The following is a 144,179-nucleotide window of genomic DNA, read 5'->3' on the forward strand; positions in this document are numbered from 1 at the left end:
GCACTTTGATTCCCTGTAGGTGTGTGGGGGCCAATAATTTGTTTTGGCTTTGTTCTTTCGACAGTCGGAGGTCTTGCTTTCCAGCTTGGAGTGATCGCATTTTCTTTTGGAATCTCGAGACAATTTGAGGACAGGGTGTGAAGCGTCTGTTTTGCAGTTGTGTCCTTGCTTGCCTTTTGGACATTAGGGGCATCAGGTTTAGGATCGACTGAGACATCAGAGCCCTCCGCTGTATTATTCGACCCTGGGTGAGCAAGGGGGCCATCTTGTTACTGACATCCGGTTCGATGAATTCCACGTCATGTTCATATCTGTCTCGTTCCATGTTTATAGACATGTCTGAGTGACAAGTCTTTGTATTTCCATCTGTTCACAGAGAATGCGCCTTTAATAAGGTTGTCACACCAGATTCGCGTTCTTTAAGTTCATTAGGCATTATTTTTGTAACCGAGCAGCGGAATATGTACTTAATTCACTTTGTCTGTCAGATGTATTACTTTTTTGCATTTCCTTTTGTAGAGGAGGTCCCAGATATGGCCTGCACTCCGGCCACCCATTTTGAAATACCAGGAACATACTCGCTGAGATATGACATATGAAGAGCAAATAAACCAACAGAGAGCAGCACTAGGGCTCTGCCAAGTGCTCATCAGAAGAGCAATACCTGTTGAAGTGCCAATAACCAGACAACCATGGGCAGCACGGTACCCATTGAGACAACCGTACCAGCAGCTGACACGAAATGAAGACTACTTACAAACTGTCCCCGAAGAGACCCGAAGGGCCCCAATTGAAGGCGAATGGTGATGACACAAGGGCCCGGACAGACGTTCAGATGAACGAAACGACAATCAACAGATGACACGCAAAGACGAAATGTAAGGAAGAATGATGCAATGGACTTAAAAGGAGAAACGATGCTGAACTGTAAAGAAACGTAACCATAAAACAGGATGAAGATATGCAACTAGCTAACATCTGTAAATAGGCTTGGAACGCAAGAAGCTAAGGAAACAGTACCTGCTTGCTATGCATAGTAGAAGAATAGAGCGGCAAGCGCCACCTATATATCTACCTCAAAGAAGCACATTATACAAGTGCGAATCAATTTTACAAAAGCAGAATTAAGCCCAGGATGGTAGGGGTCAAACAGGCCAGGATTCATATACCAGCACAAAGCCAAACGAAAGAGCGGAATCAAAATTTAGCAAGAAACAGCTCATGCCTGGGAATTCGAGGTCACCCAAGGAAGGGAGGAGAGTGGCAACTTCAAAGAATCGAAACTTAAGAGCATAGTAGTCTGCCACGTGAAGGTCGAGATAAGGAGGCGCAGGCAGGTGGCAAGGCCGAAGGGAGAATCAAATACGCAAATAGAAGGAAAATGAAGCAGCTTCACGGTGTACTAACACGTGACCAGCCAGGCGTGGAGAGGTACCAACGTCTGCTATCACCCAACCCCAGAGGATACCATACCTTTTCCTGATAAGAAGCTACAGTTTCGAGGCCCTCCTCTGCCAACTAATTGACACATAGCCCTAAAGCACTGATTGATGGAAGGGAGGCAGGGTGAATATTGGGGCATACCGCATCTGGGTGACCATTCTGCATGCTGCTAATTAAAGTGGAGATTTATGCCTAGGGGTGTAACCGACCCAATCACAATGGACCAAATAATCAAGGGTCCTATAGCTAGTAGAACCAATGAGACGTTGTACTTTTAGTGACGTCTAGCACAAGTGATGTAGAGGGATGGGTTTAGACGCCCACCCGTTAAAAGTTATCCAATCCTCACACCCTGTTACCATATACAGATATAGTACCTATACTTAAGTTATCTTTTTAACCAATAGAATCGCATAACAATGATGATGAGAATTTGCTATAACTATTGCTGTCTGAATGAAGAATGCGGGAGTTGAAGCGAGACGGGCGATCGCATCACTGAGGATTTCCTATTGTTTCCCTGTTTTTTGTACTTGTCATTAAACGTACTTCCCTTTGCCAAACCATTGAGTTGTCCTTATTGATTGGTGTTGGAGTAAGAGAATTCTGCACCCCATCCACCTCAAGGTGCAGCTATCTCGTCTTAAAGTACTCGAGGGTGACCAACTGCGGAGGTGACAAAAAGGGTGCAGCTCTGTTATGCTCACCTGGGTTCCACAGGGGCGCCGAACGAAGCTGGACTGCAACGGTCTCCACCAATGTGACTCGTAGTGTAGTGATGATCGACTGCACTTGCCCACTTAGTTTCGTCTGGCTGGCACGTAGGAGGACTTTCCTAAAGTGGTAAAAATGGTAGTTAGCCGACCGCGGTAAAGAGGTTTAACTTCTGTCTTTTCCGTAACCACCTTGTGTTCCCCTTATTATGTCTCACCTTATTGTTAAGAAGGATGGGCTCTCCATCCTGCGTCGGAATGCAGGGGTGCGTAGAAACCAGTTAACTTCACTGATCCCGTAATCTTATGGCAGAGTTCCAGACAACAATGACTCAGAGGTAAGTCTTTATGCCAATCCAAAGTATGATGCAATGTTTTAGAGTTCAGGTTGTCTTATAGTTCACTCTTGCACTTTTTCTTATGTTTCTTCCTCTTGCAGAATGGCCCAAGATGGATGTCTCTTCTCCGAAAGAAACAAGGTAGCCCCAAGGTAAGAGTCAGTTTTTGCACCAAGCACTAGTCTTAGCAAGTGATATTGTTCATTCATGTGATTAATCAATTGTCCTCTCTATTTTGCAGGTGCGGCGCTTCTCTAGAATGAGGGACGTATGATGGTGACTAGCGAGGTCTCAAGCAGGTATTGTTCCCAAGTAAGTATCTTGCGGTGCAAATTTAAATGTCTTTTAATGGAGCGCAGCTCACCTGTTGTCTTTTTCCTTTGCAGATGCGGATGTTCCGAGCAGCGATCTCATCAGAGTGCCTCGCGGGATCGTGTGGATGAAAGGAGCATCGGTGAGTATTCCGCGGCGCTGCTGCTGACAGTACAGCACGGTAACAGGTGTTCCTTTTCTTGCAGGTGCAGCGACTCCCAGATGAATGCGATGACAAATGGTAAGGCTCCTGTTCTAATCTGCTTTTCCTTCTCAGGTTCGGGTTCATGGAGAACAAGACGGGCGTAGCTGCGGACTGGATGCTGGAGCTGCAGGCACGGTGAGCGTTACGCTGCAGAAGTGCAGAATAGCGTGAAGCGTGTTCTGCTCTCCGGGGGTGGTTTAAATAGCCACCACAAAGTAGTCCCCAGGTAAAATAGTCCCAGTACCACACCCAAGAAAATAGTCCCTGGAAGAAAGTAATCCATTCAAAGGCCTCACGGTGGCCTGTACAGGATTTCTCCACTTGATGACCTGATCTGTCTGAAAAAGGCACTATGAGCCTGGCGCCAAAGGCACCAGGACTGAGTCCATGAAGCCCCTAGGCTATCCTTTGGGCCCCCATGAGTTCGGTGTCTAGTCAAATGGTCGACAGACAAATGGTCGACACAATTTGGTCGACAGGACAAATGATCAAATTTTTTTTTAGTTATATATATTTTTTTAGGTTTTCGTTTAGGGAAAAATGGGGTTTTAAAGCAAAAAAAGGGGGGTGGGAGGGTACCCCCCCAAAAAAAAAAACAATGTAAAAAAAATAAAAAATTTGATCATTTGACCTGTCGACCTTTTGGTGTCGACCATTTGTCCTGTCGACCATTTAGATTCGACCAGTTGACCTACAACCCATGAGTTCCCATGGGTGCATGTACTCTGGGTAGACTGGCCTGCTCCTGATGTCGGGGGGCAGTATCGTGACAGCACAGCACAAAACACAGCAGGAGACACTGAAACCAACGCAGTTCCCACTCTTCTTCCCTGGAGATGCTGTGTTGGTGAAAAACGATATGAGAAAAAAGTGGGACGAGCCGAGATTCAATGGTCCTTTCATCGTGGAGGACTGCAGGCCTTCAGCTGTAAAACTGCAGGGCAGGAGAGCATTGATTTTTCTCAATGACATTAAGCCCCATATTGGAGAAAGCCCTCTAGCTGCACCGCACCGCGAAGAAACTACAGACAACGGGGAAGAACCACAGCACGTGCAGACGATATCCATGACGAGGAAGAAGGACGCATGAGCAGCAAAGCCAAGACAAAATAACCCATTTGCAAGCTGTGGCTTAAATTGGACATTTCCTCTAAGCAAAAAAGGGGAAAAGGACATAAAACGGACACTCTGTGCATCCTAGTTGCGGGGTGAAGAAGAAAATTGCGCATGTAAGCCACAACACATTTGATGAACTTGCAAACCAAGCCACACTTAAGCATTGTTGAGAAAATAGACCCTAACAGACAGTGATCAAGGACTTTTACCTTAAGAGCAAAATACAGTATCCTGAATCATCCAATATCAAGACTTTTTTTGGCAGCACTTATGGTGTCCCCCAGCAGAAACATCACAAAGGACGTGCTTACCCACTTCCAGTTAGTATTGGTATCATATCCGTCACTAGTAGGGAGGGTCACCAGTGTCTCAGACTTTATCCAAGATCCTGCCAACAAGAAGGTAATCTGGCAACTTCTTACCGTCATCGCGAAAGCCTTCATTGTACTACCTGAATAGAGTGATAAAGACACAAATGCTTCCACCACAGGTGATTCTAGATGAACTCAACAATACACTTTTCTTTTGCATAATCGAAGATGGCCAATCTATAGTCGGGAGAACAACTGACACTCTGACCTTTATTCAAGATCCAGCAAACTCTGAACAATTGAGCCAGCGGAGGAACAAATTAGGCTATTTGGTCGCAATCCACGCTTCAGGAAAGTGCAATGATTGTTCACTTCAAGGGAAGGGCCTGTAATCCTGAACCCAGCAAGGCAGGACCAATGTCCCTGTCACCCAAAGACAGCCGACAGTCACATAACGTCCTCTTTCGCCTAGTCACTGACTTTCCAGAGATGGTGGGGAGACCTCTCGAGGTTGACATCCTCACCTTCATCAGAGATCCAGCTAATGCCGCGCAGATGGGAACGCTCCTCCATGGCATAACGTTGCAGGTGGAGCTGTCGAACTTTCAGAGAGATTATCTGAGGAGATTCCAGTGAATCTTTCCGCTGAGGGACAGATCGAGGAAGCAGAGTCAAGCACGTCATCATTCCGTCAAGGGACAGATCGAGGGAGCAGAGACAAGAACTTCACCTTTTGTTGTTTGATTGCCATTTTCCCATTTCTTCACAGCGACCAGTGTCCAGCATGTCCTCAGGACTGAAGCAGATTCGGGGGGTGGACTGGGAACTCACCTACTTTGAACATACACAGAAAAAGTGACTCATCGAAGTGTTAGCCTAATCTATTTTTCCATAGTCTAGCAAGGATACTGAATCTTGTATCAAGAGACAATCGTCACCCGCAAGAGGGGGGACACTTGTGAAGCACCAGACACTTTATGATACAAATTGTTCCATGAACAATATTGAATTGGGGGAATTCAATAACACTGACGTTGAATAAATGATCGAGATGGGGGCCCAGAACAGTAACCTGGTCCTCCCACAAGAGGGGCACTCTCGCTTCTCTGGGAGAAAATACTGCCGCCTCACTTACCTTTACCATTATGTATTTATGCATTGTGTTTATCATTATTTTGCTGTCATTGACGATCAGAACTGCATTTTTCTTGGTGCACGAAGCGGTCCAATTTCAGTGCACCCACCTGATGGTGTACGCATGAGTCCCACAAAAGCACCCAGACCCTATATAGCAATTCCAGTCCCGAGAAAATCTGATGGTAAGGTAGATGACCTGAGAATGAATTTAGTTAGTAGTGACACAGACACACTTGAGGTAACAAATGAAGAGAAAAGCTGGAGACAGGGTCAGCACGGAATGAATGAAAACATAGCACTGACAACTACACGCACCCACACACTGAATGCACACAAACCAGGGCATGTGTTAATGGCCACAGAACCTCAAGCGAAATCAACAAAGAGCATGAGACTGCCTACCGAACAATCAGTCCCAGAAAATAAAGAGAGAGACCGAAAAGAATCAAGAGAAAGGCCAACGAAAAATGACTTAACAAAAGCCCTTAAGAAGTCAGAAGCGGCTGAAGGAGAATTCACTTCAAGGACACAAATGTTAATAGATCATCTATTTCCGTTTATAGCTAGAGCGAAGAAACGGCATGAGGAACTGAAAAATAAAACCGCAGAGACTGTATTGACGAGCACACAAGTTCCAAAACTAGGGACAAGTACCAGGCCCACGATGCAGCCATACACTGGGCCAGTGACAGGCTGGTGGTTGATAAAGGCACTTATAGACGGCAGAAAAAGAATGCAAGAAGAGAAGGAGAGAATTGCAAAACCTCCACCTACCTCATCGATGCAGATAAGGAAATCTGCTCCGTGGATCAGGATGCCCGAGAGTCGTCCAGCAAGGAAAAGCCACACAGATGCGTTAAGGGATGCAGCTATAGCAAACTACAGAAAGACACTAAGGATCAAGAGAAGCCTGCATGAAGATAACAGTGAACTGAACTACTACCTGGACAGCACAGCACATCTAGGAAACAACATCTGGTACCAACACATGAAAGAAGTCGGAAGAAGAAGATCAGAAGGAGAATGCTTAATTTGTGCACTTCTACCGTCCAAAATCCAAGATCTTCGTGGCTGTGGAAATTGATGTCCCAACAGCACACTGTTTGTCACATGTAGCAATGTGCAACACCAGAGGACAGTTTATGGGAAGGGATGCCTCATTGATATGGGCAACCGAAACGGAAGGTGGGAAATTAACCCAAGACTGAACATCCAAGGAAAAACTCCAGAAGAAGCTCAAATTTGGAAGAACAGAGGCCAGATGCAGATTTGGGGAACAGTGCTTTCACCAAACGGATGGAAAGAAGGAGTGGTGATCTGCCGAGCATGGATGGTCCTTGAAGCCTGCAAGGAAGCAATAGAAAACTCACAGAGATTGTGCAAACCTTTATGGCCGAAACTCACAAAATTACTAAGATGGGTCGAAGACAGAGGAGGACCCTTGCAGATAGTGTCACTGGAAAGCCCAAAATTGTGCTTCGGGAACAATGGCACGAGGATGATGGGAGAGAATCAGAACTGCGGATGAATTTTTGAAGCTCCAGGAATGACTCACGGAACCCCAGTAATTATGGATCATTACTGGGCGTGTGGATCCAAAGCATACATAAGACTGCCGAAAAACTGGGGAGTCATATGCACAATAGTGAACGTTCCTGCACTAGTAATCACGAAAAGTGACCTGAATATAGACAGTTTTCCGAAAGCAGATGCCAACCTGAGGAAAAGGAGATCTGTGGAGCTGGTATCCCGAATGAAGAGAGAAAATTACTTTTCTGCCAAATCAGAAGGGGCATTCCATCTGTGTTCACAACGATCTTCATGCCAAGAATCCAAGTTGGAGTAAATACCAAATGGTTGCAGATAACCAGATGGGAGTTATTACAGACCATTAACACTACCATAAAAGTATTCAATGCGATTAAAGGGATAGTCCAGTAAAACATTTTATTTAAAAAATAGATAGGCAACATTAAAAAAAAAATACTAGCACTTTTTTTTTTTAAACTTCCTATGTAAAATTTTGAGCTATTCAAGCTCAAAATTCACAAAAGCAAGCACATGGGCGCATCCATTTTGTGAAATGGATGCCCGCCTGTGCTGGCTTTTGCTTTTGCGGCACTAATGAAGGAAAAGCCAGCCAGCTGTAGTAAACAAAAGCTACCGCTAGGTGGCTTTTCCTTCATTGGTGCTGTACGCGGAGGACGGGGACCGGAGACCAGAGCAGGAAAGCTGCAGCTGAATCTCGGTAAGTGCTATTTTTTTTTTTTTTTTAAATAAGCACTAGCTGCGGTTTTTTTTCTAAGTTTTCCGGGCTGGAGGAGCCCCAAAGTGAAAGCCAAGGCAGGCAGAAACACAACGCGGTTGTGTTTACATGCCGCAGTGTTTCTGCCTACAGCTGATTTCCCATTTGGGGCTCTCGGGCTCCCCACGGGGGGCCCGAGAGCCCCAAATGGGAAATGCTAAATGCTGCAGTGTTTCTGCCTAAATCTGCTTTCCCATTTGGGGCTCTCGGGCCCCCCGTGGGGAGCCCGAAATGCCCAAATGGGAAATGCTAAATGCTGCACTGTTTCTGCCTAAATCTGCCTTCCCATTTGGAGCTCTCGGGCCCCCCGTGGGGAGCCCGAGAGCCCCAAATGGGAAAGCAGATTTAGGCAGAAACACAACCGCGTTGTGTTTCGGCCTGCCTTGGCTTTCACTTTGGGTCTCCGGTGCTCCCCTGGGGGAGCACCGGAGACCCAAAGTGATAGCCACAGCAGGCAGAAACACAACGCGCTTGTGTTTGAAAACACTGCGGTTTTTCTTTCCGAGTTTCTCAGGCTCCTTCGAACCGGAGGAGCCTGGGAAACTTGGAAAGAAAAACCGCAGCGTTTTCAAGCACAACGTTTTATTTATGTTTGCGGTCGCTTCAAAAGCGACCGCAAACATAAATACAACGTTTTTAAAGCTGCGGTTTTATTTCTAAGTTTTCCGGGCTCCTCCAGCCCGGAAAACTTAGAAAAAAAACCGCAGCTAGTGCTTATTTTAAAAAATAAATAAATAGCACTTATCGAGATTCAGCTGCAGCTTTCCTGCTCTGGTCTCCGGTCCGCGTCCTCCGAGTCCCGGCACCAATGAAGGAAAAGCCACCCAGCGGTAGCTTTTGTTTACTACAGCTGGCTGGCTTTTCCTTCATTAGTGCCGCAAAAGCAAAAGCCAGCACAGGCGGGCATCCATTTCACAAAATGGATGCGCCCATGTGCTTGCTTTTGCGAATTTTGAGCTTGAATAGCTCAAAATTTTAGATAGGAAGTTTAAAAAAAAAAGTGCTCGTTTTTTTTTTTATGTTGCCTATCTATTTTTTAAATACACATTTTTACTGGACTATCCCTTTAAGGAAGAACTAAGAGCGATCCGATTGATGACTCTACAGAACAGATATGTACTTGACATGATCACAGCGATGGATGGAGGTGTTTGTGCAAAAATCGGAGAATCATGTTGCACGTTTATACCTTCACATGATGAAGAATATTGAACTTTAACAGAAGCCATAAGTATGCTGTCAAACGGGGGGGCGTGTCTTGGCGGCCATGCAGTAGGAGGCACGATCGAGAAGCTCCTTCGAGATCCTGAAGCAGATCCAGCCAAACTGGCGCAAAACCACTAAAAAGCACTTAAAACTAACAGAAACAGACGTCGGAACATCCGTAGATCACTTGCTGAGTCTCCCGATGGAAATCGGAGCAGGAATCGAGGAGAAAAAGGCGAATGAAGATGGCACCCGCGGAAAACAAAATGGCGGGCGCGAGCGGCCGAACCGCCGGAGAGAAAGTCAGCGCTTCATAACTACAGGCGAGGAGCGGCTGGCAAGGGCAACACCCTGTACAGTGGGAGCCACCCCGGAGAGGCAGCCAAAGACAAACACAGGCGGTCCAGGAAAGGGTGCCCGGGCACTACAGAGGTGCAGAGCTGGAGAAGCTCAGCTTGGAGAATACACCCGAGCTCCACTAAAACACGGGCGCAAGGGCCCCATTTCCCCCCGGAGCCGCCCCGCTGAAAGATTGATAAAGTTAAGGCGGGTCAAGATAGTCGGCCAAAAACACCCGTGGCTGACCGAAGACGAACAGAGGCGGTCCAGGAAAAGGAGCCCGGGAGCTGATACGGACACTAGAGAGGTACAAGGCTGGAAGAAGCCTAGCGGGGAGAGCGCACCCGATCTCAAACACGGGCACTGGGGCACACAGGCCCCATCCCCCTCCGGAGCCACTCCACTGGCAAGGATCATAAAGGCGGGTCAAGATAATCAGCCAGAAACGCACGCGGCCGGCAGGGGGGAAAAAACATACCCAGAGGCTCGGGGAAGCAGCGGTAGGCGAGAGGGGCAGACAATATAAAGGGAAGCGGACCCCGTAGCGCCGGAGACATGCGGCAATCGGAAGACACACGCGGAGAAGACCACACGGCATCCAGCAAGGAGACCAGATAAAGACTGGGAGAAACAGAGTATACAGGGAACAAGAACCAGCGCACACGGAGCAATATCTACTACGAGCTAATCCACTCAAACAAAACGTGAAATGGGACCATCACCCACCCTGTAGGTCCGAGAGGCCAGAGCCGTACAAAGAACTACCAAGGCGCAGTGGGGTGCACCAAAGAAGGGTCGGTACGAAACAAGCTACGGCTCAACATTCAGCGCTGTAAGCTCCCCCAGCAGATGACGAGGGCGCACAACAACTCACAGGACAATTAAAACCCATAGCTGGGAAGCCCAGGAACTCAAGATATCTAGAGGCTGATAGGGCCGGGGCACGGACGGACCCGGATCCGCAGACCACTTGGCAGCACAAAGGCGAGTTCCATAGAGATAATGCCAAATCAGAAAACAGAGGGAAAATCTAAACAAACCAGCATAGAAGCCTTCACTAAAACACTTGTAAACAAACAACCTGTCCAGCCTGACAAAGCAATGGCTACCTCAAGCACAACACAACAGGCGGAAAACACAAATGAAGGACAGATCCTAGAAGCAATAGCTGCCTTGAAAGCGTCCCTTGAGGCCAAAATTAACACAGCGATAGGCGCCCTCAAGGCATCCTTAGAAAATAAACTGGACACTGTTATGGTAGACGTGGGCCTCCTTTGCCAGGATGCCAGAAATCTGACGGACAGAGTAACAACAACGGAGCAGCAAGTGCAGCAAAACACCACAGATGTGGCGGTCATGCAAACACAAATGTCAGAGTGATACAAAAGGTCAAGATCCTCGAACAAAGGGCGGAAGACGCAGAAGGCAGAGCACGAAGGAATAATATTCACATAGTTGGGCTTCCAGAGGGCGAAGAAGGCAGGGATCCCACTGAATATATTGAAACCCTGATGCTCCAAGAGATTGGAGCGGGAACACTGTCCCAAGGTTTCGCAGTGGAGAGGGCGCACAGTGCACTAACCAAAAGACCTCAGCCAGGCGCCCCTCCGAGAGCGATGATCGCCAGGATCATGAATTTCAAGGACAGGGAGAAGATACTATCATTCTCAAGGGAAGGGGAAGTGATTACAAGGAACACCTCCAAAATTACCATCTACCCAGACTATACTGTCATGGTTCAAAAACAAAGAGCGAAATTTGGTCCGACTAAAGAGTGCCTCAGGACGGCAGGAGCGCGATACATGCTCTTATACCCCGGCAGACTTAAGGTATTCCATCAAGGGAAATCATGGTTCTTTGACTCAACTGAAGATGTTCATACATGGATGGACCAGCAGGGCATCCCCCATCAAAGACAATGAAACCGGAATAACAACGAGAACCAGCCTCGGTGAGAGGAAACGTCGACTTTAGGGACAATACATCAACAGAAAGTAAGGCCGCTAAGCCAGATGCAGAGCATGAAGGTGCGACTTGCTTCAATCCAGCTGTGATGGCTAAGGAAAACCACAACCCCAAAATGAATGTTTCACAAGTTCGGATGCCAGTTTGGAAGCATCACGCTGCGGAGAGCCTGTTCCACTTCGGCAGACAGAGCAAGAGAAGCGGCGAGGCCCGAGCAGGGGGAGGGTGGCTGGGCGTTAGTTTGGAAGTTTTGGTTTATGTGTTGGTTAGTTATAAGTTTGGGCGGCTGGCACAAGGCACTCACGGTGGGAAGGACAACTTAGGCATTCACAGAACATACTCGAGTGAGAGGGGACCGGGAAGACATACAGCAACCAATTGAGGGGAATCACCCCAGACGAAAAGGCAGAGAAGATCAAGAGGAAGGGGGCATGCCCCAAGAGACAGACGAAAAGAGAAGAAACAGGGCGAGAAACAAGATAAAGGCCATGGGACAGCAGAGCCTGAGTAAACAAGACATAGATGGACCCTGACGAGATAACAATAGCAACCTGGAATGTGCGAAGACTTAACGCCTACGTCAAAAGACTCAGAGTGTACGCCTGGTTAAACAAGATGAAAGTCAAGATAGCAATGCTGCAAGAGACTCATCTAACATCAGAAAAACAGGCCAAGGTGGGCAAGAAATGGGGAGGACAGGTATACAGCACTATATACTCGAACTATGCAAGGGGGGGCGCTAATTTGGATAGCGTCGGGAGTACCGTTCCAACTAATAAAGCAGGAAAGTGATCCAGAACGAAGACTAGTGTTGGTACACGGAATGCTAGAAAACAGGGAAATATGCCTGATAAACACCTACGCCCCAAACCACGATGCATCAGAATTCTTCAGGAGCTTAGTGCCCAGGCTGGCTCAATACAGGGAGGCTACGTTCATCTGGGCAGGAGATTTTAATTGTACCCTGGACCCGCTTCGCAACAGGTCAGACGATAAACAAAGGATTCCGGCACCCCCTGCTAAGGAGCTTCAAAGGACCCTTGCACGACTGCAGCTGATGGACATCTGGAGGCAGGTACACGGAAGCGGGAGAGGGTATACACACAATAGCGCACCCCATGGCACATTCACACGAATAGACTACCTATTTACGGTTACTGAATCTCTGATAGAATTCACAGGAATTGACATAAAAGCACGCACACTCTCAGACCATGCCCCGATACTAGCAACATGGGCACACACCCATAGGAGAACCACAATACCAACGTGGTGCCTTCGAGCGGAGGCCCTAGGGGAGGGAGAACTGGAAGAACATCTGCAAGCGGTGATAGAAGATTACTTTTAACATAACGAGGGTAGCGTAGGAAGTAATGCCACGCTCTGGGATGCATTCAGGTAGTGATCAGAGGGGCGGCAATTGGGAAAACAGGAGGGTTAAAAGTAACAACCATGGAAGAACTGGACAAACTAGAAAGGGAGATAAAAATGGAGGAACGAAGGGCAGAGAGGGCGGGCGAGGAACCCAGGGAACTACTGGAGTTAAGAACAAGATGCATAGAACTCTGGGAGAAACTAGGGAAGCTGAATTATGGGAAATATTTACAAGAGACTCCACGCAGAAGGAGATAAACCTGGCAGACTCCTAGCATGGCTCACTAAACAGGAAAACAAGAGAGACCCCATAGTCGTACTAAAAGATAAAACAGGGACCGAGGTCAGGAACCAAGAAGATATAAACAATCTATTCGCCGGTTTTTATGAACGGCTCTACGCTCCCAACCCAGAGGTGGCCGGAGGACATTGCAGACGCCCTAGCAGAGATAAGATTACCGAAACTAACAGCTGAACAGGCCCAACTATTGGACGCCCCCATTACTGTGGAAGAAATCGAGACAGTGATTTCTGAGCCTCTTTCGGGCAAATCCCCGGGCCCTGATGGGCTTCCGGGAGAGTTTTATAAGACATACAAGGGCACTATAGCCCCAAAATTACTAGAAACATACCAGGAGGCATACGAAACAACACAACTACTAAACAGTATGTCGGAAACAATAATTGTACGGATCCTCAAACCAGGGAAATCCCCAGTGCGCCTCCTACAGGCCGATCCCTTATTAATCAAGACGCCAAAATACTTACCGCGGTCCTGGCTAACCGTCTGAAAGTAGTAATATCCACGCTGATCTACTTAGACCAGACGGGCTATGTTCCAGGACTCAACACATCATGGAACCTCCGCAGATTGCATCATATCATAGATCAGACGAACCAGAGACGGGGTGAATGTGCAGTAGTGTCATTAGACGCTGTTAAAGCCTTCGAGTCCGTCAGCTGGAAGTGGTTGCTGAGTGTCTTGGCCCACTTTGGTATAGGGGAAGGGTTTCTTAGATGGATTAAGCTGCTGTACAGAGATCCAAGAGCAAGAGTGAAAACGGGAAAACACATTTCGAAACCCTGGAGAATATACAGAGGAACCAAACAGGGCTGCCCACTGTCACCAATGTTATACATATTGGCCCTAGAACCATGGGCGGTCTTTCTTAGGGCAGAATATGGGGACACAGGGATAGAAATAGATGGAGTAGTACACCAGATCTTGTTGTATGCAGACGACATCCTCCTCCTCGTGGAGAACCCGCGCGCTAACCTACCTTGCCTCCTAGAAGCGGCGGACGCATACACCAGCCTCTCAGGGATAGCCATCAATAAAGAAAAGTCCGTCCTGTTTCCCCTGGCTGACCTAAAGATGGTCTCCCGAGACAAACTTCCAGACATGGGTCTAGCATGGCCACCGAAATCCTTCCAGCATTTGGCGATAGAGATACACCACGACACTGCTGAATCACACAAACGCAACACACAGGTAGCCCTAGAGAAAACACAAAAGGCCATGGACTTCTGGGGGACACTCCCGTTGGGGATGATGGGAAGAGCGGCCATTCTGAAGATGGTAGTACTCCCACGACTGTTATACTACTTTACAAACATTCCGCACGCCATACCCAGAGCTTTCTTCACGAAGCTGAACATAATAATACGAAGGTTCCTGTGGGGAGGAGGGAGGTGCATGATCGCAATGACAACCCTACAGAGTGAGTATGAAGAAGGGAGCATCAGATTGCCAGATTTCGAAAAATATTACTTAGCAGGACAACTGCAATTTGTGGTCAAATGGCTGGGCGAGGACGAATCAATAGACAAAACACTCTTCCAGCCAGCATTGAAATCATACTACCTACGAGAATTACCATGGATCGACAAATCCCTGCTTAGGACCCTGCCAAACATGCTTAAACTCGCAACAGATCTGTGGGCGAGGGCGTGGAGACTCCAGAGGGCAACAGATCCCTGTTCAACACAAATCCCATTAGCGGGATTACTAGGCACAGACACGAGTACGCTTGCAGCATACAGATCCCATTGGGAAGCCAAAGGAGAGCGCAAATAGGAGATCTGAGAGTGGACAAACAATGGATGGAGTTCTGAGACTTGGTAGAAGAATATGACTTACACGAAGGTCAATTCCTCCTACATAACAGAATAATATTGACAACTAAGAAGAGGTGGCCGGAATAGCTAGAACAAGAGGACATAGGAGGAGAACTAGATGCATGGTACGATATATCGGAAGGGGGACACACAACCTTCAAGCTATACGAACAATTGCTACGATCCAATAACTCTCAAGCGCCTCATATAAGAGGACGCTGGGAAGAAGAACTTGGGAGACCCCTTAGCGATCAGGAGTGGACCAGAGTGCTGAAATATCCCAAAAAAGTATTGAGGAACGCAAGGTTTAGACAAGCAGAATTATACACCACGCACAGGGCATACCTCACGCCCAAGAGGATGAACATAATGAACTTGGGAGACCCCTGCACATGCCCCCGCTGCTCCGAAGAGGAAGCAGACATTATACACATGTTCTGGACCTGCCCAGTGATACGGGTTTTCTGGGATAAAATCAGACATAAAGTGGCCAAAAGTGGACTTCAAATACAAGCAGAAAACCCTGAATTGTACCTGTTGGGCCTGTTCCCAAGAGGAGGCAGACACAGGTCGCACCTTGCAAAAATGAAAGATCTAATATGCATATTAGCCAAACGGCAGATAGCAATGGCGTGGAATACAAAGGAGGGACCGACAATAGACTCATGGTGGGCAGAACTCAGGAAATGGGCAATGGCAGAAACGACGGTGTGGATACGAGCGGTGCAGAAAGGATAAGGGGAAACAGGACACAAAATAACAGCATGGAACTCCCTGATGCAGGATCTGTTCGAACATAGAGAGGAAAGTGAAGGGGATGATCGTAGGGGGGAGGAGGAACAATAAAGAAAGGACACTTGAGGACCCCCCAAGAGCAGGAGGCACAAATCGGAAAAATCTTAAGACTACCACGGGCGCAGAGTTAGCCTACAACATCACGATTGCCGGATCACTCCGAGATGGAAGATGAGAAGGGATACCCACGAAGAGTGCCAAACAGTCAGTTATGTTACATGTTATATGTTTTGTTTGTTTGGTAATGTTATTATAAAATTAATAAAGAGTTTTAAAAAAAAAAGTATGCTGACAAACCTACAGAACCAGATGATCGATGAAACTGACGAAGTTGATGATGACAGCTGGTTTGGAACACTATTCTCATGGGTCCCACAATGGATGGCAAACAAATTCAAGTTTCTGGGGGCCATGCTATTGATGATACTACTAGGCTTTTGTGTCATTAAGATAATAATCTCACAGTGCCAGAAAACTGCGAAGAAAGCCATAGGGATGACGATCATGATCCATGTCAAACCAGGATGGAAGCCCAGAGACCTGACTGATGAAGAAATAGGAGACTTTGTGAAGGCCAGCGAACATGTGCCAGAAGGAACCAAGTTCCTGTACCCCAGGAAACGTTGAAATTATGAAGGAAAATGGATCTATTGTAGCCCAAATGGACAATGTCAGCTAAGGACCTGGAACAAAGACGAACATGTAAAAACAGCAGGAAGTTTGAAGGCATGATTAAAATTTGGACTCCTAAGAGACACTCTTTCACACCATCATGTACAAACCCAGAAGACGAAGAAATGGATATAGAAGAACCAAGCAAGACGAATCCAAAGGAGGAAGCAGAAGTGGTCGATGAACCAACCAGAGGGGGGAGTGGAGAGGAGGTCCCAGATATGGCCTGCACTCCAGCCACCCATTTTGAAATACCAGGAACATACTTGCTGAGATATTTGACGTATGAGGAGAAAATAAACCAACAGAGAGCAGCACTAGGGCTCTGCCCAGTGCCCATCAGAAGAGCAATACCTGTTGAAGTGTCAATAACCAGACAACCATGGGCAGCACGGTACCCATTGAGACAACCGTACCAGCAGCTGACACGAAATGGAGACTACTTACAAACTGTCCCGAAGAGACCCAAAAGGCCCTAATTGAAGGCGAATGGTGATGACACAAGGGCCGGGAAAGATGTTCAGATGAACGAAACGACAATCAACAGAAGACACGCAAAGACGACATGTAAGGAATAATGATGTAATGGACTTAAAAGGAGAAACGATGCTGAACTGTAAAGAAACGTAACCATAAAACAGGATGAAGATACGCAACTAGCTAACGCCTGTAAATAGGCTTGGAACGCAAGAAGCTAAGGAAACAGCACTGCTTGCTATGCTTAGTAGAAGAATAGAGCGGCAAGCGCAACCTATATATCTACCTCAAAGAAGCACATTATACAAGTGTTAATCAATTTTACAAAAGCAGAATTAAGCCCAGGATGGTAGGGGTCAAACAGGCCAGGAATCATATACCAGCACATAGCCAGACGAAAGAGCGGAATCGAAACTTAGCAAGAAGTAGCTCATGTCTGGGAATTGGAGGTCACCCAAGGAAGGGAGGAGAGCGGCAACTTCGAAGAATCGAAACTTAAGAGCATAGCAGTCTGCCACTTGAAGGTCAAGATAAGGAGGCCCAGGCAGGTGGCAAGGCCGAAGGGAGAATCAAATACGCAAATAGAAGGAAAATGAAGCAGCTTCACCATGTACTAACACGTGACCAGCCAGGCGCGGAGAGGTACCAACGTCTGATATCACCCAACCCCAGGGGATGCCATAACTCTTCCTGATAAGAAGCTACAGTTTCGAGGCCATCCTCTGCCAAATAATTGACACATAGGCCTAAAGTACTGATTGATGAAAGGGAGGCAGGATGAATCTTGGGGCATACCGCATCTGGGTGACCATTCTGCATGCTACTAATTAAAGTGGAGATTTATGCCTAGGGGTGTAACCGACCCAATGGACCAAATAATCAAGGGTCCTATAGCTAGTAGAGCCAATGAGACGTCGTACTTTTAGTGACGTCTAGCACGAGTGATGTAGAGGGATAGGCTTAGACGCCCACCCGATTAGAGTTATCCAATCCTCACACTCTGTTACCATATACAGATATAGTACCTATACTTAAGTTATCTTTTTAACCAATAGAATCGTATGATAAACTTTTGAGTGTTACACGTCAATGACGACGATAATTTGCTATAACTATTGCTGTCTGAATGAAGAATACGGGAGTTGAAGCGAGACGGGCGATCGCATCACTGATGATTTCCTAATGTTTCCCTGTTTTTTGTACTTGTCATTAAACAGACTTCCCTTTGCCAAACCATTGAGTTGTCCTTATTGATTGGTATTGGGAGTAAGAGAATCCCGCACCCCATCCACCTCAAGGTGCAGCTATCTCGTCTTAAGGTACTCAAGGGTGAGCTCTGATCCCATGGGCCTGTCAGAGGTCGCTCCGCCCTCTTGTACACTTTATCAATATTTATTTTTGACAAAGAGGGAGACCGTAAGTCATTCACTGCCAAGAGTTAATTGGATGTTTGCATTTCATCAGGTGTTTCAGCAGTAATTTCCTTTGTTATTGAATTACTTTTGATTTTGCAGTTTGATGCAGCACAATCGCCCAATATACCATTCAAAGTCTTACTAAGATCTACAGAGTTTGAATTGTTTCCATTGAATAAGCGGGTGCCAACATCTGTGTTAGACACTCCTAATAACGTCAGTAACGTCAAATGGTGAAAAAAAACCATCAGAACAATCCGTACTTACAGGGAGTTCTAGACCGACGATTCCAGAACTACTGGTTCTAGGTCCATCAGTGATAACAAAACATTTGCCTTGCCAAAAGCCGTCAATGGCGGTTCCCTCTCGGTCTCATGCTCCTTCCCCAAAGGTATTAGCATGGTTTTGTGCTTTCTCTCACGCTCACTGTTATTTACACTTTCAATATCAACTGCACGATGTAATTGACTCAGCCTGAGAATGGAGTCCGAGTCTTTGTCGGATGACAACAGGGAGACAGGGGAACCAATATTTGGAGCCAGCTGGCTGCCTACCTTGCCGTGTCTCACTGCTACGGCCTTTGCCGCGGTCCATGGATTCAGCATGCAACGCTGCTGCAGAGTCTTGTGCCTAGTCAGCGGGCCCACGTTGTCGGGCTTTTTCACAGCGCAACCCGTGCGACCCGTGACGGACTGTGGCAGAATGACTCTGCACCTTGACTTCGCGCTGTGCTCCGTGCGAGAGTTAAAATTTTGTAGTTGTGATTTTGCCTTAAAGGGACAGCCACTGCTTTCCAAGTCACCGTAGCTGCAGCGCCTCTCTCCAAACAAACAGGCAACCAACTGTGGAAGACTGACTCTGCACCTTGACTGCGCCAACTCAATAGTGTTCAAAGCAAAGTTAATGTGACAATGAAGCTCTTCTGTATCTCCTATCCCCAAGTTTAAGGCACTGAGGACCATAAAGGTATGAGGGTATCTTGATATTCACAGGGCAAAAAGTTCACAGTCATTTTTCTCCTTGTAAGTTCATTAGGCTTCTCCGGGTTCCCTTTCCTTGAAGCCAAAAGCCTTCTGGTACACTTTTCCTTAATGGGTCTTTCAGGCTTCCCTCCCCCAGCCTCAGACCCCTTCTAATTTCACATTGGCTTCTTTAACACAAAATTCAACTCATAGAACACAGAATTTCAGTTCTGCAAAACAGGCCCATTTGCTTTCGGGTTCCCTTCCCCATTTTCAACGAAGATCCTTTTACCTTTCAACGGGGCCCCATGGTCGTGGTGCAGTTGTCAGACCACACGGTCCACCCATTACAGGTTGCACAACCAGGTGCCTTCAACTTTAAGGATACCTTCTTTTCCTGGTAATGGGGTCTCTGCACTCTTTGTGGGGTCCCTGCAGGCAACTTTGATCACTCTCCCGCATGGTGGCCACCTCAATGCTTTTCATATACTTTTCTTTGATTATTCTCTTTTCCGTGGACTTGGGGGACTTTGCACCCACTTTGTTTTTCATTTGCAGCTAGCCTTCTTGAGGATCTCTATTTCGCTCTTACTTCAGGCATCCGCACAGCTCCCCTGCTTGCAGGACCTTCTTTCCTCTATACATAGTCTTTCGACAATGTGTAATTACACACGTGACCACTCTGCGACTATGTTTCACTGCATTGTTCTATTCACTATTTGTCCGTTTTGCCTGACGTGTCTCCCGTCAGGCGAGATGTGTCTCCCATCTTACGTGTCTGGGCTGATACGTTGTATCTCATTCACTTTGCTCCGCTGTGATCGATTTTTCAGGTTTAGTATCACTGTCTCTACCGTCTGAGGTCAGGGTCTCACCGCCTACCCCTCAGACACTCCTGGGCTCCTGTCCTGGCCCATGAAAACAAGCATTAAACATAGCAAACTTCAAGCGGAATCAGCATGCCTTCTGGCTACGTTCCATGGAGCCTTTTAAACTGCTGGAGATACGGTACTTTAGCCACGCCTGTCCAGAGTATTTCTTTATCCAGACCCTCAGAGTCTCGGTGTTCTGACATCTCCCATCTGGTCTGGGGCAGCCACAGCTCCTGAGCTCTCATCCCAACTCGCTCTCCCCTCTGAAAGAGTGTGCCATTTTTTGTATTCTCCCGAGTGGTTAACAGGCTGCAGGTGAGGCTGCTTGATTTCCCTTGCGTGACCTTGCCTGGCCTTGTAACCGGGACATGTCCATTGAGTATGAGAGTATGCTGGTGTTCACATCTTCTTTATCACAGTACCATAGTGGTGTTTCATATAGGAAGTCTGCATTCTTCCTGACTCCCTCTTCTTTGTCACTGTACTGGAGTGATATTTGGGGAAGTGAAGATTGTGTGTCTTAGCATGGAGGGGGATACCATGTGTCGCCCTCGGTATTCCTGCCCCAATCCCTGAGGACCCTCTACCCAGGTGATCATCCATTACTTGTCCACCTCCAGGGTCGGGATCCAAAAGCGATTTCCCTCCCCTTGCCACCTGTATAGAAGATCCCCAGGGAGTAGGTTGGGAAAGGCTCATAGGTCTTTCACAGTGTGCACAGTTCCAATTAGAGGATGGGGGTGCTGCGATTATTGGTAAAGGAGTAGGGGGCAGTTCAAAGGTGTCGTATTGCCAGTCAAGGGCGATAGGCTGCTTGGACGCAAGCTATAGTATGCTGGGGTCATGGCCTTATCAGGCTGGGGCTGCTCTTGACAATATATTGCATATATATGTAACGCTCACCTGATTCGCGCAGAGGCGCCGGTCTTGACTGGGTGAATGCCATATCTTCAAAGGTGATGTGTAACACACGGTTGGCTCTTTGGGCTGGACCTCTGTGCACTGTATGTCTGACTCGAAGAGTAAGATGTCTGCAGATAGAAAATATGGGATTAATGAACTGGGGTTATTGGGTGCCTCTCTCCTCTTCCCTTTCTCTTCTCCTGTAGAACCCCAAAGGTTAACGCCCTCACCTTAGGTAAGTGAACGCCGAGCTCTCCATCTGCCTCGGGGCAGGGTGCCGTAACCAGTTTCTTCACTGGATAAGGGTGCAGGCCTCTTGACCTCAGAGGACTGCTGTCCGTCGTTAACTGCACGAACGGTAAGTTCTGGGCACTTCAAATGTCTTAAAAGTCTTTTGTAATGATATCTCTTGTTTTGCAGGGTTCCGGCGATGGCGGATGGCGGGCTGATGAGAGTTGAGGATCGAACCCGCGTGAGGAATAGAAGCGCCTGGAAGCACGTAAGTAAGCGCTTGTAGCCTGCTTCACGATGCGCACTAACTGTCCCTTTTATCTTGCAGGTACAAGTTCGGAGCTTTAGAGAAGCTGAAGGGTGCTGGAATACCCACTGGATTCGGCGTGGGAAGGAGTAATGGCACGTGAGTAATAGAGTTGCGCAATGTCTTCAAACGCACCTTCTTTTGTCTTTCAGATGCGGGATGCAGCGCCGAAGGCCTCCGGAGCGTGCGAAGAGCTGGTAAGCTTTTGTCTTTCAGATGCCGGAATGCAGTGCGAAGACCTCCGGAGCATGCGAAGAGTAGGTAAGCCTTTGTCTTTCACATGCCGGAATGCAGCGCGAGGCGTTGGTGACAGCCGATGGACCAGGTAAGAGATGCGCTGCCACTGAAGACCGTAGTGCTAACCTGTTCTTTCTTTGTCTTTACAGGTGCTGCTGAAGACTGGATTCCAGGATGGTAAGCCTTTGTTCCCTTAGGCCCAGGATCAGAAGCAGAAGACACGATGAGCGTTCTGCTGCAGAGAATGCAGAATAACACAAAGCAAGATTCATCCATCGGGTGTGGATTAAATAGCCTCCTGTAGTGCTTAGGTGTCTCCTTCCACAGCCACGCCTAGGTAAGAAAAGAGTTCCTGCTTTCCAGAAGAGTTCCAGTATTCTGAACCTAGGGAGTGGCTCCTGCCCCACCCAACAGGAAAAGTAGTCCCAAACAGAAGAGGATCAGGGGTTCAACTGGCAGGTAAGTAAGCAGCATGGTCTGCTGCAGGTAAGTCCACCCAAGCATTATGAGCCCGGCGCTTCCAGCGCTGGGACTGGGCATCTTTATGAGCCTGGTGCCACTGGCGCCAGGACAGGGTCCAAAAGGTCCCAATTGGGACTGGCTGGCACTCGGAACCGGGGTTATGGGTCTGCTTCCAAGGGAGTCGGGCAAGTCCTGATCTTTTGGAAGCAGAGATCATGACAGCACCCCCCCTCAAGGCCCCTCCCAAACCGGGCTTCTCCGGGGGTTTGGGCTTGTTAGGAAATGTTCGATGAAATCTTTTGATTAGACGAGGCGCGTGGACATATTCTGCAGGTTCCCAGGATCTTTCTTGGGGACCGTAGCCTTTCCAGTCAATCAGGTAAAATAGTTTAGATTTGGAGATCTTGGAATCCAGGATGCTTTTGACTTCAAACTCGAGTTCTCCATCAACTAGAATAGGTTTTGGAGATGTAGTTAGTCGGGTTTGAGGTTGCACGGGTTTTAATAGAGAGACGTGGAAGACCGGATATATCTTCATGTGTGGGGCAAGTCCAACTTGACCGCTACTGGATTTACTATGGTAGTGATGGAATAGGGACCAAGGTATCTTGGGTTGAATGTGCGTGGTCCTTTTAGAGGTAGATATTTGGTGGATAACCAGACTTGATCTCCTACTTGATATTGGGGGGCTTCCTTCCGATGTTGGTCTGCTCCTTTCTTGTATTGTTCTTTAGCCCTTTGAAGGTGAGAAACGGCTTCCTAAAAGGCTTGGGTGATTGTAGAATGCAGGTGGTCTACTGCTGGTGTTCCAAGATCTTGGAGTGGATCCAACTCCGAGGTTCGAGGGTGACTACCGTATAAAAGAAAAAACGGGGTCTTCCCAGTTCCCGAGTGGACAGAGTTATTGTAGGCATATTTGGCTATCCAAAGGATATCTTTCCAAGTTTTTTCAGTTTGTTGTAGCATGCAGCGCAAATACTGTTCCAGAGTTTGATTGGTCCTCTCGGTTTGTCCGTCCGTTTGAGGGTGGTGGCTGGTCGAAAGTCTCACATCAATTTGAGCCGACCGACAGCAACTTCGCCAAAAATGAGAAATAAATTGACTACCTCGATCCGAAATTAGAACTGAAGGAAAACCGTGCAGTCGGACGATGTTTTCGAGAAATTTTCGGGCCAGAGTTGCTGCTGTTGGTAAGCCTTTGAGTGGAATGAAATGCGCCATCTTGGAGAATAGGTCCACGATTACTAGGATCGTATTGTATCCGGAGCATGGAGGTAGATCAGTGATGAAGTCCATAGAAAGCGTATGCCAAGGGCGAGGCGGGATGTCAATAGGGCGTAAGAGGCCGGCTGGTTTTTCCTTTTGACTCTTGTTTTGGGCGCATACTCCACAGGACATTATAAAGTCTCTGATATCTTTTTTCCAAGACGGCCACCAGAAGTAGCGCTTGATCTTTTCCGAGGTCTTGGTCATACCGGGATGTCCTTCCATTAAAGAATCGTGATAACAAGAGATTACCTTTTTCTGTAAATCTGTGCTGGGCAGGTATAACCGTTCTTGGAAATATAATAGGCTGTCCTTCACCGTAAAGTCCTTTCCCTGCAGATGCCAATTCTGTATGTCTGCTGGAGTTACCAGTAGCCTGGCTTTATCCTTAACTTCCTCTATGGATTGTGTGGCGATTACACCTAGAATTCTTTGTTCGGGAATGATAGGTACAGGTTTAGGATTGATCAAATGTTCTTCCACTCCCATACGAGAAAGGGCATCAGCTTTACCGTTTTTTGTACCAGGTCGATAGGTAATTATGAAGTCAAACTCGGCAAAGAATAGTGCCCAACGGAGTTGCCTAGAGGATTGAGCTTTTGCGGTTTTCAAATATTGCAGGTTTCGGTGATCTGTAATCACAGTAACGGTGTGTCGGGCCCCCAGAAGATAATGCCGCCAAGCCTTAAAGGCGGACTTGATAGCTAGAAGTTCCTTATCAGTAATTGTGTAATTGATTTCAGGAGGCGAGAATTTGCGGGACCAAAATGCCACGGGATGCAACTGATTGGTTACTGGGTCCTTTTGTGATAGAACTGCCCCCATGGCAAGGCTCGAAGCATCAGTTTCAACGATGTAGGGGAGTTCTGGGCGAGGATGTTTTAAGATCGGTGCAGAGATAAATCTAGTCTTCAAATTCTGGAAAGCTTGTTCCGCCTCGGTAGGCCATTCAAAACGTTTGTTTTTCTTTAACAAGGCGGTGATGGGCTGGACTATTCGAGAGAATTCGGGGATAAACCTGCGGTAAAAGTTAGCGAAGCCTAACATGCTTTGAACACCTTTTACGGAGGATGGCGATGGCCATTTGAGAATTGCATCGACCTTCTTTGAATCCATACGCACTCCGCTAGGTGATAATATGAATCCTAAGAATTCAACTTCAGTCACGTTGAAAACACATTTTTTCAACTTAGCGAAAAGTTTGTGTTGACCAATCTCTCGAGGACCATTTTCACGTGTTTCCGATGTTCAGTTTCCGATGAAGAATAAACGAGGATGTCGTCAATGTAAACAACAACACACACATCTATGAGCTCTCTGAGGACATCGTTCATAAAATATTGAAAGGCGGCCGGGGCATTGCAAAGTCCGAAGGGCATGACCTGATATTCAAATAGCCCATACTTGGTGCGGAAGGCCGTCTTCCATTCATCGCCCTCTTTTACTCGTACCAAGTGGTAGGCTCCTCTAAGATCCAGCTTTGTATATATGCATGCTTTTCTCACTTGGTCCAGGAGTTCAGGGATCAAAGGTAACGGATATCTGTTCTTAACGGTGATCTGGTTCAGGGCGCGATAATCTATACAAGTTCTAAGGTCCCCTTCTTTTTTTGGAACGAAGAACAAAGCTGAGGAAGCAGGGGACTTGGAAGGACGAATAAACCCATTCGCTAGGTATTGATCCAGGTATTGTCGGAGGTGAAGATTCTCAGGCTCGGTGAGGGCATAAATTCTACTACAAGGAGGAGTAGATCCAGGTATCAGGTCTATCTGGCAGTCATAAGACCTATGAGGAGGTAGAGAGTTAGCCTGATCCTTCCGGAAAACATTTTGGAATTCTAGGTATTCAGGAGGTAACTGGGGAGCCTCCGAGGAAATTGCTGCCAGTGCAACACCAGGTCGAGGGTGATAAGTAGAGACACATTCTGGAAACTGAACCGTTCTTGCTCGCCAATCGATCTGAGGATTGTGCTTCTCTAACCAAGGAATTCCTAGAATAATCTGGAACTGAGGGGCCTTGATCACATCGAACACGAACTTCTCATGGTGTCCATCTTGACTTACTAGCGTCACTTCTTGGGTGGTATGCGTTACTGGTCCGGAGGCTATCTCCGTACCATCCACCGTAGTAATGACGTCCTTTACAGCCTTTGGACAAAGAGTCAGATTCATCCTCAAAACCATTTCATGATCCACATAATTGCCGATGGCACCGCTGTCGACGTTAGCTTCAATCGCATGTAATCAATCCGGATGTTCAGGGCTAATGAGGACCATAGGTATCACGAAATGCAAGGTCACTGAACTGGTTTTAACGCTCGGCAAGAGGACCTCTATTCTTGTCGGGCGAGGTCATTTCCCTGCTCAGAGTTTGTGACCCTGGTAACTGCAGCTCCTACTGCCTTCTTGGCTGGTTTCACCGGACAGTCTCGAAGAAAGTGCCCCGAGTTTCCGCAATAGAGGCATAATTGCAGCTGTTTTCTCCTTTCCCGCTCCTTTTGTGTTAGTGGTCCTTTCAGGCCCCCTATTTGCATGGGTTCCCCGGAGTCTACTCCTTTGGTAGGAGTTGGTGGTTTGGAAAATACTCGAGCATCAAACTTGGAACGATCGGCCTTCCTGTTCTGCAGTCTGTGGTCAATTTGAACGACTAAGTCAATATAGTCCGAACAGTCTTGCGGGGGATTCACTACTTGGGCTAACACATCTTTGAGCTCTCCACGTAGACCTCTATAAAACAGGGTAATCCTTTTGTCCTCAGGCCATCGAGTTTCCACTATCAGTCTGTTGAAAGACGCAATATAAGCCAAAAGGTCTTGATTACCCTGTCGCAATGAAAGGAGCTCATTGTCCAAGGCCTGCCCCTGTGAATGTCTTGCAAACAGTTTTTCCATACTGAGCTGAAAAGCTTGAAAATCATGGAGAACCGGATCATCTTGATTAACTAGAGGGATCGACCAGTCTGCCGCATTGCCACTAAGGTACGAAAGCACGAAAGCTACCTTAGCTTGATCAGTTGGAAAGGCTGCTGGCCGGCATAAGAAGTGCAACCGGCACTGATTAATAAATACTGCAAACCCCTTTGGGTCACCAGAAAATCGTTCGGGCGGAGCCAGAGGTACATTCCCAGGTAGGTTGATCTGCACTGGGTTCGTAGAGGATGTTGAAGGAAGATTTGCCCCTGATGCGGGTAACGGAGTTTGTCTGGTTTGTGACTGTAGCAATTGTCTAGCGAGATCGTCTGTTCGCTCCTTGGAAATAATCAGTTCCCTTCTTAAAGCATTCGTCTCCTGACGGGCTGCATGCACTTCTGCTCTTAGTTCCCCAAGTAACTGGGCTAGCTGGTCGGTATCCAAGGTTTCCATAGCGCCTGGGTGGGAGTTTTGCGGTAGGCTTTGTGTTCTGTAACGCTCACCTGATTCCCGCAGAGGCGCCGGTCTTGACTGGGTGAATGCCATATCTTCAAAGGTGATGTGTAACACACGGTTGGCTCTTTGGGCTGGACCTCTGTGCACTGTATGTCTGACTCGAAGAGTAAGATGTCTGCAGATAGAAAATATGGGATTAATGAACTGGGGTTATTGGGTGCCTCTCTCCTCTTCCCTTTCTCTTCTCCTGTAGAACCCCAAAGGTTAACGCCCTCACCTTAGGTAAGTGAACGCCGAGCTCTCCATCTGCCTCGGGGCAGGGTGCCGTAACCAGTTTCTTCACTGGATAAGGGTGCAGGCCTCTTGACCTCAGAGGACTGCTGTCCGTCGTTAACTGCACGAACGGTAAGTTCTGGGCACTTCAAATGTCTTAAAAGTCTTTTGTAATGATATCTCTTGTTTTGCAGGGTTCCGGCGATGGCGGATGGCGGGCTGATGAGAGTTGAGGATCGAACCCGCGTGAGGAATAGAAGTGCCTGGAAGCACGTAAGTAAGCACTTGTAGCCTGCTTCACGATGCGCACTAACTGTCCCTTTTATCTTGCAGGTACAAGTTCGGAGCTTTAGAGAAGCTGAAGGGTGCTGGAATACCCACTGGATTCGGCGTGGGAAGGAGTAATGGCACGTGAGTAATAAAGTTGCCCAATGTCTTCAAACGCACCTCTTTTTGTCTTTCAGATGCGGGATGCAGCGCCGAAGGCATCCGGAGCGTGCGAAGAGCTGGTAAGCTTTTGTCTTTCAGATGCCGGAATGCAGTGCGAAGACCTCCGGAGCATGCGAAGAGTAGGTAAGCCTTTGTCTTTCAGATGCCGGAATGCAGCGCGAGGCGTTGGTGACAGCCGATGGACCAGGTAAGAGATGCGCTGCCACTGAAGACCGTAGTGCTAACCTGTTCTTTCTTTGTCTTTACAGGTGCTGCTGAAGACTGGATTCCAGGTTGGTAAGCCTTTGTTCCCTTAGGCCCAGGATCAGAAGCAGAAGACACGATGAGCGTTCTGCTGCAGAGAATGCAGAATAACACAAAGCAAGATTCATCCATCGGGTGTGGTTTAAATAGCCTCCTGTAGTGCTTAGGTGTCTCCTTCCACAGCCACGCCTAGGTAAGAAAAGAGTTCCTGCTTTCCAGAAGAGTTCCAGTATTCTGAACCTAGGGAGTGGCTCCTGCCCCACCCAACAGGAAAAGTAGTCCCAAACAGAAGAGGATCAGGGGTTCAACTGGCAGGTAAGTAAGCAGCATGGTCTGCTGCAGGTAAGTCCACCCAAGCATTATGAGCCCGGCGCTTCCAGCGCTGGGACTGGGCATCTTTATGAGCCTGGTGCCACTGGCGCCAGGACAGGGTCCAAAAGGTCCCAATTGGGACTGGCTGGCACTCAGAACCGGGGTTATGGGTCTGCTTCCAAGGGAGTCGGGCAAGTCCTGATCTTTTGGAAGCAGAGATCATGACAATATATCATGACCACACTCCATCGTCCTGTTGCACCAACCTTTTTGGCAGGCCAGCATTGTTCCCTAAGAGGCACACATGCTGCTTGTTTGCTCATTTCTGAGTACATCCTATGCATCTAGGTGAGCAGGCTGAATGGACAGTCCTGTGGGTATTCCTTTTCTTTTGGCCCCCAAATGTCCTCCTTGATATGAATAACATTCCTGGACTTATGGCCATCACCCTCATCATAAAGATTCGTTTCTGGTACATCCACTCTGTTTTTATTTTTTTTAGCCAGGTTGGAATGGCCTTGTTAGTGCCTCATCCAACACAATTTACAGCACTGACAGAGATGTATATGTTGGCACAAAAGAAAAAACAAACATATTGGGACGAACACAACAGACTGCACTGTACCCCCATACAGTATCAAACTGTCAAATGCAAAAAGAAAATGACTGAGACACTTGTAATGGGAAGAATAAAACAGACAATAATGTTACCACCCCACCCCCTCCAGGAAGTATCACGCCATTACAATGCCAAGAAAATATGAATGAGACATATGTAAGGAGTAGGGCTGTACTGAGAACACAACAATCAATACTATACCACCAGACACTATCAAACAGTTTCAATGGCAAAATAAAAGGGCAATGCAACAATTTACAGAGATGGGAAAGGCACACCATACAGCACAGTGGAATGCAGCAAATTATCCAGGTCCTTTACTACAGGTACGCAGATTTACTGGGCCTTTGGGATCACATTTTCCCCGGACATTTGAGGTCTCTTCCATTTAATTTCCGGTATTGATGTCCCAAAGTTGGTCGATCAATTAAGGCAAGCGTTTTGTGTGGCATGGTCTGTTGTAGAACCTGCTGATCTCCATTTACCTATTGGTGCTGTCAGATCATACAGGTCTTTGCAAATATTGTGTTATTTATTTATTTATTTATGTATTTATAGAACGCCGCAGCCCGTGGGCAACAGGGCACTAACAACAAGACGCAGGACAACGTAAAATGACAGGACAAGCGGGACATATCGGTCAGTTAACTGGTCGGAGGTGGATCAGGGTGGTTGCTTAAACAGTACCGTTTTCAGGTTTTTCCTGAATATCAGATAGTTGGGCTCAAGTCGAAGATCAAGCGGGAGTCTGTTCCATTTAGTAGTGGCTAGGCTGGGGACGGCACGGCCCAAGCCTTTAGATTTGTTTGCTTGTTTAGTTTGGATCAACCCTTTGTTTTCTGATCTTAATGTTCGGTTGGGTACGTAAGGTCTAATTTGTTTTTTGAGGTAGTCTGGAGCAGAACCAATGAGACAATGGTGGACAAGAGACATGGACTTGAAAGAGATACGGTCCTCGATGAGGGCCAGTGGAGAGCTTTTCTTTCTTCAGAGATGTGGTCTTTATTGGATTTGCCCGTGATTGTTCTTATAGCATTATTTTGGATGACTTGGCATTGGCATTTTTTGGTGGCACCTAGCATTAGGGAGTTTCCATAATCTAGTCTGGATAATATGATGGCTCTAGCGATATTGGTGCTGTTTTGTTGACTCAGGTGGGGATTTATTTGTTTTAACAGTCTTTGATGGTATTTACATGTCTTTTCAAGGTATGCCACCTGTGCTTCTGCTCCCAGAGAGGCCTGCAGGTATACACCTAGAGTCTTCACTTTTTCCGAGACCCTCACTGGTGAGTCTTTAATGTTAAAGGTTGCATAAACGGGATCTAGTTTTGCTCTTGCTTGCGGGGATCCGAAAACCATAAGTCCAGTTTTCCCTCCATTGAGGCACATCCAGTTGGATTTCATCCAGTCCTCAATGGAGTTGTAGACTGAATTGAGCCTATCATTGTCCGTGTTGTGGCAGCCAGTTAGTTCTAATACCAATTGAGTATCATCTGTGAAGTTCTTGAAGAATATGCCCAAATTTGTCAGAAGGGTGCAGAGACAGCGCATATAGATGTTAAATAGCAGCAGTGAAAAGCTGGCTCCTTGAGGGACTCCACAATCTACCTGCTAAGAGGCTGATGTGTGGTCACCCCATTGGATCCTGGAGCTCCTATTTCCCAGGAAAGAAGCTATCCATTCAATGTCGTCCAGAGAACAGTTGCCTGACTTCTGTAGGGCCTCTCGGAGCTTCTGGTGATCTAACAGATCAAAAGCTGCCAAGAGGTCCAGTAAGATTAGTAGTCCTGATTTGCCTTTATCCATTACACCCAGCATTTTGGTCTGAAGGTCCAGTAGGGCCAATTCTGTGCCATGGGCCTCTCTGAAACCTGACTGTTGGGTATGTAATAGATTGTTCTGATCAATATATTTTTGCAGCTGGCCTGTTGCAACCTTATCTAGAATCTTAAGGAGAAAGTTGCAATTCGTGATGGGCCGAAGATTGACTGGGTCCCGTTGGTCTAAGCCGTTATTTTTTACAAGTGGTGTCACTGTTACTGTTTTGATGGATGTGCGTACCTTGCGGTCTCTAAAGGAAGAGTTAACCATTCTGCACAGAAATGGGGCAAAGAGCTATAGATTGTCGGGAATCATTTTGGGAGGAATAACGTTTTCAGTACAGGAGGTGCACTTAGTGGATGCAAGGACTTTGGTTATTTTTTTTTTACAGTGGTTTGAGTGAATTAGAACTTGCTCAGTTCTGAGTGAGTAGTCTTGGTTTCGTGGTTGGGTTGAATTAAGGATTGGTTGGATGTGATACATGTTTGGATTTTCTCTCGGGCATTCATGACTTTGTTGTGAAATGCTGTTTGTACCATTTCACAGTCTCCTTGTGACAGCTGGAATGGAGGAGACAGGGTGGCAGGTTTGTCAACTGATTTGAGGATTTGGAAAAAGTTTGCCCGTTGAGTTGGCTGCCGAGTTGATTTGTTCATTGTAGTAGCTTTTTTTTGTTAACGTCAGTTTTTCTCTGTAAGTCTGATCTAGCTTTTTCCAATTTTCTTTGCTACTAACCGAAGGGTCTTTAGAGCATTTCCTTTCGGCTTTTCTCTTTACTTTTTTTCAATCTATTGGTTTCAGTATTAAACCAATGCTGATGGTTTTTGTTGGGCCTTACTAGTTTTTGTTTGAGGGGGGCGTATTGGTTGAGAATTTTTGTGAAATGATCATTGTAGGTGGCTATCAGTTTTTCACATGAATCCTCTTCCTTCATGGTATTTAGTATGTGAGTGATACCTTGCTCAAGATGGACTGGTGTAATCTTTTTAAAGTTTCTGCTTAGGGTAGTGATTGGGGTGTTATTCAATTTTTTGAATATTTTCTTAAGGGGTGAGGTTCAACTCGATTTTATACTGGTCGGACCATATACATGGATGTGTCTTAAGTTTAGTGGTATTGATGTGGTTAGAAATTATCCAATCGAGTTGGCTTCCGCTTATACAGGTGGGCTTGGAGTTCAAGACCTGATAGTCAATAGTGATTAGTTCCTTTTCAAGAGAGATTGCATATTTATCTTGAGGATTTCCTTTCCACCTATTCAGGTCTCCCAGTAACAGTGTGCCTGTGTTGGGTCCCTTTAGGGTGTTCAGTATGTGGACTAGCTCGTCATTAAAGTCTGACATTGAGGACGGTGGTCTGTAGAGAACGATGAGGTTAATACTACTGTTTTTCTAGGTTGCTATTTTCAGCATAATTATCTCACAACCATTACAATGTATGGGTGAGGGGAAGAGGTTCAGGTTTTGATTTGCTATAACAGCCACTCCCCCTCCTCTGCCAACGTCCCTGATTTTGTAGTAAATATATATCCTTTTGGGACTGCAACATCAATTGTGGGTCCTGCCGGCTCTTGTAGCCAGGTTTCTGTGATGCACAGTATATCAAGTTTGTCGTGGATGATATAATCATGAATGTCTTGTGCATTGTTGTTCATGGACCTTGTGTTTAGGAGTCCTATTTTGATGTCCTGGGGTTTAGCAGCATTAAGAGCAGGTGTAATTTCTGATAGTGTGTGGGCCATATTGGTATTAGCTGTGTCAGGTCGTGGGGTGGGTAGGGTGAGTGGAATGGCACAAAGGGTTTCACTGGGTAGGGGGTGGTTGGGGGTGTGACCTGCGTCATACGTGTGTGGCGTGAAACCTGGATGTGATGTGTGCATGGAATCATACTTGGCTTCAATAAAAAAACTTTACCAGTGCTATTTGATGCAGCTGCTTTGTTTGGGCCAGGCATTTGCCAGGAGTTTGCGTGTTAAGAATTGTGTCAGCAGTTAAGGTCTTGGCAATTTCTCCCACAATTCTAAGTGCTGCTGGTGTCATGCCACGCAAAAACAACTTGTCTGCAAATACCTTACCTTTTTTCTGTTTCAATCGCTACCATGCTATCTATCGGAGGGGGTTGATCACACTTCCTAGCGAAAGCATTACAGTGCCATGGCGCCAAGTCCCCTTAATGTCTATGGAGGGCCCGATGGGCTGAAAAAGGTGGGCCTCGGCACTCAGCACTCAGGTGTAAACAGGTAGATGAGGGGACACTTTGTGATGGGAGGGCCGATTCAGCTGAACATCGTTTTTGATGAAGCTAGTGCTTTGGGGGAAGTGGAAGGGGAGTACTTCAAAAAATTCTCTGCTGGGGATTGACTGCAGGGTGGTTGCGAGGAATTTTGTGACAGAGGTGAAACGTTATTTTGGCCCTCTCTCTGTCAATGTACATCTTACCATTGCATGCCCTACCTCAGGTGCTTTTCCAACCTATTCTGGTACAATTTCCCACCGGCCAAACAAGCACACATACACCCACCGATTCACAGACATACACACAATTCCGAAAAGTCAAGCAGGATAAAAAACAAGCACCAAATGAAGCAATATTAGATGTAATAACCATGAAGCATCATCCCATAGAAAGACTAAACTACTGACACACATACACAATATATCACATACAGGGGTAGCCGCCTGACGATAATTAACGCATACTTTTAATGCTGTATGCCATTATTCAAAACACAAGGGGATTAGTTGGTGCTTGCAAAGGTCACCACTATTCTAAACTCGTGTCAAAGTCTAAAGGATCCCAACAGGGAAAGGGGTTCCATGCACATTCATTCGTACATGTAGACACATAATTTGTACATTGATGAAGTTTATTACAACAAATATATTCACCAGGGTTTAATCAAGGTATAAAAAATGGATGCTTTCAAGAACAATCAAGTAACATTTTCTAGGAACAAAAGCCCTAAAAACCTTCTGCAGCAAAATATTTACAGAAGTATAGGTCGTTCACATATATTTATATTCCATCAAAACATCACATTAGTTGTAGACTGATGAGTATAAATGCAAATAGAAAAAACAAACAATTAAATGCAAAAGAAAACATAAAATTAATTTACAAAAGTTAAGTGCAGTGAGGTATGGTGATAGACTGTAGTAAAGCAAAAACATGTCTAATGGGAGCTTCTCTTTAGTGCAAGCGCAAACATATAGAAAAGGTGCTTGTCCTTATAGAATCAGGGCAAAGCCTATATGTATCTGGATATTAGTCTATTGGCTATAGGTGACCAATCCTTGGTCACATACACAAACTGCATTGGTAGCACTGGTAGAAACAGTGTAAACCTTATTCAGACCCAGAAACAGAGTCCTAACAACAGAATTTCAAACCTCACTCTTATAAGAAAAGGTACAATATGGCAACAGCCAATGATGCTTCCCACACGCAAGAACAGCAGCAGCATACAGAGCAGCACTCATAGCTCCCATCGCACACTCAACAGGCGCAGGATCGGCAGCAGCACCGCAAGCGTCCATTAAATAGTTAAGAGCTATAGGGCAGGCTGCAGCTGTACAAGCTTCCCACAGGCACGCTGAACAGGCATAGCATTGGACACATCATTTCAAGATTCCCTCACACAAAGGGCATGGACAGTAGCACTGAAAGCATTGAACGCTTCTCCAATACAAGAGGAAGGGCTACTAAATGAACCAGGTCACTGCATTCATCTCTATCTTTATCTATATCAAGAAGAAAATCTGTTACTTTGTTTCTTATACAATTCCATACGGTTGCACCAATCTGCACCAAATTTTGCATAGTTACCAGTTAGGACCCTCTGGACATTACTGGCTACGTGACATTGGACACCCCACTCCTTTCCCTGGATTTCAGCCCCTTCATACATGAGACGGTTGCCTGAAATTGGTGAAACATCAATGTGGTCCTACAAGTACCAGCTAAAGATCTTTTTATGTGCCTCAATAAGGAACAAGACTCAAGGCCCTAGGACGCACCGTTTGAGATATTTGCCCTGCAAGGCACTGCACTTCACTAGGGTGAGGCGACAGGGGCGGGGAGAGCGCACAGAAGGTCAGAGTATGCTGCAACATGCCATCACTCACCTCTCTTCCACGTCTGCTGCAAGGTAGGTCAGCCAGCCACACACGCCCATTCTCAGTGAAGTTTATTTCAGAGTGCAAAGTGCATCAAGAGATAAGCGACTCAGAACAGCGACCCACATGATCAGTGATTTTCAACAATAGATGAGATTGTTTTCATGTCCGTCTACAGAACCCGTGCAGAGTACGGTTTCTTTTTGCCAGTCCCTCATAAGAAGAAGCACAACATTTGCAGGGACAGGGCAAGCTGCCTTACAAACAGATAAAGCGCACACATGGTTTCCTTATGAAAAGTGCAGCATGAAATGGCCATTTAACGCTTACCTTGCAAACAGGGATGGGTACAGCTTGGTTTTGCAAGTCCCCCTCACAAACAAGTACAACCTTTGCAGGTTAAACACAAGATTCCAACACAAACGGGTACAGCCTGGACAACACCAGTGCAATCTTCCCTAAGCAGGTACGGGAACAGCAAGGACAGGACTAATGCAAGCCATCTCAGAAACAAATACAGCATAGGAATGACCAGCTGTTTGCAGTACTTCATTTCATGCCTGTAAAGGGGATGAAACATGAGCTGTACAAAGCTTGACCTTGGTCAGACCCCACCTAGACATTACCAAAAGTGAAGCTTCAGGAAATTGCTAACTTCCATGCATCCAATTCTTTAAGTGGGGGGAAATCGAAGGGTTTCCTAAAGCATCACAAAACTATGTTTGGGGCGTGCAAGTTAAGAAGCATAAGTAACGTTGAAAGAGTTATGGCTGATGTAAGTAAAGGAGATGCCTACTAGATGTGGGCTAGTTTGACATCCATTAAACAATATGCCTCGATGAAGGGGGATACAACAAAAAGTGTTTTAAATATAATTAAGAGAAAACCTACTAAATATCCAAATAAAAAAATTAAATCGAAATAGGTTATGTTATGTTATGTTACTTTACATTTATGTAGCGCCTTATGTACCATTGGTACAGTCTCAAGGTGCTGGTAGGTTGAACGTCCTCGGGAACCGAAGTGCAAGTCAGTAGAGAGAACAGAGAGAGTCAAAAGGTGCGTGTCGTGTGAGCACCGGATATGTGTGCAGCTGGTGTGGCATTCGTGTGATAGCTGCTTTTTAGCGGTAGGTGTGGTGGTTGGGAGATCAGGAGTATGTGTTTGTTCTGGCAGGTTGTAATCCAGACCGATTCTGGCTGCGTTAGGCCTGAGGAGAACGCCTAGGCTGGAGGGTGTGTAACCAGCAGTGTTTTAGGTGATGGGGAGCATGAGGCAGATGATGGTATGAGAATAGCTATACCGAATGGTGTCATAGTATCACTGTGTTCTATTTGAGTGGTGGTGTAAAGAAGAGAGTAAGCGTGTAGATGTGAATATGGTGGTTTACTGTAAGTGCTTGAGATCGAGCCCACTCCAATAGTTCCATGTACTCCATCCGTTCCATGTACTCCGACTGTTCTGTGCATTACGACTGTTTCAAGCACTCAGACCGTTCCTTTCAGTGCTCTTTCAGACGTTCCATGCCCTCCAAACCATTCCATGTACATCACGCCATTCTGTGCACTCCAATCCGTTCCATGCACTCCAATCTGTGCCATGCACTCCAATCCGTTCCATGCACTGCAACCATTTTATGCACTGCTCCATTCGTTCGTTCTACCCACGTTATCCTTTCTCCATGCATCATCCATCCACATGCGTCATCTTCACACGTTCCATCCACTTAAACTGGTTCCACCCATTTCACACGTTCTATCCACTTCACCCGTTCCAAACACATCATCCGTTCATTCACCTACTTCATCCATTCTATCATTTCATACGTTCCACCCACTTCACCCATTTTACATCAGTTCATCCGTTCCATCCACATACTTCACCAGTTCCATCCACATATTTCACCCGTTCCTTCCACATATTTCACTCGTTCTATCCACATACTTCACCCGTTCCATTCACACACTACACCCGTTCCATCCACATACTACAACCGTTCCATCCACATACTACACAGGTTCCATCCACATACTACATCCGTTCCATCCTCATACTATGCCCGTTCCATCCACATACTACACCCATTCCATCCACATACTACACCCGTTCCATCCACATACTTCACCCGTTCCATCCACATACTTCACGCGTTCCATCCACATACTTCACACCTTCCATCCACATACTTCACCTTTTCCATCTTCTAAATTCAACTTTGTACAGGGAGGATATTAGGCAACCAAATTCAATTTTGCACAGAGAAGATATTAGGCACACTTCTAAATTCAACCAAGGCACGCTAATAGGCACACTTCTAAATTCAACCAGGGCAGGCTATGAGGAAAACTTCTAAATTCAACCAGGGCAGGCTATTAGGCACACTTCTAAATTCAACTTTGCACAGCGATGATATTCGGGACGCTTCAGTTCATCCGTTCCATCCACATACTTCACCAGTTCCATCCACATATTTCACCCGTTCCTTCCACATATTTCACCCGTTCTATCCACATACTTCACCCGTTCCATTCACACACTACACCCGTTCCATCCACATACTACAACCGTTCCATCCACATACTACACAGGTTCCATCCACATACTACATCCGTTCCATCCTCATACTATGCCCGTTCCATCCTCATACTACACCCGTTCCATCCCCATACTACACCCGTTCCATCCACATACTACACCCATTCCATCCACATACTACACCCGTTCCATCCACATACTTCACCCGTTCCATCCACATACTTCACGCGTTCCATCCACATACTTCACACGTTGCATCCACATACTTCACCTTTTCCATCTTCTAAATTCAACTTTGTACAGGGAGGATATTAGGCAACCAAATTCAATTTTGCACAGAGAAGATATTAGGCACACTTCTAAATTCAACCAAGGCACGCTAATAGGCACACTTCTAAATTCAACCAGGGCAGGCTATGAGGAAAACTTCTAAATTCAACCAGGGCAGGCTATTAGGCACACTTCTAAATTCAACCTAGGCAGGCTATTAGGCACACTTCTAAATTCAACTTTGCACAGCGATGATATTCGGGACGCTTCTGAATTCAACCAGGGAACGCTAATAGGCACAACTTCTAAAGTCAACCCGGGCACGCTATTAGGCATGCTTCTAAATTCAACCAGGGCACGCTATTAGGCACACTTCTAAATTCAACTTTGCACACTGCTGATATTAGGGACGCTTCTGAATTCAACCAAGGCACGCTAATAGGCACACTTCCAAATTCAACCAGGGCAGGCTATTAGACACACTTCTAAATTCAACCAAGGCAGGCTATTAGGCACATTTCTAAATTCAACTTTGCATAGCGATGATATTAGGGGCGCTTCTGAATTCAACCAGGGCACTCTAATAGGCACACTTCTAAATTCATCCAGAGCACGCTATTAGGCACACTTCTAAATTAAACCAGGGCACGCTATTGGGCACACTTCTAAATTCAACCAAGGCACGCTATTAGGCACACCTCTAAATTCAACTATGCTACAGGGAACATTTTCTAAATGCACTTTCTAAATGCAATTATGCCACAGGTATGCTATAGGACAGACTTTCTAAATGCAATTATGACACAGATAAGCTATATGGTAGACTTTTTGGACTTTGGCACAGTGATGTTATTAGTGACACTGTCTAACTTCCGCTATGCCAAAGTGATGTTGTTATAGAACGCCTATGGGGATTCACTCGAGGTACGGTGGTCTGATACAACACACACACACAAGCTTCGGGCCAATCAGGGGGCAGATGGGCGGGACTAAGGGAATGAGGAGGCTGGGAGGAAAACAGGGGCTGCGGGCGGGAAGATGGGGTGCCTTTGGCAGGAAAACTGCAACTAGGGCACGCTATTAGGCACACTTCTAAATTCAACCAGGTCACGCTATTAGGCACACTCCTAAATTCAACCAAGGCACGCTATTAGGCACACTTCTAAATTCAACCAAGGTACTCTATTAGGCACACTTCTAAATTCAACTATGCTACAGGGAACATTTTCTAAATGCAATTATGGCACAGATATGCTATAGGGCAGACTTTCTAAATGCAATTATGACACAGATAAGCTATATGGTGGACTTTCTGGACTTTGGCACAGTGACGTTATTAGGGACACTGTCTAAATTCCGCTATGCCAAAGTGATGTTGTTATATACACTTCTAAATTCAACTTTGCACAGAGAGGATATTAGAGACACTTCTAAATTCAACTTTGCACAGATAGGATTTCAGGGCACGTATCTAAGTTCAGCTTTAGCACAGTGACGCTGTTAGGGCATACTTTCTAAGTTCAATTTTAGCGCAGTGACGCTATTAGGCATATTTTCTAGGTTTAGCAATGAACACAGTGACGCTATAAGAGCACACTCAATGATGTTGGAATACCGTCTAGATTCAACATTAGCACAGTGATGCTATTAGAGTACGTTGTAAATGAAAATGTTAATCCCTAAAGGATATCTCAGAGTATTCGAGTATCTGCTGCACATATATCCCTTTACCTGGCTAGTCAACATTTCCCATCTTGGTAAGATACATGTGTCTGCAGCAGCTCTAGCAGCCCTCTGCAGTAGTCATTGAGGGGGTCATGTCTTGAGTAAACTCTTTCTGTGTGTCAATGCTACGATGCAATGAAGGATAAGCCCTTCTGTGGTGGAGGCACTGTGCTGAGAGATGAGAGGGAAGCTGTATGTGGTCCGGGGTTCTACAGGACCCCATCCTGTAAAGAAGCCGCAGGCCAAAGTAAGTACGAAACAGTTTATTTACTTAGTTTCCAGCAGTAAAGCATAAGACCCCCAACACAGTCAGCATCCAGGGTACAACTGAATAAAGCCAAGCATAAACATTGATGACATATCATTCCAGAATGGTATAAACACAAGGGATCCAATCTAGAATCACTGATATCCTGCCTGTCAGAACACAGAAAAGGCATTAGCACTTAGCAACAACAATAACAATACATAAAGCATTAGTCCCTTTATATAACACATCCCCCTCCCCTATAAAATAAAATTCTTTATTGATAAAAGCAAACAGCAGTAAAATGAACATCAAGAAGAATAAAATGAAATGCGAATGCTCTATCACTTTACTTTTGCAATTCTGGACAAACACCATATTTTTCCACTTTCCACACATGAACTGATTCCTGTTTCTACTCGCGGAGCAATCCTCAATGCATACAACCTGTCTCTCACTGCAACTCTTTTGTCCAAACCACATGCATCGGCTCCACGAATGGCATCCATAATGCATCGTTTCACTCTCTCAATCATGCCGTTGACTTGAGGACAATACAAAGGCGTTCTTTTGTGTTTAATTCCACATTTGTGAAGATACTCCATAAATAACTTCCCCACGAATTGTGGACCGTTGTCAGTGAGTATACTTCTAGGTAAACCCTCCCTCTCAAACACATCCTCCATGAATCTCCGGCAAGTAACTTCCCTCAAAATCCTAAATTCCGTCCATCTTGAAAACATATCAACCATGACTAAAATGAATCTCCCTCTACCAGCACCCATGTCAACCGGACCTAGCACATCCATGGACAAATCCTGCCACACTCCCTCTGGTATACTTGTTTTTCCCATGGGCTGTGTTACAGCTATCACGTTTTTACCTGACTTGATACAATCATTTCACGCACCAACTACCTTCTCAATTTCACGATCAATCCCTGGCCACCAGTAATCAGGTTTAACAACCTCTTTTGTCTTACACACTCCAATATGTCCTTGGTGGGCGAAATGTATTAACTTCTTCCTCAGGCTACCTGGAACCACCAACTTATCCCATCTATATAGAAGCTCTCCTTTTACGGACAGTTCGTTTCTCACTTCCCACATTGCCCTTTCTTCGCCAACTAAAAGTCTTTTCTCTGGCCATCCTTCCACCACAAAAGCCATAATACGCTTCCACATTTCAGTTGCAAAACCGTTTCATTCTCACCACACATATTACTTCTTCTGTCATCATCTTTATCTTCCACCTTCACCCTCGAGGCATGGTCGGCCTGTACATTCTCTTTACCAGTGACTACTTCTATCTCAAACTTATGACATTATATTCTGGTTACCCAGCCCGCAACTCTTCTTGAAACCTTGTCAAGACCTTTACTTTCAAAGATCGCCTTAAGTGGTCTATGATCTGTTCTCAGGATAAAATCGTGACCCCAAACAAAATTTTTCATTTTCTCTATCCCCCAATGGCATGCCAATGCTTCCTTCTCCAGTACCGAATAGTTCAATTCTGCTCCTCTCAACATGCAGGATGCATGCATTACAATCATTTCTGTGCCATCCACATCCGGCTGCAACATAACTACTCCTATTCCTGTGTCGCTGGCATCAACAGCCAGAATAGTTTTCTTTCTCGTATCAAACATTGATAAAGGTTTAGCCATGTCAATTTTTTTTTCATTTCTTCGAATTCTTTCTGACATTCGTTACTCCATTCAAATTCAACACCTTTCCTTAACAAAGCTCTTAAATTAATTATGGAGTCAGCAAATCTGTCCACAAATCGGTGATAAAACTCAATAGTGCCAAGAAATGATCTCAGTTCAGCCTTGTTCACAGGTGTTTGTGTTTTCAAAATTGATTCAACCAAATTTCTTTTCGGTTTTAAACCTTTCTCAGAAATTTCATGACCTAAATAATCCACAGTTTGTGTCATAGAAACACATTTCTCACGCCTCAATGTTATTCCTCTCATTTTGAAAATCTTAAGGACCAGGTTCAATCTTGTCTTCAACTCAGACTCATCCTTCCCACATATCAAAACATCGTCCTTGTCAGGGTCCGGCTTGACTGAATTCCACAGGAGCTGATGCTGGCCCCACAGACCCTCACTAGGAGTTCACCTCTCAACCCTTAATTATAAGCTGAGCTGAAAACCCCAAGAAAGGGAAAGGGGAATTTGGATAAAATAACAACGGAGACACTGCAGCCCTGCAACCGTCTGGTAGGCTCTGGTATCTGTGGTAAACAAATACACCTGGTTATTTATGTAATAAGAAAATTCTATTTTCTAAAAGTATTCTAAATAAACTCTAAACTCATTAACTCTTAACCTCAGTAAAAGACTTAGAGGCTATTAATCTGTGTGTGATATCTTGTAAATGTCTCTTGTGTTGTGCATACAGTTCAAACCACTTAGTCTCTCTATAATTCTAAAGTGATGGTTTTTTGCAAACACCATTTCTGGACTAAACTTTCCTCTTGCTTCAGAGTTTTCTTTAACCTTATGTAATTTTCAATGCTTTCATAGTGGCAGTCTTTCTCTGAAATATTGAAGTCCATTTGCATAAATTACATTAAGAAAATAAGCATTCTTCAACTTCCTGGAATATTGCTTCCTTATGCGTGTGAATAGTTTTCTTTATTTACATAAGAACGTATAGTTTCTTCCTTAAATAGCGTGTGCGATAAACACGTAAAAATCAGAAGACGTGAAGAATTGTCCTCGCGTTAAAAATACACACGCAATTCCTAGCAACACACGCGCTCGCGTTTTAAAAATCCACACGCGATTTTTAGCAAACACACGCGCTCGCTTTTAAAATCCACACGCGATTCTTAACAAACACACGCGCACGCTTTTAAAATCCACACGCGATTCTTAACAAACACACGCGCATAAAAAAAAACGTACACGCGATAAAAATCACGCGCGCTGGTTAAAAATGGACTCGCGCTCTATCGCTACCGAACTCACGCGGAGAGACGAAATGGATTTCACGTAAAACAGTTCACGCGCTTAAAACCACTCGCGCTTCACCAAAATGGACTCGCGCTCTATCGCAAACCCACACGCGCTTTTCCGTGAGACGTCATTTACGTTAAAATGGACACGCGCTAAAATTCACTCGCGCAATCTTTTGGACACGCGCTCTATCGCTCCGAATACACGCGCGTCTTCAAAAAACACGTAAACAACAACTTGCGAGCTCGCGCACACATTTAACAGTCTTTAAGAGCATTACACGCAGTTAATTTCATTTAAACTCCTACGCATATCTTCAAACTTGTCTTCCTTAATAATAACTTCAACTGTAAATGTCTCTTTTCTCAAAATGACTTTGAAATTTGGTTGACCTTTTAAATGTTCTTAAAAAAAATGAAAGTTCACTGTGACAATTTTAAATCTTTAAAGAAACGATCCCACCTGATGACTTCTTGTTTCAAATGGATCAGCAAACGAAATTCTTACTTCTTTAGTTGATCTTCTGAGCTCTGAAAAGGCCTTACTTAAGGAGCTTAACTAAAACACAACCAGTCACTGAATTTCTCTGGATGAAAGGCAGTTTAGAATCTTGCTCACCTCCCAAGAATCAAACCCATTGTTCTCTCCACCAATCAGGCAAACCAAACATATCGTTGTTCCTTTAACCAATCAGATTTAGTTTCTTTCGCTCCATCTTGACTTGGGCAAGCACAATGTTAATCCTATGAACAAACTCTTCCTGTTACTAACCCAGCCAGTTCTAAAAGCATAACTAACCCAACCAGCTCTGAAGGCACAATGTTAATCTTGTTACTCTTCCTGTTCCTAACCCAGCCAGTCCTGACAGTCCTGAAAGCACCACACTCCACCAACATCCTTCAACAATCTGTCCGTAACCTTCTGGAATACAGACGACGCTGATACCAATCCAAATGGCATGCACTTGAACTGATAGATTCCCTCATAAGTAATAAAAGCTGTCAATTTTCGTGAGTCTTCACCTAGACTGATTTGATGATACGCACTCGCCATATCAAGTTTAGCAAAGTATTTTGCACTCCCTATCCCACTCAATAACTCTCCCATATTGGGAAGAGGATGGCGATCCGCTACCACACATCGATTAAGTTCCCTCAAGTCGATGCATACTCTCAAATCCCCATTACTCTTCTTCACCACTACAACGGGGGATATCCATTCTACTGCTCTAGCCGGCTCAATGATTCCCTCTTTCTCCAGTTTTATCAACTCATCACGCACAGCCTTCCGCATAGACAGAGGCAACGGTCTAAGCTTAGAGGCAACGGGACTGCTCCCTCCTTTTATCTCAATCTTGTGAACCATCCCCTTGAGGCATCCCACCTTGTTACAGAATACTTCAGGATACCTAGCTACCATCTCACATTTGGCTCTATTGCTGTTAAGTGCAAATGGATCACTTACATTGAGAACTTGCTCCTCACTATTGGGATCTAATTTGATTCCCAAGCCCCTTTGTTCCTTCCAACCCAAAAGAGGTTCACCTCTTTTTGTGACATATATTTTCCTGTGTGTCATCCTACCCTTGAACTTGAATTCCGCTACACAACATCCCAAAATTTCTATTTTATCACCATTGTATCCTCCTGGTGTTTTATCGGAGGGAACTAAACGCCTAATATCACCTCCAATTACATTTTCAAAGACAATTTTGGATACCAACGTAATTTTTGAACATGAATCAGCAAGCATTTTAACTGAATGACCATTTACTTCTATCCACGCTGAGGGATGCTCACATTCATCAGACCCCGAGCACTTTACCATGTGGCCTGTAACTATCTCGCTCTCAGAAACATCAGCTTCTTCAGACGACATACCATCATATTCTTCAATTAAAAGTGTTCCCTTCCCACCACCACTTCGATAATTTTTACAGCAGTTCTCAAAGTGCCCCCATTTCTTACACAAACTACAATTCACACGTCTTCCAGGGCAAATGGGAGATGTGGATATGTGTTGTGAACTCCCACAATGAAAACACAATCCATCCTCTCTCTTTACATTAGATTGGGTAGTATCTCTTTGAGAGCGTTTGTTAGGTTCCTCACCACCTCCACCTTTGGTTTGGGTATTCTCATGACGTTTATTGGGCTTGGTTTTAAATTTCTTCTTCTCCTTCGAGCAACCACCCTTCTTGTCGCCAACTATCAACACCCAGTGATGGCTTATTTTCTTGAAGAGACAGTTTCGCTACGCACTGCAGGGTATGCTCAATTCTCTCCGCTATACTAATAACCTCATCTAAATTGGGATCATCCTTCAACCAAATTTCCTCTCGTATTTTATCATTAGAGCAATGAATCATAAATCGATCTCTTATATGTTCTTCCAGTCCACCCCAAATTTACAATTTAGTGCTAAATGCCTCAAAGCAGTTACATAGTCTTCAACAGATTCTCCCTCATGTTGACACCTCATGCCAAAGTGATATCGCTCCAATACAGTGCTTGTTTTTGATTCAAAATGCTTATCAAGTTTGATTAACGCTAGATCAAAATCATTTGTCCCCTCTTCCAAATCTAACCCAGCAATATCAGGAAGAGTGTCATATATCCTCTGACCTTCATAGCCCAAGAAATGCATTAGCATAGCTACTTTGCGCTCTACTGACATTCCATTTCCACACGTGGCTTTAACATAATGAAGAAAACCTTTCTTCCAAGGGGCCCACTTGATTTTTGGCGGGCCTGGTGTAGGCATAAACACCTGAGGACCAGGTACCCCAGACAAAGCCATGTCTGTCTTTCACTCTTAGAAAGTATGAAAAGCAGTAGCTTCTATTGGGATTGGAATGCAAGGGAATGCACTCACTGCACCAGCGTCCAAATATTAACTAGGAACTCGTGGAGGTGTGTCAGATGTCACTGAGAGCCTTAACTCTCCCAATTGAGGAAACTTCCCATGACAGATCCTCTGTGGGACTAGTTTTCCCAGTCAAAAGTAGAGTAGTCTTCCAATTTTAAGAACGCTTCCTCATCTGAGAAATCACACTTCCTGCAAAATGTTTTAGGAACACTTCCTCCTCTGAGAAATCACACTTCCTGCATAAGTAAAATAGTTTCCCAATTTTAGGAACACTTCCTCATCTGAGAAGTCACACTTCCATCCTCAGGGAACGGACACTTCCTCACCTGCGTTGCATCTGAGTATCATTCAACTCGCTCGCCTTCCCACACGGGCCCTGGGCGAGCCTTCGTTATTTTCCTGTATTACACTACTGCCGGCGCCACATCCACGTTCAGGCAGTCAGACTTTTGAGACTGGCAACTCCGTTTCGAGCCAAACTTGAGGCTGGCACGGGGCTCCTCCAAGACCCATGCGGCAGGGCTCGCCTAATCCCCCTCAGACAAACTTTTCCAGCGTCTGATGGTGTGAGCTTATCCACAAGCTCAGGGGATAGTCCTCCTGGATGCCGGGTCCCGCAGGCCACCCTGGACTGTTCTTCTCCAGCACCTCTTTTGGGCAGTTGGGGGTCTTAGCTTCAGCAGGGATTCATCCTTATCCCATCCTCGTCGCCATTGTAAAGAAGCCGCAAGCCAAAGTAAGTAGGAAACAGTTTATTTACTTAGTTTCCAGCAGTAAAGCATAAGACCCCCAACACAGTCAGCATCCAGGGTACAACTGAATAAAGCCAAGCATAAACATTGATGACATATCATTCCAGAATGGTATAAACACAAAGGATCCAATCTAGAATCACTGATGCCCTGCCTGTCAGAGCATAGAAAAGACATTAGCACTTAGCAACAACAATAAAAATACATAAAGCATTAGTCCCTTTATATAACACATCCCCAAGAGAAGAGAAAACCATGCTGGGACATGGCACTGGCCCACCTTAAGACCCACACCAATCCTGTCTTGGTCCATGAACTAAGACAGAACAAATAGATTTGGATGAGAGAGGAGGTTTGATGCTTCCTAACCCTTTCACCTTGCAGTCGCTATTGGCAGCAAGGATGTAGAGCGTGTACCCTTAAAAGCTAGATGTGCTCAGACGACAGGCAAAGACAATCAAGTAGCACACTCTGGAACAATACACGGATGTTCATATCCATCAATTACATAATTTGATGGTGGGGAGACGTTATATGTTGACATACACACAGGCGGCTTCCCGTTGCCAAATGTTCATCATTTGCACAGCTGAGTGCAAAAGTACACGGGGGAAAAGGGGGCGTACACATGTGTACACCCCCTTTGCCCCTGCACCTTTGTACTCTGCCGTGCATAGCGAGTAAACTCTACCTGGCATGCTTGTATGCCAGGCAGTGTTTTCTTTTAATTGTGAGTGTTGCTTGCCTTGCGAGCATGGCAAGCAGCGCTTACAATTACAATTAAACGCTGCCCAGCATGCTCACATGTCGGCAGCATTTAATTTTCATTGTGAACACTGCTTACCAAGCGTGCATCATGGCAGCATGCGCAATAGAACCCTATGGAGTCCGCCTGCCTTATGCACCAGCATAAAGCAGGCAGACTCCATAGGGATCTCCAGCATTTGCACTGGCATGAAAATCTATGCCCGCTTAAATGCTGAAGAATAGGTATGGCGGAGAGGAAGGAAGGCAGCGGAAACGCAAGTTGCGTTATGCCCCTCCTCGCTGCCATACAAATGATTGAATATGTGGCGTGGGTTGAATGGAAGGCATTAAATCCTTACTCAAGGCTTTTAGGCTTCCATTACCGCTACGCCACAATAGAACATGAACTCCATTGAGTCCAGCACCCGATTCTCCCAGAAGAATGCAGACAAAGCAGGGGTTGCTGCTACGGATGTCGACCACACAAACATGCTGCATAAAATGTTCCTGTAACGTGCACTACAGGGGTATATATCTCAAGTAACTTACAATCGAGGGAAGTCACTCTCCTGCCTCAGACTAATTTCCATCTTCCCAATAAGCCTCATGCTTTCCATGCACTTCAATGGTGATGTTCTCCCCGTCTCTCTCCTCCCTACTCCCCACCTCCGAATAGGTGTAGCATTGGCCTAGCACACTGGGGGTGTGCAAGTGTGGTGAATTCTGGGAAACGTTAATTGTAGAGTCCCAACGGCTGCAGAAGGTATCCTGTTCTCGGAAATCAAGCTTGTTCCTTCACTGTTTTGGGGACTTCCTGGCTTCCTGAGTACCCATTTTCCACAGAATGTCCTAACAAATCCCAGAAGTTACAAAAGGATGCAGGTCGTGTGGTCAAAAATGTTGTAAGAAGGGAACATATTTCGGAGCATAAGAGAGATCACCATTGGCTCCCAATAGTATCCCAGATTCAATTTAAACTCAAGACTATGGTGCATAAGTGCCTATTTGGATCAGCGCCCTTTTACCTTAAGCAAAGCCTAACGCAACACACTATTGGGAGAACTACTGGCTCGAAAAACATTTTTTACTTCTGTTTCCTAAGAAGTTGAAGACCCTGTTGTTTTTTAAATTCCTGGCTTTTATGTGGTTCCAGGCTGGAAATCACTGCTTTTTTGCAATTGAACAGTTAACTGTTGTCCTATGTCTTTTTGTGCGCTTTGACGCCTACGGGCTTTAGCTTGTTACAAATCTAAACAGTAATAGTAAATAGTAGAGGAATTGGGTCAAATTTGGGGCAGGGAGCCGTTACGTGTTGAAATACACATAACGTGTTGACAAACACATAGGCGGCTCCCCACCACCAAATGTTTGTCATTTGCAAACTGGGGTGCAAATGTGTGGCGCAAAAGGCAGCGTACATGCTTGCATGCCAGGTAGCATTTACATTTACTTGTGAGCAGCGCCCGCCATAGAAGCATAGCAAGCAGCGCTCACAATTACAATTAAATGCTGTGCACCACGCTTGCATGTTTAATTGTAATTGTACAAGCTGCCTGCCATGTGAGCATGACAGGCAGCACGTGCAGTGGACCACTATGGGGTCCGCCTGCTTTATGCTTGTGCATAAAGCCAACAGACTTAATAGAGATCTGCAGCATGGCAGAGAGGAAGGAAGGCAGCGGAAATGGAAGTGCCGTTCCGCCTCTCCCCGCCCTTTCTAAATGAGCGTAATTGCCCTGAGGGCACCGCTTACGTTTGCACTTAGAATTTTCGTCATTTGCTCTGCAGAGTGCATATGAGAAGTGTAAAGGGGCATCAGAATCCTCTTTACACTTTACTATTAGCACTCCACAGTGCCGCAAATAGAGTAAATCTGCCATGTACGCATGGCAGGGAACGTTTACAATGATTTCATATGGAAAGCGCCTGCTTTTTGTTGGGGCAAAAAGTAGGCGGTTTCCATAGGAAATCATCTTTTATATGCCAGCATGATAATCTCATGCTGGTGAAAAACGATTTTTTTTTAAGGCGGATGGCAAACGTGAGGCAGGTGCGTAACTTACATTACAGCCCTGCCTCAAAAAACAATGATAATCCCCCATAGCGTGGATGGAGGCGTTACGACAGGTATAACACAGTGACAACCACTTTAGCACTTCCTTTTATGGTCCGAGTCCCTCTTTGTTCACAGAGAGAATGTTTCAAGTTAGCCACATGGGAGCTCTTTTTCCATAGGGAGCGTAACGTTAATGCAAGGCATTGTAAGGAAGGCATGGTATCGACAGTAAGACAGACACAAGTGACCACAGTTCAAGGGTGTTTATTAAACTTCAACAAGGGTGTGATAAGTGCCTATCGAATCCTAAATCTACAGATGGCAGCAAGCTACGACCATCAAATTAATATAATGCAGTGCTAGTGGAGTCTCGTCAAAATAAAAGGGCATGTACTATAAAAAATTATTGGCAATCCTTACTGCTAAATACAAATAGTGTGGGGTAGTGTTCATGAAAAAGAAGAACAAGTTACTTCTTATCTTGTAACGTTCTTTCGATGGGATATTCCTCCGACGTATTCCTTATCTTTGATGTTATCCATTGCAGCTTGCTGGCCTCTGACATTTTTTCAGTAGAGGGCTGTGCGTGTCGACGTCCCTCGAGTTGGTGTCCCTCGACAGCCTCCGTATTGGCGCCAACGTCATCGTGCGTATAAATAGACTCACGCAGCGTCCGTTGCCCAGTTCCATTTTGAAGCTTAAAATTAGCTTTGCATGAATTGGTTATTGACCTTGAAGGAGCGTAAGCTGCAACTACAAGGGAAGGTTTATTGCGGGGATGGATGGGAGGGGCGATAAGGAATACGTCGGAGGAACATCCCATCGAAAGAACGTTACAAGGTAAGAAGTAACTTGTTCTTCGAAGGGATTGTGTCCTCCGACATATTCCTTATCTTTGATAGCCTCCCATAGCAGTGATGTAAAGAGGAGGTGGGAGTAAAATTGGAATATTTCCCTTTAAGAACGTACAAAATGTAACACAGCTTTCCCAAATCTTGTCTCCTGGCTAGAGGAGGAATCCAGGCTGTAAAATTTTGTAAAGGTATGTGCGGACGACCATGTGGCAGCCGCACAAATGTTTCGAATTGGAACCCCTCTTTGGAGAACCAAAGAGGCTGCAATACCTCTTGTTGAATGAGCCCTAAGATGTTGAGGGGGTTCTTTCCCTGCCAATTTGTAGCATTCTAGAATGGTTAAAATAATCCATCTTGAAATGGTTTGTTTCGTGATTGGCAATCCTAATTTGAGTCCGGCATAACCTACAAACAGTTGGTCTGCTTGCCTTATCCTAGCAAGTCTGCTGATATAAAAACTCAAGGCGTGCCTTGGACCCAGCCTATGTAACCTCTCTTCCTCTTTCCCTGGGTGGGGAGGAGGATAGAATGAAGGTAAATGCGTAATGTGGAATTCAGTAACTACCTTTGGGAGAAATTTAGGCTTCATTTGTAAAACAACAATTGTCTTTATGAAAGGTTGTATGAGGAGGTTTGCAAGATAGAGCTTGTAATTCGCTAACTCTTCTGGCAGATGTTAAAGCCACTAAGAATACTGTATTAAGGGTGAGAAACCTTAATGAACAAGAATGGAGAGGTTCAAAAGGAGTACCCATCAGAAAATGTAAGACTAGATTTAGGTCCCACAATGGAACTTGAAAAGGCTTTGGGGGGAAAAGCATTAGTTAACCCTTTCAGGAATTGGATTACCGGGGTAATTTGAAATATGAAGGCTCCTCCGCATTGCGCTTAAAGATTGACAGCGCTGCGAGGTAACCCTTGATCGTAGCAACTTGAAGACCTGAATTTGCTAAGTAGAGTAAGAAAGATAACACCATTGGTGTACTGCATGAGAAGGGTTTGACATTCTTTTCTCTACACCAGCTGCAGAATTTGTTCCAACAGCAGCGGTATAAAGTCTTTGTTGCTGGCCTTCTAGCTGAAAGCAACACCTCCATGACGTCATCCGGGAGATCCCAATCCTTGTATCTCAACCTTTCAGAAACCAAGCGTGAAGGTTGAGGGTTCTGATGTCTGGATGGAGAACCTGACCTCCCTTCTGCGAGAGAATATCCTCCCGAATTGGAGGGTAGATGGACATGTCCAGAAGGTCCGGGTACCACGTTCTCCAAGGCCCAATCCGGGCCAATTAGGATCATAGTTTTCCGGAATCTTTTGAACCTTCTGATCATTTGAGGAATGACAGGAACTGGAGGAAAGACATACGGAAGTGAAAACTCCCAGTCTACTACGAACGCGTCCCCTAGAGCTCCTCTCGGGGGAAATTCCCTTGAACACAACTGATCGCACTTCCTGTTGATGCTGGTGGCGAACAGATCCACTTGAGGGGTTCCCCAAAGGGCGAAGATCTCTTGAAGGACTTCCTGAGCTAGCTCCCATTCGTGGGAGACTGTGCTCTGCCTGCTCAGAGTGTCCGCCGTCAAGTTCTTCTCTCCGGCTAGGTGAACTGCCGATAGAGTGATTCCTTCTTGAATTGCCTAAAACCAGAGCTGCATTGCCTCTCTGCACAGTGGGAGTGACCCTACACCTCCTCTTTTGTTGAGGTAGTGCATGGCCACTGTGTTGTCCGTCATTATCAGGACATTTTTCCCCTGTACTGATGGCAGAAAAGCTTTCAGCGCTAGTCTGATTGCTCTCAGCTCCAACAGGTTGATATGTAGTCTGGGCTCCGATGGAGACCAACGAACGCTGATGGTCAAGTCGTTGGCATGGGCTCCCCACCCTGTGAGTGAGGCATCCATGACTACTGTTATCTCCGGCCATGGTTGCCAAAACTGTTCTCCTTTCAAAATGTTCTCCCGACAGGCCCACCACTGAAGGTCTCGAGCCACTCTCTCTGGGACTTGAAGGAGATCTGACATTCTTCCTGAGAATTGAGACCATTGGGTTCTTAGTGCCCACTGGAGGGATCTCATTCTCAGGCAAGCCTCTGGCACTAGGAAGATGCAGGATGCCATGAGGCCTAGCAACCTCAAAAAGTCGAAGGCTGGAAGACGTTGGGCATTTTGAAACTTGTTGACCATCTGCAGAATATCTTGAGCCCTCACCTCTGGTGGCAAGGCTTTCCCCAGGGAAGTGTCGAGGACCACTCCAATGAACTGGAGTCTCTGTCATGGTATCATCTGTGACTTCTTTAAGTTAAGGGAGAAGCCCAGCTTGTGAAGGAAGTGGCAGACATAATCTAGCTGGATCTGAGCTTGTTCCGAAGATACTGCTCTGATCAACCAATCTTCCAGGTAGGGGTGAACATGGATCTCTTCCCTTCTTAGACTTGCCGCCACTACCGACATTAGCTTGGTGAAGACCCTCAGGGCGGAGGTCAGCCCAAATGGCAGAACTCGAAATTGATAGTGAGAGTTGCCAATTGCGAACCTCCTGAAGCTGGAGGGCCTGGAGGATCTGAGAAAGAGTTACCATCTTGAACTTGTCTTTCCTGAGGAATTTGTTCAATTCTCGCAAGTCCAAGATGGGTCTTAGTCCTCCGTCCTTCTTTGGTACTAGGAAGTAGGGAGAATACCAACCCTTGTTCCTCTCTGCTACGGGTACCGGCTCTATGGCACCCTTCTCTAGCAGGTCTATAATCTCCTGCATAAGGAGCGGATCTGGAAACTTCAAAGAGTTGTTCCCTGGTGGATGACTCTGAGGGATATGTAGGAAGGGCAGGCAGTAACCTTGGGCAACTGTCTCCAATGCCCAAGCATCTGACGTAATAGCCTGCCATTCTACCAGATGTTGAGTTAACCTGCCCCCTACTGGTGTCTTGGGAGGGGAGACCTCAGAGGGGTTTTGAAGCGGCTGACACAGATGCCGAGGGTAAAGTGGCACCTGCTGCTGCGGCTTTTGTACCTTTTCCCCAGCTACCACGGGTGAATAGTTTCTGGCCCCTTTGAGCTGGCTGTCCTCTGCCTTTTCCGAATGCGGAGTAAAAGCGAAAGGACCTACCCCTCCAGAAAGCTCCTGAGGGGCGATTCGGAGTCTGCCGGATTGCAGCCCCAAGAGATTTCGCTGCTGCCTTGGATGTTTGTAATGTCTCCAGGCTGTCATCAGCCTTCTTACCAAATAAAGAAGTGCCGTCAAAGGGCATGTTCAAAAGTCTAGCTTGTACATCTGGAGCAAAACCAGACTTCCGCAACCACGCAAATCTGCGGATTGTGGTACTTGCTGCCAGGGCCCTGCTGATACTGTCAGCAGAATCAATGCCTGTTTGAAGGGATTCGCACATTGCATCCTTTCCATCCCTGATGAAGTTTAAGAATGCTTCCCTTTCTTCTCCTTCCGGGAGGCAGTCAACCGCAGATGCAGCACACTCCCAAAGTGTATGGCTGAATCTTGCTAGCGTGCAAGTGGCGTTAATAGATTTAAGCGCCATGCTACATGCCGAAAAGACCTTCTTTGACATGGCATCAAATCTTTTATCATCCCTGTCCTGTGGAATAGTAAGTTATGCAGACCTGCTATTTGATGAAGTTGCTGCCTGTACAACTAAACTCTCTGGAGTTGGATGCTTGCTCAAATATTCTGGATCTGAAGCAGATACCCAGTATTTAGCAGAAAGTTTCTTGTTCACTGCCGAGATAACTTCAGGAGTTTCACAATTTGCAGATATTTTTCTCTGCAGGGCAGTATGAAAGGGAACTACAGGATCCTCCTGAGGACCTTTATCTAAAATATCAGTAATGTCATCCTGTTGAAAAGAAGGTGTAGGTGCAGACCACCCCATGAATTCAACTATCCTGGTCATCAGAGCCCTATAAGGGGTCTCAGCATGCTCCCCAGGGTCTGGTTTAGCAAACTCTACTTCTGGAAAAGTATCTAAACCACTTGCCTCATGTAGAGAGTCCTGAAGGTCTTTTAAGCTGTTCTCTTCAGAGATTAATTCCTCTGGCATGGGTGTTGTAGTCCTTTGTAAACCAAAGGGTCTCTTATGGTCGGAATCCTCCCCTTCCTCATATATAGAGGACAAGGCTCTAAAATAGTCAGACCTAGGATATGGTTTAAAACCCATTTCTAAAGCAGAAGGAGCCAAACTGGTTGTCACTGGCTGAAAAAATGTCGAGGTTGTCGACGTGGAAGTCAAAGGCTTTGACAATCCCGAAAAGGACGTCGAAAAAGTTTGAAAAGACCTTGATGTGCTCGAGAGGATCGGGATCCTACTCGGTCTCGTCGAAATTGTCGACGGCATCCTCGATGTAATGGTCGAAATCCTTGACACCTCTACTGTCTGAGATGTAGTGACAGTTGTAGGTCTGTCTTTTATTGGAGTCAACAGTGGCGTCGAAGACAGTGTCGATGTAACCGATTTATGCATCGAAGGGCTCTTCGACAAAAGGCGTCACTGACGCAGATATACGCGTCGAAGCAACCTTCGACGATGGCGTTGATGACGCGGTTTTACTGCCTTTACTCGAGGGTTCATGACACCCTCGGGCAGTTTCTCGCGCCGGGTTCGACGACTCGCGGCGTTTTGACTTTTGGGCTTTTCACCCAGGGTATCACCTTTAGACGTCTCCGAGGGGGTCGAGGCCGCTTTCTCGAAGACGCTAAGCATTTTCATACGGAATTCCTCCCACTTAGCTGGAGAGCTGTGTTTCGTGGGCAGGTGACCCTTTCTGGGGAGGTAGAGGAAGAAGAAGAAGAGGGAGATCTACGACACCTCTTCTTAGAGTGTTTTGATCTCGAAGACTGATGGGAACTGCTTCGAGACCTTGAACAGGAATGTTTCTTGTGACGACGAGGAGACAAATGTCTTGACTCTGCCGAAGAAATTTTGAGGGAGTAGAAGTTTTAAGAGTCTTACCTCTTTCTAGCTTCCCCTTACGCTCCTTCAAGGCTTTCGCCGTCATGGACATACAGTCCTCGCATTCCGAACAGTGATGCTCCGATCCTAGGCACCAGAAACAGATCCTGTGAGGATCCGTCAATGACATTTTCTTCCCACAGTAACAACACTTTTTGAAACAGGACCGTGGGGTCGATGGTTCGGATGAAGAAGCCATCGAATTTAGATGATATCTTCGAAGAATAAGCAGAATCTTCCTGAGAAAAAGAACTGAGCGACACGTTTCCGAGGCCCAAGAAGCGCGGAAAAACAGAACTGAACAATGGACGCTGCGCAAGTCTATTTATACGCACGAAGATGTCGGCGCCGATACGGAGGCTGTCGAGGGACACCAACTCGAGGGACGTCGACGCGCAGCGCCCTCTACTGAAACAAAAATTTCCAAGCCAGCAAGCTGGAATGGATAAAATCAAAGATAAGGAATACGTCGGAGGACACAATCCCTTCGAAAGAAGTGTTCACAAAATGATATGTCAGGATTTTCATGCCGCTGGCCTCCCTGCCACAGGTTTTCAGCACGGGACAAGGCAGTTCACTCGAGCAAAGCAGACACTCTGGTTTCTTCGGCACGAGGATACAGTTCCATTACCAGCATCAGGACCTTCTATGCCCAAGTCTCTTTACTTATCAAAGTCTCTTTATTCAGAGGGACTGATGTATCAAAACAAAACACAAAGTTCTTTTCCTCCTATAAGTATTCAATTCAGGTGATTCACCCTGGATCCCCCTCAGCCAAGCTCACATCCCTTTTATATCACAATCGTTACTGTGGATCCCTCTCTTCTGGTCTCAGATCCCCCTTTTTACAATGTTCAAAGAATATTCTTTGTCAGGTTTTTTTTTTTTTTATTGATATTTTATTTCTATCGCGCTCATACACAAGTGTTTCAGAGCGCGACAAGGCAAGGGAGGGGAACAGGGGAGAACAAAACAACAATCTTACTAGGCCCAGTGACATTGAGAACGCGCAAGTGCATGGGATCGGGAGGAGGGGAAAAGTGCATGGAAGGGGGGAGAGTTGGAAAGTGCGAAGCAGAGGAGAAACAGATAAATAACAATAAAAAAATAATAAAGGCAACAAACAGTGGTAATGCAGCCAGCAATTTGCAAGTGCTAGGTTTAAGGCAGCAGACAGGGTAGGTCTGATAAGTGCAGGAAAAAAGAGGGGGGGCTGTTTGTATACAGACCCCAGTGCAAGGGGTGGCCCGGAGGCAGTGCGGGAGGGTGGCAGGATGAGCACGTACCTGGGCCCAAAAGACAGAGGGTGGTCAGGTGCACGGTGCCAAGAGAGAACAGATCAGCAGGGGAGAGGGGGAGCGAAGGCAGAAGAAAAGAGGAAGGCCTTGAGGTGCTTCTGGAACCGGAGATGTTCTCCTCAAGTTTTAGAGTGGCAGGGAGGCTGTTCCAGAGGGAGGCCCCAGCCGAAGACAAAGATCTACCCCCAGCTCGTTTCTTAGAAAAACGACTGACCCTGAGTGAGTTGGAGGTAGAGGAGCGAGGAGCTCGAGAGGGGAGGTATTTGTGGAGGGATAGCTGAAGGTATTTTGGACCCAGGCCCCAGAAAGCCTTGTAGACAATGTAGAGGGTTTTGAATTTAATCCTTGCATCCACTGGGAGCCAGTGGAGAGATTTCAGAGCTGGAGAGATACGATCACAAGGCTTGAGGCCAAGGAGAAGTCTCATAGTCCTGTTCTGGATTAGTTGCAGAGGGCGGAGAGTAGAGGCAGGTAGATTAAGATAGAGGCTGTTACAATAGTCCAAGCTAGAGAGAACCAGAGCTTGAGATACCATGAGCTTCTGGGGGAAGGAGAGGAAAAGCAGAGTACCTCTGAGGAGGTGCAGTCGGAAATATGACTTTTTATAGACCTCAGAGATGTGGGCGGAAAAGGGAAGGGTGGAGTCAAAGATGACCCTGAGGTTTTTAGCCTCGCAGGTGGGGGTAGGAGGAGGGCCAAGGGAGGCTGGCCAGAGAGTGAGGGGAAAGGATGGTGAAGGTGTGCCCATGAGGAGGATCTCTGTCTTGCTGGCATTCAGACAAATATCATTGGCGGCACACCAATCTTGAATGGCAGTTAGGCAATCAGAGATGAGCGAGGGAGAGGAGGTGGCAGAGGGCAGCCTGAAAATGAGTTGAGTGTCGTCAGCGTAGCACTGGAAATTTGAGCAGAAAATGGCAATGCAGTGGGCGAGAGTTGCCAGGTATTGGTTGAAAAGCCAGGGCGAGAGGGAACACCACAGGTAGAGAGGAAGATAGATGAAAGGAAGGTCCCAAGTTGGACCTGGGAGGGTCGATCTGAGAGGAAAGAGGTCAGCCAAGCCAGAGCCTGATCAGTGATACCCAGGTTTTCATGGAGACGGTTGAGCAGGATGGTATGGTTGACCGTTTCGAAGGCAGAAGAGAGATCGCGGAGGATGAGGACAGAGGGAATGTTAGAGTCAAGGTTGGTGAGCAGATCTTCACAGATGTTTAGGAGAGCAGTTTACGTGCTTCTGGCAGCTCTGAAGCCAGACTGGTGGTCATGGAGACACCCAACAGAAATGGAATGAAGGTTAAGCTGAGAGATGGCCAACTTTTCCACGAGTTTGCCAAGAAAGGGAGTAATGGAAATTGGGCGATAGTTAGCTGGACAAGAAGGATCAGCTGTGGGTTTCTTGAGAAGAGGATGCACAAAGGAGTGCTTCAGAGGGGAGGGGAAGGATCCAGAGGCAAAGGAGTGGTTGCAAAAATCAGCAAGGGTGACTCACCGTTCACACCAGATCCCCCTCAGCCGGGCTCAGATCCTTCCTCTTACACAATTAGTCTCCCTCAGCCAGACTCAGACCAATTTCAGTTAGCCTCAAACTAACTAAGACTTTCGAATGTGCAGAGGGTTTAACTTCACCAGTTGCAGGACCACTTTGATCTCAAAATTCCCTTCTCACAGTTTGCTTTAACAAAAGCTCTCAGCTGATCTCCTTCCGCCGGCGCGGACCAACTTCATTTATATGGTTTAAAAGTCTTTGGACTTCATGTACCAGAATGCACTTTTCATCCACTTTCACCTTCCTTTTTGGGTCCCGGCCACTTGCCCGATTTGCTTGGTGCCTTCCTTCATGCGCTCTGCTTCCCACCTACTTGCCCAAGCTTCTCTCACTCTCTCTCTCGCTTTTGATAAGACTCACCAGGCAGCGTTGCGAGGTCAGCAGCTCCGCCCTTTGGCATGGGGATGAGGTTAGGGTCTTACCACCTGACCCTCTACTTCCTTGGGGTCGGCACTGGCCCAACGGAACAAGCAATTGTCGGGACCTCAACAGCAAGGTCCTGACTGCCTGAGTTCTACAAACAGGAGGCACGGCTCCTGTGACATGCTGCAGCCTTTCCTTCTCACTGGGCCTAGCGTCGCTGCATGCTGTCCTCCTCTGGATTCACCTCACAGCTCACAGCCTCTTGGTTTCTCAGCTCCAGACAATCTTCCCAGCTTGCTTTTGGTGTTTGGGATTTGAAGAGGGATCCTCTGCCGGCCTCAGCCTTGCAGCCTCCCTCTTGCTCTTCCAACTGCATCTGACCGTTCATCACCAGCAGCTTCCCTTTATTCACCTGTGTGATGTTAATGGGTAGCAGGTGTGTGATTAGGGGTTTGTCTGCCTGACGCTGCCTGACTTCATTAAGCCTGCTGCCAGAGAGTTGTAGTCAGTCTGAGTGGGTTTTTCACTGGTAATCTTCACCCCTCCAGATCGCCTCTTCTTCTTCCCAGTATTATGCGAATATGGGTGAGGGGTGGCGGGGGGGCAGCGGGGTAGATTTAGTGTGTTGGAAAATACCCCAAAAAGACAAAGGGGTTGTGTGGTTGAGGGTAATGGGTGAGAGGGGAATACTGTGTCTCGCCTAGGGTATTCCCATGAGAAATTACCTCAGACTCCCCTACCTGGGTGATCCTCCATGCACTGGTCCACCCCCCAGGGTCTGGATCCAAAGGCGATGGCTGTACCCTGGCCACCCGAATATAGGATTCTTGGAATCCAAATGGGAGAATCCCCCTAGATTTCTCACGGCGTACAAGCCGAGTAAGGCTTTTATGCCTTCCATTAACGTGAAGCCACATTTTCAATCATTTGTAGGGCAGAAAGGAGGGGCGGAACACAACTTGTTTTTCCAACAGCTTCCCTCTTCTCCGCCATACAAATGCTCCAGCATTTGCACCTGCATGCATTTTCACGCCTAACGCAAATGCTAGAGATCCCTATGGGGTCCGCTGCTTTGAGCATCAGCATAAAGCAGGCAGTCCCTAGAGGAATCCATAGTAAACGTTGCATGCTATGCAAGGATGGTCGGCGATGTTAACTCATTTGCATGACAGAGTACAAATGTGCAGGGGAAAAGGCAATGTAAACACATGTATGCCACCTTTTACCCTGCACATTTGTACTCCGCCGTGCAAATAACCAAAATTTGGCAGCAGGGTCCTGGCTACGCCTGGGTGCAAAGATACCAGTGCCCTGCCGCAAAATTACGAAATTATATAAAATGAGCTCCACAGTGTTAAAACAAATAATAATTATACCACATCGAGACCATGAAAAAGACTGAATATGTACCCTGTTATTATGTGGAACACAAAGGCACAGCGCCACGGGACATCCCCCGTCAGAAGGAATGGCTCCAGAGTTTAAATAAACCCCCTTCTGGGAAGATGTCAGTTATCCACCACTACCCATGCCACAAGACTATTGAGGCTGTGTGTCTTTTGCTAGCTATCCATAGGTCTTCGGTTGGGGTCTTCAATGATTGCTGAACGAGGACGAAGGCTGTGGTGTGACATGCTGCATTCGCTCCATCTCGATGACGACTATGTTGAGTGCTCTGTCACAGATGGCTCCAAAACTTCACAAAGAATGTACTTTTATGGTGATTTATTAAAAGTGTAGGCAAATGGTATGGAAAGACTGGGTCAGTTGAAACTAAGTGGGTCCCTATGGCTCTCTCGACCTCCATGTGGGCTCTCTCGGCCCTAGCCCAGCAATCCCTAGTCCCCAGAATGTTCCCAATGTAAAGCACTCTAACCCTACTGTCTAGGTCTTTTCAAATCTGGGAAGAAAACCTAAAGGCTGTGGTCTTTTTTATCTAGCTCTGGCAGGGAATTTCTAAGTCATCCTCTCCCTTTTGTCAGCAGACTGATTTCACTGGGGTTTCTCCATTTGCCCTCCCTCGCTCCCTCTCCTTCTCCATCCCTCCTTCTATATCTATCTCTGCGTTCCTATCTCTGAGATCTTCCTACTCTAGCTACGTCTCTAGCTTCACTCGTCTCCTCTTTTCTACCTGCCTTCGCTCCTTCCCCAATCTCTTCTCCTTTCTCTCTCTATGGATCCCACTCTCCTTCGCTTCTCTCCTCTCCTTCTTTCTATTCTCAATCCGCTATCTACGTCTCTGTTTCGAGATCTTATCGCAGTGTCTACGCCTATCTCTTCAAGCTATCCCCCTACTTCTACACTCCACCCTCACCACTAATCACCCCTACCTCCGCTCACGCTCTCCACACCCTCATTCTCTCTAATTTCTATTACTTCCCCATGTACATTTCTCTCTCCCTCACAGAGCTTTCACCCCCTCACTACACTCACCTGGTGCCACTCTCTCTCACACACAATACCTTGCCTGCACTCCCTCAGAACACTGCCACAGTTTCCTCAGCACTCCACTCCACTGTCCACCCTACACAGGGTCTCTTGATGCTCCATTGTTACACATGATCCCACATGAAAACCTTTCAATCATCTCTGTGCTGGCTTAGTTTTTCTAGCTCAGCCCACGACTATCCAACACTCCTCCTGGCTCCCATCGATCTCTCTGATCACATGCTCCCTGTGGCCAATCTGTGACTACGCTATCCGTAGTGTTGGTACTTTCCCTGGAATGCTTTGAGAAGGGCTTTAGCCCTGCCACCTTTTAAATCTCCATTTGCAGGGTGGCAACTATGTGCTGAGGCTGCTAATTTTACCTGTGGCTTTCTCCATGCACAGGTGAGTTTCATGTCCAATTGGGTTTGAGAAGGATTTCTGTGTCTCTCCTGCTCCCCTGCAATCCCTTTTTACTCTCAGTTCATTTACTGTTGACCCACCATTCCCTTGGGGTCCGTCTGAGGTTGGTCGACCGGTTGTTTGGAGCTGCATCTGTGTTTGACAGATAAATCCCATTATATTCCATTCCTGCACTCGAATCCATTCCGCTTGGGGGTGTATAGGTTTTCTTGCTTGTGTCCAGGTGCATTTTGGATGTTGCGGTTCTGAAAAAGACAAGAGAGAACTCTGGCAAGAAGGGAGGCTGAGAGGCATTGTGGAAGGGACAGTGATTCCAGCAGTGATACAGAAAGAACACAAAGGGGTAGGGGCTGGGACCTCCCTCAACTCCTTCACCCCACTTCTGGGAGGGGCACCTATTTCCCATGACAGAGTCATGAACCGGACTCTGCCACAGCATACACCCCGAAGAAGTGTTACACGGAGGTGCTCAGATGACGGATCCTGACACAGAGTGCCTTTGCACTCGGGGAAAGCAAACACATCAAATACAAATATGCATTTCAATAAGCTCCCAAAGGAGCCCAACAAAGACTTTTCAGTGGTGACCAGTGGCCCCTCAGAGCTGCTTATATCCTGGAGGCTATTCACTGGCACCAAATAGCAACGACCATAGTAATTGGCTGTACGCCCTTTCTATCACTTACTAAAGACAGAACACAGGTACTTTAGACATAGGCACATTGTTACTGGAATAATAAACTAAAAATACACAAGAACAGGGGAACGAGTTCTGCTGCACTGCCCCAGCACATATCCAGACATTGCCTACAAAGGGCAACACCACACCCCAGAAAGGTGGACTGGGCAGAGCAAAAGAAAACATGCCCAGAACACAAGCAGTGTGAGACACGCTATAGGGTACCATAATGGTGAGTGATGATCAAGTTTAAGGCATGGAGTATTCTTCTCGTTAGGAATTTCCCCCGTCAGTATTCACACAACGTCTAGATCAAGGTTACTGCTTACATCGAAGATCGGGTGGTGCCAGCCATTTTACAGAATTCACTGTATGCAGATCTTCAACAACCATAAGACCTAGGTGAATTTGGGGGTTGAACGATTAGAAATGTTCTTCATCACTTCTACAGAGACGGATGATGCAGCCTGAGGGGAAGTGCATAAACTATTGAAAACGATTCCGTCCGGAGATGGGTCGTATAGGGTGGCCAAAGAAGCACTCCTGCCTACTTCAACCCTCTGGTGAATAAACAGAATAAGCATTGCCACTGATTCCAACTAAGATAAGCTAGTCCATGCACATCCAAATGACATGATGCATTCCACGCCCAACTGCGCCAGCTAGCCATGTTGTCTCTATTGGTAGATAAGAACGATGAAATCCGGGCTAGGGTCACCCAGAACGTTTTCTCTTTGGAGCTGCAATGACAGATTCTAAGGGAGGCTGACATCTCCCTACAACAGATCTTGGAAATCGCTAGATCTCATGAGCTGGCAAAGGTGCGAGCATCCCACATGGAAGAAGCAATAAAGGCCATAGATGCATATGCTACAAGAGCTCGCCAGACAACAAGGAAGAGGCAGTGGTCCGTCTAGACCCCAGGCACCAAAAGCTGCTGAACCAACGCACATGAGATGCGACTGGTGTGGAGGAGCACTTCCACACACACAGTGCTGCCCAACAGTAGGCCAAACTTGTAGAAGGTGCCACAAAGCTAATCATTTTGTCATGGTCTGCAGGACAATGTGGCTGACTATGAACCAAAAATCATCTATCTGACTAATTCTTGTAGGGATTGAGTATCAGTGACGACACAAATAGTCCAAAGTACCACAAATATTACCAACAAATATCAAATTGTATTATGTTAATACAAATCTAAAAATATACATATAAATATATTTATCACGATCATAAAAATTATCAACATCACCCAAAGTGACAATAGTGCATTGTACCATCACTGTACAACAGCGTACATATCATGTATTTAGTGTATAATTCAAAACAATTTTTAACCCAACTTTCCAGTTTGAGTTTGACAATAAGCCTCCAAATTATTTTTTTTATTGTGATGCAAAGAAGCGTTGAATTTTTCATATTCTAGGTTCAGGAGATCTCAGTCGACCCTCAAAAAGTACAGGAAATCAAAATGGCAGCTGCTCCATCATCACCATCTGCACAGTTTCCTAGGCATGGTGAACTACTGTAGCTGTATCATTACAAATGTGGGTGCGCTCATAGAACGCCTCATAGTAGAAAAGACTCTGCATGGTCATGGGGCATAAAGGAACAGTCAACATTTGAAAGTACCAAGCGTGTGTTGATAGCTGACCAGATGATGGCTCTCATCATCCCAAACAGGCAATCTGAGAATGTAGTGGATACCAGTACAGTGGGCCTTGGAACCATCCTCCTGCATCTCAACTAGGAAGGTGACAGGTGGCCTGTCTCATCCGTCTACAAGTCCTTTTGCCCAATGAACAACACTACTCTCAGATAAAGGCTCTGGTGGTGTTATGGAAGTGTCATCACTTCCATCTTTACATCTTTGGGCACCTAATTACAATACTCGCAGACCACATGCCCCTAACATTAATCATGTATGCACAATGGCCTCCCATCACACTAGAGAGATGGCTACTCCAAGATTATAGAGTTAATCTCTAATTCGAGGCAGGCACTGACAATCCAATGGACTATCTGAAACGAGATCCACCTGCTCAACAACACCTTTGCTTGGCTACGGACGAAAGAACAGAAGAACATGTCAGAAAAATAACTGAACATCAGTTCACAAAAATATGTCGCTAGAAGACATAGCTCAATCCACGACTCGATATGAAGCTTTGCATAATGTTACGTCACAACAGCAGACAGGAGAGTGGTTGGTCATTCCTCTGACCTTATATCGATGGTAGTTCAGCACGTTTATATAGATCACTAAGGGGTGTGAGACAGGCATGGTATCAAGAGAGACACAGACTCAAAAGTAACAGTTTGAAAACCTTTATTATAACATTTGGTAGGGTTGGTGTAATGCCTAACTGGCCCTAACTCTAGTGGGGTTGTTCCCTCAACTGATGCTTCTAAGGGCCGTCAATGTCTGTAAGTCCAGAACCAAAGTCTGTCTGTGTCAAAACCTATGCTTGCCCTCACTCTTAAAACAAATGTGATATTAGTTCTTCTGAAAGAAAAATGGTGGTTAAAAAAAAGAAATGAAAACAAAGGCTGGTTTCAAGTAGCCTTACTGTGAGGTTTAGTTCTACCAGTTTAAAAATAGTTCAACGTGCCCCTGGATTCTTCCAGGTAGGGCTCTTGCAGGAGGACAATACAGTTTACAATGTCTCTGGGTCCCCTGGTGTTCCCTTCCCCAAGCTCTGAACACTCTGGTTCCCAAAACGAAGAATCACAGTTCCTTTTTGGCCTCTCAGGGTTCCCTTCCCCAAGTCTACGCCTCTCTCTTTTCAACAATGTCTCTCATAGTTCCATTTGGGCCTCTGAGGGGTCCCTTCCCCAAGCCTATTCCACTCTTGTTTAAAATAAAAATTCACAGTTCCTTTCAGGCCTCTCATGGTTCCCTTCCCCAAGCCTAGACCTTTCTTGCTGCAACAGTTCCTCTAACAGTTTCCTTTGGGCCTCTCAGGGTTCCCTTCCCCAAGCCTAGGCCCCTCAGATCTCCAAGGATTCACTTCAAAGTTCACAAACACAAAACACAAAAGTTAATCTTGTCGGGACGCGACTCTCAAAGCACATATTCTTCTTGTGGAGTTGAAACAGCCTTTCTTTCACTTTGGGGATTTCGCTCCAGCTTCACTCTCGGTGTAGCTCCCCCTTTTCCACCTTTTCTCCACCTCCTCTTTTTAACACTGCGGCAATATCAGAGACTTTCGAGAACGTAGGGCTTTTACTCCTCTCCATGTGCTACCACTCATAGCATACATAACCCCTTTCCTTAGACTCTCTATCTTGCTTTCTTCTGGCACCTTCTGCCTTTCCTTGCTATTTGCATAGTTTCCTTTGGCACCTTCTGCCTTTCTGTGCCACTTGCCCACTTTCCTTTGGCTCCTTCTGCCTTTCAGTGCCACTTGCACACTTTCACTTTGGCACCTTCTGCCTTTCCGTGCACAATTCTACTGGCTTTCTCTCTTTGTGCCGCTTGAACGATTTTCTTTCTTTTCCCTTTTCGTTTTGTGACGCTCGCAATTTTAAAACTTTCACTTGACTTTCTTTCTGGGTCGCTCGCACCCTCTTGTTTCTTCCTTTTCTTTACAATTCAAACAGTTTCCTCTTTTCTATCCATTTGTGCCACTCGCACACCTTTATTCATTTTTTAATTTTATTGCTCGCTTGTTAGGCGCTTATACAACAGGCAAATTCTGTTTCGATGCGCCCACAGGGCAACAGGGAGGGAACATGGGAATGAAACACATTAAAATACACAAAAATATTAAATACAGTGGAGGGAAAAATGGAGAACCTACTATGCCTTGTGAGTATTCAGAATGTGCAAGTGCAGCAAGAAAGAGGGCAGTGCGGGTAGGTGCTGGGGTGTTCGTGCTCGTGGGTGAGCCACAGATGAAGTGCAAGGTATGGTAACTGCTACACGGCCTGGAGCCGCGTTGGGTGCAAGTGCAAGCCTCCAGGGCAGACGGTGTGCCGGGGCAAGTGCTGAAGGTAGACAGAAGCTGAGCCCTGTCAAGTGTTTTCAGGTGTGAGTCCTTGGCTTCCCTTGCCTGACTCTCGTTAAGCCAATTGATATCACATGCCTGACCCCTAGGTCCCCTTCTCTCCTGGTCAGTCCTGGAGGGATGTTCAATAGCATGCAGGTGTGTATAATTGTTAAGTCCCTGACTCTGCCTGACCTCTTTAAAGACACAGCCTAGTGGTGGAGTGTAGTAGGCCTCTCCTTTCGACTTCCTCCTCACAATAATTTTCCCATAGGTAATCGTTCTACCTCTTGGTCGCATCTCCTTCGTCCCAGTACATGTTGGAAATGGGGCTGGGGGAACAGGATGACATTGAAAATAGCCCATAAAGGCTGAAGGATAGTGTAATGATGTATAACTGGGAAAGGGGGAATAAAATGTCTCTGTACCAGTAGATGTTACATGTGGAAAAATGAGGGAAGATGTTTTACCGCAACTCAAAGAAGTTGTGGGAGAGGTACAGGTAGATTGGTTGTTAATAGAACATAGCGGATACCATATTTCACCCATGGATACCCCACTCCTAATCCTCAAGGACCCTCCACCCAGGTGATCCTCCCACGCTTGTCCACCCCCAGGTTCTGGATCCAACAGCGATGGCCAACCCCTGGGCACCTGATTGTTTGTTTATTTATTATGCACTTATATGCAAGTGTTTCAAAGTGCAACCATGCATAGGAGGGGAAGACATAAGGAAGACAAGACAAACAATCTTGTTAGGCATGGCACATTCAGATCATGCAGGTACTCAGAACAGGAAGTGCATGGGAGGTAGTAGGGACCAAGTGCGCTCAGTCACGTCAGAACATGGGTTAAGTCCAGAGAGATAGCACTCACATGGGTCGAAACCAAAGTGCAGTAGTGCAGCAGCAAGTGCAAGGGCCAAAGGCAAATGCAAAAGACTTGCGAGGGAGGCTTTGGACCTGTGAGGCTCTGAAGGTACACCAGGCAACCAGTCAGCAGAACTGAGCGGAAGTAGAGGAAGAGAGCGATAGAGCAGAAAGAATGGTTAGCAGGGGAGAGGGAGAGAGAAGTAAGAGGCGAAGAGGAAAGTCTTGAGGAGTTTCCAAAACTTAAAGAGATCCGACTCAAGATGGAGAGAGGCAGGGAGGATGTTACAGAGGGAAGCACCTGCAGTGGATAAAGATCTCCCCCCTTGTCACTGCTTGAAGAAGCAGCTCACTAGCAAAGAGTTGGAGGAAGACGAGTGGAGGGCTCGAGAAGGAGCGTATTTAGGAAGAGAGCGTTGCAGATAGAGTGGGCCCAGGCCCCAGAAATCCTTGTGGACAATGCAACGGGTTTTGAACTTAATCCTTGCAGCCACTGGGAGCCAGTGAAGGGATTGCAGCGCCAGAGAGATGCAGACCCTGGGCTTGAGGCCAAGGATAAGTCTTGCAGTTCTGTTCTGAATGAGTTGAAGAGGGCGGAGGTAGAGAAAGGAAGGTTGAGTAAGTGGCTGTTGCAGTAGTCCACCCTAGAGAGGACCAGGGCTCTGGAGACAGTGAGCCTCTGGGGGAAAGTGAGAAAAGGTAGAATACCTCGGAGACGGTGCAGTTGGTAGTGGGACTTTTTAGAGATGTCCACGATGTTAGACGAGAGGGAGAGAGTGGAGTCGAAGATGACCCCTAGATTTTTGCCCTGTTGGTAGGTGGAGGCGCAGGGGCAAGGGAGGCCAACCAGAGAGAAAGAGGGATGGAGTGAGCAGGGGCCCGATGAGGACAATCTCTGTCTTACTGCCAATGAGGCAGAGGTAATTTGCAGCATAGAGAGTCAGGTATGAGTGAGGAAGAGGCAGAGGGTAGCCTGAAAGAGAGCTGCATGTCATCTGCGTAACATTGAAAGTTGGAGGTGAAAGTGGCTATCCTACGGGGCAGGGGGGCATGTATCCGTTGAAAAACCAGGAGGATAAGTTAGATCCCTGGGGAACACTGCAAGTAGGAAGGGTGATAGGGGAGAGAAAGGACCCCAATTCCACCTGGGATTGATGGTCTGAGAGAAAGGAGGTTAGCAATTCCAGGGCCTGAGCAGTGATGCCCAAGGTATCGTGGAGGCATGCAATCAGGGCGTTGTGGTTTACTGTATCGAAGGCAGAGGAGAGGTCTAGTAGAATGAGGACAGAGGGAGAGTTAGAATCAAGATTTCAGAGCAGATCTTCATGGGTGTTCAGAAGAGCAGTTTCCATGCCTATGGATTCTCTAAAATCAGACTGGTGGTAATGTAAGCAACCACCAGATTCAGTGTGGAGCGTTAGCTGAGAAATAGCCAACTTCTCCAGGAGTTTGTGAGATCGGGCAACAGCTTGCCGGAATGGATGGGTCGGCAAAAGGTTTTTTGGAGTGCTTAAGAGCAGTGGGGAAAGGAGAGGTTGCAGAGGTTGGCAAGGGCTGGTGCGAGAGAGTCAATGTTGCCCTTGATGGTTTTGGAGGGACAGGGGTTCACCTGTTTGGAGGAGGCTTGTCTAGTGACCTCCTCAGGTGTGGCATGGGAGAGAGAAGAGAGAAGAAAGGGAGGGGTGGGGTTAGCCAAGGGAGGTATAAGAGATGTTGGTGCGTGACGTGGTGAGGGAGAGAGAGGATAGGATATCTTGTGTTTTTGCGATGAACTGTGCAGCCAGGACCGAGCAAAGGACCTGTGTGGGTCCAATGGTGGAGGAGGGTGCAGCAGGATTGGCTAGTTCCTTGCAGACTTTGAAAAGTTCGGTTATTGGATGCCGCAGAGATGCAGGTTGAATGAAGACTCTTTTCTTAGAGCGGATTCAGAGTCTGTTTTGCCTTTGAAGGAGGCAGCAAGCCAGTTTGTCAGTGGGTATGCCCGAGGAATCTCATTTCCGTTCTGCCACCCTGTATTTGTGTTTAAGGGCAGCCAGTTCGGAGTCGTACCAAGAATTGCACTTTTTGGTAGGTTTCAGTCGTACCCTCATGAAACGGGGAAAAATATCAAGAGTGTTGGAAACGGTGAGGTTAAAGTTAGAGAGGGCTTTGTCAGGCTGAGAGTCAACCGCAGGAGTAGGAGGAGGAGAGTAGGTAGAGGCAAAGGCGGCCACTGACACTCTTTTCGTGAGTCGGATGTCCTTGTAAACTGGAGGCAGCACCGGGTTTACTGATGAAAAAGAAGAGCAGAGCTTCAAGTGAAAAGAGAGAAGAGAGTGATCAGTCCAGGAGAGAGAAGTGGTGAGAGGGATAGAGAGATGTCAGTTGAGATGAGAGCATCCAAGGTGTGGCCAGCGGTGTGCATTGGGCCAGAGGGTAAGATGGAAAGAGAGAGTCGCAAAGATTGCAGAAAGGCCCTGAGGAGTCAGGTGAGTCGAGATGGATGTTGCGATCACCAAGTAGGAGGAGTTGAGAACAGGAGGAGTGGAGAGCGGAGCCAAGGTCAGCCCATATTGAAAGGAAGAGGAAGGGATGACCTGGTGGCCTAAGTGATTATTGTGGGGTGATCCCAGGTCACCTGGATGTGGTACCCAGACTCAAGCTGAATAACAGTGGTTTGGGGGGATGGTGGGGCCCCCGAGGCCCAGCCAGTTCCAGACAGGAATACACAGGGCCTTAGATGTGGGCAGGCTTCCGCCTGTCTGTGCTCCCAGTTGATTAATGAGAAATGCAGGCAGCCAATAGGGGGGCCAGACGTGCAAGGCCCACATTTATTTATTTATTTATAAAGCGCACCTAGCCCAAAGGCATCCAGGTGCTGAGACTTAAGAAGCTGGTTACAAGTTTTTGGAGCTTCATCAAAATACATTTACACAGTAGGTACACATTGATACGCTACACATTCAAGAAGTTGGCTATAAGTTTTGTATGAACATAGACCAGTGCAGCCATCTTGAAGAAAGCACTGGGGATCAGGGTCGATGTTGTAGAAAGTGTAAAATGCCCCAAGAAAGCACCAAGCCAGCAGTTAATACAGGTGCCTGCGAAAACTTTGCTACATTTATGATTCTCAAGTTGATTCAGGCATTTAGCCCGAGTTGCGCGCTCCATGCCAAAAAACAACAAAGGTGCATTTCTGAAAGTCATTTTTCATTAGATCTTCTTCTTTCTTTGTGGCAAGTAGTATGGGATCTAGGTCGCATAGGAGAGCCCCAGGGCTTACCTTCTGTCCGATGGTCGCATGGATGGCTGTTGTGGGGGGATCAAGGGGTCTGGTGGTTGCACACTGTCTCCTTCTTCACTTGCAGGGGAAATGCAACCTAAACATATCCCAAGTGCTCAAGTTTTACTTGGAGAACAAAAAGTCTTATCCGGCTTTGCATTGTTAGTTTCTCACCTATGATGGGTTGTTGTCGGGTTTGAGGACTCCCACAGTGGAAACCAGCGATTTCATTGAAGAGTGTTCACTGCACACATTTTCCAGTACAAAGAACTGTATCTACAATATACATTTTAACAAAATGTACAGATAGTAAGTTTGGAAAAAGGGTTAAATGTTTTTTAGGAGGTGGGTGGTTGAGGTGTGAAGGTAGTGGTGGGCTTGGCTGTGGGGTATTTCCCCCTGAATTTTGCTAATACCCTCAGGTTTCTCACAGGGGCAAGTAAGATGAAGGCAACAGGAAATGTCGGGTTCCCTGACCTAGAAAACGTGGTTGCCTTCCTCGCCACCTGCACCTGGGGCTAGGCTAATGCCTCAGCGCCTCGCCTGCCAACAACTGAATCTCCACTGAGAAGCATGAGCCCCAGGCCCCTAGACTTTAGCACTGTCTTGAATTCATAACACTTTCTAGTAGTTATCAATGAATTTCTGTGGTAGTCAGAGATGAAATTCAGACCATTCATGGCTGCGGAGGTGGTGTTATGCACCTCAGAAGATATCTCTGCAACACACAGTATTCATCATTTGGTGAGTTCTTACAACGGACCACTATTCCAGGGCAAGGAGTTCATAGAGTTCTTACAGAGCTACAGTATAACCCATGGGCGAATAAAGCCCTGCTGGCAACGTGACAATGGGGATTTTGAGAGATTCATGTGTACACTTAATATGGAATTACGTATAACTCACGAAATGGGGGAACCCCACCAAAATACACTTGCGACGTTCTTATAGGCCTACCAAATGGCTCCATGCATGACCACAGGAGTGCCTCAGGGGGAGGCTCATTGGACAAAGAAGGAACACAAATTGCGGCAGAGCATCAAGATCAAAGTGGACAGTGCACATTAGAAGAAAATGAACAGCAAGAAGGAGAGTGCTCTATTGGAAAGCGGGGGCGATCGTCCCAGGCCCTCAAGATGTTTCAAATGCGGCAGAGGCCTAAGAGTTTGTTGTGGATGCTTGGGAAGGTTATAGGGAGTGGCAAAAGGAGCTGTTTTATGGGTAGGTTATTATATGACTGGGTGTAGATTGCACCTGGAAATGAAACAACATATTAGAAAATAGAAGCCATCTTGAAATCGAGGCCTGGCGCTGCGCTGCAACCAGGACAGTAGGCCCGGGCATAGAATATTGAGATACGCGTGTGAATGTAAGAGAGGGTTACAGCCTGGGCAGTTGTGGGAAAGAATAAATCTGAGGGGATTCATAAACCGCTCATTGTCTCATATTATTTGCACGTGTACACAGAAACAATGCGTCCTGCAAGGCCATGAGCGGGCTGAGAGCACCCTGTGCACAGCTATCCCATGAGAAGGAGAGCACAAGCTTGCGACCTACCCCAACCCAAACCCTAAGATATAGGGACTCATTCTGAGGCTGGCGGTAAGGGGTTAACAGCGTTAACCCCGCCGCATTACGAGGTCCTTTAGCGGGTCCCGCTAAGGGCGGCTGGTTTTACCAGGCGCCCTTAGTGGGAGCCGCTAAAGGACCAGGGAGCTAACAACGGGCCCATTATTAACGGGCCCGTTGTTAGCTCCCTCTGCATTCCCATTGAGCCCTATGGGGGCTCGAATGGGAATGGGGGTGGGTTCCCTGAATGGGGAAATACTGGGTCCTCCAAGGTTGGAATGGCCCGGTATTTACCCATTCAGGGAACCCGGACCCGGTATGCGGTATGGGGGTAGCCATGGCGCTAATAGCACCATGGCTACCTCCATACTCATAATGACCCCCATAGTGTTCAGATGCCCGTCTTCCCAGACCCCAGCATTCCAGAGTACCAGCTAGCCCATGACCGCCGACCATAAAACTGTTAGAACACCCATTTCTCAGGAAGATCATAGCAGAATATCCTGGGCCTGTGTGATTTGTGCAGCTAGGTGCCAGGACGGGAAAGTCACACATTTAAGCCCGAGGCGGGAAGAGTTGGAAAGGCGCGACGCGTCTGGGATCGAGCTGGGGCTTGTAAGATAGTGTGACCTCGAAAGTATCTGCATGTCTGCAGTACTAGGTACACATTAGGCCATACATAGGGCATGCTATGATTTGTGCTTTTAATTCCCAATTAGGGACTGCAAGCCCAATGACGTGCAAGGAAGAACCCCACGTGGAAGAAGATGGACAGGAGAGGCTGGGACCAATTTGTATTTTGTATTTGTATTTGTATTTGGTTTATTTATAAAGCGCAACCAGGCCCAGGGGCATACGGGCACGTATTACATGACCTACAATGACCTGGCAATCACATATGGAGCTGGCCGCCTATGTATAGGGTCGTACCAACCAGCTATCTGGATCTGCAACCTCTGTAATGCACATCAGCGGTGACGCTTCTCACCTTTATATTTTATCACCCATGTTGATATCATCAGAGCGCTCTGTGGCAGGAGAGTCCTTTGCTGGTGTGTTTTTGTCCTTTTTGTGGAAATAAACTTTGTTCTCCTTGCAAGAGGTGTTCTGGGCCTTTTTCACTAGTGGGTTGTATTTTTTCTGGTGTGAGCGTTGAGGGGCTTATCTGCATTTTTGGTGACCCTGATGTGAACCCAGGTTTTCAAGGAAGATGGAGTCTTCAGGCCGGATCGCTTGAGGGGCCGCACCCACCTGCAGTGACCAGTTCCAAGCACCCAACCCGTATTGGTGTACAGGAACCATTTTCACAGAATTCCTGCCTGCTCTTTTGAGCGGGGTGCGGCTCATAGGAAGGTGCAGGCCGTTATTGGGATCCTGTGATAGAGGAGCTCGGGAGAACATGCAGATGTAAGTACACCTCTTGAGAGCAACAACGAGGGGTTGATTTTACGAGGGAAGTGGACGAATAATAAGGTTACTCACCGTAGTGACCACCAAGAGGGCCCTTCTCCGCTGTTATCAACATAGATCAAGGGCGCAGATGCCGCAGGGAGCAAGACGTTGTGCGATAGGGGCATCCGAGCGTTCCAGTCAGAAACTGGACGAAAGGGATGCACACAAGGAAAACGATGTTCAACTGAAATACCACTCCTCTCATCCAGCGCCAATGGCGTAGATGTAAGGGAGGTATCAAAAATGGCTACCGGAGTGTTGGCAGGAGTAGCTGCCATTTTGTCAGCACCTGAGGAGAACTGCGACACATGTGAAAGTGAGACAGGGGTCTCCACAGATGGGTCAGGGGTCTTCATTTTAGCCTTGAGAAAAGGAACCTTGGCTGAGCCAGTACTGCGTGGCTTAGAATGTTTTTGAGACATGCTATCAGCCAGAATAGCCTTAAATGGAAGGACCTTGGCAACGCCGGTAACAGAGGAATTCCGGTCAGAGACCTCACTCCATGCCCCCTCAACAGAACTGGCATCACCGCTTGAGCGGGAACGATAAGGAGTACACCTCACCGACAGGACCTTAACAGACCTCTCATAACTGTCGGTCACCTTAGCCTCCAAACAAGGGACATCGGAACCGAGCCAGGTAAAAGCCTCTTCACGAAGGGCCTTGAACTTTAGTTCGGTAGAGAAAACCTCAACAGAGGCCTCAGGGTGTACCCCGGTGTCTTTACGGGAAGCTCCAGTCAAGGAGACCTCAAAGCAAGCTCCGCTACCCACCGCCTCAGTAGAACTCGGCCCACAAACAGTCCCCAGATGAGGGGCCTCGGATTGTGATCCGGTGTCAATAGGCCCCTTACAGAGGCCCTCGGAGAAAACTCTGGTACACTTTTTAGGCCTGAAGGGACCTCAGGGCAAGCCCCGCTAGCAGAGCTTTTGATGCCCCTCCCGGACCAGGAAGACCCCGGGAAGGAGTTCCCCCGTCGGGGTGCCCTAAAAAGTAAAGAACTCACCGGTTGCTTCTTCTTCTCGTCGATGAAAGTTTGAAAGTGCATAGGGGAAGTGCGCTGAAACACCTCCTCTCACTGCACTAAACGACGTTGAAGCGCCCAGACCGAAAGGGAATCGCAGTAAAAACACGAGTACCACCGGTGGTCCGGACCCAAACACTCTAAACAAAGAGGATGGGGATCTGTCCTGGCGAAGCGTTGCTCACAGGAAGAATAACCGGAGCAGGAGAGGAGGACACTGGAAGGAAAAAATCTTCCAAAGATGCAAGTGCATCCAGTCCCGATCAGCAGAGAAAAGGACTGCTGGGCGCAGATGTGCTGGGTGGAGCTAAGGAGGGCGGGGTTACGGCTGTGTGCGGTACCCCGCGTAAAAAGAGAAGAAGGACACATTTTTGAAAAATGTGATGCTTTTTACAAAGTGCCCAGGTCCCGTCCCACAGGACGGAGGAATGTCCCATAAGTATGGAGGAAAGGGGACGGTACGTAGGAGTATGGGGATTACGGTGTGCGTTGCAGAAGGGGGAGCGAGTGTGAATGGGTAGCGGTTGTGTGATTGAGTGGAAGAGTGCATAAAAGACCATGTGGTGGTTTTATATTTTAGTATTATTATTGTGATAAGGATACGAGAAGAGAAACAGAAGTTTGGGATCCTTTCAGAGCTAGGAGAGAAGGTGGTGCCATATTTTTAATTGAGATAAGAGGCTACAAAAAGTAGGGACTCTGTATAATTAGAGAGCTCGGATTCCTGTGCTCAATATTTCCTGGGGGAGAGGGATGAGATGAAGTAGTGGTTGTTATTTTAGTTTATTGTTTTGGTTTGTTGTTTAGTGTATTATATTTTTGATTGTGTAGCAGGAGTCCAAGAGAGGGCCTGTGAGAGTAATGTGAGTGTCGGGTGCGAGGAGCGAGACAGTGTGTTTCGTGTGAAGGTGTGTATAGGGGAGACTGGGAAGCGGGAACAGAGGACTGGCAGTAGCATTTATGACAAATTGTGCATGACCTATAGTTCAAAGGTTTTTCGGACATACCGATCAACAATATCGGGATAATGTATATGTACAGTGCCTTACCGTTGATTAAGGATAAGATAGATATGTACCACACGCAGTGGGTGGCGAAGACAAAGGGAGGAATGTCCCGCCCATGGCCAGAACAGGGCACTAATGATAGGGGGATATTGGAACACATGTCCACGCTTATAGCTGCCAAATACAAAGGTAAAAAAACTTCAAAAGAGGAAAGAGATGTTATACTTATGGAAAATGGTAGAGGACATAGAGGACAATGAATAGTGCAAATACCAGTGTGACGGAAGCCCCGCCCTGAACGTAGTAAAACCAATGGCACCAGAGAGAACACAGCCGTCCTTGCCCTGAGGAGGGCTTGATCCGCTCGCCACCCGCATCATTCTGCTTCCACACTTGGTGCAGAGTAAAAATGTCATGCCACAATAAAGAAATATGAACAATCATCATGCTGCATTCAACCTTGTTGCCCGGTAAACAAATGCCATGGGACAGTAAAGAAATATGTCCAGACAGGCCCACTAAGGTCCTCTAGTACCTAGGAACACTCACTGTGCTGCCTTCATCCTTGATACCCTTGAAAATGCCTTGTCACAGCAAGAAAGAATATCCTCATGGCTGCCAACCCGAACCCCTGCCCTCAATCAGAAGCCTGTTCCCTGACCCAGCACACACACATCATCATTCATACAGCATCGTTCATTCTTCATTCACTCTAAAATTCACACCCATAATGCCCAGTAAAATATGCAATGCCACAGTAAAAAAAATATACTCACGCTGGCCCATTAATGTGGGCCAGTGCCACAAAGAAACACTCATCACGCTGCCTTCACTCCGGCTCACCAATGTCGGCCTTTACCTTTATTGTCCAGTAAGAAAATACCAGGCCACAGTAAAGAAATATGTCTATACTGACTCACCAACGTGAGCCAGTAGCTCGTAAGAATACTCATCATGCTGCCTTTACCCATGACCCCCTGTAAAAATGCAGTGCCACCGTAAAGAAATATGTCCAGACTGGCCCATCAATATGGGCCGGTACCACTTAGGAACACTCACCATGCTCTCTTCACCTTTGATGTCCAGTACAAAATGCCACAAAACAGTAAAATAAATGCCCAGACTTGCTCCACCAATGTGGGCCTTTCCACACAGGAATACTCATCATGCTGCCTTCACCCTTGATACTCAGAGAAAATGCCATGCCACACTAAGAAACTATGGGCCTCATTACGAGTTAGGTGGCAATTCGGCGGTAAATCTGCCAAACAATTGCCCTAAGGAATTACTGTTACCGACACTTGGTCAGGGTTCTGCCTGATTACAAATGGTGGTGGCAGTGTAATTCCCCATTCATTTTTGGTCCATTGGACCCAGTGGGTGTTTTTTGTGGAAATTCCTGCAGTGGAATTACTGCTGCAGTAATTCCGCCAATTGTGCCGATTTTTCGGCATTGAATGGGAAGATTTACCTCCAGGGTTTTTCTGGAGGCAAATCCTGCACTCAAAAACCAACCTCATAATATGGCGTAGTGGTAAAATTGGCGGTAACTCAGTTACCGCCAATTTTACCACTTATCGCTTAACTTGTAATGAGGCTGTATGTCCTCCAGGATGCCGTCCCATCCCCCCTTCTCCCAATCAGATGCCTGTTCTCCGGCCCAGCACACACATACACTTTGGATTAAAGGGCTATATAAATTCAATAAAATACAAAAAAAATACACATCATTCAAACGGAATCATTAATTTTTCATTCATACTAACATTCACACAAGCACATGCAACAGCATTCATATGGCATTGATTCTTCATTCACTCTCGTATTCAAACACAAACACCAGCAGTAATTTTTCACTCTCACACAACCGTACACCCATACAGCATTCATAAAATGTCTTATTCTCGCAGGCACTTAAAAACACAAACCCTTACATACATGCCCACGCATACTGTACATATGCATACATTTTTTAAAATGTTCTTACCTGCAACCCTGCCCCAGATTCCAGTGTACTTGGCCTCAATATTTCTGGTGCAGTAAAGGCTCTTCAGATCCCACGCAGCATACAACAGGAACCAGGAAGCAGATAGTGCTTTGAACTGGACCTTCCAGCACTTTAAGAGGAGATAGCAATACCCTTGAGATAGATGGGGAAGTAGAATTGTATTCAAACATCAATAATCGAAACTCAGGAAGTTGGCAAAAGGATAACTATTTTAATATCAATTATCTAAAACAGGGAGTACAACGGACATCAGCAGACCTCTCTTTAACACAATCTCAAAATATTTAATTAAAAATCACACTTTTATAGTAAATATTCATCATTGATGACATTAACCTGCGTATCACCAACATCATCCTACGTGGCATAACTTAAAAACCTATGGGTGAATGTGATAGGGTCTAAACTAATCATCTAGGTATACGATCCATTCTTGTTTGGGCAGTGAAATAAAGTGATAGGCTTCTTAACATCAGGTGGGGCAACTAAGCTCTTCCCTAAAATATGTCACTATGAACGTCACTAAATATACAATGTCTAATTGGCTACACAACTATAGGACCCTTGATCATGTGGTCCCCTATCATTGGTTACTTTCTAACCTTCGTCAGTACCCTCCCAACCTACGTCAGCAGCACACAGGCTGAGCATCCAGGTGAGGATAAACTAGTCTTAACACTAGCTTCCCACCAATTAACATGACCATCCATCATCACCTCAGTGGTCTGCTGTCAGCTAGGGCTTTGAACTCGTCCTTGGAAATGTTCCTTGCTACTGAAGAATTCAGGAGAGTGAAGGCACACTATGCCCTTCTGCGTAGGTGTGACCATCATGCTCGTCCAGCTTCTCCTCCCCACGTGACTAAAGACCATGAATTTGAGCTTTCAGTGTATTAAAATGCTATTCGTTAATAGATCTCTGACATCTTCTTGTTTCCGTCCATTCCTACTGAACAGGAGCTTTGTTCTTTCACACGATTTGTATCCAATGTCAGCTCATCCCAGTCTGATAAGGCCTTGTCTTCTTGGCTCACCCAACCTCGCCTTTCTGAGTTTTCGCCTGTAAAACCGCGACAAAATGAAAAAGCAGCCTTCCTTCTTTTGCTCAGCACTGCAATCGTACGTAGCGGGAACATCCATCCTTTACTGACGCCAATATATAAATATATATTTACTGAAAAAACATTGTTAAAGGGACGTTATGGTTAAGTTGCACTGCTAAAAACCTATGCAATTCAATGGAAAAACGTTGTCACAGGGACATTATGGTTACAGGTAAAACCGAAAAAACCCAGAAATTTGCAAGTTATGGTAAGCTAAGCAACCATAACTCACGCTACCACTGTGCACTGCAAGGACTAACATCCATGACATCAAAGATAACATCACAAATGTCATTGATGACATGACTGATGACATCACATGTGCATATAGTTTTCATACAAAGCCTCCACAAGGGATTGTCATTGTAATGTTGCCAGAAAACTATTAGGCATAATTGGAAGAACTATCATGAGATAAATAGTTCATTAACAAATGCATTGCTATAAACACCATTGCATTACACAGTTCTTTCGAGTACATGAACCCACTCATGTAGAAACGCAGGCATTGTCTACAGCATGCATTATACAGGTGCAATAATCAAATTCTTTGCATGTTCAATAGTAAAATGATGAATGCTTTCTTTTCAGAGTTTTGTGTACTGTGAAACACGTAATAAGTAGCAAAGAATGCCTCTCTTACTACATAATTGTACTACTATACACAAAACATAAAAAGACCACAACGTATACAAATATGAGCATACACAGGGAAAGTAAAGTATGCATAAAAGTAGCAGTACTACCAGAAAGTGTTCATAACCTAACTGCTTATCTTAATGCACAGAAGTGATGGTTGTGTTTCAGGCTTACTTCTTTCCCTATGTATATGTATCATAACGTGTGTGACCCCTAAGGAAAGTAGTGTAAGACCATATGAGAAGGGTAAGATCAACAAATAAAGTACCTTTTCAATTTTTTGTTCCTGACTCCCAGTGAAGAAAAGCACCCGGTGTACATATGTCACTGAACAAAAAAAGAGGGAGCCACACATGTGATGTCATCAGCCATGTCATCAATGACATTTGTGATGTCATCTTTGATATCATGAGTGTTAGTCCTTGCAGTGTACAGTGGTAGCACAAGTTATGGTTGCTTAGCTTACAATAACTTGCAAATGTCTGGGGTTTTCCGGTTTTACCTGTAACCATAACGTCCCCGTAACAACATCTTTCCATTGAATTGCATAGGTTTTTACTAGCGTAACTTAACCCTAGCAACCCTTTAACAATGTTTTTTCAGTGAATTTCATTGGTTTTTAGCAGGATACCCTTAGTTTGTAAAGATGTACTGTGCAACATAGTGAAGCTGCTAGCACCATGTTAATGCGCACAGCAGTCGTGGACTATGCGTCTGGGTGCGGACATTGGGTGGCATCCAACCTGCTCAGGAAGGCAGGTGGTCTCTTACATAGTGGTACCAATCACCAAACACAAGGAACATATACAAACAGCACCATGTACAAGAATTGCCAGGGAAAATAAAGTAGGTCTGCAAATTGTGTACTTATAAAGCAAACAGGACAAAGGCATAGGGAGTACACCATAACGGAATGCACCAACAAGAGAAGTGACGTCTGCCTTCAGCAATTTTACCGCACTGCTACTGTACATGGAAACAAATAACGAACAGCCAGAGTACGCACTGGAATGTACCAAGACCAGAACATCAATGCAATGTAGTAAGCACACTAAAGTTTGTCTAATAATTGCACAGGTGCTGCAGTATGCAATAGTAGAGACGCATAGCGTTTCTTTTGTTAGGCAGCAATGGCAAGCACCTTAGAATGGCTGGAAGAAAATTTCCCTCATGACGCAGTGACTTACGAAACTAACCCCATTGGTACTCACAGTAGTGTGAAGCGTAAATTGTGTAATATATATTGCTTCATGTACACCAAACACATTTTCTTTTCTGTAAGAGAACATATTGGAAAGGAAAGCAAGGCAGCACAAGCGGCAACCCTTCCACAACAGCATACTGCCATAGGAAAGGAAAGAAACTCTGTGCATAGCAAAATGGACAGCCTGGAAGCCAAAGTGGAAAAATTAGTGAACAATTGTGCTGCCTTAACTGTTGCGTACAAGGGCATATTATGGACAAAATAAAACAGCACTGGCAGACCTGCACATCTACCCCCGCCCCATGTCAGAGCCTGCCATCCCCTCAAAATCTGTGTGATGGGAGATGTTACGGTGATACCTCAATCTCTTCCTCCTCTCACAACCAACTAGTGCAAATACCCAATTCCCCGCAATAAATATCCACTTCTGCTACCCCTTCCCTTTCCTAATGGTGTGTATGAATGTGTACAAGTAAAGTAAATCAATAATTAAAATCTCGCTGAGTGTATATGTGGTATTTCTTTTTGTTGAAATGCTGTTCTGACTCAGCAGCACACACTCCTCGTTTGAATGAGCGCAATTAAAGAAAAGGTAGATGTCCTACAGACACCGCAGCTGCCCGGCCTATCCACAATGACAATGGAGGCATCTGTATGACACCAGCACGCTCTGCATATCCGCATGTTGTCCACCACCTACGATTAGATGTGGGAGCGGTCGTTTGTTCGTTGTGCATGTACACACATGTGCATCTGTTCCTCTGTGTCCTGGTAACACTGCCACTGTGCAGCATACGCGAACGAACTTTAATAAGTTCGACGCGCCCACCCACGTCCTACAGGTAGCTATACAGATAAACATCCCACCTGCTATACCCTATAAACAGCCAGTGTCTCCCAAATGGTTGACGCATGTGTGGTGCACTATTATTCAGTATAGAAGTGGCAACGGTGTGCATAGGACACCTATGCACATGCGCACAATGTATTCTGCCCAAAATGGACAGCCGTTCCAAAGGTGAACAGTGGCGATGTCACCATGCGACCGCACCCATGCTGCGCATAGGCCCTTATTTCGGGGACACGAGCCGGATCCTCAGACATTGGCAAAGTACAGTGTTGAGCAATGTACGGAGTGTTTTTCGGAAAGTAAACGCTTACAAACACATCAAATGTGCCGTTGTACATGTACGTTTTTGAACAATGTAGGCCTATTTTCCGGGTGCAAGTTCTCCACAGCAGCCCTACAAAAGGACACACCCCATAGCTGCTCTGCAATCTGTTTGCAGCTTTTCAGAACAGAGTAGCAGGCCACATAGGTTTGCTGTGTAAGTAATGTGGGACCAAATCTGCTGTGTTACATTGCAACCATGTCAGACAGGCTCAGTGCGCACAGTAATGGAGAAAATTATTAACGGCCCTTCCTGTGACCCACACCCACAGGTGTGATAGTCCCCACTGTCCCAATCTCATGGGTAGCATGCTGAAAACAGGAGTATGTGCATGTGCGTTTCCCCAAGGACGGCGACGGCCATTCCCCAACAAAGCAGAAACATTCCTTCTTCGCTTTCCACTTTCTCCTTTCCCGCATGCCATAATTGCGTACTGTTAGAAAGTTCCACACACATCCACCAATGACATTGAAGAGCTCTCCATGTAACAGTATCAGTTCTGTACAACACTCCTCTGCGTACACACCACACACATAAACGTTATTGCGCAATCCCTCTGCCTCCACTGTCCCATTTTCATGACTGCCATCCTGAAAGTCCCCGGATGTGGCTTTCGTGCTGCATGCGGGCGTGGGGGAATAAATTGCAACCAGGGTAGGGGGAGTTCGTTGTAAGGGGTGGCTCTGAAAAGAGCCTTTTTTGTGGAGATGCTTCTAGAGAAGAACAAGTTACTTACCAAACTGATAATGTTCTTTTGATGGGATGTTCCTCCGACGTATTCCTTATCTTTGATAAATCCACTTCCAGCTTGCTGGCCATGGACATTTTTTCTCAGTAGAGGGTGCTGCGCGTCGACGTCCCTCGAGTCAGTGTCTCTCAAAGGCCTCTGTATCAGTGTCGACATCACCATGAGTACAAATAGTCTTGCGCAGCGTCCGTTGCTCAGTTCCGTTTTGAGATATTGTTTTGCTTTGCATGAATTGGTTAATAACCTTGAAGGAGCATAAGCTGCAACTACAAGGAAAGTTTTACTGCGGGCAAGGATGGGAGGGGCAATAAGGAATACGTCTGCTTGCTTGATCTTTGCAAGTCTGCTAATGTAAAAGCTTAAGGCACGCCTTGGATCCAGCCTGTGTAATCTCTCTTCCTCTTTCACTGGATGGGGTGTAGGATAGAACGAGGGTAAGGTTATCTTTTGTATGATATGTAATTCTGAGACCACCTTTGGGAGAAAATTCGGCTTCACTTGGAGAACTACCTTATCTTTGTGAAAGATAGTATGTGGAGGTTTGAAAGATAAAGCTTGTAATTCGCTCACTCTTCTGGCAGAAGTTAAAGCCACTAGAAAGACTGTTTTAAGAGTGAGAAATCTTAATGAACAGGAATGAAGGGGTTCGAATGGAGTACCCATTAGAAATGTAAAGACTAGGTTTAGATCCCACAGTGGAACCTGAAAAGGAGTTGGAGGAAAAACATTAGTTAACACTCTCAGAAATTGAATCACTGAAGGCAATTTGAAGTATGAAGGCTCCTCTACAGTGCGCTTAAAGATAGACAGCGCTGCAAGGTAGCCCTTGATTGTACCAACTTGAAGACCTGAATTTGCTAAATAAAGCAAAAAAGATAACATCATCGGTGTATTACAAGAAAAGGGTTCAATATTCTTTTCTCTACACCAGCTGCAAAATTTGCCCCAACGGAGCGATATAAAGACTTTGTTGCTGGCCTTCTGGCTGAAAGCAACACCTCCAGTACGTCATCTGGGAGATCCCAATCCTTGTATCTCAGCCTTTCAGAAACCAGACGTGAAGGTTGAGGGTCCTGAAATCTGGATGGAGAACCTGACCTCCCTTCTGCGAGATAAGATCCTCTCTTTGTGTAAGACGAATCGGAGGACAGATGGACATGTCTAAAAGGTCCGGGTACCACGTTCTCCTGGCCCAATACAGGGCAATTAGAATCATGGGTTTCCGGAATCTTCTCAACCTCCTGATCATTTGAGGAATGACAGGGACTTGAGGAAACGCGTACAGAAGTGGAAATTCACAGTCCACTGCGAACGCATCCCCTCAAGCTCCTCTCGGGGGAAATTCCCTTGAGCAATGCTGATCGCACTTCCGGTTGATATTGGTGGCGAACAGATCCACTTGAGGGGTTCCCCAAAGGGCGAAAATCTATTGAAGGACTTCCTGAGCTAGTTCCCACTCGTGGGAGACTGTGCTCTGCCTGCTCAGAGCGTCCGCCATCAAATTCTTCTCTCCGGCTAGGTGAACTGCCGATAGAGAGATTTTTTCTTGGATTGCCCAAAACCAGAGCTGCATTGCCTCTCTGCAAAGTGGCAGTGACCCTACGCCTCCTTTTTTGTTGAGGTAGTGCATGGCCACTGTGTTGTCCGTCATTATCAGGACACTTTTTCCCCTGTACTGATGGAAGGAAAGCTTTCAGCGCTAGTCTGATCGCTCTCAGCTCTAATAGGTTGATGTGTAGTCTGGACTGCGATGGAGACCAACGACCGCTGATGGTCAAGTCATTGGCATGGGGTCCCCACCCCATGAGTGAGGCATCCGTGACTACTGTTATCTCCGGTCATGGTTTCCAAAACTGTTCTCCTTTCAAGATGTTCTCCCGACAGGCCCATCAATGAAGGTCTGGAGCCACTCTGTCCGGGATTAGTAGGAGATCTGACATTCTCCCTGAGAATTGTGACTACTGGGTCCTTAGGGCCCACTGGAGAGATCCCATTCTCAGGCGAGCCTCCGGCACTAGGAAGATGCTGGATGCCATGAGGCCGAGCAACCTCAAAAAGTCGAAGGCTGGTAGACGTTGGACATTTTGAAACCTGGTGACCATCTGTAGAATATCTTCAGCCTTCACCTCTGGTGGCGAGGCTTTTCCCAGGGATGTGTCCAGGACTGCTCCAATGAACTGGAGTCTCTGTGATTGTATCATCTGTGACTTCTTTAAGTTGAGGGAGAAACCCAGCTTGTGGAGGAAGTGGCAAACATAATCTAGATGGATCTGAGCTTGTTCCGAGGATACTGCTCTGATCAACCAGTCGTCCAGGTAGGGGTAGACGTAAATCCCTTCCCTCCTTAGACTTGCAGCCACAACCGCCATTAGCTTGGTAAAGAACCTCGGGCGGAGGTCAGCCCAAATGGCAGAACTCGAAATTGATAATGAGAGTTGCCAATTGCGAACCTCAGGTATTTCCTGTGTTTGGGATAGATTGGCACATTGAAATAAGCCTCCTGAAGGTCTAGAGATACCAACCAGTCCTGAAGCTGGAGGACCTGAAAGATCTGAGAAGGGGTTACCATCTTGAACTTGTCTTTCCTGAGGAATTTGTTAAATTCTCGCAAGTCCAAGTTGGGTCTCAATCCTCCGTCCTTCTTTAGTACTAGAAAGTAGGGGGAATACCAATCCTTGTTCCTCTCCGCTACAGGTACCAGTTCTATGGCACCTTTCTCTAGCAGGTCTAAAATCTCCTGCATAAGGAGCGGGTCTGGAAACTTCAAAGAGTTGTTCCCTAGTGGATGGCTCTGAGGAGTTTGTAGGAAAGGCAGGCAGTAACCTTGAGCAACTGTATCCAATGCCCAAGCATCTGACGTAATAGCCTGCCATTCTGCCAGATGTTGAGTTAACCTGCCTCCTATTGGTGTCTTGTGAGGGGAGACCTCAGAGGGGTTTAGAAGCGGCTGACGCAGATGATGAGGGTAAAGTAGCACTTGCTGGTAGGATTTGGTACCTTTGACCCGTCCACCATGGGTAAATCGTCTCTGGCCCCTTTGAGCTGGCTGTCCTCTGCCTTTTCTGAATGTGGAGTAAAAGCGAAAGGAATTACCCCTCCAGGGTGTACCTGTGGAGGATTTGGAGTTTGTCGGATTGCAGCACCAAGAGATTTTCTGCTGCTTTGGACGTCTGCAATTTCTACAGGCTGTCGTCAGCCTTTTTTCCAAATAGAGAAGTGCCGTCAAAGGGCATACTTAGAAGTCTGGCTTGTACGTCAGGAGCAAAGCCAGACTTTGGCAACCACGCAGATCTGCGGATTGTGGTACTCGTGGGCATGGCTCTGCTGATGCTGTCAACAGAGTCAATGCCTGTTTGAAGGGACTCACACATTGCATCCTTCCCATCCTTGATGTTCAAGAATGCTTCCTGTTCTTCCTCTTCTGGAAGACAGTCAGCCGGCGAGATGCAGCACACTCCCAAAGAGTATGGCTGAATCTTGCTATCGTGCAAGTGGCGTTGATAGATTTAAGCGCCATACTGCATGCCGAAAATACTTTTTTTGACATGGCGTCAAATCTTTGTCATCCCTGTTTTCAGGAATAGTAGGGTATGCCGTCTTACTGCTTGATGAAGTCGCTGCCTGCACAACTAGACTCTCTGGAGTTCGATGTTTGCTTAGATATTCATGATCTGAAGATTACACTCTGTATTTAGCAGAGAGTTTTTTTATTTACTGTAGGGATAATGTCAGGAGTCTCCCAATTTGCAGATATTTTCCGTTGCAGTGCAGCGTGAAAAGGGTCGATCGGATCCTCTTGGGGTCCTTTATCTGATATATCAGTAAGGTCATCTTGCTGAAAAGAGGGTGTAGGTGTAGTCCACCCCATAAATTACATTATTCTAGCCATAAGGGCCCTGTAAGGTATCTCTACAAATTCTCCAGGTTCTGGTCTAGCATATTCTGCCTCTGGAGAGGTATCTATACCACAGGCCTCCTATAGAGACTCCTGTAGGTCATTTAACCTATTTTCTTCGGAGATGAATTCCTCTGAAATGAGTACTGTAGTGCTTTGTAATCCAAAAGGTCTCTCATTGTCAGAGTCCTCCCCTTCCTCATATATGGAGGATAAGGCTCTGAAGTAATCAGATCTAGGATATGGAGTAAACCCCATTTCTAGAGAGGAAGGAGCCAAATTTGTGGTTACTGCCTGTGAAAAGATCATGGTTGTCGACGTGTACGTTGTAGGCTTCGACAACCCTGTAAAAGGTGTCGAAAACGTTGAAAAAGGCCTCAATTAACTCAATCGGAATCCTACTCGGCGTCGTCGAGATTGTCGACGCCACTCTCGGCGTCATAGTCAGGGCTTTTGACACCTCTGGTGCCCGTGGAGTAGTGAAGGTTTTAGGCTTATCTTTCATCTGAGTCGAAGACGGCATCGATGAAGCAGATTTGTGCGTCGAAGGTCCCTTCGACAATGGCATCGATGACGCAGTTTTATCGGATGATGTTTTGCCTTTACTCGAGAGTTCATAGTGCTCTCGAGTATTTTTACTCACCGGTTCAATGACTCACTGCGTTTTTGTTTTTCGGGTCTTTCACCCAGGTTATCACCTCCAAACATCTCTGAGGGGGTCGAGGCCGCTTTCTCGAAGACGCTAAGCATTCTTTTACGGAATTCTTCCCACTTAGCCGGAGAGCTGTGTTTTGTGGGGCAGGTGGCCCTTTCCGGGGACCTAGAGGAAGAAGAAGAGGGAGATCTATGGGGCCTCTTCTTAGAGTGTCTCGATCTCGAAGAATGATGGGAACCGCTTTGAGATCTCGATCGTGAATGTTTCTTTTGATGGCGAGGAGATGAATGTCTCGACTCAGCCGAGGAAACTTTTGAAGGGGTAGAAGTTTTAATAGCCTTACCTCTTTTTAACTTCCCCTTATGCTCCTTCAAGGCTTTTGCCGTCATGGACATGCAGTCCTCACACTCCGAACACTGATGCTCTGATCCTAGGCACCACAAACAGATCTGTGAAGATCCGTTAGAGACATTTTCTTTCCACAGTCGCAACATTTTTTTAAACCGGATCGTGGTGTCGATGGTTCGGATGAAGACGCCATTGTAAGGGTCCCCAGATCTCGCCAGGACAATCAACCCTGAACGAATATTTGAAAAAAAAAACAGGGAAACTTGAAGAGCGTATCCTACATACAGAAAGGGCCATCGAAGTTGCCAGTTTACAATCTAGTGCAACTGGGGAAAAAGGAATGCCCCTCTTAACATCTCCAAATTCTTCATTCCCTAGTCTCTCGCAATGCCTCGAAACCTCACTAAATAACAACCCCTCAGAAAGGGATTCATTGGGAGGTGATAACGTGGGGACCCTTAATGGAGCTTGCACACTTGAAGAGCTAACAACATTTGTACCCCCCGATAGTACGGTGGAGAAAGGACTTAATTTCAACTTGGTGGTGTCCCTAGATGACTCCAAGGAGACGGCATCCAGTGACTTTAAAATCCTGGATGCAGTGTTGGACAGAAAGCTTGCACCGGTTTTGGATAAAATAGGTGCCCATAAAACCTCTCTGAGCACAACCTTATGCATTATGGATGACCTAATAAGAGGTCTCAAAAAAGATATTTTGGAAATTAAAACTCTGGTTGTAGATCAAGCAGGGTTAGTAGCGCTTGGGAACACCCAGGGAAACCATGCTCACCATCCCTTACATACTCCCAATAAACCACATGTGGGCGAGACCATAGTTCATAACACCACAGTTTTGAGTGTACCACTCTTGCTCCCAATACGCCATAATGCCTCCCTTTTGGAGGGAACCTTGTGAAAGGGGGCAAAGAGTGGTTTGGGGGTTTCAGCTGTGGGCTCACATAAATTATTAAAGGATAAATGTCCCCCAGGCGTGCAAGTAGTTCTTAACCTCCCTCCAGAGACTGCCCCACTGGTTGGAGTAATTACGGGGCTCCACCAACTGGATCTGGGTCAGGTGGAAACCACCCCCTCCCTTATAAACAAAACAGCACAATGGATCAATACTCGTCTGCCAGGGATGAAGGTGAATCCTAGAGGTATTCTCATGGCCAGAAGGGTTTCATGGCTGGAGAAGCAACATAAATGGGCAAAGGGGGATTGTGTGGTGGTGTCCATGACTGCTCCAGCTCTGCTTAACTACGTGGCTTCCGCTATCAATCCCGAGTGGAGCTCACATACTCAGCGCCCAGCTAATAGTGCCTTCTTCCCCCTAGGAGTGTTTTATCCCGCAAGTCTCCCTCTGTCTGAATTTCGGACTACTACCAAATCTTCAAATCCAAATATGGCCCTGGAGGGCACTGGGGGCAGGAGCTTACCGGTCCCAGTGATACCAGTAGCCACCGTGGACTTGACAAACCGTTTTCTGGCCCTGGGGGAAATAGAATCCAGATCCAGGGCGGTTTTGGAGTTGAAGGAGAACCTGGTCATGATTCTCTTTTAGATGAACCGGTGTCCCCTTCTCTGTCCTGTCGTTGCTGGAATATAGCTGGTGCCGAGTCTAAGCTTTCTCAGGGGGAGATAGCCGCCACCCTCAGGGAATATGACATTATATTCCTTCAGGAAACTTGGGCACTTTCCCCAATCTGCTTTGATGGTTACGTTGCAGAATGTGTCCATGCGGAAAAGGAAAAACGAGGGAGATGTTTTGGTGGCCTGGCAATTCTGGTGAAGGCATCTCTAGCCTTAACCCTAATGGGGAGAGAAACTAAAAATCAGAACATACAATGCGTTATTGCACGCCGTGGTAGGGGTTGTCCCCTATTTTTGGTTACTCTCTACAATAGTCCACACACTGCTAGCCAGGGGTGGCCAGTGGCTTTGAGAGACCTGATTGAAGAATATGTCATTGCCAATGGGAGTCAGCTTTTACTACTAATTATGGGAGGCGATCTGAATGCGAAACTGGGAGTGGGAACCCCAACAGTGAATATAGACCTGGGTGAAGACCTTTTGCATGGGGTTGCTCCAGCACAACTGGTGGACGCAAGAATGTGTCCAAGGGGCCTGCAGTTCTGTGAATGGTTTCTGGAGTGGGGTATTCACTCACTGAAGAGTCGTGTGGGAGCGGATCGGCCGGGGAGGCCAACTTTTGTGGGTACTCAGGGATCTTCGACGATTGATTACTTCTGTGCCCATGTGAGGGACTGGCATTTACGGAGTGACCATCATGCACTCCAGCTGGTCATAGGAATAGACCGGTCAGTGGTCCCATTTGTTAATTTCCCTCAACTGGATCAGTGTGGCATCAACCCCCTGTGCAAGCAGAGAATTAAATAGGCTAGACTGGACCCTGGGGACACTCAATCGTCTGTTTGTAAACTCAATATGGAGGAACTCTCTATTATTTTGTCGAATGGACCTTCCCCAGGTCATAATTTTAGCATCCCAAAAATGTTGAACTCTATATCTGCCATTTTCCAAAGGGAATTTAAAAAAGGGAATAAGAACCTGGAAACATGGTTCGACGAACCCTGCCGAACAGCAGAGAAAGTCCTTAAAGGTATTTTGGAGACAAAAGAAACATTCGACATGAGATAATTACTGCCCGGGCGCATTATAAATGCATCCTGGCAAAAAGGAAGACCCAGTTGGAAGAGCAACCCTGGGAAGATCTCATTCTGGCTGTGCAGTTAAAGATCTCAAAGACATTCTGAGAATTTGTGGCCAATGGACCCCCTCATAAAAGAGTAAAAACACACAAAGAGAACAATGTTAGTGCACTTGCTTGGTCCAACCATTTTACCACCCTTTATAGTGCAAACACTTTAATTCCCTATAGTGGGCCTAGTGGCTCCCCTCTCTGATTAACTATAAAAGAGGTAGAGATGGCTATCAATAAGCAACTCCCCAATCGAGCTCCTGGACCAGACGCCATCCCTGCGGATATTTTCTGTGATGAGGTGGACTTATGGGCCCCAATTTTGACCAAGTGCTTCAATGCATTTTTGGAGCTTGGTACCTATCCAGCAACATGGAGGCAGGCAATATTCTTCCCTATTATTAAGAAGGGTGACCCCTGCAGCCCCCTTTCTCATAGACCCATCTCTTTGCTTGACACCTCCTTCAAAATCTTTGGCCGTGCGGTCTTGGCATGTCTAGAACAATGGATCTTCGATTCTTGGGTTCTCACTGAGACTCAATATGGTTTTTGTCCAGGACTGGGTACTAAGGACCAGGCTTTGAACTTATATTTGGTGGGAGCTACGTCCATATAAGTGAGGGGTGAGCCTCTGTACTTAGCATTCATGGACCTGAGCACCGCATTTGACAAAGTAGACAGGGCTAAGCTCTGGGCGGTGCTTAGGTCCATGGGATGCCCGGAGGATCTGGTTAAGGTCCTCCAGGTAATCCATGAACACACCTCAGCTTGTGTCAGATTCGGGGACAGGGTCAGTGCACAGCTTTCTTTGAGGCGTTTCTGGGAGTCCGCCAGGGCTGTGTTGTGGCCCCGGTATTGTCTGCCCTTTATATAAACGGCATTTATCTGGCACTGGTCAACTCCCATACTGATTATATTACAGTGGGTAGCGCCCCCCTTCCAGTCCTGGGCTATGCCGATGACATGGTTTTAATTGCTCGTACTCCTAGAGCCTTGCAGTGCCTGGTGGATGTTTACACCCAATTTATGGCTTCCCATAAGTTGACTGTGAACTCAAAAAAATGAGCAGTCATGGCATGCAAGAGCTTGGATGTAAGACATGTCAAGATGCGCATGATATGGAGTGGAGGCAAACCAATCCCGAGGGTTACCAGTTTTTATTACCTGGGGATTTGCTTTACGGAGAACTGGTGAGGGTTTGGCCATGCTGATAAGCAATGTATGAGGATGAGACAGGCGCTTGGGGGTTTGTCCCGATTTCAACATAATTGTGTGGGGCCCCCAATCAAATTAATCTCGGAAGTATATAGGGCCCAAACAAAGTCTGCCAACAATTATGGGGCAGCACTGTGGGGCATTCCATAAACATACCACTGCCTCTGCCGCCCTTACCCACTTCCATTTACAAAGTATTATGTCAATGGCAACCAAACCGCACAATCTTCAAAACATTGGGCCTACTCCCAGGAAGCTTCACAAACCAGAATGTCGAAGCACATAGAGGATTCACTTCAACCCTACCCTTTTCTATACTGACAGTGTTCCAACACTGCATCCAGTGGGCACACGGCAAGACTCTTCACTGCACAATCTCCAGCTACACACCGAAAACCACAGGATGTTCTAACAATGACCGCACCCATGGAACCAACAATGTATTCATGTCAGCGCACCTCTGGTGCTCTATGCACAGTAAAAAGTGCTGCACAACCATTCAGTGAAGGTGACCACCCTCTGAGAGATGCAGTCAAAACTGCATAGCTGCGGTGGGTGTGGAGAAGGTCTTGGCTTTTGGGTGCATGGCCTACGGCCTATGGCCTTTGGCCATGCACCCAATAGTCTACGCCTTGGCCACACCTGCTGCAACATAATCCAACCATGCATGGCAACATGTCACCAAGTACCACAATCCACACACATACCACAGCCACCGATACTCCTACCCAAGCTCCCCACCGTTATAAAGCTTTGCATAGAAAGATTCCCCTTCTACCAGAATCTACAAACTTAACACAGCCTCCGGCATCCCTACCCACTTTCATTCACATACGATGGTGTTACTGCCAACCGAACCAATCAACAGTATATGCATGTCAGCTGACTTCTGGTGCTCTATCAAGTCTAGAATGTGCCCCACTGTTATGGTGTTTATCACGAGAAACTCGAGTACCTGTTGATTTGATTGTAGATCTTGATGTGGCAGCCAGACTGACAACTGTATCCAGACGGACGTATGACGCGAGGAACCGACCCTTCCACCACCCTAAATGGTACTGGGTGATAGATGGACCCACTCCCAACGTCACGGGGTGCTCTCTCCTGATTAGCGTGACGTCAGGACAGTGCAAGCACTGACAGGAGAGGCAGATGTTCTGTGTAGTTGAATGTCCGAAGAGGTTGATTGCCGGAGTGGGATATTCAGCAGAGCAAGTCCAGGAAACAACGGAACTGATGCTGGGAAAGGTCGTAGTTCCAACGAAGACCAGGGCAACATAGCTGAAGAGGTAAGGTCAGGCCAAGGAAGGCAGCCAGAGGAGATTCCAAGGGGTACAGGCTGACAAGCAAGAGGGCGAGGAACTGACACAGGAAGAGGGGAACCTGGCAGGAGGGGAAGCCACAGGAGAGGAGAACCCTAGGAGAGCCCAAGAGCGAGACCCAAAGGGAACTGAGGAAGGGGAACCCCCGGGGGGAAGGCCACGGAGGGAGACCAGTGAACTCCACAAGGATGCAGCAAGGAAGACAACCAGGACAACAACCAGGACCCAAGCAAGGAACAAGGCAACAGAGCAGAACGCTCGGGAGACGAGCGAGCAACGCGATAAACAAACCGCGTTGAGACGCAACTAACCCTTGCTCTCGACTCCTCTTATGGGCCGTCAGTAACTGAGAGGTTTGAGGCGCAAGCCGTCTCGTTGCCTGGTACTGACGAGCCCAAAACGAGGCCCGGAACGCAAGCTGCAGCAGTAGCGAGGGCCCAGTCTACTGCGCATGCTCGGAGCCGGGAGCATGGTCGTCCGCGCATGCGCAGAGACACACCAGCTCGGACCCCCGATACTCTCCCGGCAGCAGACCCCCAGGTGCGAAAGCGCGGATAGAGCCGCCAAGAGGGAGCGGAGCGGACTGGCATAGAGGATCCCGGTCTCCAGGTAAGTGCCGTGACATTATGACCCCCCCCAGAAAGACCCGGGGCCCCAGGTTTCCAAGGAAAGCGACCATAGAATTCACGCACAAGGCGGGGAGCGTGCACATGACGGTGCGGTTCCCAGGTGCGATCACAAGCTGGGTACCCCTTCCAGTCCACCAAAAAATGCAGTACCCCCCTGCGGAAACGGGCATCACAGATCTCCTGGACCTCAAATTCGGGGACACCGTGCACTAGGACTGAAGTTGGGCGAGGACAGGAACGACCATGGGTATTGTGAACATAGGGCTTCAAAAGGGAGACATCAAAAATCGGGTGCACCCGCCAAGAGGGAGGCAGCTGGAGGCGGTAAGCCACAGAGGACAGGCGCTTGGTTATCCTAAATGGGCCAAAATATCGAGGAGCCAACTTCACGGGTAAATTGTTAAGTGGCAGGTTCTTAGAGGACAACCAAACTCTGTCACCAACCTGAAAGTCAGGTTCCACACTCCTCCTCCTGTCAGCCTGCAATTTCATACGTTCCTTAGCTTCCATCAAGGACTTGCGTGCCATCTCATGTTGCTTCCGAATGGTTGATATCAGTGAATCGGCGGAAGGAACCGAACTGGGAGGCACAGGACGGAAAGGCATCAATTTAGGGTGCTGGCCTGCAGAACAGTAGAACGGGCTGTATCCTGTAGAAGCATGGACGGAGTTGTTGTATGAAACTTCAGCAAGATCCAGACAAGTCTTCCAGTTGGACTGAGTAGCGTTGGCAAAACAACGGAGATAACACTCTAAAGTCTGATTAGTCCTTTCCATAAAACCGTTGGATTGTGGGTGGTAACCAGAGCTCAATGCCCTGCGGATGCCAAGATGATCACACACTTTACCCCAAAAATGTGAGAGGAACTGAGATCCCCGATCCGAAATTATCTTTTCAGGTAGGCCATGCAACCGGTACACTTCATGCAAAAAGGCGACAGCCATCTGGGCAGCCGTGGGTATCTTGACGAAAGGAATGAAGTGGGCATACTTAGTAAAGCAATCAACCACCACCATTATGCAGGTATATCCATCAGAGGGAGTCAGTTGAACAATGAAATCGGTGGCGATGGTGTGCCATGGATAAGGAGCTAATTCCGTAGGTACAAGTAATCCCAAAGGCCGCATCCTGGGAACCTTGGACTGGGCCCAGACGGGACAACTTCCCACGTACTTCTCGACCTCTCCAGCCAAACCAGGTCACCAAAACTGTCGGGATACCAGTTCTCGAGTAGCGCTAATTCCACGATGTCCTCCAATCGGTGAATCATGAAAGCCGTGCAGAATGTCGTTGCGAATAGACACCTCGGGAATGTACAACCTCTTCTTGAAGAACAGGAGACCCTCATATTCAGATACTGATTTCCGCTGAAGAAGACCCGTCCATTCCGGATCCCGATGGGTGGCATCGAAAATGGACTGTAAATGCAGAGAGAGTGTCAACAAGAAATGGTGTGGGGAAATCAACGGCTGATCCAGACTGGGGTTTTCATCCTCCTTCTCCAAGGACCGGGACAAGACATCCGCCTTCAAATTAGAGGCACCAGGGATGTATGTAACATGGAAATCATATGGAGAGAAAAAAAAAGCCCATCTGGCTTGGCGAGGCGTACGGCATTGTAGAGAACGCAAGTACTGCAGATTACGATGATTGGTATGGACCTCTAGAGAGAAGCGACCTCCAAGTAAAAGATGTCTCCATTCCTCGAATGCAGTCTTTATGGCCAACAATTCCCTTTCAATTACCGCATAATTCCTCTCGCTGGGGGACAGTTTGCGTGAAAAGTAGGCCACCGGATGTTCGATGGAAGTTCCGGGATCACATTGTAAAAGAACAGCCCCTACAGCAAAATCCGAAGCGTCTGACTCCACTTTGTAGGGTAATTCGTCTTGAGGGTGACGCAAAATAGGGGCGGTAATGAAAGCCGTCTTCAGGGAATTGAATGCCTTAGAAGTAAGAGAATCCCACACATAAGTAACCTTGCTGCTGGTCAACCTGGTGAGTGGCGCTGAAATTTGGGAAAAGTGTGGAATAAATCGCCTATAAAAATTGGCGAAACCCAAAAAGCGCTGCAACGACTTGATGTCATTAGGCTGTTTCCAATCTTGAATCGCTTGGACCTTCTTGGGATCCATTTGTATGCCAGTATGGTTAATCACATATCCCAAGAATTCAATACTGGGTTGGTGAAAAGAACCTTTTTCTGCTTTGGCAAACAATTGGTTGCAAGATAAGCGACAAAGAACCTCACGTACATGTCCTACGTGTTCCTCCTCCGTACAAGAAAAGATCAGAATGTCGTCCAAATAAACCCAGACCGAAACACCTATCAGGTCACAGAAAATGTTATCCATGAACCGCTGGAAAACGGCCGGGGCGTTGCACAATCCAAAAGGCATAACCCGGTACTCATAATGCCCAAAAGGTGTTTTAAATGCAGTTTTCTATTCATCCCCGGCCTTGATTCTAACCAGATGATAGGCTCCACGTAAATTAAGGTTGGTGAAAATCCGGACAGTGTGGAGGGTCTCCAGGATACTGCGAATCAACGGCAATGGATATCGATCCTTAGTAGTAATTTCGTTCAATTGCCGGTAGTCAACACAAGGTCTCAAGGTTCCTTCCTTCTTCTTAACAAAAAACAAAGGGAATCCTGCAGGTGACTTTGAAGGTGCTATGTATCCCTTACTTAAGCATTCTGACAGATAGTCCTGTAATACTTGTCTCTCGTTCAGAGTCAGAGAATACAGTTTTCCGTGTGGAATCTCAAAGCGTGGCAACAATTCAATGGCACAATCAAAAGAACGATGTGGGGGTAAAGATATGTCCCCTGGCTCAGAAAACACACGTTCAAAATCGGCGTACACTTGTGGAACATGAGAAATGGAACAAAGACCAGACCCTTTGCCAAGGGATTCCAGAGTAGTCGAAGGGGTCTGAATCTGAGCTGGCAAGCCGCAATTCTGAGAGCAAAAAGCAGAGGAAAACGACAGAGTATGAGTTCTCCAATTGATGAATGGATTGTGATGTTGAAGCCAGGGTAATCCCAAAACCACTCTGTATGTAGGTGACTTAATGACATCCAAGGCAATATTCTCCAAGTGTTCGGCAATCCGAAGCGCAAGACCCACTGTGTGCAGACGGACGGGTCCGGAAGACAAAGGAATCCCATCAATGACTTCCACAGGTAGGGCAGCATCTCTGGAAAGGAGTGGTATCTTGTTGATGGTAGCGAAAGCTTCATCGATGTAATTACCTGAGGCTCCACTATCCAGCAACCCGTATACTTCCAGGACCCTATCTGGCAATTGTAGTTGAATCTTCAAGGTCAGTAAAATGGCTGGTTGCATGGGATGAAGCACTGAACAAGATGAGGAAAGGACTGAAAAAGGAATGAGACCTGTCGTTGCCCTTCCATTACACAACAGGTCCTCTAGTTTTCTGCCTTCTTCTTCTGGGGGCGCAAAGGACATGTGCCCAGATAATGCCCAGAGGCCCCACAATAAAGGCACAGACGTAACGTCCTTCTTCGTCTCCTCTCCTCCTCCGACAAAGGACCTCTCATAGCCCCTAATTGCATCGGCTCTGTTCCAGAATCTGTGGAACCCAACGATCCTGCAGGAGCACTGGTCATTCTGGAGGTAAACCTCTCGGAACGACGTCTTTCCATTCTTCGTTCCGCTAACCTTTGGTCGATCCGGAGCACCTGTTCAATAAGGCGTTGAAGGGTCTCTGGCTCAGGGATATGAACCAACTCATCCTTATATGCTTCTCTCAGGCCTCGGCGGAACAGAGTCTTCTGTGTGATATCTGGCCATTGTGAATAGGTTGTCAATTGACGGAAACAACTGATGTATGTTATCAAATCGGCGTTTCTTTGTTTCAAATCCATCAATTGATGCTGCGCTGCAGATGCTAGATTGGGCGTCTGAAAAACTTCCAGGAAAGCTTTCTCAAAGGATGCAAAATGGTTCAAAATGGGACTATTGGTAGCTACCAAAGGTGTTGCCCAGGCCAGAGCATTCCCAGTTAAATTTCCCAGAATGTACCCGATCTTGGACTTGTCGTTGTTGAAATAAGTTGATCTGAAGAGAAAATGGATTCGACAATGATTACAAAATTCCGCCACTTGTCGCGGATCACCATCAAATTTAATTGGAGATGTATGTGCTAATGAACCTTCCGATTGCGGGGCACTCATTGCCCCCTGTGTTACCATTTGGCGTAACGCTTGATTCTCCTGGTGTAGTGCTGACATCTCGGCTCTGAGACTTTGTAACTCGGTTCGTATTGCTTGATCGTCCTCCATCTCCAAATCTGAAGGCAGGCGTCTCAATCTGTTATGGTGTTTATCACGAGAAACTCGAGTACCTGTTGATTTGATTGTAGATCTTGATGTGGCAGCCAGACTGACAACTGTATCCAGACGGACGTATGACGCGAGGAACCGACCCTTCCACCACCCTAAATGGTACTGGGTGATAGATGGACCCACTCCCAACGTCACGGGGTGCTCTCTCCTGATTAGCGTGACGTCAGGACAGTGCAAGCACTGACAGGAGAGGCAGATGTTCTGTGTAGTTGAATGTCCGAAGAGGTTGATTGCCGGAGTGGGATATTCAGCAGAGCAAGTCCAGGAAACAACGGAACTGATGCTGGGAAAGGTCGTAGTTCCAACGAAGACCAAGGCAACGTAGCTGAAGAGGTAAGGTCAGGCCAAGGAAGGCAGCCAGAGGAGATTCCAAGGGGTACAGGCTGACAAGCAAGAGGGCGAGGAACTGACACAGGAAGAGGGGAACCTGGCAGGAGGGGAAGCCACAGGAGAGGAGAACCCTAGGAGAGCCCAACAGCGAGACCCAAAGGGAACTGAGGAAGGGGAACCCCCGGGGGGAAGGCCACGGAGGGAGACCAGTGACCCCACAAGGATGCAGCAAGGAAGACAACCAGGACAACAACCAGGACCCAAGCAAGAAACAAGGCAAGGAACAGGAAACAGAGCAGAACGCTCGGGAGACGAGCGAGCAACGCGATTAACAAACCGCGTTGAGACGCAACTAACCCTCGCTCTCGACTCCTCTTATGAGCCGTCAGTAACTGAGAGGCTTGAGGCGCAAGCCGTCTCGTTGCATGGTACTGACAAGCCCAAAACGAGGCCCGGAACGCAAGCTGCAGCAGTAGCGAGGGCCCAGTCTACTGCGCATGCTCGGAGCCGGGAGCATGGTCGTCCGCGCATGCGCAGAGACACACCAGCTCGGACCCCCGATACTCTCCTGGCAGCAGACCCCCAGGTGCGAAAGCGCGGATAGAGCCGCCAAGAGGGAGCGGAGCAGACTGGCATGGAGGATCCCGGTCTCCAGGTAAGTGGCGTGACACCCACAGCCATTCTGTAAAGGTGAGGATTCTCTTGACAGATGCAGTCTAAACTGCACTGCTGCGGTGGGTGTGGGTAAGGCCTACTTTCATTCACATACGACGGTGTTACTGCCAACCGAACCAACCAATAGTATATGCATGTCAGCTGACTTCTGGTGCTCTATTAGGTCTACAATGTGCTCCACAACCATTCTGTAAAGTTGAGGAGTCTCTGACAGATGCAGTCTAAACTGCATTGCTGCGGTGGGTGTGGGCAAGGGCTAGACTATTGGGTGCATGGCCTGCGGCCTTTGGCCATGCACCCAATACTCTAGGCCTTGCCAAAACCCACCGCAACGTAATGCAGCCATGCATGGCATCATGTGCTTATGTACCACACTGCACCCACGTACCACAGGCCCCGCCACTACTACCCAACCTCCACACCATAATACAGCTATGCATGGAAACATAACACAGCCTCCGGCACCCATACCCATTTTCATTCACATAGTATGTCTCCCAGTACTCTATTCAGTACACAAAATCAATACGTCATACTGCAGTACAGTAGTCACCACTCCGCGCAATGGACACTACGAAATCCTATTCGTTGTGCAGTTCAGCCCGTATTCACTTCTATGCACACACTATTGAAGAATTGTGCCCACGTCACACACTGCAGTATCCATGCACATAGAATGTGCACTTCAACCCTGCCCTCTTCGATACTGTCAGTATTGCAACACTGCACTCAGTGGACTCACTGCACAACTGTTCACTCCAGTAGCTGCAGCCATGGATTAAACACTGTAGGATGTGCTAAGAAGCACCGCACCCATGGAATCAACCATCTATGCAATGCTGATGAACCACACACAGAAGGGAACAATGTGAAACCTAATTCCAACCATGGCACATAGTTGTTGCTGCAAGGGATTCATCCATGCAACACGCCGGAGTACACACTATCTTACAATGTGCATGTCATTTGTAATGCACTCCCCTTCTGCAATTGAGCTCCCACCAGTCACCACGGAAAGAGGTCTCTGCACCAGCTATCGTGCCATAACGAAGCCTGCCTGCATGCAGCACACATGGTAGTTGGCTGTGCAGAGGCACGCGAATTGGCGCTGTACGCAGGGAGACTGCAGGCACATGAACATCTTCGTCCACCTCTTGACATATCTCAGATGAATCACTTCTCACTCACCCACCCTTTCCATCCCTTCTTCCCACCACCACATGGCATAATATGTGTTTTGCAAAGAAATCCTCGTCTGCTATTCAGGTACCACCAGTCAGCACAGTAAGAGGTTGCGGTACAAGCTATTGTGCCGTAACGAAGGCTGCCTGCATTCACCACACATGGTAGTTGCCTGTGCAAGGACCGGCGAATTGGCGCAGTACGCATGGATACTGCAGGCACACCACCGCCTTCGTCCACCTAATAATCACATATCCCTGATGAACCACTTCTCTCTCCCCCACCCTTTGCATCCCTTCTTCCCACCACCACATGCCGTCCCTTATGTTTGTCAGTACCTTTCGACGCCGCACTGTCCTCCGATAGACCATGGCCTTGTTTTCCAAAAACTTTGACGCACAGCACGCTTCCCTCCAGCCAACCACCGGCCACGTCCAATGTTCGTGGACATCACGGCGTATTGCAAGCCAATGACACTTCTGTCCGCTGAGCGAACAGTGAAATGGGTCGCCGAGCGCACCCAGATATCACAAATTTTTTTAGACATACATTTCACTTCTTTGCAACAAAAGTACTGGTCGGATATCCACCAAACACACAAAAGCATGCTTTCTGACCCAAGCCCCCGCTCCTGCCTAAAATTTGGTGAAAATCTGTCCAACCGTTCAGCCTGTAGCTGTGTGCAAAGTTTATCCCCATTCAGTCTAAGGAAAAAAAGAATATTTGGGACCCCCCCTGCACGAAACCTCACCAAACTTGCCGTAGAAAATCAGAGCGGGCCATATACTTTTTTTGCAAAATTTGGTGAGGATTCCTCCAGGGGGAGAAAAGTCATAAGCCACTGAAAAAGTGGTCTTCCTATGGGTTTAGCAACTTAACCATAACTACACGATATATACATATATGAGAGAGAGAGAGAGCAGAGAGAGAAAGAAAGAACAGCCGTACAAGTTGCCAGTGCACTCCTCCACCAACATATGGCACAAATCAGCAAGGAGACAGTTCTTGTGCCACAGCGGATTACTTTATTCAAGGATCCCCCAGCAGGGACATGGAAGCCACATAAAAAATGACGCGTTTCGCAACAACCTGTTGCTTGCTCACATTCAAATCGCAGCACAGTGTGGAGCAGAATTTAAAACATGAAAACAGGACTCTATGGTGACAGTGGCTAGAGAGACCTGGTACTTTCTCTATGTTCATTGTTATGAAACAATGGCCCAAAACACATATAAACGCTGTCGCCCATGTTGTTATGTTGTGTCACATCATTGCCCATAATATTAGTTAAACCATTGAGTCAAAATGAAAACAATTTCCCACATGTAAATGACACAATGGGGGTTGAAACTGTGAAATAGGATCTCCCGCATATTTAGTCCTGTCACTAAATTTGTTGACTAAGATAAAGTGAATAGTGCTACAAATAAATGACAATTGTTGATCTTTCTGAATTGGCTTTTAACAACAGTTGTTTATTTGTGCCACTCAGGTGCAGAGTTGGATTAGTTCGATTTCCAAATGGCCTAATGTGGAATACATGGCAATTGGTTGTTAATGCACCACCCCAGCAGGCTCAAAATAAAGTGCTTAATGCTTAGGGTTTAATTTCAACTACACATTCAAATATTCGTCATTATACCTCAAATCAAATGCCTAAATGCTTAACATGTTATTTGCAAATGACGGAAAACGACTGCAATGAGGAAAATAATCATCAATGTCATTGACTAGAGAATCCACAGAGCCAATGGAACACATACAGATCATGGTTAAAAGACAATGGGGGTCATTACGAGGTGGGAGGTAATGGAAAAACGATGCCGGTAAAGGATTACCGGCACCGAATACCGCTCCGGGCTATTCCGACCCAAGAACCCGGTATTAGAGGCGCCACTAATAACGTTGCCGCTAATAGTGGCATGGGCACGGGCACGCAGACCTTCAGGCCGGCAATACCGGGATTCCGCTAACAGGAGGACATCACAAGTCAGGCGGACATGCAAATACCAACATCATGAAGGCGCTAATACGGGATACCGGCATGCCGGCAATACCGGCATCGCAAAGCACCCGTAAACTGCTATGTGCAGTGTTCCCAAATGCCACAGGTGCACACAATCAGCACAGGTGGAGGCAATGGAGTCTGGGCCAGCACAAAAGGAGCACACCCACACACCACACCCCTTCCCACACCAAAATGATTCCACTCGTAATAGCAATACTGGGGCTGGAGGACATGCTTGCATTGCCACACCAGCAACAACAACAACAGCAGGCACCACAGAGGAGACGCAGGAGGAAAAGGAGGGTGAGACAGGCCCAGCATGCCCCACCAGTGCAGCCAGTGGTACCACACAGGCAGCCCCCAATCCCTCGCATCAGAGCCAGTCCATTCAACCTAACCCCTGAGCAGATCCACATCCTGTACCGTCTGGACTGGGACACCATCACCACCATTGTGGACATGATACACAACAACATTGTCAGCCTCATTGAAATATGCACTGCCATCCCCCCTCTACTGAAGGTAGTGTTGGTGCTCCTCTTCCTTGCTACAGGCACCTACCAGCGCACAGTGGGGAACATGCATGGCATATCACAACCCTTATTTTCTCGCATGCTGAACCAAGTGCTGGGTGCCCTCCTGAAGCACACAAGGGACTACATATCCCTACCACGGACTCCCCAGCAGAGTTTTGATACAAAAGTTGGCTTCCATGCACTGGCAGGCATGCCAAATTGCATAGGTGCCTTTGAATGCACCAACGTGGAGTTGGTGGTCCCACATGCCATGGAGGTGGTGTACCGCAATTGCAAGCAATACCACTCCATCAATGTGCAGATGGTATGTGACGCCAGCAGATCATCACACATTGTTGTGCCCGATATCCAGGATCAATTCATGACTCAATGGTCCTGCGGAACTCCACGCTACCACGCTACATGGAGCGACATGCAGGACGACGTGCCTGGCTGCTTGGTAAGTTGCATGACAGGCACACCAAGGTTTCCAAGGCCAACACAGACGTCCGAGACGGCGGAGGAGATAAACCACATGGCCGATCAGGTCCTACCCATTTTCAATTTAGCCAATGCTCAACTAACTGCCACACAAATCTCAGTCCTCACGAAGGGCCTATCCTTTGTACCATCTGATAACACAGATTGGTACAACACTGAGATGGAGATACGTCGGTTCTTACGGACCGTCAGATTACGAACTTTTTTCAAAGAACATGTAACGAATGAAGATCCCAATGACACAGGGTTACATCCCAAGTCTTCTTTCTCACCCTCTGAGAATCAAGTCCCCTCGGATCTTCTCACTTTTGAGAGATGCGTATTGCGTGACCTCAGAAGCCTGAGCAAAAGAAAACATAACCACAGACAACAAAATATTACACGAGCAGAAAGAGAAGCCCTATACGAACTAGCTAAAAAATCTGAGCTAGTTATCAAACCCGCAGACAAAGGGGGCGGGATTGTTATCATGAAATCTGAACAATATTTTCAGATGGTCATGGACCTTCTCAAAGATACACAAAGTTACAAACTTTTAAAAAAAGATCCCACGAAGGACCTGAAGGTCGAAATTTCTGAGATGGTCTCCTTTGCTCTCGAAAGAGATTGGATTACGGAGAAGGAATCTGACTTTCTGAACACTACAGGAGGCAGAACTCCCTGCCTATACGCACTACCCAAGATCCATAAAAATTCTACCAACCCTCCTGGCAGACCCATTGTGTCAGGATGCGGATCCATTCTAGAGCCACTATGTAAGTTTGTGGACCATTTCCTCAAACCTATTAGCATCACCACAGAATCTTACATTAGAGATACGATGCATACAATCCAGATGTTCGAAAATTTAGCATTTGATCCTCAAAAAAATGTGTTGGTGACTTTTGACATTAAGTCGTTATACACTAGTATTCCGCAACAAGCTGCGATTGACTGCGTATATGAATATCTTGTCGAAACTAATAGAGAGACCAAGGCTCCACCGGAATTTATCATTGAACTAATGACACTTGCCCTCTGTAAGAATTTCTTTGAATTTGACAAACAGTTTTATTTGCAAATTAAGGGAACAGCCATGGGGGCGGCATTCGCCCCAAGCCTAGCTATTTTATTTATGGCCAAATTTGAAAAGAATTTCATTTACAACACGATCAACCCCTGGAAAGACAATATCAAACAATGGCGTCGATATATTGATGACGTCATTTGCTTATGGGAAGGAACAGAGGACACATTACAAAACTTTTTTGTCTGGCTGAATACTTGCAGCATAGACATACAATTCACAATGGAATGCAGCCACACCAGGATTAATTTTTTAGACCTCACGATTGGACACAATCAGGGCAGATTAACTTGCAACACTTTTCGCAAACCAACTGATCGCAACACCCTTCTCCACTTCCAGAGTGACCATCCCAAACACATTAAAGAAAACTTACCATACGGACAATTTCTTCGTCTGCGCAGGAATTGCACAGACCTACATGACTTCTACCATGATGCCGAGTTACTGAGCAATAGATTAATTGAAAGGGGGTATCCCAGGAAGTTAGTATCCAGATCTTTGAAGAGGGCACGCTTCACCTGTCGGGACTCACTCCTCACCCCCAAAACTAGAGTGGAATCGCAAGACCAAATCACATGCGTGATAACACACGGTCAGCATGCTTTTCAGGTTAAACAGATCATTCACAAGTACTGGCCTATTGCCAGACTATGTCTTCCCGACCAACAATCACCCCGATTTGCATTTAAGAGAGCACGGAACATTAGAGAGCATTTAGTACACTCTTTGTACACTAAGAGACCACCTCAAAGCAATCTGTGGAACCTAAGGCCACTAAAAGGACACCACCCATGTGGGTCTTGCTCGGTTTGCCAATTCACGTCCAAAATTCAACATTTCCAAGTGGGATACAAAACTTGGACGCTCAAAGACATTTCGAATTGCAAAACCAACCAAGTGGTCTATTGTATAGAATGCCCTTGCAAGTTACGCTACGTCGGGCAAACCACGCGTAGCGTTGGCACACGGATTTCTGAACACCGGTCACGGATCAGGTGTAAAAATCTAACATCACCTTTGGTACAACATTATATGGACAAAAAACATACCACCCAAGACATCAAATGGTGGGTTCTCGAAAGAGTGCGCAACGGCCCCAACATCCAAGGCAGACTTCTAGACCTTGAAAGTAGGTGGATCCATCGATTGGATTCGGTACAACAGGGGCTTAATGAACAACAAATCTTTCCGTATTAAAAAGAAGTAATGGTCTACTTCGCACTCTTCCTCATTAGGACGACCGGCTCACCCTGACTCACCCGAGCACATTTTTTCGGTGGAGGACGCCGGAGCGCGCCCCCCTATCTCGGGACCCCACTCTGCGCAGTCCGGTGGCCGCTCCGATCATTACCATCGGGTTTTATCTTGAGCTCCACGCCGGTTTCTGCCCTCTCTTTCTCGTGCTCCTGACTCCGACTCATCCAGGGAATTCCGCCCGGTCACACAGCGGACCTTCTACACTCGGTTCCGCATTCCCGGCGATACTCACCAATCAAGACACGACACGTACAGCGAGCCGACTGGTCAGCTCCAACACACCTCCAGGGTATTTAACACACCCACGAGACGAACGCTTTCAGTCTGCAGCAGCCCGCCAGACCACAAGCATCGAACGTTTGAAATCTGAAGATTTCCGACTAAATAGCACCGAATTGGAAGCGCCTCCGGCACTACTCAACCGGTATTTTTGGCTCTAATTATTAATTCACTACACGCCCACTATATTCATATCGGGCGCCTAAGAACCGTTCAGCTCACACCCATAGGAGCCATCCATATTCTATCTGCAGTGGATACAGTCTGCACCAGACTTCATGCTGTTACAAATGACATTCCTTTCAGATTGCATTTTTGGCGACTTCTCACAACCTAGCACACCACACAGAACCCGTTGCAGTTTTTCTCGACACATACATGTGATAACACTATGACACCTTCTTTTTCCTTGCCCTTCCAGCACAGAATGATGTTTCCGGCAGGATTCAATATTGTGGACTGAATCCAGCCACTCTTCCACTTTACCAGGCTACCCCCAGTGCGACCTGTCCGGCCCGACCTACAAGGAGTGCCCGCCCTTCAGCGAGATTTTCTTCAAGGTTGTCTGTGGTGAGTTAGGCATGTCTTCCAACCACTCCAGACACGTTTTTTACAGTTGCATTTTCTTGCATTTACGAAATTTACTTCTAGACCTGCCCACCTACTAAATTTAGGCTCTTCACGAAATCGAACACTCGATCTAGTACATAATTAACATTGTTTGCTACGATTATGACCCAGTTATGTCCAGAAAGAATTAGGGTCTTGACACACAAGGATATTTATATTGATTTTTTCTTTTCTTCCTTTGTTTTTTTATCTTTATTCTCTTGCTACAGGGGCCTTCTATTTGCCCTGATGAAGGCGGTTCATGTAGAACAGAATGTGTCCCTCAGAAGTTTTTCCTAATGGGACAACTCTCCCGCCGAAACGTGTACCATGTGCAAGGGGGTTGTATTGATTTACATGTTAGACCAATATCTATTGAACAGACATTCACAGGCCAGCAATTGGACTTTATAAGCTGACCGAGTTCCCCCTGTCACGTTGGCACCTGCAAGATGAGATGCTTCCATGAATAGAAGCAACTCCAGGACCTAGATACTTACAGGTCCCACAAACTTTTTTGACTCATACATGCACCACACATGGAGCATGACCTAAATCTAGAACCATTAGCTGTCTAGATCATCGAAATTTATTTTCGCATATTGTCTTCAGATGTTATTCTGATATTCTCAAATATTCTAGTTAGTTATTCATTGTCTAGATCACTGAAATTTGTCTCTGACACATTGTTTCTTTAAATGTATACTTAGCTATTCATTGTCTAGATTACTGAAATTTGTCTCTGACACATTGTTTCTTTAAATGTATTTCCTTGATGTTGTTTTTTTCTTTGACTTAAACCTTCTATGTTTACAACCCTAACAAATTTGTCTCATATATATTGTTTCCAAATGTGTTCCTTTGAGTTTGGTTTCAATACAAACTTTTTACATTCACAACTTTTGACACGTGTGAGTCTCCTTATTCAATCTTTCTTCTTTCTGGACATACTCTTGGGTTACGAACCTAGGGATTCATTCCCTTAGCAAAATCCAATCAGGCTCCCCGATTTTCATTTTTGTTTCACTCACTGACAAGAATTGGGTAGTAGCCTTGATGGTAGTAGTTCTACTTTCTTTTGTTTTTGTATTTTCTGTTCCTGAGTCTGCTACCTGTCACCCTGGGCACACCGAAATCCTTAGAATATGCATGACAGGCACACGGCAGTGAAATGGGGGGATAGATGCACACACCACCATGGTGTCATTGTTGTTGTGACAGCACGATTTGCACATCACAAAACACTGTGCCCCAGAGCATCCCAAACTGAACTTGACAACCAAATCCCATAGCAATGAAGTAAGCTGCACTCCCATCACAACATGCCAAACTTAAAACCACCCCAAATCCCACTACACGTGAACCACCCATCCTCGTACCACACCCTGCGTAACACAATCCAGCAACACGCTGTGATCATTCACTATGTAGCTGTCTGCAGCAAATCACCACCCAGGACAAGAATCCATGGCAGTGCACTGAACAAAACCACCAATGGAATCCACTGCCTGTCACAGGCCCGCCACCACCGCAGAAGTGCAGCATGTCACTATGGGAATAATCAGCGCTGAATGGCGAATAATGCAGAGAGTATTGCCAACGCTGCCAGTTAGAAAATCATACAGAACACTACACATCACATATTCAACACAAACACAGCGGTATGCGTCCACAATGCATGAGCAACATCAAAGCAGTGTACACCGTGTATCATCTTGAAGATACAACCCACACCATAAGTCCCTAGCACAGAACACATTGAGGGCATGAGAAATGTGTGCATACAACCAGGGACATGTGCATGTGACATCAATAATCTGCAGGCATGTGTGACAAGAACAGATGTCCATCATGAATCGACTAACATATACCTTTAATTTCCTCTCATGCAGGTGGTAGTGGCTATCCCTTGAAGCCGTTGCTCCTCACCCCTGTCCGAAACCCGCAGAACAGGCAAGAGGAGGACTACAATCGTTCCCATACCCGTACCCGTACCCGTGTGGTCATCGAGCAGACCTTTGGCCTGTTGAAGGCACGGTTTCACTGCCTTAACCGTTCGGGTGGGGCACTCCTCTACAGGCATGAGAAAGTGGCCAAGATCATTATGGCATGTGTCATGCTGCACAACATGTGTATCCGACGGAACATGCCCTTGCCCCCTGACATTGAACTGCAACCACCTGGTGATGATGAAAGGGATGAAGAAGATGTGGGCACACATCATCGCAGTGCCGATGCACAGGAGGGACATGCTGTGAGTCAGTCAGTGATTGCACAATATTTCTAACACACATTGGTGCAGAGGGTGACATGAAAGTGGGACAGAGGGCACTGGGTGTGGGAGTACATGTACACTATGCACTGTATATCAATAAATGACACATATGCAATAAGAAATGTCCACTCAAGATTTTCTCTTTACACAATGGGCGTATTAAACTCTCCAATAGAATTAAGTGCTCAAACACTCCACCTCACACACCCTCTCCCCCCTCCACCTCCCCCCACAACTCCCCCACACACTCTCTCCCCCTCCCCCTGCAATTCCCCCACACACCCTCTCCCCCTCCCACTCCCCCTCAACTCCTCCACACACCCTCACCTCCCTCCCCCACAACTCCCCCACACACCATCTCCCCCCTCCACCTCCCCCCACAACTCCTCCACACACCCTCACCCCCCTCCCCCACAACTCCCCCACACACCCTCTCCCCCTCCACCTCCCCCACAACTCCCTCACACACCCTCTCCCCCACCCCCCACAACTACCCCACACATGGTGTCCAAGCAAATGCTATATTTACATCACAAAAGAAGGTATACTGATATGTGTCTGAGACCCGACGAGTTCCTATGGCAAAGGATATGTCAATTATCCCAAAATTCTCTTATAAACCTTAAAACATCTTTTTATTAAACACATAGATAATGATACTCATAAAATGATCACATTATATAAAACTCCATGAAAAAAACATATAAAAACAGATTTTATACAAAAACAAGACACAAGAATATACACATGTTGTGGGTTAAATCTTTTGAACACTCGATCAACCCCATGTGAACCTTCACATTGGAGTTGTAATTATTTTCTATCGCATTGATAATATGATTATTGCCTAGACCCAAGCAAATGCTTCATGTGTCTGCGTCTATTGCATTAATCAGGCTGCCCCATCTACATCCTTCCACTTCCTGCACCTGGTGGCGGCATGTCCGGTCGGCGCGAGGTGTGCGCTGACCTGTGTAGGGGGCTGGTTTGTGTGGAGCTGGATGAAGAAGGGGTGGCCGCTTGCTCCAGTCTGGGGGCCGGATGCTCAGCCTCCATGGAATCCGCAATGCGGGAGAGGACCTGCCTCAGTGCAGACACCTCCTCGCATAATCTTGTGGTGCTTGCCTCAATGGCCTGTCTCAGGGAAGCAGTGTTGTTGCGCCCCTCCTGCCTTGCCTGGGCACTGTCTGCAACAAACTGCCTCACTAGGGCTGTGAGCTCCTCCTGGCGCTGCACTGCGTGTCCTATCTGCTGCACCCCGCCTGTACACCAGTGGAGGTGGAGGGTGCATGTGTGACATCCCCAAATCCATGTGGCTCCTCTGTGGGACTCATGCTGCCTTGTACGGCCTCCCCTCCAGACTGCTCCGGTGTGGTGTCATGGTAGGAGTAGACAGGTGTGACCTGGGGGGATGGTGCGGGTCTTGGTGTTGCAGGAAGGTCAGAGGAGTCATCCTCTACAGGAACACACACCTGGCCCTGCGCATCATCATCTGTCTGGGGTGCCATAGCTGCCGCCTCCCCAACAGAGCTGTTCTCTGCTGAATGTGCCCATTCGCCCACTGTCTCCTGTGTAAGTGACACAGGTGTTGTGGGGACTGTGGCAATGGGCCTTAGCGGCACCAGTGCCGTGGCATTCTGTGCAGTTTGCAACTTCAGTGCCTGTCGTGGCTTGTCTGGGCCTTTCGATGTGGAAGCACTGTTGCCTTCATCCCTGGCCCTCTTCCGGGGAGTAGTTGCGTGTGGGGGTGAGTCCCGGGCCTCGCTGTCAGGATCTGAGCCTGTGGGGGACCAAGAGAGGGACGGCATAAGTGATGGTTTGACAAGTATCATGCATACATTGGAATTATTGCTCTTCTACACATTCGAGGGGATTAGGCAGTGGAGTTTTGATGATAATGATGCTTGCTATATGGATGGAGTATGCAGGCATCCGTTAGGGTCACTCTTGTTGGAGCTGGTATATGCCATGTGACATTAATTTCTGTTGTGGACTGCATACAGTGTGACATATGCCATTTTCATATTTGTGTGGTGTGTGTCAGGTATGGGATTGCCATGCTGCATGCATGTGCATGTGTCTGTGCTGCGGACGGCATCTAGGCAGGGATGTGTATGTATTGGGCCATGCATTGTCTCTTTCGATGGACAAATTGGTGGACTATCATCATACTTCGCATTACAGTGTTTTCTTAGGACACTCACGTCCATCCGCCGATGAGGTGGCGCCACGCTCCATCTTGCCCACACCTTCAATGGCCTTGATGCCAATCGTGCTGGCGTAGATCTCCTGCCACCAGCTTAGCTTTATGGGTGAGCTAGGACCACCGCCAGTAGCCATGGCCTGGCTCCGGTTTGCGGACAGAATGTTCCTGACCCTCAGGCGCAGGTCGTTCCATCGCTTGCGGAGATCCTTGATGGTGCGGGGAGTGTTGCCTACAGCACCGACTTTTTGGGCAACAAGTTGCCAGATCTCTTTCTTTTTTATCTGTACCTCCCTCTTGAGGCTGTTAGCAAAAACGACTTCTGCATTGTCTGCCAGTGTCTCTGCCAGCATAGTAAATTCATCCTCCTTGAAGCGCTCCTTGCGGTGCCGGGAAGCCCCTTTTTTTACAGCCTTGGGCATGATGCAGGTGTTGATGGTCGATATCTGTAGTCAGCAAAAGGCTCCAGGTCCTGTGTGGTGAGGATGGCAATGGATTGTGTTTTTAAAGCTGGCCGCTGTGCTCTTTCCCGTTCCTTTGCGATGACGCTACTTCCGTTTCTGCTTATTTACAGGCACCGCTAATAGCGGTGACCGCTAATGCCATATCCATTGATGCCGGTCACTTTATTAAGAGGAGGACGCCGGCGGTTGTGCTGTCTGCGCTTTCCTTGATGCCGCAAAGGGTAATTTTTTGGACTTTAGTGGCATGTCGGTAATGTTGTTACCGGCATGCCGCTAAGCTCGTGCACGCAAACTCGTAATAGCCCTCTATTAGCGGGCTCTTTACTACACGGACACAGTATTGGCTCCATGCATGTTAGGACGGTCGCATACCTCCAACCTCGTAATGACCCCCAATATCATTTAAAATTTGCTACAGGATTGTCTAAACATCCGTAAAACAATTATAAAATGCAATTACAATTAACAATTTGAACAGGAATTATGCAGAGAACTGATTCAATAGGTAATATAAGCACAAAATTAACCAAAATTCAGATTGAGCGGAGAGCGGTGAATCTTGTTTCTACCTACTCTAATAAAGTGCTTAGTGCAACCTGAGAAACTGATCCATACAGTACATACAATCTTCCTTGGATGGAACATGTAAAAGTGCACAATGCATAATGCATAAAGTGACAGATGCATCGAGGAGATCGAACCATATAAAGTGCAGATGCGCAGAAAATCATCCTCCAAGAATTTAGTACAAAAATGTATAAATTCATGCCCCTAGGAACATATAGAATCCCTGGCTAATCCCTGAGATTGAAAACATTCTTGTGCAATATCATATTTGTATTTAAAAATGATGAAAACATTAATCCCAAGTGATGGACCCAATTCTTGAAAGGGCCTCTGGTCTTGTTTGTCAACACGAGTACAACTATAATGTGTTGTGATCCGCCATATGGAGCCTGATAGTTTAGACATTTCATCTGCCTCCCTTCCATACTGTTAACTCCACATTGTGCAAAATAGCAAAAAAGAAAAGAAAAAGACAAACAGTTTAACAATAAACACTTTAAAACCCTCAATCATAGTTGAACTCAAATAAAGTGAAAACATCATGGAAAGTTAATACCATCCCAAATAACCAGTGGAAGACACTGACTGAAGGGCAGACAAAAAAGAGGGAGGACAAAGAAGGAGGAAAAAGAAGGGCAAAATAAATAGGGGAAGAGGAAGAGAACACATGCCCTCATCAATAGACAACCAACTACACACCATTGATGTAGTCAACAAGATTATCATGAATATATCATAAAAAAGTATATAGTTCTTCGTCGATATTGTGCCTAGAGGAGTATTGTGCTCGAAATCAAGTATAGTCTTTGTTTCTAACTGACGTAATGTCAATTCTCGATTTCCCCCCTCTAGGGGATGCGAGTATGGTTGCGACTGTCAGATCATTTGGATGCATGTCCTTAAAATGTTTCGCCATGGGGTATGAGGGATCATTGTTTTTTATGGCACGGATATGCTGTAAAATGCGCAGTTTCAATTTGCAAACCATGCTCCCCACATACCATTTTTGACATGGGCACATGAGCACATAAACAACAAATTCTGTGGTGCACGAGATCTTATTTTTGATCAATATGGGTTGTTTCAAAATAGGGTGTTCAAAAGAATATATATATATGTGTACATGTTGGTGTATGCCGCACTCTATATACTATAAAGCAAGCTTCAAGAATACTTTATCTGCTTGCGTTTCTTTGCATATTTACACGTGTGACATAGCTTGATATCTTCATTACTTTTGTAGCATGAGTCTCTTCATCTTGGTCCCAAGATGTCACTCATCTCAATACTTTCTTGATGCCTTATAGAATTATCTACAGCCTCTGGTCTCTGCATCTCTTCTCTGTATACGTCAGATTTGCATTTGTATTACGTCATTATTTCTCTTTGTTTCTTCAATTTCTCCTGGTTTCTTCCGGACTATCACTCGGACAGCCATCATACTGTCTTATATGCGGGTATGGTTGTCTCAATGGGAACCTTGCTTCCAGGATTCTCCTTGGTTTCTGTAATTCAAATGATTTTGTACGTGTGTCATATTCTGTTTTCCAGCAGATAGGCAAAATGGGCGAAGTGATTGAGGAGGGGTTACTTAGCTCCTTCCCTACAGCTTTCGGGCTCCTGCATTTGCGTGGTGGAGCCGGAGCACCTCCATTACGCCGCCCCTCAGGTCCTGGATATGCAGGGAGGTGCTGTAAGTCCAGAAACGACCCTAACCAAGTATAGTAGGTATATTATGTTGGCCGAAAACCAATCGCATCATATGACACACATCGCAAACGCAGAATCGTCAGTAAAACCACAGGGCGTCCATTTTATGTAACATCCGCCATTTTGCGTCTTTTCTTTTCTGTCAAATTCTTTGCAAGCGTATTATATTCTGAAAGCTCATACACGGTGCGAGCCACAGCTTGTATGTTGAAAAATCAACCCAGACAGGAATGCCAAACAGTACGGAAATACATTGTTTTCCTCCCTCACAAAGGCCTTGGAGGCAAGCAGAAACGGCATGTAATCAGCGGCCCAGGTACCGGCCTGTCTCTCTAAAGCTGTAGCAATAGGCAGTTAAAGTATGAATTATACTTTCGCGGATCCTCCTTAGAACAGGCTGACCCCTAGTTCACAAATAAAACTGGTAGATAACGTGCTTTGGAATGTGTCTCTCTCGCGAACACGATATCCTTGCTGAACAAGTGCTCTATGTTCTTTATAACAAAGAACTATGTCTGCAACTGTTGCTAAGTATAAGAAACTTGTCATAATGTGTCATATTTGTCATAATTGTCAATCACCGAACCCGCGCTTAAGAAGATACATTATGGGCAGTTTTATGTGCCTTCAAAGATTGTACATGTTTGTATATATGTGACTGCTTGAATGATGTTCGCTCTCTTGCGTCTCACGAGATCTGGGTGACACACGTTGCGAGACGTTAGACCCAGTCGGCCAACTGAGCATATTTTGCAATAAACCATAGTACTTGGAAAATCGAACCTCGTGTCTGTCGTATCACTAGTATATGGTGATTGTGCCTTAGTTCCCCTATGGGGAGGGTCTTCAGGACCTAGCAAAAAAATGGCGCCCGAATAGGGACCCTCGCCCTTTTGCTCCATCGTATACGTTAAGTTGAGGAAGGTAAAAACGAATCGAGGACGAAGCTGTCGAGCCGGGATCGAAAGGTGTTCAGGGCACTCCTGTAAAACTGATGAGAGACTCCCTTGCAGATCTGTACACAGCCGGTCCCTGATCGACGAGCATCGTCCAGAGAGCATCGAGGCGAGGGTCCCGTAACAAGGGAGATTGAGGCACATACACAGTCACGACGATTATTGGTTCCGTCTGTATACAGATGAATTGCATCTTGAGTGACGAACTGATTGATCAGGTGAGTCGTGCCCCGATTCTTAATCGCCCTGATATTGATTGAGTGTTGTTCTTGCAAGATCAAACGCCCAGGGTAAGAAACGCGGAAGGATTAATTATGCCTGGGAGATTGTCTTCCTGCCTAGTGGGATTTTTCCACTGCGGTAGACAATCTTTGGAAACTGGCCAGGTCGCGCCACCCGTAGGGTCGCCAGCGTTTGAAATGTATGTGAAGTATGGAGTAGGGGCAATAATGTTTAACGCACTTTGGCATAAGCAGATCAGACATGTATCAGACTTGCAGTGGCCTAACGATGGGACTTTTGAATTGGCACGAATAGAACACTTAGAATCAGTACTGCTACGCAAGAAAGTACGCCCAGCGGCATTCAATGTCGTGAGAGACTGGAGGAAGGAAGCTAATCTCCGTCTGAGAAGTAGGGAGAAACATACACATAGACACAAATCAAACACAGGGAAAGCGCTAGAAGTTGATGAGCTTAAAGTGACAGAGGATCTAAGAAGAATGGACAGGGCCTTTCAATTAGGCGTACAAAAAATATATCCACAACAAGATTTGCATACATCAGATGAGCTAATAAACACAATTCTGAATGAACGAAGAAATTAACGTCCTCAAAGTAGTATTGACCCTACTGTACCTCTACCCATTGCTCCTCCACCGCAGTTGCCACCCCCCACTGCTGTTGTTCCATCTGCACCATCTCCCCCTGTGCACGTGACACCATTTCCTCCACTGCCGACAGAGCGTGAATTAGCAGCCGCCACAGGAGGCAGTTTTACAGAGGTGCGGCCTGCGCTAAAAGGAAGCACTAGAGTAACTCGTAGTACGGTTAGCAAAGAGAGGAAAGAGCAGCTGAAAGACTGGGCAGAAACGTATATTGAAGGCAACCATGAGTGAGCCGTGCAGAGTTCCATGTATGACTATAAGAGGCTTGGCGAACAACAGTTATTGTTAGAATGCATGTATCTTGTGGAAAAATTGAAAATATTGACTGGTACATTGGCACCGCAGGAATTGTGGGATCTAAATGTTTTTTCTCGCATGCGGGATAGTGCGCCGGAAGTACAAGAACATGTAGGCCGGCTATTTGTTTTTAAGAGTGAGCTTGATCAATTGACTGAAGAGATGAAAGAGGGAAACAAGAGGTAGTGCCATATGTCCAGCAGCGATTTTTGCCACTGTTAAAACCTATTAGTGAAGAGATGAAAATTTGTACGCGAGAGGCGCTTAGATGGATTACAGATGTCACCATTTCCCCAATAGAAGTGCATGATAAGTTTAGTCAGAATACACCAGAGATGCAGAGGAAGGTATTGCAGGTAATGGTTGAGTATTTGGAAGATAAATGTTTGAGGAAAAAATTATGTTGTCCCCCTGATTTAATGACAATATACAAAAGAGCATTTTCGTCTGAAACAGGAATGGCCGCCTTTTCTCTCGATTTAGCTTTATTGCTTAGCAAACAAACAGATGAGGAAACACCTAGTTTACAATTGCCTATGAGAGATGAGAAAAGTAACCCCCACGTTTGTCCCGAAAGTAGAGATTGCTGCCGCTGATGGAAATCCACCGCGCGTAATAGAAGCCCATTATGCAGCACAGTTCGTGCATGTCCTTTTTTCTAGACAGGAGGTAAATAATATTAAGCAGACGATCCCTGATCTTAGAAAAAATCTGGCGGGATTCTATAAGGAAATTGAGTCTGTTTTGAATTCATCTGTTTTTACAATGAGTGATATTGATTTATTATTCCCCGTAATTCTTCCTGTAGACATATGGAAACAAATTAGAAATATAGATGACAGAGATATTTTGGGTCATACATGGACAAATTTGATTAGAATTGATGCAGACAGAAACGCTGGAGTGAAACTGCCGCGGGTCATTTTGGTCTTACCAGCGCGAATAGTACAGAAATTGAAAATTTTAATACCTGAGAAAAGAATTGTTTGGGACAAATTAACGGCCTGCATACAGGGTAAGGATGAAGCTGTGACAGATTATTTTAATCGATTTTAAGAAGTATTCGCAGATTTTAGTGGTCAAGATTTGAGTACTGAACTGGGGAAGATGTTGTTTGTTGATAAGTATGTGCGAGGGTTATTACCGAAAATTCAAAATTTAATAATGACATCTGAAAGTGCATGGCAAGCAAAATCACAGAGTGTAGTATTAAACCTGGCCCAATATTATGAGAATAGAATAAATGCAGAGGAGAAAGAAATAAGGGACAAAGGGAATTTAAAAACGAGGGTATTAATGCAGCAAGTAGCTTGTGGCAGGAACGCACAAATCAGATCTAATTTTTCCAACATGCACAGTGGTCCAATTGGACTTAATCAATGTGCCTATTGTAGACAAGAAGGCCATTGGCGAGCACAGTGCCAGCAGATACAGAATCGGAATGTGAATTTCCCAAGAAGACAGAATAGAGGTCGCAATGGGAACACAAGGACAGAATAGAAACACAAGAGTGCGACAGGTTCAAAACAGCCAGGGAAATCACAATCAGAACCAAAACCAACAACAACAGAATAGCACGGGGATGCAAATGTTTTTGATAATCAGGCTAATGCACATTACTTTGGCGACTTTACACCTGATGATGTATTGTTTTACTAGGACAGTCCAAGACAGGGGTTGGAACCAGTATCTATTCCCGTAGACCAGAGAGGGCCCTACGTAGAAATGAAGGTCGGAAATAGGGAGCACACTTTTCTAGTGGACACAGGTACACAGAAATGTTCAATTGACCATCACCTTGTTCCAGATATACCACTGTCTTGGCAAAGTAACGTCTCAGTAGGGTTTGCAGGTAAACCAGTAATTAGTCCAGTGTCACAGTCAGTACTTATAACAGTAGGTCCATTCACTGAGTCTTGCCCATTTCTTTTGACACAAAATTGTGGTGAAAAGTTATCGGGTTTAAATTTGTTAAAGAAATTGAATGTGGTTATTCATTGTTCTCCTAATGGAGTGTATTTGACAATATCACCACAAAACATTCCTGTATCACAATTTTTATCTAAACCATTACCGACTGAATTGTGTGGAGTACCAACTTGTATATGGGCAGTGAATGATAATGATGTTGGCTGTTTGAAGGTAGAGCCAGTAAAAATTGTTTTGAAAGAAGGAATTACATTGCCACGCATTCCACAATATAAGATCTCGGTAGAATGGGAGAAAGCATTGAAATGCATCGTTTCTGATTTGATTAAAAGGAACTTAATTGAAGAGATTTCAGGTAGCACTTGCAACAGTCCAATACTTCCGGTTTATAAGAAAGGAGGTAATGATCTGCGCAGATTGGATAAGGTAGTTGATCCCCAATTTCCATTAGTCCCGGATGGGACTACCATTTTAACTATGATTCCACCATCTGCATCGTATTTTAGTATTGTAGATTTGAAGAATGCGTTTTTCAGCATTCCAGTACATCCAGATAGCAGATATTTATTTGCTTTTACTCTAGGAGGACGTTCATTTACATTCACACGAATTCTGCAAGGCTACACTGAAAGCCCAAGTATTTATTGTAGAGCATTAAAAGAACAACTACACATGCTAGAGCTACCAGCAGGTTGTGTATTATTAAAGTACATTGATGACTTACTAATTGCTGCAGACACAGAAGACATTTGCAAAGAGAGTACAGTTACATTAGTGACACATTTAGCAGCACATGGGCACAAAGCTTCATTAAAAAAATTCCAGTATTGTCGAAAGGGAGTGGCCTATTTTGGCTACCTCCTTTCGAAGGAGGGAAGAAGACTGACACCAGAAAGGATAGAAAGCATCTCTGGAATGCCTATTCCAAAAACGCAGAAGGAAGTCAGAGCTATAATTGCCATGGCTTCATATTGTAGGCAGTGGATCGCGAATTACGCCATGATTGTGAAACCAATGGTGCAATTGACAAAGAAGGATGTTACTCTGCCTTTGCCATGGAGCATGGAATGTCAAGGAGCATTTGGAATGCTCAAAGATGCATTGTGCTCAGCTCCAGTTTTGGGCACACCAAATTATGGCAAGAGTTTTAAGTTATTTGTGCATGAGAACAATGGTTGTGCTTTGGCTGTCTTGACCCAGGAACAAGGAGGGAGAAATAGAGCATGCAGTTATTTTTCTTCCGCGCTGGATCCTGTTGCATGCGCTTTGCCGCTCTGTTTGCGAGCTGTTGCTGCGGCTGCCGCGTCAGTAAAACAAACCGAGGGAATGGTTTTGGGTCACGCTTTAACCATTTTGGTGCCTCACGCAGTAGACATTCTTTTAAATAGAACGCAGACGCGACACCTTATATCAGCCAGGCTGACCAGGTATGAAATAGTTTTATTTGCACCGCATATTCAAATTATGAGGTGTTGCGCTTTGTATCCGGCTGAGTTAATGCCTCCTCCCAATGAAAAAACAGGTGAAAAAGAATTCCCCCATGATTGTTTGATGGTTACTGAGCAAGAAACTAAAGGAAGAATTGATCTAACAGATACCCCACAGAAAGACCAGATGGAGAACTGTTTTGTGATGGTTCTTGTTTCAAATTACCCGATAGTACATCAACTGCGGCATATTCCATCAAGACACTAAAGAGTATTGTAGAAAGCAAAAGAATCCCATACAATTTAGCACAGGCTGCAGAGATAATATCGTTAACCAGAGCATGTGAAATTTCTGAAAACCTAAATGTAAACATATATACTGAGAGTCAGTACGCATTTGGGGTGGTACACAATTTTGGTTGACTATGGGCTCAGAGGGGTTTTCTGACATCACATGGAACCAAAATCCAACATGGCACTTTGATATTAAGATTGTTGTCTGCTCTTGCGCTTCCTAAACAATTAGCAATAATTAAATGCGAAGCGCATAAAAAAGTAAGATGTAACGTTGGAAAGGGAAACACTTTTGCAGTCAAAAATGCGAAACAAACTACCACTGATTTACATGCAAAAATGTGTATTGAGAGATCGAAAGAGGTACCCTGCATGGTAGAAAATGGAATTGCCACAGTTAAAGAAATGCAAACAGAAGCAACTGAATACGAAATAAAAGCTTGGTCTGAGGGTTGCTGGGTGGACAAAACGAGTAAAAAATGGATGTTTCCCAATGCTTATGTAACAGCGATGGTCACTATGGCCCATAGCCCAACACACATATCTGCTCAAAAAAATGGTTCAGCATCTAGACACAGTATGGCAGAATCCGCACATTAGAAAAACTGCTGGCAGACTAGTCCAAAACTGCATGACTTGTTTGCAACATAACATTGGCAAAGGAACCACGACTCAAGTGGGTAGTTTTGGCCCCCCCTCTATGCCATTTGAAGTGATCCATTTTGATTTTATAGAAATGGAAAGGTGTCAAAATTTCAAGTAGTCCTTGTAGTGGTCTGTGCATTTAGCAAATGGGTGGAGGCCTATCCGCTCAAAGACTGCACACCAATGACTACAGCGAAAGTAATGCTAAAAGAATATTTCTTCCGTTTTGGCTTACCACGTGTCATATGGTCAGATAACAGCCTGCATTTCATAGCAGCTGTGATACTACAGATATATGCAGGCCTCGAGATTGATAAAAGGTTCCACTCGGCCAGACACCCGATGAGTGCTGGTCTTGTGGAACACCAAAACGGTATTTTGAAGAATAAACTTAGCAAGATATGCTCAGGGAGTCAGTTGAAGTTGCCTGATGCGTTGCCATTAGCTTTATTATGCATGAGAACGTCTGTGCAGGCAAGTACTGGACTCTCCCCATATGAGATCGTAATGGGCAGACCAGCGAATGTTTGGAGCACCCCGCGCCTATGTGAGATCGAATACCCCTTGCTCATCACTTATTGTAAACTGTTAACTCAAAACTTGCGTTTAATTCATCAGCAGGTGCAGGAGACTCTTCCTGTCAGATATACCGGCACGAGCATTGTCTGCAGCCAGGAGATTGGGTGCTAATGAAAACCTTTGAGCAGAAATCTTCACTTGCACCGAGGTGGAAGGGCCCTTACCAGGTCCTCCTGGCAACACAGACTGCAGTCCGAGTGGATGGTCGTAAGGCATGGATCCATGCTACACATACGAAAAGAATTCCATTCCCTTTGAAAGAGCTGCCTGATCCGAACGCCGAAAGAGAAACAGCTGCACTCGATCACAAAGATACCATCGCCAGTTCTCTGCCAAAAGTGCTTCCTAAGCCTGAGAAAGGGCCTGGGGAGATTGCAACAAGGATCAAAGGGCCAAAGGTGCCTCAGCCTTGCCCGACTGCTGCCACATCGTCAATCATTGCATCACAGGCTGACACTGAGCCTGCCTCTGGAAATGAAAATGCATTATTCATTGATCACACAGTACCTGGAGCGATAAGGTACAACCTACGTTCTCAAAACCAGAAGTGATCTGACCTGCGTGTTTATTTTGCCTCTGCTCCCAACATGGATGAATTGGGAATCGAAGGCCTAGGGAAGTGGAGCGTATGAGCTGTATCAAACTGCATCAAATTGAAAGCTCTGAAACGCGGCTTCCCGTTGCTACCTTTGAAAAGTGAAGGACCAATGTGATCACCCAGTGGGAACAAGCGGGACGCATATGGTACCAACACAATTGATGCTTGCTCTGACCTTTTGGAGCACTGTGCAGAATCACATGAGCCTGTTATCATTTATTAAGAAGGCTAACCGGAACTAGCCTGAACGCTTTGCTGCTATTTGAACGCTTTGCTGTTTAACGTGTGCTGCTGTGAAGAAATTCTTCGTAACGAACATTGCCGAGATAAACATTGCACACAATGCCTATACTTACTCGTGTTCCCTCCTGCACCAACGCTGATGATATTATAGAGATAGAGACTAAACAAATGCCTAGAAGAATTTGCTGTAGGAAATGTATGCTAATAATTATGACGCGACTTTGCATCTTGATTACACTGGTCCCAAAATGTTGGTATTTGGAAACTGTGCATCCATTAAACTCACTTTTGCCTGCTATGAATGCTCCTGCCACAAACAGTCCGGCACATGTGCTCTCTTATACTCTCCCTTCATTAGAAGTGAGACACAGAAGAGGGTACAATAATAACACATTGCTTTTGATTATGAATATGACTCACACTATCCTGAATAGGATGAATTGTTTGGTCTGTGCTCCCATTTACCCCAGTATGGTGGGAAAGGAGAGGGCTGGTACGTGCAGCCATTACCGCTTAATATGGCATGCTATGCATCATTGAGTGCACTATTTTTTGGGACATGGAATAAGAGTGATACTGGTCAATTGGATGGAACAAACATAGATGAGTTTGAAAGAGTGATAATGGAACCAGTGGGTTGTTCCATATTTAACAGGGCAAGAATAATAAAACCTATGGCAAAACATGTAGATAGACTCTTTGTGCCTTACAAATCATCTGTAATCACATCCCACATGACTCCAGTAGGGAATAAGGATGTTGTGCCTCCCTCCTATACTATCAATTACACTCCACGTACTGTCCCATTTTGCTTACGAAAAAGGGGTTCCTATTCGGAAGGAGCATTTACTAGATGTATGAATATTGCAGTGCTTGAGAAAGAAGAAGAACCAATATATGTAGGTGATCCTGTTTATTTTATATGCGGAGAACAGGCTAATCCCAGGTTACCTAGAAATTGGGGAGGGACCAGTTACTTAGGGATCCTTTTCCCTGGTGTATTCCTTTCCAAAACTTCAGATCTATCTAAACTACCCAGATCTAGACCACGGCGGGATGATACAGGGCTAATTGCAGAAGGCATAGCAAAATAATTTATAACATTCTGGGGGCAAGCAATACATTCATGGAATATAAGAAAACTGTCCAGGGTGTTATAGAAAACAATAAATGGAACTAGCAATATATTATATAACATGAAATTAGAAGAGAAAGCAGTTAGATTAATGACACTTCAGAAAAGAATGGCGCTTGATAACATTTTGGCTGATATTGGAGGTGTGTGCAAAATTGTGGGGTCAGCGTGCTGTGTATTTGTAAGTGACTCCTCCCCTATGATTTTTGAAGCAATCAAGAAATTGCACATCCTGGGTTCTGACATTCATGTCCCGACAGGTGGTTGGAATCTGGACACAAGCACATGGTTTTGGGAGTTACTGCGTTTATGGGGATGGAAACGAATTGCAATTTTAGTCACAATACCTGGAATCCTCATGTTCTGCTGTTGTTGCATACACTGCCTGCCAATCTTTTGTTCTGAAATTACAAATGAATGTGTTCACGCAATGAAGGAAAAACCCTCTCCCAAGTTAAATAAGGGTGCAAATCACAAAATAGAAACAATCAAAGAATTCATGTCAATTAATGTTGAAGATGATGATTACAGTAGCATGCATAGTTCAGAATTAGATACATGGTCAGATGAAGATGAGATGTATGGATGATGCTCTTGGCTTACGGCCTAAAGGAGGGTTTGCAAGTCCAGAAACGACCCTAACCAAGTATAGCAGGTATATTATGTTGGCCGAAAACCAATTGCATCATATGACCAACATCGCAAACACAGAATCGTCAGTATAACCACAGGGCGTCTATCTTGTGTAACATCCGCCATTTTGCTTTTCGTTTCTGTCATATGCTTTGCAAACATATTATATTCTGAAAGCTCACACATGGTGCGAGGCCGCAGCTTGCATGTTGAAAGATCACCCCAGACAGGAATGCCAAACAGTACAGAAATACACTGTTTTCCTCCCTCACAAAGGCCTTGGAGACAAGCAGAAACAGCATTTAATCAGCGGCCCAGGTGCCGGCCTGTCTCACTAAAGCTGTAGCAATAGGCAGTTAAAGCATGAATTATACTTTTCTAGCAAACCTCTTTAGCGGATCCTCCTTAGAACAGGCTGACCCCTATTTCACGAATAGAAAATGGTAGATAACATGCTTTGGAATGTGTCTCTCTCGCGAACACGATATCCTTGCTGAACAAGTGCTCTATGTTCTTTATAACAAAGAACTATGTCTGCAACTGTTGCTAAGTATAAGAAAATTGTTATAATGTGTCATATTTGTCATAATTGTCAATCACCGAACCCTAGCTCAAGAAGATACATTATGGGCAGTTTTATGTGCCTTCAAAGATTGTACATGTTTGTATATATGTGACTGCTTGAATGATGTTTGCTCTCTTACGTCTCACGAGGTCTGGGTCTGAGTGATACAAGTTACGAGAAGTTAGACCCAGTCGGCCGACTGAGCATATTTTGCAATAAACCATAGTACTTGGAAAATCGAACCTTGTGTCTGTCGTATCACTAATATATGGTGATTGTGCCTTAGTTTCCATATGCGCAGGGTCTTCAGGGCCTAGCAGTGCAAGAGCGCCCCTTCGCACATTCAGCCCTGGCGTGCATCCCCAATGAGCCATGCAAGGCTGGGGAAGAAAAACGCCTGGGGATTGCATGGCTCATTGGGCATGCACGCTGTGGTACTACTAAACTAGCAAAGGGAAAGCACGTTTATCTTTGGCAGTTAAGTTAAAGCCAGCCCAGGAGTACTCCCTGAGCTGTTTGCGGCTGTGACCACTCAGTGTTTTCACTGGGCTAGCTTGGTTCATCCATAAGGAGCGGTGGGCCAATACCCTGTCACCCATTATGGATGAACGACCCCTGATCGAACCCTGGTTTCAAATCTACTATGGGTAGATAAGGTAGGCATTAAACACTGCATCCACTGATGTTAGAACAAAGAATCAGCATCCGAAGGACGACAAGCTTGGAAGGCAGACTATGTCACACTCTCTTTCTCTTGGCAGTGCATTTGTTATCGGGGCCTGCACATCCATGTAAAGGCCCGTCGATCCCCATTATGTTTGTTTATGTTTATCCATTGAATGATAAGGAGCAACCAAGCTGTGAAATTATAAACAACGTCTTCGAAGCTGCGCCCTACATATATCAGTGATATAGTAGGGCCTAAATAGGGGCAAAATGTGTTGACGAAACGCCCGATTAGGAAGATAATAAAGAGCAATATGCACATAGGTTTCTCTCATACATAAAAACAATTGTCCTGGTGCAAAATTGCATTGAAACAATACATATTTGCACCAGGCCTATTTGTGTGGTAAAATGTCAAACAAAATAGTATTGCACTGGTATCACAGATGACACAAGAACAATCTGAGACCGCAAGACAGTTCAAGGGTTTATTTAATTTTGTGGCTGCTAGGGCCATCACTCTCTCATCTCCTTTGGGATTCCCTCCCTAGCCCAGGCTTCTGTAACCACTGTGCTACTGAACGGTTACCCCTACGGTCTGATCTCTTGTTCTGGCTATTGGTGGGTCTTCCCTAAATGCTAGCTATCTAGCCTGCCTCAGGGATTTACTAACTCATCCTAATCCATGCGGTGGTTAGTGTTCTGTAGGGATTGGGAAGTGCCTTGCAGATACCCTGTAAGATTCAACATTTGCTTCCACGCTCACTCTCTACACTCGACTCTCTTTCCTCCTTCCTTATGTCTCTCTCCCTCTTCTGCTCCTCCAATGTCTTTCATGCCACTAGTCATCGCCTGCGCCGTTAGATGTCACAAATTCCTTCCATACTTCTACTCACTTGGATTTTTTGCTTGGATTCTGAAATTGAGAATGGTTGTCAGAAGCAGCCAATGTACTGATGTGGCCTGTAGCCTGTGCTCTTGCGCTCAACCTACATTCATGTGGGATGCGGTAAGGTCCCTTTCTCGTGCTTACCTGCTTTTTAGTTTTCTGACGTGCTGCTGGCGTGTTTGCTGCAGGCTCGGCTTTGAACCGGAGAGAGGGAACTCAAAGGGTCTTTCGTCTCTATGTAGGGGATCTGCTCAGCCATACTACCCCTCCTCTCACTCCTGCCATTGGCATCTCTTTGGTATTGGGGTCCAGAGTATGGAGTTCAGTGTGTGAAGTGAGGCTCAGTGTGGCACACCCTCAATTAACATTGAACGCCACAGACCCAAGAGCTGGAGAAGATTATGGGGGGTGCACCTCCTGAGCCATGTGACCGTGGTTGCTGCAGTCACCAGTAGCGCAGAGGGATTTGGCAGTGGCAGTATCAGCGTTGGCCCTATCGTCTGGTAAGGTTGGTAAGGTTGGTATGTCTGCCTGTTTGTTTGAATGTGTCTCTTCATGCCCGCAACGAGAGGTGACTCTCTTAATATCTAATTTAAAGATCCCAGGGAAGTGCAGCATATAAGGGCTAGTCATTCCTACTATTATTTGTTAGCAATAATCAGATATCTGGACTGGTAGTGGAGGGCCCGAAACTGAGGGCAGTTACTCGCAAGTATAAGCAGGTTGAAGCTCTAATAAAGGGTGTGGTAAAGCACACCCTGTATTACTGCGTTTAGCGTCTGCATATGTCCAACCTAAGGAATACCCTGGTTGTGCGGTTGTTAAGGAGGAGACATCTATTCCCCCTCACACAGAATAAATGAGGATACGGTTTGCCAAGTGCACATAAATATCACCACCTCAGCTGAAATGGCTTCTCGTTGCAGAAAAACCATTGCAGATTATTTTGCTAACAGAGACCCCTCTGGAGACACATGTTGCATAAATATTGAACTACTTGGTCATGATGTAGGCTCCAAACAAGCCTTTGAGGAACTATTCAATGTTTCAAATGAGGAGCTTATTCCAGAGGTGTGTGTCCAGATTCCCCTGGTTCTGGATACAACAGGTGAGATTGACAAAGTTTCTGGGCACTCGAACTTTCCAGCTTCGGAGGGCAGAGGGAGCATTGTTATATCTTCTGGGTAGTCATACTTTTCAACAACAAATACACTGGCCATCCCCAAAGAGTCTCTGGGTGATCCTACATTAAATGACTACACTATATCCCACAATTAGCATCTCGATGGAGCTCAGTGTGCTCAATGCACACGGGTGAAAATAACAACTTGGGCAGCACTTCCATATCGGCACTCAAACTGGTACATTCATCATGAATTTATATGCTAATATCAGGTTGGAGATAAAACAGCACACAACCAGCCTAACTACTATTCAGGCGGGTCTAGATTCTTTGATATAGGGCCAGGAATTGTGGTTCCCCTCCCAGAAAAGAAACCTGCTGTTGGGAAATCTTGCAAAGTAATCACTATAACAGAAGTTCCCTCAACTACAGACAATGTGAGTGAAAACGGGCTCAACCCACTGGGAGTTGGGCTGGATGTCGATATTGAGGGCGGAACGATTGAGGATTTATGCCAAAGTATTTTGATAACAACTGCAGCCAGGTGGCTCCAAAAGTAAATCCGGTCATGGCTTTTGAAAAAAAATTGAAAAATCTGAAAAGGGGAAACAAACAATAAATATTTAAGGACATTTTTCAGATTGCTAACCCTACAAGAAATATGGGGTAGGCCGGATTCAACCAAGTCCAGACTCGTCTGAACTTTTCGAAGAATAAGCTATCAGGAAAAAAGAAAGTGATATCGAAAAGGGACGTTTATAGGGGAGCGGTTGAGGGCTCTAACATACTGTTTGCCCCATTGGAGGACAACAATAATGAGCAGGTGGAGCTTGAGCCCACGAATATGCATTTTGAAACCTTGTTCTCCAATGAAAGTCCAACTTGGATCTCCAAAATGGATGCTGTAACTAAAACATCAGATGCCCTTAGGTTTGTTTCTATAATGGACTCAGGTGGGTCTAACAAGCCTTTCACAAGTTAATTGAGAGAAGATCTATAAACTCGATGATCTAATTACAGAGGGGGTGGTTGCTCTAAATAATACCCATCATCGGCAACTGAAGTATTTTCCCATATCTGTAAAAGGCTGTGTGAATGGTGTGCAACCGCAAATCCAACAGAACAGGTGGTGCCGCACAAAGTAGCACACAGTTCCTAGCGTGGTCCTTGAGTTTAATCTGCAGGACAATATTAAACCTCTCCTTAATAGATCTAATCTTTTAGCTTTGCTCTATGATATTCCTTGATTGAGACTCATCACCTCCCATGATATTGATCAGGTTCACTTCATTGATGAGAATCGTGTGGACTTGGTTGCATTAGAAATTCTGTCAAGGGTAATGAGAAATATACTGCAATTGGAAACAGAAAGGTTCACGACCATGGGCTACGATATTGCTCTCAATTGTGAGATCAATTGGCAGAAATCCCCCCCATTTCTTCACAAAGGGAAAACAAGAGCTTGATTCTTGATGGAGGGAAAGAGCTGTCTGTCACTGTTAAGGGGACAAACGAATGCATCAACATTGGTACTAGTCGGCTGACAAGTAATTTGGAGTGGTCATGGCTCCCGGCAGTGCTATCTAACTCCAAAAAATACAATACATTTGAATCAAATAATTTTTAGCTAAGATAGAGCTTGAAAGCAGTGTCCTGGAACACGAGAGGGCATAGTCAATTATGCTCTGATACTAACTTATGTGCTGCCCTCTGAAAACATCTTGTAATTATCCACCAAGAGACATGGCTTTTTATACTTAGACAGTTTTATTGTCTTCTGTCAACCAGCAATGAAGGGGTCACTTGGTAGACCCTCTAGGGGTCTTCTAATTGCATAACTCACTGGGTTTAAATGTGTGAGTTATCAGGGACTCTTGGCGATGGAATACATGTTTGTAACGGATTCCGTTCATTCTGCAATTTTAATTGTAAATCTATACTGTAAAACCAACAAGAGATACCATTGGCAGCCTCCTAAAGGAAGGGGCAAGTTACTTACCTGTAACTGTTGTTCTCCAGCATGGGTCTGGCATGGATTCACATGCTCATTAATATTCCCTGTCGTCAGGTTGGGAATCCTCGGTAAAGAAAAAATCAGTTTCAGTTTCGTTTCTGAACTATCATTCTACTAATAACCAATCACTGATCTCTGGGTCATACTGCCCCCAGCCAATGACTGCCCTCTACCTAAGCCCCTCCTCTGGAAGCCATCTTCCAATATTTAGCACGTAAAGTGGCAGTAGGACAAGAGAAGAGCCACAGTGGGGTTGGAGGGAGGGTCCGCATGTAAATCCATGCCAGACCCATGCTGGAGAGCAACAGTTACAGATAAGTAACTTGTTCCTTCTCCAGCATGGGGTCTGGCATGGATTCACATGCTCATGGATACAAGAATACATAGCAGTACACACATGCACAACCACAGGAGATGGAAAGGCTCAACATCGAGCATTTCAACAACTCAACATTAAACATCTCTTACCTCCTCACCAAGCTCACCTTCAAGCGAATAGGTTGCGCAGCACCTCTTGGCTGACTCTGGACTTCTCCCTGGAATCCCAGTCGATGCAGTAGAATTTCGTGAGGGTATGAGTCGTCCTCCACATAGCAGCTCTGGAGATGTCCAGCAGGGGTACACAAGACAGGAACCCCATAGTAGCAGCGATGGCTCTGGTTGAATGGGCTCTCGGACGGCCAGGCAACGGTCGGTTTGCCAACCCGTGACAGTGCATGATGCAGCCGGAGAGCCACCTGGAAATGGAGGCCTTGGAGAGGGCCTTCCCTTGATTCACAGTCCCAAAGTTCACAAACAGCTGTGATGTCTTCCGAAAACTCTTTGTGCGGTCCACGTAGAACTTCAGCACTCTAGCCACATCCAGCGAGTGCAAAGTCCTCTCAGCCGGCGACGAAGGCGATGGGAAGAAAACAGGTAACACCAAGGGCTCATTGAGATGGAAGTCGGACGGCACCTCGGGCATGAAGGAGGGGTGCATCATCAGCACTACCCTCGTCTCGTGGAATATCATATACAGAGGCTTACAGGAAAGGGCCTGGATCTCACCCACTCTTTGTGCGGAGGTGATGGCCAGAAGAAACGCTGTCTTCCACGATAGGAATTTCATTTGCGCCGAATGCAAAGGCTCAAATGGCGGCCCCATGAGCCTGGTCAGCACCACATTGAGCTCCCACGCCGGGGCCTTCCCTGGCGGGAATGAGCACAACTGTCATTTCATGAACTCCTTCACCAGGCGATACGACCACAGCGACGATCGCCCCAGAGTTCTCGGATTTTGCTGGAGGCATGCGCCAGCCCTGCATTGGCTAGCGACAGCAAGTACTGCAGCACTTGAGGGGCCTTAATCCGTAGAGTGTTGATCTTCTGTGCACGGCACCAGACAGAGAACCTCTTACATTTATGTCCATAGCACTTAAGAGTTGAGGAAGCCCTGGCCATGGCAAGCACGTCCTTGCAGTCCGCCGGTATATCGTAGCCTCCAAACTCTAGTGCTGCAGGAGCCAGGCCTGTAGGTTCAGCAATCCTGGGTCGTGATTCAGGATCGCGCCTCCTTCTCTGGTGAGAAGATCTGTGTCCATCTGCAGCTTGACTGGAGGGGACGCTGACATGTCCAGAAGGTCCGGGAACCAAATCTGCCTCAGCCACGCCAGTACAACGAGGATCATCCTGCACCGCGACCGTCTGAGTTGACTGATGAGTGGCAGAAGCAACGGCGGGAAAGCATAGAGGAACAGGCCATCCCAGGGGAAGGAGAATGCATCCCCCAAGCTCCCTGGCTGGGGAAACCTGCTGGTGAACCTCCGGCACTTGGTGTTTGTCGCTTTCGCAAAAAGATCGATCTGGGTACTGCCCCATCGTCGGAAGAGAAGATCTACTTGATCCTGCCGAAGCTCCCACTCATGGCAAGAGCGCAGCTCCCTGCTGTGTGAGTCAGCGATGATGTTCTTCACTCCTGCCAGGTGGAAGGGTAACAGGAACATCCCCTGAGCGACAGCCCAGTGCCACAGATCCTGCGCTTCCTTGGAGAGAGCCGGGGATCTGGTGCCCCCCTGCTTCGGGATGTAGAACATTGAGGTGGTGTTGTCGGTGAAGACCCATACCATTTGCTCTTGAGGGACGGAAGGAAGGACCTGAGGGCCCAGAACACGGGCTGGAGCTCCAGGACGTTGATGTGCAGCGACCTCTCCTCTGGGAGCCAGAGGCCTCTTGCATGGAGATCTCCGGTGTGCGCGCCCCCATCGCCACGTTTTCCTGATGCGTTGGGGTCTGGAAGCCCATTTCTGCCCAACGGTCGGTGGAGATTCATTTCCACAAGCTGACGAAGTTCCCCAGCCGGCCTTCCATCAGGTTGCTCGGGTGAGGGCCTGACATCATGGTCGGTTCAATCCTGCTTTGCCGAGGCCTTGCCACCTTGGGCCCCTTGGCGACGGCGACGATGTCCACCGGCCTTGCTGCAGCCTCTGTAGGCTTCCTGCGACAAAGAGGGGGCTGCTTGACGGTATGATGAAGAGCTGCCGCCGAATCCTTTGGAGGCACCTTGAGACTTGCCTCTGGAGATCCGAAAGGACGGCCATCGCTGATGAAGCGTGCACAAGGCGCAGGCCGTCTCTGTGTCTGCCTTGATAGCCTGCAGCGACTCGTCCACCGCCTTACCGAACAGGTTGTTCCCGTCGAAGGGCATGTCCAGTACCCTGGTCTGTACGTCCTGACAGAAGTCGGTGGCATTGAGCCAACCGCGCCAGCGAAGGCAAACGCTGTTGCCCATCTGGCAAAACCCGGTGTCGGCGATGTCCGTGGCTACCGTGATGGCATAGCCCGAAGCCACCTCTCCCTCTTGTAGGATTTTAAGGGCTTGTGCCCTCTTGTCGTCTGGGAGGAAGTCCAGGACGGGGGCAATTTTAAACCACAGCTCCCTATCGTAGCGGGCCACGATAGCGAGCGTCGGCCGCCTTGATGGTTGTCGCTGCCGACGAGATGACCCGACGTCCCATGGCGTCTAGCTTCTTCCCCTCGCCATCTGGCGGGGAGGTGGAAGCCGATGTCGTCGCCCCTGCTGATTTCTTCTTAGCCGCCGCGGAGACCACTGAGTCCGGGGACGGCTGCGCCCTGAGCCACATAGGAGCGGAGTCTGGGACCCGGTACTTCTTCTCGTACTGGTCTCTCTTTGCAGGGGCCGTCGACGGGTTCTTCAGCAGGGACAGTCCTTCGTCCCAAATGTCGTCCAACAGCGGGACTCAGAGTGCGGTCTTCCTCTTGGCCTCTCGTCGTTGATAAAAAGATCCCTCCTTCTTCTACTCTTCTGAACATAGCTGGAAAAGATCTGAGAGCCTGGCAATCATGGGGTGAAACGAGCCAATTTCGTCGGGAGGGGAAGCTCGGAGAGGGGCGATGGGAGATCTGTTCCATCATCTCTGCCGTCGTCCGTCCACGTCGACGCCATCTCAGGCACCATTTTATCCCTCGGCGGAGGGGATGGAGGTGCGGGATGGAAGGGTGGGGGAGGATGGACTCGCATCCGCTTGCTTGGAGGACTCCCCGACGGTCCAGGCGCCGCTGGATCATCTGCCGGAGGTAAGGGCAATCTTGTCCTTATCTCTGTGCATAGGGTGTGCATCGCCAGCAAGATGTCTTCCCATCTGTCCGGCGGTGGTGGCCTCGGTTGTGAGGTGAGCGCCAGGAGAGGTGCCTCCGGTTCCTCATCCACCTGCCGTTATTCGTCGGCTCCACCCTCGCTCTTCACGTCCGCCTCGTTGGGATCCTTCCTTTAGGCCCTGACCTCGTCGAACCTCTTGTCAAGGACTGACTTGATGACAGCCAGCTCGTCCTCGGAGAAGGTATCTGAGTCCGCTAGGACTACTGCCCCCCACCCACCGTCCTTCTCGGCAAAGGGCTTCACGGGGGTATTTTTGATCAGTTGGAAAGACGTTTCCCTCCAGGATGGCAGTGAAACTCTATACCTGGAGGCCGTCTCCACTGGGGTTGCCTCTGCGGGCTTCACCAGGGATTGCATGACTCCCTCAATCGAGGCCTTAGCCGGGTGAATCTGGGCCTTTACGACCTTAGGCGCGTCTGAGGCCTTCACCGTGGGGGGAATGTCACTGCCTTGCTCCCCCTTGGCTTTCTCCGTCGGGATCGGCCGGGGCTTCTCCCGAAGCTTACCCGGGTTCTCCGACTTCCTTTTCCAAGAGCTGCAGGTTTGGCTCGTGGCTGATGGCGTCGGTGACGTTGGGCCCGGCCTGGCAGCCGAGGAGCCCAAACCAACAGCACTCCTGGTGCCTACAGAACTCACAGTGCTTTGCCTTCTGTTGGGCCCCCGTCGCCGGAGCGCCCTCAAAGGTCTTACTCAGACTTCTCCTTCTCATCTGCTGCTGGGCTCTTCGCCTCCAGCCAGTCAGCGAGTCGTTAAATAAGGTCCTTCATGATCTGGACGGACATGTTCTTGCAGAACGCACAATCCTCCTCCACGTGTGACTTGTTGGAGTGCAGGCAGTAGAGACACCGGGAGTGCTCATCCTCCTTGAAGACGTTCTGTAGTTCACATCCTGGGCAGATCCTAAACAGTTTGGATCCAACGGGCGTTGAGTCTCCTTTGTCTTGAGCCATGTCCACGTGGGCGTAGACATTTCCGAAACGGGTCCCCGTTAATCGGAAGAGGAATCGGTGGAGCTTGAGGCTCAAATTGACCGAAGAAATAAGAGTAAACTCTTTGAAAAAACGCAACACGCAGTAAAAGCTTGAGCGCTAAGCACGAGGACACCCAACACGTGAACGTGCAGTAAAAAGCTGAAGGTGGCTGCCAGAGGAGGGGCTTAGGTAGAGGGCAGTCGTTGGCTGGAGGCAGTATGACCCAGAGACCAGTGATTGGTTATTAGTAGAAAAACAGTTCAGAAACTAAACCAAAACTGATTTTTTTCTTTACCGAGGATTCCCAGCCTGACGACGGGGAATATTCATGAGCATGTGAATCCATGCCAGACCCCATGCTGGAGAATTATCAATTATACCTGAAGACTGAACATCTGTAACACAGAGGGCATATATTTTTCTAACAGAAGACTTTAACACCTACGTGCCAGATCTAGATATGGATGAACAGTTTATGTACTGGGGAGACAGACTGGTTAATGTAGATAATGGCTCCATTTGGGTGACCTTTTTAAATAGTTGGAATTTATCAAAACGGTCTGATAATGTGTTGGAAAATGTGTAGGGAGAGGTAACCGGGCATTGCGAGTTTTAGTCATCTCATATTGACTATATTTGAATGAGTGTCAATTTGTTTCACAAATGCTCTAATTTTAAGGTGATAAAATCGGAGCTTCGTGACCATGACATGCTTTCTGAAGATTTCAGGCTAGGTGTGGGTCCAGTGAGCAGAAACAGTATGACAGAATTGATCGTAAATGGGGCGTGAATCGCATTTATTGGAATGCAAGGAATGCCTGGAGATTTAATGATATTGTAATGGATGCGTTTACGCTGGTTAATCAGACTGAGAATTTTTTTTTCACAGTTAGCGTTACATTTATTTTAAGAGAGAAGCTTGGCTGACCTTCAACGCAAGTGCCTGGAAGCGGCGGAACAGAAATGGGATCTTCGGGTGCACCCTCTGACAAGCTGGCCTGCCTCTGCATCTGGTCCAAGAAAACAGTCGATATTCGAGGCTGCATCACACGGCATTCCAAAAACATGGCCAAACTTTTCAAAGTCTGCAAGCTACTGGCCAACCCTACTGCAGCCTCATCCTCTATGGCACCCACCCAGGCCCTTTGCGAAGCCCTGGCATCACACTTCACCGCCAAAACACAGGACATCCTGTCCTCTCTCTACTCTGCACGGACTCGTGCACCATCATCTCCTGGACCCTCATTGGCCGCCCCCACCACGCCCCCTCTTTTCTCCTCCCTTTCCCCTGTCCCACCTGAGGAGGTTTCTAGACAAGTCCGGTCTATGAAAGCCTCTTCCAAACAGGTGGACCCTTGCCCATCCAAAACCATCAAGGACAACAATGACTATCCAGCTCCAGCGTTGGCAGACCTCTGCAACTTCTCCTTCACCACTGGAGTTTACACTTCTCTCAAGCATTCTCTTTTACACCCTCTGCTAGAACAACCCTCTGCCGACCCTTCTATTATGGCAAGCTATCGCCCGATCTCTATCACTGGTTTCCTTGGAAAACTCCTGGAGAAGCTGGCTATCTCTCAGCTTACCCTCTGCACTGAATCTGTTGGTTGTCTCCATGGCCATCAGTATGGCATTAGAGCGTCCAGAAGCATGGAAACTCTTCTGAACACCTGTGAAGACCTGCTCACAAACCTTGACTCTAACTCTCCCTCGGTCCTCATTCTTCTTGACTTCTCCTCTGCTTTCGATATGGTAAACCACAACATCCTGATCTCCCGGCTCTGTGATACCCTGGGCCTCACATATCAGGCCCTGGCGTGGCTAGCGTCCTTTCTCTCTGACCGTCCTTCACAGGTGGAACTTGGGCCCTTTCTCTCCACTATCACTCTCTCTACTTGTGGTGTTCCCCAAGGATCTAATCTATCCCCCTGGGTTTTCAATGTCTACATGGACCCTTTGACCCACAAGATCTCTGCTGTCACCTCCCACTTTCAGTGTTATGTGGATGACACACAGCTCTCTTTCTGGCTACCCTCTGGCCTCCGGCCTCCTCATCGCTCATTCATGACTGCCTTGCCGCAACTCAGTCCTGGTGTACTGCTAATGGTATGTGCCTTAATGCCAGTAAGACAGAGATCTTCCTCATTGGGACCCCTGCTCCCGCTTTCTCCCATTCACTCTGCCCGGCCTCTCTTGGTCCTGCGCCCTCACCCACCAGTGAGGCAAAAAATCTGGGGGTCATCTTCAACTCTACGCTATCCTTCTCTCCTCAAATCTCGGACATGTCCAAGAAGTCACACTATCAGCTGCACCTCCTCAAAGGCATTCTACCTTTTCTCACCTTCCCCCAGAGGCTCACTGTCTCCAGAGCCCTGGTTCTCTCCAGACTGGACTACCACAACAGTCTCTTTCTCAATCTTCCTACTGTTACTCTCCAACTTCTTCAACTTATCCAGAACAGAACCACAAGCCTTATCCTTGGCCTCAAGCCCAGGCATCCGCATCTCTCCGGTGCTGAAATCTCACCACTCGCTCCCCGTGGCTGCAAGGCTCAAGTTCAAGTCCCTCTGCATAATCCACAAGGCTTTCTGGGGCTGTGGCCCATACTACCTAAAACGCTCTCTTCCTAGATACTCTCCTTCTAGAGCCCTCTGCTCGGCCCCTTCCAACTCTCTGCAGGTGAGCCGCTTTTCCAAACAGAGATTTGGGGGTAGATTCCTATCCTTGGCCGCAGCCTCCCTCTGGAAAAGCCTCCCTGCATCTCTCTGTCTTGAGCCGAACCTCCTTAAGTTCCAGAAACTCCTGAAGACCTTCCTCTTCTCTTCCTCTTTCTCTCTTCTTCTCCCCTGCTAACCTCCTTTCTCGTCTCCCCTGCTTCCCTCTTTCTTTCTCTTCCCAACCTGTTCAGTTCGCTGACTGGTCGCCTGGTGCACCTCCAGAGCATCACAGGTCTCAGGCTCCCCCTCCAGTCCTGCACTTGCCTCCGGGTCTTTGCACTCTGCTTGGCACTTCTGCACTCAGAATTCACTCCATTAGAGGGGCAACCACGCTGCACATAACCCTGGCCCTTGCCTGACCGGCTGCATTTGCCCACCCCTCCCTCACACTTCATGTCTGTGCACTTCCACGACCTTGAACATATTAGGCCTAGAAAGTCTGTGGGCCTCATTACACGGATGGCGGTGGACCAAGGTGCTTTTAGCACCTTGGTCCATGCCGGTAAAATACCGGCACCGCCTTGGTGGAAAGGGGAATTACCGCCCTATTCCAAGGTTGGTGGGGCGGTAATTCCCCCTTGCCCCATTGCCCTTCCCCATTCCCATTTTTGCCCCATAGGGCATAATGGGAATGGCAAAGGTGCTAATTACGGCACCGCAAATTGCGGTACCGTAATTAGCTCCCTGGTCCCTTTGCGGGTTGTTTTTTAACGCCTGCAAAAAGCAGGCGTTAAATTCTCCAACCCGCAAAGGGACCTCGTAGTAAGGCGGTAAGGGTTTACCGGTACCGGTAAAATACCGGTACCGGTAAACCCTTACCGTGTAATGAGGCCCTGTCTGTCCTGTCCTCCCTCTGTCTCCCTTCCCTTGCTTGGTTGTACCTGAAATACTCAAGCATACGCTTAGTATTGCCAGGCCTAGTACAGTAGTTTATTGTTCTCTATGTCCCCCCCTCACTCCCCACTCTTTGTCATGCAGTTGCACTATTTGACAAGCCGTTATACATGCAGTTGCACTAGCTGAAATGTCTTTGCATAGTATGTTAGTTTTTTGTTAAAATCATTCGGAATCTTCAAGGCCTACGAATGACAACTGTATTCCCTTGTTCCCTTCCAATTTGAAGCACTTCACTTGTGTATAAGCGCTTTACAAATAAACAATTACAATTACACGTTTTTGATGAAAACTAAGAAAAGGGAGCTGGAAAGAGAACAGCAACATATTAAATCTAGTAAGGAAAATCAATTAACTAAAACTAAGTCCTGTAAAGTAAAAGAAGTATAACAATTGAACAATCCACCATCGGCATCTAATGATACAGCATTGGGCTGAATCAATGTGGAAAGTAGTCAGGGAAAAACCTGGGAGGAATTTTTGGCTGCTAATTAATAATATGGAGATTAATCAGAGTTCCAAATCAATCCAGTCTGCAGGAGAAGTGGAATATGCACTTCAAAGAGCTTTACACAGTGGGCACTATTAATTCTTCAGTGGGAGATATGCAGTGGATCCATAAATGACATTTGAATTTCGATTATGATGATGTCTTATTGCTAATTAAACAACTAGCAATTCTATTGCCTCAGGTCCTAATGGATTATCTAATCGAACTGTGAAAGACGTCCCAGTCTTGTGGGCTTTCATTTTATTCATCCTGTTTACCAACATCATCTCCTGTGGTTAGACCGCAGATTCAGGAAAATTGTAATACATAATACCTATCTATAGAAAGGAGGCTCAGTAGCTATGTAATCCATGGACCATCTGACACACATCTTCCTCCTCACACTACAGCAGTGGTCTTCATACTGGAGGAGGGGTGGGCGAAGGATGTCTAGGGGGCTCAGGCTCTTTAAAAAAGGATTAAGATGACTGCTTTTAATTAAGCAATAAACCTCAATGGGCAGGGGCTTTACCATGCAAGGTAATGCCCTAGTAAAGGTCCCACCCAGAGGGGATTATTGCTATTAATATCCCAGCACGTTGTACCGGGATGCTAATCGTTTTTTTTCAAGTAGAGAAACAGCTGTTTGCAGTTTCTCAACTTAAAAAAATTACAATGCAAGATGGCCACCGTGGATGGGAGAAGGGAACTACATGCAGTCCCTTCTCCCTTTCCATGGTGGCTATTGGCATGCAGGAGCATCATCACATTGTGTTTTGCCTCAAAACTTTGGGAAATCCTAGATTGCACTGCAAAGCACCTCTTCACCGAATTTCATCATCCCAGCTGCTTTGGGCTGTGAGAGAGATGGTTGCGTCAACCTGCAAGAGTTAGTTGCCCCTGTGTGACAGTTGCTGAAGGCGGTTTTTACTGCATTCCTTCTTGTGTCCTGAAAACAGCTGCATCAGTGCTTTCTTTGTTTTTCAACAGAGACAAGAGATACAGCTCCTGCTGCAAGCCTGACCTGAATCTGCTCCCGTAGCGGCTGTGCACTTTGAAGCCGATCTGAGGGTGGTAAATCGAACCTCTGACGGTCCTCTCCAGACCTGCCAAATTTGGACCCAAACCGAGCTAAGGGCAGTGAGTACTGAAACCACTTACCGGTAGCCTGTTGTTCATCATTGCATTTTATGCACAGATGATCTCTTGTTGTCCTCTCTTTGCCTTGTGTAGCACCAGCTTCCTAAAGTCCTCCAAAAGTTGGGAATAGCTTTGTTCATCTTGGAACCTGTTTACACCCTTTAGAATCCTGTCCCAAACTTTGCCAGCTCCTTAGAAACTGTACTTTGTGACTTTACGCATGACCGAGCGCTTTTACGTGCAGATTGAACATGGAGCAAAAGGCTCCATTCATTGTAGGGCTGGACCTATAAAGTCTGAAGATTGTTTATGGTATAAAGATCGCCTGCCCTCTTTCCTTACAGGTGTTGGCAGGTCTTTGCTGTGCATTCATTGTTCACTTGTGTTTATTCTTGGGCCTGATAATTTTTATATTTTTGTATACTTCTGTCTAATGGTAATTCTTGGTGTCTTACTTTGTGTGCTCATCAGGGACTTCTGAACACCCTCACTCCTCCTGAGGTTTAGCGTTGACTTCTCTCTGAGCTACTGTGAATTGGTTTGGCTAACTTCCCAGAAGTGTCCCCTGTTTCACTAACAAGGGTGTCTTCCTAAACTTCTGTTCACCAGAGCAGAGTTTAGAAATCCATTCTAACACCTTGCCACACTGGTGAAAATATTCTGTGAAATGACCCTTGATCTGTAGATATGAGATAAGTTTGGATGATACATTTACACTACCCACGTTTCATGCTGGGAATTCATTTACATCACGTTTTATAAATATTTATTGGGCAATGAAGAATGCAGTGTTAGGATTTTTTTTTTATTAAGAAAGGCAAACATTTGCCACACTCCCCATACCTACTTAAACACATTGGAGTCTCAAAGGAATACAATACATGCTCCTACTCATAGTTGTGTAGCCGTCCTGTAACATACATGTTTGGGTGGTACAATTAGTTTCAACGCCAAAAATTACACAGCCACTTTAGTGGCTGTGTAGTTATAGTTAAGTTGCTGTTTCCATAGGAAGAGCACTTTTAGGGTGGCCTATAACTCTGCTCCCCCTGGATGAATCCCCACCAAACTTTGCAAAAAAAGTATATGGGCCACTCTGAATTCCTTTGCGAAGTTTGGTGAGGATTCGTCTAGGGGGGGTGGCTTATAGGGGGGTCCCAAAACATTTTTCTTTCCCATAGACTGAATGGGGGAAAAACTTTGCGCACGCCTACAGCTCAAACCGCTGGACGGATGTTCACCAAATTTGCATAAGGAGCAGGAGCTTGGTCCCCAAAGCGTGCTTTTGTAAATTTGGTGCCAATCCATCCAGTAGTTTTCTTTAAAACAACCAAAAAGTAGGTCTAAAAAAATTAGTGATATCTATGTACGCTCTGCGGACAAGATACCGATTGGCTAAGGGGCTGGCGTCATGACCGCAGTGAGACGTGTTCTGCGTCAGATTGTTTGGATGCGCCTGACATCTTGGATCCGCCGACAGCGCAGCGGCGACCAGCGGCAACATGCTATTTCGAAACATATTTTGCTGTGTAATAGTGCTTGGGGAGTTTCACACAGTAAGAGATGTTGAAAAACTGTATTTGTTCAGGCGGTGGCTGTTAATTATGTATTCTCTATGCACACCTTGTTCGGAATGTTTGTGCGTACAGAAAATGAGGGTTTTAATAGAGGTAGTATTGCAGTCCGTGCTGCGCACAGGCACCTTGACACTGTTCTAAGGACACGCGTGGTGTTAGCGAACATTGAAATTGATTACTTATCGTTATTACATTTTTTTTCCTATGGTTGTGCTATTGATTAGTACGCCGCCATGGGTGTGACATGCAGCGGTAGTTGTGGCCAGGGCCTAGAGTCTGGGATGCATGGCTGTAGGTTTTAAGTTATTTGTGCATGAGAACAATGGTTGTGCTTTGGCTTCCCCCATGATTGTTTGATGGTTACTGAGCAAGAAACTAAAGGCAGAATTGATCTACCAGATACCCCACAGAAAGAAACAGATGGAGAACTGTTTTGTGACGGCTCTTGTTTCAAATTACCTGATAATACATCAACTGCGGCATATTCCATCACGACACTAAAGAGTATTGTAGAAAGCAAAAGAATCCCATACAATTTAGCACAGGCTGCAGAGATAATATCGTTAACCAGAGCATGTGAAATTTCTGAAAACCTAAATGTAAACATATATACTGAGAGTCAGTACGCATTTGGGGTGGTACACAATTTTGGTTGACTATGGGCTCAGAGGGGTTTTCTGACATCACATGGAACCAAAATCCAACATGGCACTTTGATATTAAGATTGTTGTCTGCTCTTGCGCTTCCTAAACAATTAGCAATAATGAAATGCGAAGCGCTTAAAAAAGTAACATGTAACGTTGGAAAGGGAAACGCATTTGCAGACAAAATTGCGAAACAAACTGCCACTGATTTACATGCAAAAATGTGTATTGAGAGATCGAAAGAGGTACCCTGCATGGTAGAAAATGGAATTGCCACAGTTAAAGAGATGCAAACAGAAGCAACTGAAGACAAAATAAAAGCTTGGTCTGAGGGTACAGCAGAATTAGACATAGAGGGTTGCTGGATGGACAAAACGAGTAAAAAATTGATGTTGCCCAATGCTTATGTAACAGCGATGGTCACTATGGCCCATAGCCCAACACACATATCTGCTAAAAAAAAATGATTCAGCATCTAGACACAGTATGGCAGAATCCGCACATTAGAAAAACTGCTGACAGACTAGTCCAAAACGCATGACTTGTTTGCAACATAACATTGGAAAAGGAACCACGACTCCAGTGGGTAGTTTTGCCCCCCCTCTATGCCATTTGAAGTGATCCATTTTGATTTTATAGAAATGGAAAGGTGTCAAAATTTCAAGTACGTCCTTGTAGTGGTATGTGCATTTAGCAAATGGGTGGAGGCCTATCCGCTCAAAGACTGCACACCAATGAGCACAGCGAAAGTAATGCTAAAAGAATATTTCTTCCGTTTTGGCTTACCACGTGTCATATGGTCAGATAACGGCCCGCATTTTAAGCAACCATGATACTACAGATATGTGCAGGCCTCGAGATTGATAAAAGGTTCCACTCGGCCAGACACCCGATGAGTGCCGGTCTTGTGGAACACCAAAACGGTATTTTGAAGAATAAACTTAGCAAGATATGCTCAGGGAGTCAGTTGAAGTTGCCTGATGCTTTGCCATTAGCTTTATTATGCATGAGAACGTCTGTGCAGGCAAGGACTGGACTCTCCCCATACGAGATCGTTATGGGGAGACCAGCGAATGTTTGGAGCGCCCTGCGCCTAAGTGAGATCGAATACCCCTTGCTCATCACTTATTGTAAATTGTTAACTCAAAACTTGCGTTTAATTCATCAGCAGGTGCATGAGGCTCTTCCTGTCAGATATACCGGCCCGGGGGCACTGTCTGCAGCCAGGAGATTGGGTGCTAACGAAACATTTTTAGTGGAAATCTTCACTTGCACCGAGGTGGAAGGGCCCTTACCAGGTCCTCCTGGCAACACAGACTGCAGTCCGAGTGGATGGTCGCAAGGCATGGATCCATGCTACACATACTAAAAGAATTCCATTCGCTTTAAAAGAGCTGCCTGATCCGAACGCCGAAAGAGAAACAGCTGCACTCGATCACACAGACACCATCGCCAGTTCTCTGCCAGAAATGCTTCCTAAGCCTGAGAAAGGGCCTGGGGAGATTGCAACAAGGATCAAAGGGCCAAAGGTGCCTCAGCCTTCCCCGACTGCTGCCGCATCATCACTCATTGCATCACAGGCTAACACTGAGCCTGCCTCTGGAAATGAAAATGCATTATTCATTGATCACACAGTACCTGGAGCGATAAGGTACAATCTACATTCTCAAAACCGCCTCTGTTACCAACAGGGATGAATTGGAAAACTGAGGCCTAGGGAAGTGGAGCGTATGAGCTGTATAAATCTGCATCAAATTGAAAGCTCTGAAACGCGGCTTCCCGTTGCTACCTTTGAAAAGTGAAGGACCAATGTGATCAGCCAGTGGGGACAAGCGGGACGCATATGGTACCAACACAATTGATGCTTGCTCTGACCTTTTGGAGAACTGTGCAGAATCACATGAGCCTGCTATCATTTATTAAGAAGGCTAACCAGAACTAGCCTGAACGCTTTGCTGCTATTTGAACGCTTTGCTGTTTAACGTGTGCTGCTGTGAAGAAATTCTTTGTGACGAACATTGCCGAGATAAACATTGCACACAATGCCTATACTTACTAGTGTTCCCTCCTGCGCCAACGCTGATGATATTATAGAGATAGAGACTAAACAAATGCCTAGAAGAATTTGCTGTAGGAAACGTATGCTAATAATTATGACGCCACTTTGCATCTTGATTACACTGGTCCCAATATTTTGGTATTTGGAAACTGTGCATCCATTAAACTCACTTTTGCCTGCTACGAATGCTCCTGCCACAAACAGTCCGGCACATGTGCTCTCTTATACTCTCCCTTCATTAGAAGTGACACACAGAAGAGGGTACAATAATAAAACATTGCTTTTGATTATGAATATGACTCACACTATCCTGAGTAGGACGAATTGTTGGGTCTGCGCTCCCATTTACCCCAGCATGGTGGGAAAGGAAAGGGCTGGTACGTGCAGCCATTACCGCTTAATATGGCATGCTATGCATCATTGAGTGCACTATTTTTTGGGAAATGGAATAAGAGTGATACTGGTCAATTGGATGGAACAAACATAGATGCGTTTGAAAGAGTGATAATGGAACCAGTGGGTTGTTCCATATTTAACAGTGCAAGAATAATAAAACCTATGGCAAAACAAGTAGATAAGACTCTTTGTGCCTTACAAATTATCTGTAATCACATCCCACATGACTCCAGAAGGGAATAAGGATGTTGTGCCTCCCTCCAATACTATCAATTACACTCCACGTACTGTCCCATTTTGCTTACGAAAAAGGGGTCCTATTCGGTAGGAGCATTTACTAGATGTATGAATATTGCAGTGCTTGAGAAAGAAGAAGAACCAATATATGTAGGTGATCCTGTTTATTTTATATGTGGAGAACAGGCTAATCCCTGGTTACCTAGAAATTGGGGAGGGACCTGTTACTTAGGGATCCTTTTCCCTGGTGTATTCCTTTCCAAAACTTCAGATCTATCCAAACTATCCAGATCTAGACCACGGCGGGATGATACAGGGCTAATTGCAGAAGGCATAGCAAAATAATTTATACCATTCTGGGGGCAAGCAATAAATTCAGGGAATATAAGAAAACTGTCCAGGGTGTTAGAGAAAACAATAAATGGAACTAGCGATATATTAAATAACATGACATTAGAAGAGAAAGCAGTTAGATTAATGACACTTCAGAAAAGAATGGCTCTTGATATCATTTTGGCTGATCGTGGAGGTGTGTGCAAACTTGTGGGGTCAACGTGCTGTGTATTTGTAAGTGACTCCTCCCCTACAATTTTTGAAGCAATCAAGAAATTGCACATCCTGAGTGCTGACATTCATGTCCCGACAGGTGGTTGGAATCTGGACACAAGCACATGGTTTTGGGAGTTACTGCGTTCATGGGGATGGAAACGAATTGCAATTTTAGTCACAATACCTGGAATCCTCATGTTCTGCTGTTGTTGCATACACTGCCTGCAAATCTTTTATTCTGAAATTACAAATGAATGTGTTCATGCCATGAAGGAAAAACCCACTCCCAAGTTAAATAAGGGTGCAAATCACAAAATAGAAACAATCAAAGAATTCATGTCAATTAATGTTGAAGATGACGATTATAGTAGCATGCATAGTTCAGAATTAGATACATGGTCAGATGAAGAGGAGATGTATGGATGATGCTCTTGGCTTACGGCCAAAAGGAGGGTTTGCAAGTCCAGAAACCACCCTAACCAAGTATAGCAGGTATATTATGTTGGCCGAAAACCAATTGCATCATATGACCAACATCGTAAGCACAGAATCGTCAGTATAACAACAGGGCGTCCATCTTGTGTAACATCCGCCATTTTGCTTTTCTTTTCTGTCAAATGCTTTGCAAACATATTACATTCTGAAAGCTCATACATGGTGGGAGGCCACAGCTTGCATGTTGAAAGATCACCCCAGACAAGAATGCCAAACAGTACAGAAATACACTGTTTTCCTCCCTCACAAAGGCCTTCGAGGCAAGCAGAAACAGCATTTAATCAGCGGCCCAGGTGCCGGCCTGTCTCACTAAAGCTGTAGCAATAGGCAGTTAAAGCATGAATTATACTTTTCTAGCGAACCTCTTTAGCGGATCCTCCTTAGAACAGGCTGACCCCTAGTTCACGAATAGAAAATGGTAGATAACGTGCTTTGGAATGTGACTCTCTCGCGAACACGATATCCTTGCTGAACAAGTGCTCTATGTTCTTTATAACAAAGAACTATGTCTGCAACTGTTGCTAAGTATAAGAAAATTGTTATAATGTGTCATATTTGTCATAATTGTCAATCACCGAACCCTAGCTCAAGAAGATACATTATGGGCAGTTTTATGTGCCTTCAAAGATTGTACATGTTTGTATATATGTGACTGCTTGAATGATGTTCGCTCTCTTACGTCTCACGAGGTCTGGGTGACACAAGTTGCGAGAAGTTAGACCCAGTCGGCCGACTGAGCATATTTTGCAATAAACCATAGTACTTGGAAAATCGAACCTTTGTGCCTGTCGTATCACTAATATATGGTGATTGTGCCTTAGTTTCCATAGGCGCAGGGTCTTCAGGGCCTAACAGTGCAAGAGCGCCCCCTCGCACATTCAGCCCTGGCTTGCATCCCCAATGAGCCATGCAAGGCTGGGGAAGAAAAACGCCTGGGGATTGCATGGCTCATTGGGCATGCACGCTGTGGTACTACTAAACTAGCAAAGGGAAAGCACGTTTATCTTTGGCAGTTAAGTTAAAGCCAGCCCAGGCGTACTCCCTGAGCTGTTTGCGGCTGTGACCACTCAATGTTTTCACTGGGCTGGCTTGGTTCATCCATAAGGAGTGGTGGGTCAATACCCTGTCACCCATTATGGATGAACCACCCCTGATCGAACCCTGGTTTCAAATCTACTATGGGTAGATAAGGTAGGCATTAAACACTGCATCCACTGATGTTAGAACAAAGA

This window comes from Ambystoma mexicanum, chromosome 11 (genome assembly GCF_040938575.1).
Source record: "Ambystoma mexicanum isolate Mex_15411 chromosome 11, UKY_AmexF1_1, whole genome shotgun sequence".
NCBI classification, from domain to species: Eukaryota; Metazoa; Chordata; class Amphibia; order Caudata; family Ambystomatidae; genus Ambystoma; species Ambystoma mexicanum.